Source organism: Gymnoscopelus braueri (assembly GCF_963280865.1).
Source record: "Gymnoscopelus braueri genome assembly, chromosome: 15".
NCBI lineage: Eukaryota > Metazoa > Chordata > Actinopteri > Myctophiformes > Myctophidae > Gymnoscopelus > Gymnoscopelus braueri.
Window position 1 is genome coordinate 3,015,162 of NC_137620.1, and position 144,179 is coordinate 3,159,340.

Genomic DNA, 144,179 nt, shown 5'->3' on the forward strand with positions numbered 1-144,179 from the left:
TCAGACAATGATTGAGTTAATTCTGCATACTCACGTATCCATTCTCTACAGAATCCGGTATCCCGTAAAAAACTAAGAAGTAATGTCTTAGTTAGAGGTTTTGGAGATGACAAAATGGCCTGTATCCTATCAATCCCAATTTCCATGTTATTTTGCGAGATCACCCGTCCTAAAAAACACACTTTTTGTTTTACTAATTGGAGTTTTGGACACATGGTGACTTTATGCCCCTGTAATGCCAAATACTTCAATAGAGCATTTGTATCTGAAACACAGGCCTCTTTAGATATGGAACACACCAATAAACGGTCTATATATTGTACCAAGGTTGAAGATTGTAAAAATACAAACCCAGACAGATTCTTCTGCAATGCATCTGACAAGATTGGTAGAGTTTCGATATAATCTGGGGGACCTCTAGTCCATTGGTACATCTCCCCTTTATAAGTAAAAGTGAAACAATATTCCGATGACGGATCAATAGTGATAGAGAAAAAAGCATTTGCTAATACGATAACACTAAACCATAATGATTCACTAGGAATAGCACTCCAGATTGTTCCAGGGTTAGGTTCTAAAGGTATACGTGCAAGTGTGTTCTCATATATCGGTCGTGTATCGTGAACATGCCATGATCCAGTGGTAGTGGGTAATAATGGCATATTACATTTAGAAGGTAGGACAGGTAAAATTATTTCATCCTTCAAGAGTTGGTCAATAATGGTAGTCATTTCCTCCTCAGTCTCACCCTGTAGTAGATATTGTCTCTTATCGGGTCTGACAGATCTGTATTCCCAGTTCCACATAGGACCAACAGATATCGGGGTGGCACCTTCCATAAGACCCACATCGTATTTATGAGTTGTCCATAATTTCATAGGAACATCTTTTAAGGCAGGATGCATTTCACCAGGTAGATTCATGGTATCGATTGCACGGTTCTGACCCCATAGATTCATGGGATGATTAGTGTCCCCTGTAGTGTAGATGCCAGCGGAACATAAGAGAGAGATAACAGTTTTATAACTCCAACTCTTTTATTTTTTTTTGCAAATTTAAAAAGATAATATTTGAAATGAGAAAATAAAATACTTACATGGTGCATTGGTCATAGCGACTGCTAAGTCTACTAAGCAGATTACGATGGATCCAAAGACCACTTCAGGTTCTCTAAGTCAGGCAATACTATCAATGGTAGCAATGCTATATTTCCTGTACACTTTTGGACAACCAAGTCAAGTTCTCTAAGTCACTTCAGTCTATACTATCAATGCTATATTTCCTGTCAGGTTAGGATAGGATAGGATAATTCCTTTAACAGGTCCGTTCATGAAAGTCCTTGCGGTCTTGTTTCCAATGAGGGCCTGTGAGCAATTAGGGGTTAAGAGTCTTGCTCAAGGACAAATTTCATTTCATCGACACATTTGCTGGCCTGACCTGGAATCGTACCTAGGGCAACCAGGGCCTCTGGCTCCCTAGGCGGGCTCACTAACCACTCAGCTATGGCCGCCCCTATAGGTATAGCCCCCGAGGTTCTATAAGTCACTTCCGTCTATAAGACTTTGAGACCACATTATATACTTGTTCTAGGACCACACCCGCTGTGACGTAGGTTAGTTAGCTGGGGGGCTTTTACAGTTAACTTTAGTTAAAAAACTTTTATAATTCTGTTTGGATTATAAAGTGATTTAGATTCTTAAGTAATACAGTGAATTGAAGTGATTATAAAGTGAATTTATTATTATTGTCACAGAATCTTTTCTATCATTTGTACAATGTTAAGATTTTTTGTTAATTCATTTTGAATTGACAATTATTGGATATTTTATTTCACAAAGTGTTCAGAAGAATACAAGCATCAGTGTACACACTAGTATTAGTTACACATAAAACATCTTGTATCCAATGTCTTGTATCCAGAGTCTTTTGCTCAGGGACAAATTTCATGTCATCGACACATATGCATGGTGAGAGTCAGTGCAGTTAGTTAGTTAGATCAATCTTGATCTAATGAGACATCGGCGGGGTTGAAGCAGATAGAGTCCCCAATGATCCACCAGCCAGTCCGTGCTGTAATCACCCCCATATTTGCCCCCATATTCACAATATTCTAGGATCGGCTTCTTCAGCTCTTCAAATTCTGTAGCATACACACGCAAATCCCGATAGAGTTGGTCATCATCAAACACACTCTCTCCAGCTTCGAGTGTCTGCAAAGTAATCCATGGCGATCGATGGTAGAAGGGCATGTAATAACATATCATTTTTCGGGAGTGGTTCAGCTGCCAAATGTTCTTATCAACCCCACGGTGGATCAAACCGGTAGATGCCATTTTTCCCGTATTCAATTAATGTATTTTTAAATTAATTAAGCCTTGTACTGTTTCAGTCCTTTGGGGACTTTCAGTAGTCGACTGTATGTGTCTTCCCTATTTAAAAGAAAAAAGATGCCTGATAAGGGGGGAGGACCTTTCTTTCAAATGGTCCATAACTCCCCACATCCCCTGAATTATACTCTTTAGATTCTGTATATATATATTCTATATATTCTATAATCTTATTATCTTCTTAGTAGATACTACTTACAATATATACACGGATATAAAACACTATAGACAAATAGTTTTCTGTTTTAGAATAAGGTTTATCTTTTTATTAACAATTTTCATCTTCTTAGTTCAATATCAATATTGAACTAAAAAACAGCCCCTAACACTTAGAAGTCTTTTAGAGCAGAAACATCTTACTTGTATCTTAAATATTGGTTCATAGGTATATAACACTGTATACATGGGGATGATCTGAAGTGTATTAGTTTGAAGGTGTTTCTTTTTTTTTTTTTTCACAGGAAAAGTGGGGGGTAACACCCCTGTAACATATAGTGAACAACAATTCAACACGGTACATATGTACACACTAATTAATCATTATCAATGATACAAGACCGCTATCAACCCCAAGACCTCATTCCTCATACAGGTATAGATATTTCCGTTAGTACTGGTAAATGGATATAGAATCATAATCAACTTTATGATTCATGACTCATCAGTCATTACTGATGGGTTTACTGGTTATGGTTTTTGAGGGAGAAAAAGAGAGAAAATACATAATTGAAATATTGTATGAGTGGGAATAGACTAAGAGAGGAAAAAGAGGAAAGATTGCTGGGGATGGGTGAGAGAAGGGTTTTACACTCCTTTACTCCTTCTGGTAGGGGTTTCCACATTTCTGTTGCATAGCATGAGAACGAGTTCAAACCCTTTGTTTGGGCCAAATCTGGTGTGGACATGATCAGTACGTTTTTGAAGTATTTTGACAGGTACGAGTGTACATGTTATGACTTAGAAAATAGAGAAATTATGTGAGAAGATAATGTGAGCGAGAGGTGAGATAGATTATGTGTGAAGGGGTGAGAGAGGAGAAAGATTGACAGAGGATTGGAGAGAGGAGAGGAAAGAGGAAAGATTGAGGGGGATGGGTGAGAGGCGAGAGGGTTAAGGTCATTTTACTAACATACTGTGTTGTTGTTGTCAATAGTTTTTTTTTTTTTTTTGTCAGAGATTTACACCGATGCAGTATTTGTGTGCGGTATTTTTTTCCCTACGTAAAATTTTTGTTTTGTGTAGACGTATTGATATTGTACAGTGGTGATGGTGTTATACATTTTGTGGAGAATGTTCAGATAGTTGAATTTGATATTGGGACATTTTGTGTGGTTGATTTGTTTTTGATGGTGTACTGGGGATGTAAAGCTGTGTTCTGCAAAACGTGTAGCTGGTCTGGCAATGTACAGTAGTATTGACATTGTTTTGTTATGGTTTAGTCATGGCATCGTGTATTTTGTTTTTGGGTTTAAAATTGTATATGCTATAGTGGTATTGATGTTTTGGTTGCTGTGTCGATCTTGGACGGTATAATACAGTTAGAGAGATTAAATAACTAAATTACTTAGAAAAAAGCATAAAACAGTTTTTACATCATGACGATTTAACATACTCCGGGGTGAGTAATCACAAGTTCTTTACAAGGAGGGTAACTTTCCCCAATAAGTATAACAAGGTAGATTTTTTTTTCTTTTCTAGGATGATATCAAAATACATCGATATACATTAGTGGACCTTTTAACTATACAAAAGTTGTTTAACCCTACCATTATTAGAAGTTAAATTCTAGACAGAGTTTTAGACTAACAGATCATTTCTGTCTATTTATCCACTATTTAATGCTATGCTTTCCTTTGTAATTGACTTTGGACTTGTAAGGGACCCCGTCGAGGTCATTCTTTAAGAGGAGGCAGTGGCTCAGGGGTAGAGTAGCAGGGTAGAGTGAACTGGAAAACCGTAAGTGGCAGCGGTGGCCTAGTGGTTAGAGGGGCGGCCTTGATACCGGAAGGTCCCTAGTTCGATTCCCCAATTCATCACATCAATCATGAATCACCGCTGAATAGCCCTTGAGCAAGGCTTCCATGCAGGGCCTGGCTGTAAATAAGTGTTAACTTAGTCCAACACCCTGGGTAAACAACAAACTTTGCTTTGCTTTGCTTTGCTTACCATGGCCATACAATTAGGAATCTAATCTAATCTAATTTATTAAGCCCCCAACACCTCAGAAATAAGATGAAACCTGGGGGTTAGCCATACCTAGTGAAATCATTCTTAGACATTACATTACAATACCCTTACAATAAGTGCATTCATCATAGGCCGGGGACGAAAACTACTAGTCACCAGAAGTCGTAAGTACATTATTTTCTAAAAGGTTATTTTTTCAAATAACCAAGTGTTTTCAATAATGCTATAGTGGTGTACACTCCGCTCTATCTACACTCTCTCTCAAACTCAAATAATTATAGTTTTGTAAAAGAAATCACTAGATGGATCAGCTCTACAATACCTACAGCTCCACTATAACATTTGTCTAAACCATTAAGGGAAGGGGAATTTGATCACCAGCATTTCATATCATACTATTTGGCACCCCTATCTGCACATTATATCATGGCAATAGAAATGTACAGCTAACACCTGGTATGACACCCCGAATGGTAGGTATTAGAGCACCCTGTTTATTTTTTCATCACCCTGGAATCACATGGGTATTGTTAGAGTTCAGTCATGTGAAAGTTAAAGTAATGTCAGAATTAAAGTTATGCTAGATGTCCCCCATAATGAACAAAAACATGTTCAAATTGACATAGAAAACGTACTATATAATGGGGGAGAATTGGGTCTGAACAGAATATCTTTTACAAGCTGGCATTAGTGTTCAAAAATGATTTTAATGTATCTATGTGCTTATAATAATGGTATAACAGTTTAAAGTTGTTATGAGGATTTGGGGGTACAAATTGTACAACATTTGTGTGGAAATACAGAGTAAAAACCCCTCAAAACTGTACATAGGTACAGTACTTGAGTAAATATACTTGATAGCCATATAACTAGATCAAAACAGACAGATAGATAGATCATACAGACAGATAGATAGATAGACAGACAGACAGACAGATAGACAGATAGATAGACAGATAGACCTATAGACGGTTAGACGGATAGACAGATAGCTAGATAGAAGGACAGATCGCAAATTAACCATATGTCACCATCCCCCGTTACCAACTCTCCATCATTTAACTGTGGACACCCTGGACCCCCTCACCCCTCATGTACCCCCGGATGGATCTTTAATCATTTTACACTCTCAATAGTTAAATTATTGTTCTACATCTACATTACTTCATTAAAGAATTGTTATTTTGATCAACCTTAACCCTAACCCTTGTAGATAGGCTATTTTTTGGTCTGAAATGTATAATGGAAGGTTGAATTGGTTAATATCATAATGGCAGATTAGACAGAGAAGGGAGAAAAAAGAGAATTAGATAGATAAAAGAGAAAGAGTACATTAATTAATACATTAATTAATGAACAAATTAAATAATTGTTTTAAAAAACATTATTTTTAGATCAAACATAACCCTAAACATAACCCCATAATCCCATCATCACATGGTGATTCGACGGGGCGGACATAGCGGTAGAGAGAGAGAGAGGGAGAGGGAGAGGGAGAGGGAGAGGGAGGGAGGTAGGTAGGTAGGTAGGTAGGTAGGTAGGTAGGTAGATAGATAGATAGATAGATAGATAGATAGATAGTGAAATGAATTGACAGCTGTTTTTTAGGATATGCTAGCGTGGGAACTTGTCACACATAGAGAATACATGGGGCCATAGGACCCCAGACCCCTGGTTAAACTAAAGGCTGAGAAATAGTAAGGTGTCTTTACTAACACCACTTGAGCTCAAAATACATTGACAAAACACCAGCTGTAGGTCATAAAGTAATAAAGTCCAGAACGAGATCACCACTCACAGAGCCCCACACAGCACAGCACAGCACAGCACACCCCAGCACAGCACAGAGAGACATAGGAAATTAGAATGATAAATGGGTCTTATTGTGACATCACCTATTAATATTAAATTCTAAATACACCTATTCGGATTAAATCTATTTATAATGATGTTATTAATAGAAAAGCTATTTTTATGCATATATTAATAGATATATATATATAGATTAATATAAATAGATATGTGCGCAACAGCGCCATCTATTCCCCCAGTGGCCATAGGTGGTAATGGAAAAGTGCATTAAGGATACTACTCCCATACCCTATGCTATTCTCCCACTGGGCTGAACTTGGGTGTGCTGGAATGTGCTGGGCTGTGCTGGGTTCTGGTGGGCTTTAATGGGCTCTGGTGGGCTGTGCTGGGCTCTGTTAGGTTGTACGGGGCAGTACTGCACTATAGCTTAGACATTTTCATGTAAAACTATTGCCGGTGGACACAAACTCATGTAAAACTATTGCCCGTGGACACAGTGGTTAATCTCAAGTGCAAAGGGGCTACAGTGCTGACATGAGCCTAGGACAGCCTAATAGAGCCTATTAGACTCTAGTATGGCATAGAACATTCTATTCTAGCCTATTCCAGCTGGACCCAGCCCTTTATAGCCTAGTACAGTCGTATAACTACCCCCATAACCTAGGCTATTCTCCCACTGAGCTGGTCTTGGGTGTGCTGGAATGTGCTGGGCTGTGCTGGGCTCTGGTGGACTATAATGGGCTCTGGTGGGCTGTGCTGGGCTCTGTTAGGCTGTACGAGGCAGTACTGCACTATAGCCTAGACATGTTCATGTAAAACTATTGGCCGTGGACACAAACTCATGTAAAACTATTGCCCGTGTACACAGTGGTTAATCTCAAATGCAAAGGGGCTAAAGGGCTGACAAGAGCCTAGTACAGCCTAACAGAGCCTATTAGAGTCTAGTAAGGCATAGAACACCCTAGTTTAGCCTATTCCAGCCGGACCCAGCCCTTTATAGCCTAGTACAGTCATCTAACTACCCACATACCCTATAGGCTATTCTCCCACTGGGCTGGACTTGGGTGTGCTGGAATGTGCTGGGCTGTGCTGGGCTCTGGTGGGCTACAATGGGCTCTGGTGGGCTGTGCTGGGCTCTGTTAGGTTGTACGGGGCAACACTGCACTATAGCCTAGAAATGTTCATGTAAAACTATTGCCAGTGGACACAAACTCATGTAAAACTATTGCCCGTGGACACATTGGTTAATCTCAAGTGCAAAGGGGCTACAGGGCTGACAAGAGCCTAGTACAGCCTAATAGAGCCTGTTAGAGTCTAGTAAGGCATAGAACACCGTAGTTTAGCCTATTCCAGCCGGACCCAGCCCTGTATAGCCTAGTACAGTCATCTAACTACCCCCATACCCTATGCTATTCTCCCACTGGGCTGAACTTGGGTGTGCTGGAATGTGCTGGGCTGTGCTGGGCTCTGGTGGGCTGTAATGGGCTCTGGTGGGCTGTAATGGGCTCTGGTGGGCTGTGCTGGGCTGTGCTGGGCTCTGTTAGGTTGTACGGGGCAGTACTGCACTATAGCTTAGACATTTTCATGTAAAACTATTGCCGGTGGACACAAACTCATGTAAAACTATTGCCCGTGGACACATTGGTTAATCTCAAGTGCAAAGGGGCTACAGGGCTGACAAGAACCTAGTACAACCTAATAGAGCCTGTTAGAGTCTAGTAAGGCATAGAACATTCTATTCTAGCCTATTCCAGCTGGACTCAGCCCTTTATAGCCTAGTACAGTCGTATAACTACCCCCATAACCTAGGCTATTCTCCCACTGGGCTGGTCTTGGGTGTGCTGGAATGTGCTGGGCTGTGCTGGGCTCTGGTGGACTATAATGGGCTCTGGTGGGCTGTGCTGGGCTCTGTTAGGCTGTACGAGGCAGTACTGCACTATAGCCTAGACATGTTCATGTAAAACTATTGGCCGTGGACACAAACTCATGTAAAACTATTGCCCGTGTACACAGTGGTTAATCTCAAATGCAAAGGGGCTACAGGGCTGACAAGAGCCTAGTACAGCCTAATAGAGCCTGTTAGAGTCTAGTAAGGCATAGAACACCCTAGTTTAGTCTATTCCAGCCGGACCCAGCCCTGTATAGCCTAGTACAGTCATCTAACTACCCACATACCCTATAGGCTATTCTCCCACTGGGCTGGACTTGGGTGTGCTGGAATGTCCTGGGCTGTGCTGGGCTCTGGTGGGCTGTAATGGGCTCTGGTGGGCTGTGCTGGGCTCTGTTAGGTTGTACGGGGCAATACTGCACTATAGCCTAGACATTTTCATGTAAAACTATTGCCGGTGGACACAAACTCATGTAAAACTATTGCCCGTGGACACATTGGTTAATCTCAAGTGCAAAGGGGCTACAGGGATGACAAGAGCCTAGTACAGCCTAATAGAGCCTGTTAGAGTCTAGTAAAGCATAGAACACCCTAGTTTAGCCTATTCCAGCCGGACCCAGCCCTGTATACCCTAGTACAGTCATCTAACTACCCACATACCCTATAGGCTATTCTCCCACTGGGCTGGACTTGGGTGTTGTGGAATGTGCTGGGCTGTGCTGGGCTCTGGTGGGCTGTAATGGGCTCTGATGGGCTGTGCTGGGATCTGTTATGTTGTACAGGGCAGTACTGCACTATAGCTGAGACATTTTCATGTAAAACTATTGCCGGTGGACACAAACTCATGTAAAACTAGAAAATGTGCTCCTCGGAGCACAAGTCTCCGCCAGCAGACTATAGCAATTATATTATCATAGCAATAACTAATGACTGCGAGAGAAGCTTCATTAACTTCTAATTCTTGTGATCTGTACCGTTTCTTCTTACTCGTGTTATGTGCTTGTTGATGTTGTCTTTCATTATTTGAATACTTTGACCAGTTCCTTTTTTTCCTTTCGATGTTCTCTTCAGACTCTTCTACTTTTTCTTCCAGAGATTGTAGCAATCTTTGCTGTGTCATATTGTCAGCATTCATGGCTAGTCTTCGTCTTTTGTCATTTAGCGATTCTTTGTCTCTGATTAATTTCATTCTTTCTTTATGATTCTTAGCTCTGTTTAATTGAAGCAATGCTCTGTTTACATGTAAGCAATCTATCATATGGGAGTCGTCGTAATTGACTGGTTTGTTCAAATACTTGTCTGTCTTCTTCATCTTCATTGTCTTGAACAGTTTCAGCAGTTGATTGGTGTGTTTGATCTATGTCAGTTTTCTCTAGTGCTACATAATGTATTTGATCAAGGTGGCCAATTGTTATAGTATTAAGACTTCGGCCTTGTTGTGGGATCAATTCAACTCTAGTCCTCTTCTGTGTTACTGTTGTAGATGAGTATGCTTTCTTAGCTTTGGCCTTCTGCGCCTTTGTTTGACCAATGTTACACACATACGCACGAGGGACACACACACGCACGGACGGGTGATTTGGACTAGAAGATACTGTTCCAATCAAGACTGATTGATCCTGTCTTACCTCGCTTCAAAAACGTAAACGGATTTTTGAAGTGACACACCTATTTATAGAATTGTATTTCGTCATGCATCCCTCTAGCCAATCAAAGGCATTGGTGTCAACATATTAACACGTATTAAGACTTCGGCCTTGTTGTGGGATCAATTCAACTCTAGTCCTCTTCTGTGTTACTGTTGTAGATGAGTATGCTTTCTTAGCTTTGGCCTTCTGCACCTTTGCTTGACCAATGTTAGGTGTTCTCAGAGGGACACACACACGCACGGACGGGTGATTTGGACTAGAAGATACTGTTCCAATCAAGACTGATTGATCCTGTCTTACCTCGCTTCAAAAATGTAAACGGCTTTTTGAAGTGACACACCTATTTATAGGATTGTATTTCGTCATGCGTCCCTCTAGCCAATCAGAGACATTGATGCCAACATATTGACACGTATTAAGACTTCGGCTTTGTTGTGGGATCATTTCAACTCTAGTCCTCTTCTGTGTTACAATTGTAGATGAGTATGCTTTCTTAGCTTTGGCCTTCTGCGCCTTTGCTTGACCAATGTTAGGTGTTCTCAGAGGGAAACACACACGCACAGACGGGTGATTTGGACTTACTGAAGGTACTGTTCCAATCAAGTCTGATTGATCCTGTTTTACCTCACTTCAAAAAGTAGAAGCTTTTTGAAGTGACACACCTATTTATAGAATTTTATTTCGTCACGCGTCCCTCTAGCCAATCAGAGGCATTGGTGTCAACAAATTGACACGTGTCACGTGGAGCTTGCCCAATGTTAACATGGCTAACAATGTTTGCTCACACACGGCGGGACGAAGCGAAAACATATTCTCCACCTTCGACGGAGACAACTATTGCCCGTGGACACATTGGTTAATCTCAAGTGCAAAGGGGCTACAGGGCTGACAAGAGCCTAGTACAGCCTAATAGAGCCTGTTAGAGTCTAGTAAGGCATAGAACACCCTAGTTTAGCCTATTCCAGCCGGACCCAGCCCTGTATACCCTAGTACAGTCATCTAACTACCCACATACCCTATAGGCTATTCTCCCACTGGGCTGGACTTGGGTGTTGTGGAATGTGCTGGGCTGTGCTGGGCTCTGGTGGAATGTAATGGGCTCTGGTGGGCTGTGCTGGGCTCTGTTAGGTTGTACGGCGCAGTACTGCACTATAGCCTAGAAATGTTCATGTAAAACTATTGCCGATGGACACAAACTCATGTAAAACTATTGCCCGTGGACACATTGGTTAATCTCAAGTGCAAAGGGGCTACAGGGCTGACAAGAGCCTAGTACAGCCTAATAGAGCCTGTTAGAGTCTAGTAAGGCATAGAACACCCTAGTTTAGTCTATTCCAGCCGGACCCAGCCCTGTATAGCCTAGTACAGTCATCTAACTACCCCCATACCCTATGCTATTCTCCCACTGGGCTGAACTTGGGTGTGCTGGAATGTGCTGGGCTGTGCTGGGCTCTGGTGGGCTGTAATGGGCTCTGGTGGGCTGTGCTGGGCTCTGTTAGGTTGTACGGGGCAGTACTGCACTATAGCTTAGACATTTTCATGTAAAACTATTGCCGGTGGACACAAACTCATGTAAAACTATTGCCCGTGGACACATTGGTTAATCTCAAGTGCAAAGGGGCTACAGGGCTGACAAGAGCCTAGTACAGCCTAATAGAGCCTGTTAGAGTCTAGTAAGGCATAGAACACCCTAGTTAAGCCTATTCCAGCCGGACCCAGCCCTGTATACCCTAGTACAGTCATCTAACTACCCACATACCCTATAGGCTATTCTCCCACTGGGCTGGACTTGGGTGTTGTGGAATGTGCTGGGCTGTGCTGGGCTCTGGTGGGCTGTATTGGGCTCTGGTGGGCTATGCTGGGATCTGTTATGTTGTACAGGGCAGTACTGCACTATAGCTTAGACATTTTCATGTAAAACTATTGCCGGTGGACACAAACTCATGTAAAACTATTGCCCGTGGACACAGTGGTTAATCTCAAGTGCAAAGGGGCTACAGCGCTGACATGAGCCTAGGACAGCCTAATAGAGCCTATTAGACTCTAGTATGGCATAGAACATTCTATTCTAGCCTATTCCAGCTGGACCCAGCCCTTTATAGCCTAGTACAGTCGTATAACTACCCCCATAACCTAGGCTATTCTCCCACTGGGCTGGTCTTGGGTGTGCTGGAATGTGCTGGGTTGTGCTGGGCTCTGGTGGACTATAATGGGCTCTGGTGGGCTGTGCTGGGCTCTGTTAGGCTGTACGAGGCAGTACTGCACTATAGCCTAGACATGTTCATGTAAAACTATTGGCCGTGGACACAAACTCATGTAAAACTATTGCCCGTGTACACAGTGGTTAATCTCAAATGCAAAGGGGCTACAGGGCTGACAAGAGCCTAGTACAGCCTAATAGAGCCTATTAGAGTCTAGTAAGGCATAGAACACCCTAGTTTAGCCTATTCCAGCCGGACCCAGCCGTGTATAGCCTAGTACAGTCATCTAACTACCCACATACCCTATAGGCTATTCTCCCACTGGGCTGGACTTGGGTGTGCTGGAATGTGCTGGGCTGTGCTGGGCTCTGGTGGGCTGTAATGGGCTCTGGTGGGCTGTGATGGGCTCTGTTAGGTTGTACGGGGCAATACTGCACTATAGCCTAGACATTTTTGTGTAAAACTATTGCCGGTGGACACAAACTCATGTAAAACTATTGCCCAGGGACACATTGGTTAATCTCAAGTGCAAAGGGGCTACAGGGCTGACAAGAGCCTACTACAGCCTAATAGAGGCTGTTAGAGTCTAGTAAGGCATAGAACACCCTAGTTTAGCCTATTCCAGCCGGACCCAGCCCTCTATAGCCTAGTACAGTCATCTAACTACCCACATACCCTATGCTATTCTCCCACTGGGCTGGACTTGGGTATGCTGGAATGTCCTGGGCTGTGCTGGGCTCTGGTTGGCTGTGCTGGGCTCTGGTGGGCTGTAATGGGCTCTGTTAGGTTGTACGGGGCAATACTGCACTATAGCCTAGAAAATTTCATGTAAAACTATTGCCGGTGGACACAAACTCATGTAGAACTATTGCCCGTGGACACATTGGTTAATCTTTAGTGCAAAGGGGCTACAGGGCTGACAAGAGGCTAGTACAGCCTAATAGAGCCTGTTAGAGTCTAGTAAGGCATAGAACACCCTAGTTTAGCCTATTCCAGCCGGACCCAGCCCTGTATAGCCTAGTACAGTCATCTAACTACCCCCATACCCTATGCTATTCTCCCACTGGGCTGAACTTGGGTGTGCTGGAATGTGTTGGGCTGTGCTGGGCTCTGGTGGGCTTTAATGGGCTCTGGTGGGCTGTGCTGGGCTCTGTTAGGTTGTACGGGGCAGTACTGCACTATAGCTTAGACATTTTCATGTAAAACTATTGCCGGTGGACACAAACTCATGTAAAACTATTGCCCGTGGACACATTGGTTAATCTCAAGTGCAAAGGGGCTACAGGGCTGACAAGAGCCTAGTACAGCCTAATAGAGCCTGTTAGAGTCTAGTAAGGCATAGAACACCCTAGTTTAGCCTATTCCAGCCGGAGCCAGCCCTGTATACCCTAGTACAGTCATCTAACTACCCACATACCCTATAGGCTATTCTCCCACTGGGCTGGACTTGGGTGTTGTGGAATGTGCTGGGATGTGCTGGGCTCTGGTGGAATTTAATGGGCTCTGGTGGGCTGTGCTGGGCTCTGTTAGGTTGTACGGGGCAGTACTGCACTATAGCCTAGAAATGTTATTGTAAAACTATTGCCGGTGGACACAAACTCATGTAAAACTATTGCCCGTGGACACAGTGGTTAATCTCAAGTGCAAAGGGGCTACAGCGCTGACATGAGCCTAAGACAGCCTAATAGAGCCTATTAGACTCTAGTATGGCATAGAACATTCTATTCTAGCCTATTCCAGCTGGACCCAGCCCTTTATAGCCTAGTACAGTCATCTAACTACCCACATACCCTATAGGCTATTCTCCCACTGGGCTGGACTTGGGTGTGCTGGAATGTGCTGGGCTGTGCTGGGCTCTGGTGGGCTGTAATGGGCTCTGGTGGGCTGTGATGGGCTCTGTTAGGTTGTACGGGGCAATACTGCACTATAGCCTAGAAATTTTCATGTAAAACTATTGCCGGTGGACACAAACTCATGTAAAACTATTGCCCGTGGACACATTGGTTAATCTCAAGTGCAAAGGGGCTACAGGGCTGACAAGAGCCTAGTACGCCTAATAGAGCCTGTTAGAGTCTAGTAAGGCATAGAACACCCTAGTTTAGCCTATTCCAGCCGGACCCAGCCCCGTATAGCCTAGTACAGCCAACTAACTACCCACATACCCTATAGGCTATTCTCCCACTGGGCCGGACTTGGGTGTGCTGGGCTGCTGGGCTCTGGTGGGCTGTATTGGGCTCTGGTGGGCTGTGCTGGGCTCTGTTAGGCTGTACGGGGCAGTACTGCACTATAGCCTTGACATATTCATGTAAAACTATTGGCCGTGGACACAAACTCATGTAAAACTATTGCCCGTGGACACAGTGGTTAATTCACACAGCCACCAGCTGGCGACAATTGAGTTAATTGATTGGAATGTTAGGTGATCAGCTTGCAAACACCTCACTGAAGATGACAGCATTGGTCTGGCTATAAATATACCTGAACATAGCTGCCTGCAATATCCAAACTGTACTCAAAGATGTGCTAATTATTATTGTGCTATTATACTATTACACTTATTACACAATTACACTATCACACTATCACACCTATTACACTTATTGTGCTATGATACTATTACACTTATTACACTATTACACTATCACAACTATTACACTATTACACCTATTGCGCTATTAAACTATTACACCTCTTACAATATTACACTTATTACACTATTACACTTATGGTGAACCAGCCATGGACCCCCTAGAAGCCCCGGTGGTCCCCAAACCACACTTTCGGAGCCAGCCATGGACCCCCTTGGAAACCCCTCAGGGACCCCCAGAGGTCCCCGAACCACATTTTGGGAACCAGCCATGGCTGCTCTATGTTGTTGCGAACTAGTCATGGATCCCCTGGAAACCCCGGGGGTCCCCAAACCACACTTTGGGAACCAGCCATGGACCCCCTTGGAAACCCCTCAGGGACCCCCAGAGGTCCCTGAACCACACTTTGGGAACCAACCATGGCAGTACAAGGCTGTTTGAAGCTCAACCAGGCTGTAGTAGGCGAGACCATGGCTCTCTGCTGCCCCCCATTGAGAAAATGTAGTCGTTACAGAGACTAGGCTTCGTGGACACTAAGAGTGTCCACGCTCCATAGCCAATATGGGAAATGGACCGTGTCGAGTCCACCGGCAGTATGTTGTCCACGGGCCATAGGATTTTCTATTGGGACTCCCTGAAATGGACACCACTTTTATTGTTATTATTATTATTATTATTATTATTATTATTATTATTATTATTATTATTATATTATAGCGCATTGGCGTGAGTGCACCCCCACGACGGCCTGGGTCTGTCTGTCTGTCTGTCTGTCTGTCTGTCTGTCTATCAGTCTAACTATCTATCTATTATCTATATCTATATCTCTACAAGCTTTGCCAAAAATAGCCGATCTACAAGCTCACAAGACCTTGCGCTCTCTCTCTCTCTCTCTCTCTCTCTCTCTCTCTCTCTCTCTCTCTCTCTCTCTCTCTCTCTCTCTCTCTCTCTCTCTCTCTCTCTCTCTCTCTCTCTCTCTCTCTCTCTCTCTCTCTCTCTCTCTCTCTCTCTCTGAGCAGCGTTGCCAGATTCTGCGAGAGAATAAGCAACACTGCTAGTGGCTCCACATTGGCTTAGACTTGTCACATGACCTGTCTAAGCCAATGTGGAGCCTAGTAGTGTTGCCAGATTCTGCGAGACAAATCAGCAACCAAGTCTATGAAAACAAGCCGCGACCACCTGTAAATGCACTGTTTATTTCACACAGTACTTGATTTTAATAAATGAACCCAGTACATTTTACTGGGTTCCAACTGACACAAAATGTTGATTTATTCATTCTGATCTGTTTGAAAAATAGAAATATAGGCCTCTCTCTTTAATATAGGCCTACATGCCTCCTTTTAATAAAAGCCCGGTAAGTTGAAACAAATACAAGCCTGGGTCACTATTAGAGGATTTACTATTGTGTATTAAATATGACCGCGTGCATGCGTAATGACGCGCAGATAAGCAACGATGTTAGGTAATTGTACCAGCTGACATGGGTGTGGAAAACACTGGGGGGCTGGTGGGGGGGGGGGGGCGGGGGGACCCCACCAGCGTGTGTGGGTCCTTGTCATGCCAAGGACCCCCAAAATTTGATGTAGGCTACTTGTCTGCAGAACACAGCATTCCATGCGCTTTCTCTCTCTCCCTCTCTATCTCTCTCCCTCCCTCCCTACCTCTCTCTATCTCTCTCTCTCTCTCTCTCTCTCTCTCTCTCTCTGTCTCCTATGGGGTCCACGGCCAAATACATATCATTTGTGGGGTTCCTGACATGAAGGTGTCCCCCCCCCCTCCTCTGAGTGGAACAACTACCGTAACAGCAGAATTCTACACGTGCGTAATTACGCACTTAAGTGCATGTTGTAACATAATAATACACAACGTGTACTGTACATATATAGCTCACTGTAGGCTAACATTCTTGGGGGTCTTCTTAGCGTTGTGAGCTTGTAGATCGGCTATCTTTGGCAAAGAGCTTGACAGATAGATAGATAGATAGATAGATAGATAGATAGATAGATAGATAGATAGATAGTGATGTATACTTGTCAAACATAAGCGTGGTATTTGAATATAAGTAAGGATATAATAAGACAGCAGAACTTGCTTGAAGTAAAGACACCCTGATGAATTTAGATGTTGGTCGGGGGTTTTCTCCAGTTGTTCATGAAGGCTGAGCTGAGATGCGATCAATTTGCATTCCCTAAAGTTCTGGCCATTGTGTTAGAAGCCCAGGTGGGGTGAGAAATGGAATACATAAGTGGGGGTCTGTGAAAGTTCAGAGACAACACCCCTTGATTTGATTAACTAAAGAAACTTGCTACAAGAGAAGTCTTTGTTCTATTGTAGGCATACTGTTTGAGGCTAGCCCAGGTGATGCTACCCCCGTTTTGAGTTCGAACCAACAGAGTCATCCTTTTGTCTTGAGCTGAACTAATTGTAATTCCATTGTTCCTTCCCAGGCTGTAGCCACAGACAGCAAATGTGTAGTGAATGGTTGGAGGCCAGGTCAGGATGACAGTGGAATATATACACTTTTATTATTGTTCAGTCTTAGGTCTGCAGGGTGTAGTTAGAATGATTAAGGTCTGGATAACTATGACTTGTGTTGTTAACAAAGAGAAATGTCATTTAGGGAAAATATTCAGTCTGAAGTAACTGTTGTCTTATGTTGACTCATTGGATTTCTAACTACTGTTTGCAATCATGAAAGTATAATGTGTGTGGTCTTATTCTAAAGCTTAAGAGATGTTGAACAAGAATGACTAAACCAGCCTTTGTGTAATAGTAAAGTTTGATAATTGGACATAAGACAAATTTGTACACTGTAAAGACATGCAAATCAGGATGTCTGTGGGGGTTCGGCCACGACTCCCCAGTATCATGTATTGTGTTGAGATTGGCTGACAAAGGGAGTAAGGGCGGGACTTAACTCTTTGACCCTCCCCTGTGAGCCAGATTTGGGACAGTATAAAATAATGTGTTTCACTTGTGATGCGGTGCTCTGCTAATCTGACCTGTACCTGGCAGCCTGCCTGTTGGGTGGAATAAAAATATGCCTGACTTCAAATCCTTGGACTGGACTTCCCTTCTTGTACCTTCTCCAGGAGACTGAATACAGCCACTCTTTCGACCAAGAATATACTTCAGAAATGGCGTCTGTCGGCAGTCGTTTTACTATTTTTTCCTTCTTTTCGGAGGGAAGAATATGCGAAAGGACCTTGTTTGTTGTTTTTGGTTTCGGAAGTGATGGGCTGGTTTCCTGGCGGGGGTGGTTTTTGGGGAATCCAGGTTAAGGTAAGTGTTTTGTGGCACAAATAGCTTGTAGGACCGTTAAAAGCCTGGAAGCTACTAAGTTCTATTTTATACCTATTATCAAGTAATAGGCCTTCATGTTTCAGACTCATTTAAATGGACTGGTGTTTCGAAAAATTGTGTGTGTCCGATATGCGTTCATGGAGCAACGCACTAAGTTGATTGGCCGCCCGGTGGTATGGCTCGGGCGTGGGGACATAATTCGGCACCTTTTTACTGATTTTGACTGGTGCTTAGTGGCAAATTGTGTGTGTCCGATATGCGTTCATGGAGCAACGCACTAAGTTGATTGGCCGCCCGGTGGTATGGCTCGGGCGTGAGGACATAGGGTCACCACCTTTTTACAGTGTAAATAGATTTTGTAGTGTCTCTGACGAACTATAATAAGGCAATAAAAAGTTTGGGCTTGAGATAATTGTTTTACATTGGTAAGGCGGTGAATATATATAGTAACAGGGCGCGCGGGTTATGCGCACGGGAGATCATAGATCTTTTGTGTTATATGGCTTAGCGTACCGTGATATTATAGTGAGACTGTGGGTGATTCTAGGATTCAGGAGCCGGGCCTCTGCTCCAAACCCTTTCCGATACCTCTGACCGGTGTTTAGTGACAAATTGTGTGTGCCCGATATGTGTCCAAGGAGCGACACACTGAGTAGATTGGCCGACCGGTGGTAGTAGTCCGGCGTGAGGGCATAAGTCAGCACCTTTTATTTTTTTTATTTTTTTGCGGACTTTGTAAGGTCTAGTCCACAGGTCCCGGTTATAAGATCTGGATATTTGTACAGATGTCCAGATACATCGGCGCGTGTCGAACTTCGTGAGTCGAATGCCCGTAAAATGCCTGTGGTTTTATTAGTGATGGAAATGTGATGAAATGGGGCTTGAAGTGGCAAATATTACTTTCTTTGAAGTCATTGTTCGGGTTTCGAAGAGTGGGAGTTATTCAACGTCCCATCATTACCCGGACCTTTCCCTTGGAGAAAGTGCTGGCTGTCACTTTATTTTTTGTATTGAAAGTGTAAAGTTAATGTTTTTGGCGGAGTTGGTTGATAATGTTGTGTTGATGTGTTTTATTTGAGAAATGTTTTTCCCTGAGCACTTAGATGTCTTGTGATGGTCAGAAGGTGTTTTCTTGAGTAGACCTTTTGTTTTTAGGTATTACGTTTGTAATGCTGCTTTACTTGGTGACCGTTCTGCGACTCTTGCAAATGGTGCGTGGATTTGGATTGGCAGTGGTGATGCTAAAGTCCTTATTAGGTCATTGCTTTGGGCTTTCCGGTTTTGCTGGCAGACGCGGCGGGCCGGTTTTCGTCCTTCATGTGCTTGCGTGTGGCGTCAGGGCTTTTCGGCTGTGTGCTACTTTCTTAAACTTTTCACTTTCGTGATAAGCCTGCTTTCTTGTGATGACTCTTTGTTGTGAGTGTGGGCTACTTTCTTCAAATATCACTTTCGTGGTAAAGTTGCATTGTTGTAAGTGCAGTGGTGCGGTGTGGAGATTTTGATGACCAGAGGCTGCGCGCGGTGGAGACTGGGAGCGTCTGGTCATTTGTACTTTGTGTGTGAGTACACTGTGGTTCTGGAGGCGATGTGTGGTATTGTGGCTTTTCGGCTGTGTACTGCTATCTTAATTATCACTTTTCGTGGTAATGCAGCCTTGGGAGTTTCTCCTGAGTAGTGATGTGTGTGATTAAGCTGTGTTTTCTGTGTGTGAGTTGTGTGTGAGTAGGTGAGTGGAAAGGTGATATGAGTTGTGAGTGAATATGTGCGTGTGTTGTTTGTGAGTATTGTGAATTTTTGTGTCTTGTGTTTGTTTTTTTATTTTTTATTTTTTTTAGCTGGATTTTGGGAGTTTTTCTGTGCTTCTGTGCGTGAAATAGCTTGACTCCAGTGTTGATTTTTAGGTGTTATTAGTTACAACACATTTTGTTAAAGGTGTTGTAAAGAGGGGAGAGAGATGAATCTACAAATGAAGACAGTAAAAAGTGAAGTTAAGAAAAAGATAAATTGGAATATGACAGTAAAGAGTGAATCTAGGAAGAAGAAAATTGGAATGATACAGTGAGAAGTGAATATAGGAAAATATAATGTTGGGAACAAAGGTTAAATTGGGGATATGCTTTATTCATGGCGGTTTAATTATTTGGCTGATCCTTAAAAAATGCTTGTGATATGTTGTCCTTTGTGGTGTGAAATCGAGGCCTTTTTTCTGAGAGATTGCAATTCTGGGAGTGCACGCCTGGAAAAAATTCTGTTACTCTGGCCAGAAACAGAATGCAGTAATCTTTTTGGAAAGGGCTGAGTTTGATCACAGCGGGGAATAGCATGACATGACCATGTTTGGATCGGTTAAAAAGTGCCTAGAAATTGAAGAACGGAGTGTTCGCGACACAAACGTGCTTTAACTGATAGACACATTATTTCGTTGAACTGACCCATGAATGAAGCGCAGAGGGAACTGATTTTAAAAGTAAGGTTGTGGTTATAATAGAAGGTTCAAATGGAGAAATAATTAAGTAGAAGTTTCACAAGCTTTCTGGATGCAAGGGTTTACAGGCTCATTCCAAAAAGCCTTTCAGCAATATGCTCCAGGGAGATTTTGTGATCCATATTTTGTTGAAATTAATTCCATTTGGTTTATTTTTAGGAGATCTTAGGACAGAACCATTGATTAATTCTGATGGTTAAGTGAGGGTATTACACCCTTTCTTTCATGTTTTTCTTAAGAACACAGTCTTTTCTCTTTTGTGCTAAAATGAAACTGTAAACTTTGCCTCAATTGAGTGACAGCTTGTAACCAGTTCCCAGTCTGAATCACTATTCTTTTAACCTTCACGGATCGTTTCGATAGTGGACTAAAATACCTAATTCAGTGGTTCACCACTGGGGCTAAACATAGGCTGTACCTCTCTCTTGTTTGAGGAACAGATAACATTTACAAAAACCCAAGCACCAAATAAGAGATGTTCTGTGTCCTTCTTGAAAGTTATCATGCGTTTTGTTTCCTTGTGTCTGTTAGGAGTCAGGAGCTGAGAGAAAGAGCGCATTGGACGATGGAGTACAGATTTGGGGTGAGTGCGGGCTGATGATTGGTTACAGGGGTGAAATGACAAATTTTCTGAGGCAGACCTAAGTAATTAGTATAGTTTTTAGTAAAAGGCCAGACCTTGAGGGTCGCACTAAGCGACTGGGGAGGATTTATCCTCGTGCTCAAGAGGCCAACGATAGGTTAAAGATAGTAAGATTAGTTATTACCTGATAGTCAGATAGGGAGGTCTATGTTCTATTCGTTTAAACGGATATACACCCTTGTGCCGATACTTCGCCAGCACTGATCTTTGTAAAATCTGTACTTAAGTAGAATAGATTTGAGTAGGCCATAAGCCGTGTAAACATTTTGAAAATATTGAGAGTAAAAATTCTGATATTACTAAACTTAGAACCAAGAGGGGTGATGTTTATACAGAGATTACTATAGAACACATTTTGAAGTATAGGTAGGAAAATAGAGTTAAAAAGTTGCTAAAACTGTGGAAAATGGTACTATTAGGAAAATGCTAAAACGGTCTGGTCCATGAGTAACAAATGAGAATCATGGTTTTGTAAAATATAACAAAAAGAGATTGAGACAGAGTAATTTATGTAGGAATAAATTGTCTAAAACATAGCTAAAATGTGATATTTGTAGAAGGATGTCTAATTTCCTAGGGAAAGTATAGGGAAAGTTTTTTCCAAGTATTTTCATGTCAGGAACTGATGGCGTTGGAGAAAGTTGGAGACGCTGATGGATGCAGTACCAAGAGGGGACATCAGGCTGAGTGGACAGCAGAGTTCTACAACGGCACGCCCCCGACCATGCCACGCCAGGTCCCTCAAAAAGTCCCACTCTAGACCTGGAGGCGTGTCCGCGGCAGGAAACCAGCAGATGCAGCTCAAACGGACCAGGAGCCGGTGTGAACCGTCAACCACTCATCCCTCTTCAGAGAGGAGGGTCCATGGAAGGCTGTCTGTCTTCTCATCTCTACAGGGGTCAGGAGGTCTACTGGTCCCGGATAACAGCCGACGAGTGGGTGTCTCAGGTCTAGCGGCGTCGAGCAGAGGAGGAGCGGTGAGAAGTCTTCGAACTACATCACTACAGGACGGATGGGGCCCATCCATCAAACAGATGGCTGGATGGTGTGGTATCACAGATATGCTGCAAAAATCCAGAATCCAGGTCTGGGCCTTCCAGATTCAACAAAGTTGCCTTGTCAAGATGAACGCCATACACTCTCTCCGTGGAGAGATGTTCCCCAGTGACCCGGGCAGGCTTGCAGAGAGATGCCCTGTAGGTGTCAATGAAAAATGACATCCAACCCCCACCCCTTATCCATTACACATTCCATTTTCCTTCATCTCATGCCCCGAGCTGTGAACAGCTTCTGATTTAAGGACTGAACATTCCCCAGTAGAACTTGGACATTCAAGACGAAGACCTACCAGCGTTTTTTAGCTCAGGGGAAAAAGAAAGAACGGAGAACATTCTGTGCGCGTGGACACTAAAGGACACTCGTTGTCAAAGTATGTTATATGATGGGTTTTGAACAGTAACCAAATGATGATTGTTTTCCGGTTTCAGTTGGCTACGTAAATAGGCTACTAATGGCGATTCTTTTCAGGTTCAACAGATGGCTGGAGGAGACTTAAACCCAGAGTGTTTAACAGTATTTATTATTTCCAATGTTTGAAAGTTTCTTTATGGTAGACATTATTAAGTCTCCCAAGAGGGGATTGATGTATACTTGTCAAACATAAGCGTGGTATTTGAATATAAGTAAGGATATAATAAGACAGCAGAACTTGCTTGAAGTAAAGACACCCTGATGAATTTAGATGTTGGTCGGGGGTTTTCTCCAGTTGTTCATGAAGGCTGAGCTGAGATGCGATCAATTTGCATTCCCTAAAGTTCTGGCCATTGTGTTAGAAGCCCAGGTGGGGTGAGAAATGGAATACATAAGTGGGGGTCTGTGAAAGTTCAGAGACAACACCCCTTGATTTGATTAACTAAAGAAACTTGCTACAAGAGAAGTCTTTGTTCTATTGTAGGCATACTGTTTGAGGCTAGCCCAGGTGATGCTACCCCCGTTTTGAGTTCGAACCAACAGAGTCATCCTTTTGTCTTGAGCTGAACTAATTGTAATTCCATTGTTCCTTCCCAGGCTGTAGCCACAGACAGCAAATGTGTAGTGAATGGTTGGAGGCCAGGTCAGGATGACAGTGGAATTTATACACTTTTATTATTGTTCAGTCTTAGGTCTGCAGGGTGTAGTTAGAATGATTAAGGTCTGGATAACTATGACTTGTGTTGTTAACAAAGAGAAATGTCATTTAGGGAAAATATTCAGTCTGAAGTAACTGTTGTCTTATGTTGACTCATTGGATTTCTAACTACTGTTTGCAATCATGAAAGTATAATGTGTGTGGTCTTATTCTAAAGCTTAAGAGATGTTGAACAAGAATGACTAAACCAGCCTTTGTGTAATAGTAAAGTTTGATAATTGGACATAAGACAAATTTGTACACTGTAAAGACATGCAAATCAGGATGTCTGTGGGGGTTCGGCCACGACTCCCCAGTATCATGTATTGTGTTGAGATTGGCTGACAAAGGGAGTAAGGGCGGGACTTAACTCTTTGACCCTCCCCTGTGAGCCAGATTTGGGACAGTATAAAATAATGTGTTTCACTTGTGATGCGGTGCTCTGCTAATCTGACCTGTACCTGGCAGCCTGCCTGTTGGGTGGAATAAAAATATGCCTGACTTCAAATCCTTGGACTGGACTTCCCTTCTTGTACCTTCTCCAGGAGACTGAATACAGCCACTCTTTCGACCAAGAATATACTTCAATAGATAGATAGATAGATAGATAGATAGATAGATAGATAGATAGATAGATAGATAGATAGATAGATAATCACTTATGTTGCATGCAAGTAAATCCAACGTGTGTAAAGACGGTGCGTAAAGTCCAGCCCCTGTGTGCAAAACTGTTCTTATATTTAAAATATACAGCTCAAGCAATTAATTATTAGTTATAAATTAAGAATGTATTATTAATGATTTAAAAGGGGGGGGGGGGGTGATCCTCAATGCTCACTCAACCAGGGATTGGATCTTTCACAGAAGTGATGAGGATTTGGAATCCTTCATGAATGAATCTTTCCACCTATACCAGAATAAACCATGGGCCTATTTAGCGCGTGCTGCACATCCCTGCCTGGGTGCACAGTAGGCAAAATTCACAGCTCTCCTTCTCTCCTAATTCCCCTGCAATAGGCAGATGTGACTTATAAGCATTGGAATGCGTTCTGAGGGCAGCATTCAATTTCATTGGTCCTCGTGACTGGCCAATCAGAAGCAGTGAGAGGCGGGCTGGGAGGCGGGGTCATAGAATTTTGAACTGTGCAGCGGCAGCCATCTTTGATCAGCCAGTCTACTGCTTAAACCACAATATTCTGCCTTTTTCTTCAACCACAATATTGCTTAAACCACAATATTCTCTTTTTCTTCAACCACAATATTGCTCCCATAAGGTAAAACTTTATAATTTGAATATGTTACCAATATTGGTCTATGTTGCTAGAACTATATTTAGAAAGTGCTACTTTCATTAAGCTAAGGTTTGCTAGCTAACTAACTTAGCAGGTTGCTGCAAATGGTAGCCACTGTATCCTGACTTTGCTGCTGCTAATGTTAGCTAATGTCTAGTCAACTATGTTGAAACTAACTGTTGAAACTCTGCATTGAATTGCAATGTTATTAAATCATTTTGAAACATAGCTAGCAAGCTTCTAAGGTTAGCTACTGTAGCTTAGCTTTCTTACCATAGCTAGTCTGCTATGCTGAGACTATCTGTTCAAACTAAAAACAAAACAAATTGCAATTATGAAATCATTTTGAAACGTAGCTAGTAAGCTGCTAAGGTTAGCTACTGTAGTTTAGCTTTGAAATACAGTGTTATCAAATCATTTACACACAATGCTAGCAGGCTATTAAATTGTGCAGAATCAGAGCAGCACATTAACCTTGTTGTGTGCATATCATTTAAGCTGCCCTGAGAGCAGCATTGACAAAGTGCCCTAAGAGCAGCATTTTAACATTGGTCTATGCATATCATTGAAGCTGCCCTGGGAGCAGCATTTACTAACTGCCCTCAGAGCAGCAATTTAGCATTGGTCCATAAGTATCATTTAAGCTGCCCTCAGAGCAGCATTGACAAACTTCCCTCAGAGCAGCAATTTAGCATTGGTCCATATGTATCATTTAACTCTTTGACTGCGGACGACGCGATAACGCGTCAAGTGCTACTTTGTCCAGTTGGCCGTCGACGCGCTGGACGCGCTGGACGCGCGTTCATTGTTTAATCTCTGATTGCACTATGCTGCTTAATATTCAATGTTATTTTCGAGTTCCACTTACTTCACGGACATCTGCATCCGGTTTCATGACCTGGATTCCGTTTCCGGTTTTTGATTTTTCCCCCGGTCATTTTCGTCCAAAATAGGTAAACAAACGTTTTTTCACACGGTCTAACAGACAAACGGACAGGTTCTCTTCTATAATCTATGGTCTGGGTGACGATCAGTCATCGCCGTCGTGTATCACATCGTAATTTTGGCGATCAGGCCATCTGGACGGACGTCACATCCGTTTTTATGTTTTTCCCTGTCTAATCTCCCAAGAAGGGTGACAGTAAACCAACGACCTGATCAAGCTGTCATGTGCTGCTCTCTAGTGGCGGATTTGTGCTGTGCCTTTAAATTATGTGTCTTTAAATTATTTTCATGAGAAAAATTCAAAATATAAAAATAAAAAAGCAGCATTGACAAACTGCCCTCAGAGCAGCAATTTCGCATTGGTCCATATGTATCATTTAAGCTGCCCTGAGAGCAGCATTTACTAACTGCCCTCAGGGCAGCAATTTAACATTGGTCTATGCATATCATTGAAGCTGCCCTGGGAGCAGCATTTACTAACTGCCCTCAGAGCAGCAATTTAACATTGGTCTATGGATATCATTGAAGCTGCCCTGGGAGTAGCATTGACAAACTGCCCTCAGAGCAGCAATTTACCATTGGTCCATATGTATCATTTAAGCTGCTCTGAGAGCAGCATTTACTAACTGCCCTCAGGGCAGCAATTTAACATTGGTCTATGCATATCATTGAAGCTGCCCTGGGAGCAGCATTTACTAACTGCCCTCAGGGCAGCAATTTAACATTGGTCTATGCATATCATTGAAGCTGCCCTGGGAGCAGCATTTACTAACTGCCCTCAGGGCAGCAATTTAACATTGGTCTATGCATATCATTGAAGCTGCCCTGGGAGCAGCATTTACTAACTGCCCTCAGGGCAGCAATTTAACATTGGTCTATGCATATCATTGAAGCTGCCCTGGGAGCAGCATTTACTAACTGCCCTCAGAGCAGCTTGGTCTATGCATATCATTGAAGCTGCCCTGGGAGCAGCATTTACTAACTGCCCTCAGAGCAGCAATTTAGCATTGGTCTATATGTATCATTTAAGCTGCCCTGAGAGCAGCATTTACTAACTGCCCTCAGGGCAGCAATTTAACATTGGTCTATGCATATCATTGAAGCTGCCCTGGGAGCAGCATTTACTAACTGCCCTCAGGGCAGCAATTTAACATTGGTCTATGCATATCATTGAAGCTGCCCTGGGAGCAGCATTTATTAACTGCACTCAGAGCAGCAATTTATTATTGGTCCATATGTATCATTTAAGCTGCCCTGAGAGCAGCATTTACTTAACTGCCCTCAGAGCAGCAATTTAGCATTGGTCTATATGTATCTTTTAAGCTGCCCTGAGAGCAGCATTTACTAACTGCCCTCAGGGCAGCAATTTAACGTTGGTCTATGCATATCATTGAAGCTGCCCTGGGAGCAGCATTTACTAACTGCCCTCAGAGAAGCAATTTAGCATTGGTCCATATGTATCATTTAAAGGTATCATGACCTTCATTTTCACTTTTTTTATTTTCAATGTTTTATGGGTTTTATGACCTCAATTACACCCAAAAAAACTGAACTTAGAACATTCAGTGGATTTTCTGTGGTCTGGGGTTTTCTGAATAATTAGGCTGAAAAGTAATCTGAGCTTGGCCCTTCGACATTGAGGTCACAGTCGATTAATCCCGCCCACTCTCCTCCTCGCCCCTCCCCTCCCCTATCCTTTCCTTTGGGGGGGGCGGAGCAGAGGCGATGATTGACAGGCAAAATCCCTCACCAGCGACACCCGCAGGCAAAGATTTATTTTTTCATTGCAGTTGAAAAGGCTTTAGAAATGTGAGAGAAATACACCTGCCATGGATCACTGGAATGGAATTTTCACTTAAAACTTTTTGTACACTTTTGAAGGACCAGGACAAAGACTTTGAATGAGGTGTAAAAGTGAATGTCATTAAAGGAGAAATCCGGACATTTTAAGTGTTATCTTTGATGTGTCGTTACTCACCTACCGACGTAAAAAGTGGCATCGTTTTTTTCCAGAGATTCCCCTGTCGTCATTTTTTCAACCCCCTCCGTTGTCATAATGGGAGCTCGTGGCATAGGGAAATTCGTCTATTATAACCGATGCAAAGTTTTTCTCTACTACTACTCATTGTGGTGTCTCATGATAGTCAAACATGCAGTGAAAGTTCCTGAGAGGCTACCGCTAATGCCGAACGAGCTAACGCTAGTTGCTTGTTTCTCTCCCAGAACCTGGCAACTTGGTGTTGCCAGGTCAAGAAAGAAGCACCAGATAGACCCAGAATTGTTGGGATTTGTGGAGATGTGGCTCACCCAAGGCTTCTCCATTTCCAAAATTGTTCTCAAAAGCTGTGATTGGGCACACAGTCATGGGTACACAAATAAGCATGACAGACGTTACTTTGTCTCTCCAGAAGATGTGAGACTTGTGAAACGCAAGATCCATCTCCTGTCCTTACCAGATGCTGACGATTCAGTGAGTGTGGAGAAGTTGGTGACAAGTGAACTGAAAGATAACATTTGCTTTTTTCAACCACTCACTAAAGAACAGCCCCTGATCATCATTGTTCAAACAGTAGAGCAAAAGGCTCTACTGCAAGACAACCCCCACCCAATGGTTTTCATGGATGCATCATATAAAGGTTTGACAGCATATGGGTATGCTTTGTATGCCCTTCTGCTGGTAAATCAAACAGGAAGAGGAGTCCCATTTGCTTACTTAATAATGAGCAAAGAATCATCAGAGATACTGGAACTCTGCTTGAGCAAACTCTGTTCAAGTAATCCAAACTTTTACCCAAGGTGACACCAGGAGTACCTTTACAGTGTCAATACTAACAAAACTGGCCCAGGGTAGGAAACCACCATTAAACCTCTAAACCTTTGATTCTGAGAAGAACATAATAGTGATGATGATGATGATGATGATGATGATGAAGAAGATGATTACTTACTATTGAAACCAATGCTATGCCCTATAGGGCGAGTGCACCCCAATAGTTGTATTCTAGTCATTAAAGGGGAAATCCACCCCTTTTCAATATTTAACTATGTCATTAATATAGCATAAAGGAGTTGTGTGGAAATAAGAAAAAAGTTCCCCCCTTTCTGTGTTGCCTTGAACTGGAGGATTGATTGTGGGTTTAACATTGCAAATTACACTGTGATGACTCATCATGGTGTAATTTGCTATGTAAACCCTGTTATATGACTGCTGTCTGTGCTGTTCATTGTATTTCTAACAACCTTTTATTATTTCCACAAAACTCCTCTAAGGTCTATTAAGTTTAATGTTGAAAAACAAAAACACAATTTCTGAGAATGCAGATTAATGTGAAAACATGCAAATGGTGGAGAAGTCTAGCTAGATCTTTTGAAAACAACGTGAACTCACTTCCCAAAAGTCACATTAGAATAGAGAAATTAGTCATTTTACGATTTACAATTAATAGTGCTTCTTCAGAGTCCCCACTAATATCCTATCCTTAACTGGCTACTGGCTAGACTTAATTCATGTTCAAATTGATGACAACAATGCATTATTACAAACTTGAAATGATGCTACCGCAGTACCCAGCTTTCAATATAGCTTGTTTTTCCTAGGTCAGTAATGATCGACAGAGACTTGAAAGAGATGAATGCCATAAAACGGGCTTTTCCAAAAGCCAAGGTTCTCCTGTGTTGGTTTCATGTTCTCCAGGTATCTATGGCAATAAAGTCATCACCGTTAGTTTCTCACTCATCTGCAATTTTGCAATTGTTGACGAGATGTCCCTAATAAGTCAGATGTGGTGTGAATAACTATTTTGTAAATTATGTGTTGAATTGTGTGTTCTATATTGTATTATGGTGGCTATTTTATCTATTTTGTGGCTCATGGCGCTTCAATCCCAATTGATTCTCTGAAGTGAGTTCTACATAGTGATGCAGTTAAAGTATCTTACAAGTTCAAATTGAGATTTACATACTGTATACATTCTGTATACAAATTAGCTTCATGTTTGAAAGAACATTAAACTCACACATTTTGTTTGTTAAAGGCTGTACATCGCTGGATAACATCGAGAGATGGTGGGAATCTCTCACCTCCCCAACGAAACGTTGTAATGCATGCCATGACATTGCTGAAAGCATGTGCAACGGTAATAAAGATGTACAATTTGTAAACCTATTTTGTAGATCTTTCTGAATATGTACTATTTAAAAAAATTACAATAAAAAAATATATGTTTATGCCCTATACTTTTAGGAAGAAGAATTTGTGACCGTGTCCAATTCAAAGTGCAAAGAGCTTGAGGCACAGCTTGGCAGCAGCCAAGTGACTACTTACCTGAAAGTACACTGGTTTCCATATGCATCACTCTGGGCCAATTTTGGACGACAGTTTGATCACAACAGCAGTGACACCAACAACAAGGCTGAGAGGTAGTAAAAGTATACACTATCAACCTGCACAGTGAATGATATATTGTTTTTATTTAAAAAAAGATTACATCTTTTCATAAAGATGGTTGAAAACAAATGACTAACTAAGGTAGGAGCTTGGGCATTTGTAAAACTTCACATGACATTGTTTCAAACGGGATAGGACCTCATACTGTATATCTTCACGCTTTGGATGTAGGCACTATATAAATGCACCATGTATGTAGTTCACTCTAACGGGCTTGAGTTGCATATAGTGTTGGTTATTTCTATATACGGCATGTGGTCCTGGGCCCAAGTTACCCTTGTTTTCACTTCCATTCACCCCTGAAGCGGCATAGAGCCCCCTGGGGAGCAGATGTGGCTTATAGTCATTGGAATATGTTTCTGCCCCTGGTGAGGTGTGCCTCCCACTTTGAAAATCTGCTTTAAAACACTAGAAAGACTGAGCACACGATTTTGAGATGTTTTTGGGTTTGCTCAGAAATCAATCAAACATTTGCCCTTTCATGACTTTTACTTAACATATAAGCCAAGTGTTCGCTTTTTCCACCATTTGAAATGTTTGTAAATACGAAATAATTAATTTTGAGCGTTTCCTGGGCAATCTTGTTCAACTTCGAAATCTCAAAATCGGTCAAAATTACCTGCTCAGTCATGCGTGTGTTAAAGCAGTGTTTCCCCAACAGTGGCTCACAATTGTAGGTCACGGATTTCTTTCCTACATTTTGTCATCCAATTATTATTTCTATTTCTAAGTTTTTTTTTTACCATTAATTTCATGAGGATATCATCATCTTCTTTAACATTAATCTTTAACATTTAAAAAAAATATAAAATTCCATATATTAGAAAACAAATAAAGAAGTAGTGAAAATAGCCGCTCTACAACCTTACATTGCGACACGTTGTGGCCTTGTAGATCTTCTATTTTCATTAGTTTGAGTCCCAGGCAAATGTCTAATCTCTCTTTTAGGTCTTGACCTGAAACGTTTGGGAATCTCTGCTATTGTTACTGCTACACACAATATGCTTCAAATGTGTGTGTACAGGTATATCCAGGTCAGCTAAGACTCCTGACATGTTGTGAAAAACACAATTTCCAATTCTAATATGATTTACCACAGAACTAATTAGAATTGAATTAATTGATTACAAATTAATAAGGACTCACTAACAAGGCCTGTTTTGCCTCACCCTTGTGTTATTTTCTCACTGTAGCTATCTGGATGAACTGGCAGACGCAGGAAGACTGAAGGTTTCCCTCTCGGCCTCGACTGCTACAGCAGCGCTGGACAACGGACTGGGGCAGCACATTATCATTGATGAGGAAGGGAAGTGTTCTGTGCCAGCAGAGTCAGACCCCAGCATTAACAGAACTGTTTGTCTAGTCAAGATGCAGTGTGACTGTAAGTCATATGACAAAGGCAACGTATGCAAGCATGTGGCTTTGGCATGTGAAGAAGCTAAGAGGAGATGTGTGGACATCGAAAAACTTCGTGCTGACGTTGCACAAAGAATGTTAGAGAATCATCAGTACCATCTGGATGGTGACTGCCTCACAGTCTACCACAGTGACGAAAAGCCAACATTTGCCTTCAAAGGAGACTTGGCATTCTGCACATGTGCAGTCAATAGCTATGGTGAAAAGTGTGTGTGTTTACACATTCTTAACCTCATAACAACAGACATGCCACATACTGCACTTCCTGAAAGGGAAAGTGAGTGTCTGCCTTCTACATCTGTCAAATCAGAGGATGAGCTACAATCTATGATAAAAGACCTGCATGAGTGGAGTACATCAAAACATTATAAGTACAGCAATCAACTGTATGCTTCAATTAAAAGGGCACACCAATTGGCTTTTCACAGATTTGGCTTTGCCTCAAGAAAAATAAAAATATCTGCACTTCATGCGTACCGCCAGCGTATAGAGAACGCTAAACGCTGCGAGATATACAAAACAATCAAAAAGAAACGGGCCAAAAAATCTCATTAAGGCATAATGTCTTGGGTGTCCAACCCATTAAAGCACGGTGGTGGTGGTCCACGGAGATATTGCAGGTGGTCCCTGGCTATGCGTTCAGAATATAAATGTGTTTTGTACCATCATGGTGGATGGTGGTCCCGGGTCAAAATTATTTGAGAACCCCTGCATTAAAGGGATAGTTCACCCCCAATCTTCTTTTAATTTGTATTATTGGCTTAGTAAACCATGTAGAATGTACCAGTCCTGTAGAATGTTTTGATCTCAAAAGGAGAATAATTAAATGCCATAAAAAGCATTATTCAACACAAAATGTTTGTTTGTATGTAGATAGGAGATTTTGGCATTGAACATTTTTTCTCTTGGATAGAAGTTATTGCTGCTTAGATGTCGTCATGATTGTCATGATCTCATATCAATTAATTTGAATCTTCCATAAAATGCATTAAACCTATTTTTTTGTTTGTAGATCTAACTTTTTCTAGGTACAAAAGTCCTATCTGCATGTATGTAGATAGGAGGTTTTGGCGTTGAACGTTTTTGTCTTGGATAGAAGGTATTTCTGCCTAGATATGGATGTGATTGTCATGATCTCTTATCAAATAATCACAATCTGCCATAATTAAAAGCATTACTTTTTTTAAAAATGGTTATTTTTTAAGCCTAACTATTTCTAGGTAAAAATCTATCTGCATTCATGTACAGATAGTGTAGATAGGAGGTTTTGAATTTGAAAGTTTTTCTCTTGGATAGAAGTTATTGCTACTTACAGTAGTTGTGAACGTGATTGTAATGATCTCATATCAATCAATCAATCTGCAATAAAAAGCATTATTTAACCAAAAGTGTTTGGTTTGTAAGCCTAACTATTTCTAGGTAAAAACCTCCTATCTGTATGTATGTTATTTTCCCCATTTCATTTCATGTTCATTCATATAATTTATGGTTTTACATGATTATGATAATTTACTTTGCATGTCTTATCGTTTTCTTTTTTTCTTTTTTCCCAACAAAGTGGATTTTTCAGATAGGATGTTTTGCGTTTCAGCCATCGATATGTGCTATCATTTTGTTCGTATGACATCCAGGTGTGAGAAAAAGTACAGTACGATAGCAGTTTCAGACGTGTAGCTGAATAACATTTTAGGGGTTTAATTTGAATATGCAAAACTGCATAATTAAACGTTGTCTAAAGTTAAAATCATAACATGTTATGCACATTTCTGATGTTCGTACCATGGACGGACATCACCAACATCATAAAATAACGATAGATATAGTTCTGAATTAAACATCATAGAATAATGAGTGATACCTCTTTTTATGGGTTTGAGGATGTAGAAACCATTTAGACAATACAACTCAGGAAAACATGTACATGTAAACGAGGTTCACACAGCTAGACTTAACTTAAAGGAGAATACCGGACAAATTAAGTGTTGTCTTTGATGTCTCGTTACTCACCTATTGACGTGAAAAGTGGCGTTCTTTTTTTCCATCGATTCCCCTGTCGTCATTTTTTAAACCCCCTCCGTTGTCATAATGGGAGCGCGTGGGTTAGGGAGATTCGTCTATTATAACCGATGCAAAGTTGTTTTTTTCTCTACTGCTAGTCATTGTGGAGTCTCATGATAGTCAAACATGAGAGTAGCTAGCCTGAGAGGCTAGCGCTACTGCCGAACGACTTAACACTGGTTGCTTGTTTCAAGAACCTGGCAACACGAGTTGCCAGGTTCTGGAAAGAAACAAGCATCCAGGGGGTTTAAAAAATGACGACAGGGGAATCGATGGAAAAAAAGAACGCCACTTTTCACGTCAATAGGTGAGTAACGAGACATCAAAGACAACACTTAATTTGTCCGGTATTCTCCTTTAAGATAAAATGTATGCGCACGCAAGCACACACACACACACGGTACACAAAACCACGCACGATTTGCAGACATCTGTGAGAGTGTGGTTCTGCAGTGCTTTTGCTTGTTGTGGAATACTGAATACACGAAGGTTATTGAAGAAAACCTCTTAATTTCAGGAGATATTCAAACAGACTTGAGAATGTTTCAACAGAGCTCTTTGACCGACTGCAGCAGTTTACTAGTAGCTGGTTCCTGTTTGAAACCACCTCCACCTCCAGTGACATGAACATGATCCACTACCAAATATTCTGTGCAAGGAGAGGAGAGGCTGATTCCAGTCATCTCCCACCATGTAGAGAATGCCTTCTCCATGCCCTCAGTGCACCATCTGGTGCAGATGGTTGAGTCTTCAGAAAGCATCTCCATATTCTAGTCTGGTGATTAGCACTGAGGGCTGGACAACAGCGTCACTGGATGTGAACAGCAGTTGTCACAGCAATGGACCTCCCAAAATATACAAACCACATGACTGTAGAGATGCTGTCTTACGATTTGCACAGTCGTGCACGGGCCAACGGTGCCGGAGATTAGCTGGTAACAGACGGACGGGCGGACGGACGGACGGACGGACGGAGGTGAAAACAACTCATCACCCCAGAAAACATACTTTGATAACGGAATTATCCAAATTGACCTGTTAGTTCCTTATGTCATTCATTATGTACCACATTATCTTAATAAGATTAGGTCATATATAAAGGCCTAAAACAAGTAATCAGCTATACCAATTTTGACATTGCTATCATATCATTTCATACACTACAGACATGTACCAATACAAAAATCTTTCGTCCCTTCTAATGAGCACGAGCAAGGATCAGGGATCGGGACTATGATCTACTTGTAGGCTAATGATCTATCCTCACTGAATCATGACTTTTCGACCGTTGCTTTTTCAGAATTCTCAGGATCAACAACACTGCATCATGTCGTTATCTAATTCTGTTCACTCCTACACTAGACATAAATACTAAGATGCAAATGGAAAATGCAAGTCTGGTTGCCATGACGCGAGTCACTTGCAACATCTTGCATCTTGCATCAATCACCCCCCTTTTGACCTCCTCCCACGGGGAAACCCGGCACGGGTCACGGCACCAATGTAATGCCCGGGATTCGAACCCGGGTCTCCCGCGTTAAAGTCCAACATCTTAATCGTAATTTTAGTATCTCCCTCAGTCTACAGGCATGTTCCTTTTGAACTGATGGTTAGCTTGTTGGACTTTCACACGGGAGACATGGGTTTGAAACATTTGTGTCTTGCAAAAGCGATTATAATAATGCTTATATAAGTCACATCTGCATAAGAAAATGAAAAAAGAGGGGTCCAATTACTTTTCCATTCCAGATTGCTCCTCTAAGTTCAATCGATAAATGTGTTAAATCCCTGGGTTCATGTCGAAGTCCAAATGTCTTGAAATACAATGCCCAAGCCTATTTGCTATAATCACTGTTTACGTATTTATATCCATAATCATATTTACATAAAAACGCACGATTGTTTTAATTTCTTTGTTAAAGTTTTTGTATCGTATCACAATGAATGAACCAATATCATCCATGTATCATATCTTACTTGTGATATATGACAGGTGTTCACAATAAATATATAAAATAATTACCTGGTGTCGAAATGTATCAAATGTGAAAGTACAAAATTGCATATGTCCAAAGTGGCTTTATTTACAAACACAAACAACAAAACACACAACAAAAATAAAAGCCAATAAAAATATATGTATTTTGCCACGGACAAAAACAATAACACTCAAAATGACACGCATAAGTAAAATTGGCATATGCAAACGCACACACACTTATGGCAGCCACAATTCCTCAAGCTCGAGTAAACAAATGTGAGCAGGCCTGGTGTTTCGGGCATCAACTCGCGAGATGAGAAACGGTAGAAACTAAGCAAAATAACTTCTTTTTTTTTTTGGCTGATTTTCGTTTTTTTCCATATTAACACAGTTCGAATGTCGAGCAAGCTTTCAATCCCAACAGATATCCGTTTTAACGTCATTAAATGGTTAAATTTGTATAGTAAAGTAGGCTCCTATTCTGCTAGTCTGTGTGCCTGTTTGTGAGTCCTGTGGGCGGAGAGTTTGGTAGAGAGTTGCTAACCCGAGAGGTTTCGATTGGTCATAGCTAGGCATTGTACTCCGGTTACAAGCCTAATCCCCGCCCATCAGTTTCGCTCCTCTCTGTGGTGGTGTAAAGTTACTAAGTACATTTACTCAAGTACTGTACTTAAGTACAATTTTGAGGTATTTTACTTTACTGGAGTAATATCCACTGGGTGAATATTCAACCTGAGGCTGAAACTAACTTCACCACGGTGGACCCTAGTCCAGAGCGTTAGTGAGTTCCCTCTAACGCCCTGGAAGACTCAAGAGTAGTGAAAATAAACAAAACCATTTCGCTACTCACTGAAACAAAGGCTGTTTTGTGTTGTTGAAAGTCTATTCTCGGAGGTGGGAAGCCTCTCAGCACCCCAGCTACTCTGTAAAATACACTTTTTGGGCAGAAAATGTCCGCAAGACGGAAATTATTTTTATTTACTCCACAGTGCCCTCTACAGATTTGGTTAACACATCCACCGCCAAGGGCTAATCTCATAATGTACTCACCAGTGCCAAGGTTTTATTGTTGTTTTTTGTTTTTTTCAGGTCGCCATAGGCCCCGTTAAAATCCTTTAGATTGCCCGATCCAATGTTTGTAAACAACGGGCACATGTCCTGGTGTCTACTCGTCGAGACCGCGTGTCAAACGGAGCCGCCATGTTTGAGTTCTGATCGTTTAAGTTAACATGGGAAATGCGAGGATGAAAAACTACATGTCCTGTACAGCTTTTACAGGGGTTTATGTGTACGACTTAGAATGGAGACAGACGGGAAACAAAAAACGTGATCGCACTTCCGGTCCGATCGGGTGGTGTTACACTGAAAATGGTCCCCCTAGAAAATTAAAAAAAAAAAAAAAATCGAAAAAAAGGAAAAAGCACCACAGCCCGTAGGCTACGGGATTGGCGCTTAACCGTTGGATTTAACGGCCCGTAGAACTACGGGCCCGGCGGTAAATGTGTTAATGGTAAGTTCAAATTGTCCAGATCTGTAGAGGGCGCAGTGGAGTAAATAAAAATAATCTAACTTTTTCGGGACAGAATCTAGTTGTATAAACAATATAAGATTGTAGCGAACACAGCAGCTAGGTGAGGTCAGCCCCAGCTAAACAACAGGCCGCTCGACGTTCGTATGGAAGTATTTCACTGAAGATGTGGCCAAAACAACAGTGGAGTAACGAGGCTAGGAGCTTTAGCATTGTTAGCTCGTCGCCAAGCGTCATGGCAGAACGTACACCTGGTGTTTGCATTTCTCCATTTACAACTCGTACATCTACATAAACGTTCAGATTTCAAATATAAAGTTCTTATCTTATCTCATGACCACGGGTGTTATAATTATGTACGGGCCCTCATAAGTACCCGTATCTTCCGTATTGTTAAATAAAAAGCATTTTGATCCGATTGATGGCCATCTCCGTTTTTTTTTTCAACTACGCGGCCGTATCGGTTGGGGGGGGTATTGCACTCCTGATACCTTATAACTCTATGAGAAGATGGCCGCCGATCGGATTAAATGCTTTTTATTGAACAATATGGAAGATACGGGTACTTAGACCCACCCGAAGTGAATGGTAACATCCGTTGTCATGAGGTAAGGACTTTATATTTGAAATCTGAACGTTTCTGTAGATGTACGGGTTGTAAATGGAGAGTGCAAACACCAGGTTGGAGTTAATCCAGGACCTAGCTTGTGCGTGTCTTTATCATTAGTAGGTAAACCTCGACTATAGTCGACTACCAGTGGGTCAAATTTAGTGGTGGAAGAAGCACTTGGTGGTAGCAACACCACAATATAGAAAGTAAAAGGCCTGTGCTCAAAATGTTACGTTCAAGCAAAGTAAAAGTACAAAAGTATTGGCATCGAAATATACTTAAAGTACCTAAAGTAAAAGTACTCAAATGTTTGAAAATAGCTGATCTACAAGCTCACAACACGTTGCAATGCGCATTGTGAGCTTGTAGAGCGGCTATTTTCAAATAGCCTATGTATAAAATACCTAAAAAAATGTACTTAAGTACAGTACTTGAGTAAATGTACTTAGTTGCTTTCCACAGTAAAAATCCGAAAATGGGGGAGTGGTTAGAGGAGTGGCTAGGTTGAATACATTACCCATTGTTCACGCCCATTACCTGGAGCTGAGAGGTGCTAGAAAGTGGAAATTCTTTACAAGGGATTATCTCAGTTTAGACTATTAAAGATGACAAGATTCAAATGATCACATCTTCTTCAAATGTGTTCCAATTTCAATGAATGATACATCATATGAAAGCTTATATTCTGTACTTCAACAATCTGTAATAAAATGAAAAATGAAAAATGCCCCCTTGCTGCCTAAAGCACTGTACCCGCTCACAAATGCTGTCACACACTTGAGTAGACACTATGGGCAATATTTTGAGTCAGCTAAACGCTATATGTGCTTCCTAAACCTCTGGTATTTTGAGGACGCTATACCCCTTCTCAATTATGCCAAATCCCTTATTTTTCCCAACACAGATTTAGGATAGCACATTTAGCTCCCCCTCTTTGCTTGGTAGGGAGGGTGCTTGCAAATGCCACGCTCGCAACGAATGGACAGTTGGACACGTCTGGACACTGGAGTCGGGCAGGCTGCGTGCGCGCATATTGTTACAACTTTTAGAGGTGCAAAAATCTCAGTGAGAGTCATTCATTAATAGTGCAGGAATTAAAGACCTGATTACAATTATATAACATTCTCTATAATCTAGAAATAATCATATAGCCCGATTGTGATTACAAATGTATTTTGAAACATTACAAACTGCAGTTAGTTAAGCTTATTATGAACCTTAGGGTCCATTTGGTTACATGTTCAAGCTTTGGTCTGTGACCATTTAGCTAATTCAATTAATCCAGAACAGGAGCAGATTGTTATCATTTAAAGCTCTCTATTAACAGCAATATGTGAGTGATAATTCGCTGCAGAGTATCAATACAATTTCACTAAGGAAAAGCTGTTCTTTCCATTCTGGGGTTTAGGGTGTTGGGGGAAAATTGGGCCCTATAACCACATGGGCTCCAGTGGGAGAAGCTAGGCTGATCTGCCAGCATCTATTGCATGTGATAGTGATCTGCCTGAGTGTTTAACGTGTTGAATTAAATCCTCATGGAGGAGTCCCGAGTCCCAGCTGGTTCTTCTCTTCCAGCGCCTTTTTTTTTTCCTCTGAGACACTCCTTTATCATATTGAACGTGACATCCGTGACTTTCGGCCCCAGAGTATGGGTGACCTTGCCATAGGTCCCCATATGGCTCTGTAGCGCAGTTTGGATCTCATCCAATGCAGCACTGTAAATGAAATAAAAAAGAAGAGAAAAATTAAAATAATATTAATAATGTAATAGACAATTCACTTGCTTCTGCCAAGTAATAATACAAGTATACGTAAATCCTCTGATAGTGATTGATTGAATAATTTATTAGAATAAAATGGCATTGGAACAGGTGCAGTTTCATGACAGTACAGATTCACTGGGACAAAGTCAACTAAAAGTCCTTATTTCAAGAAAGCATTACACTTGTTTACATTGAAGACCTTTTTAACTCATATAGCATTGAAAAACATACAGGTAGGAAGCAGTACTGTGTACTGAATATTGTATTGAAAAAAAAAGATATACTGCACAGAAAATAATAAAAAGAATAAGAAAGAATAAGAAAAATAAGACAAAACAAAAAGTAGAAGTAGAAGGGGGAAGGTAAGGAGGGGCTTTGATTATTCCCAGTTTCGAGTAGCAGCCGCCTGTAGGTGACTTTTTAGGGCAGACTTGAAAGAGGTAAGGGATTTACACTCTTTTATGGCTATCTGTAGGGAGTTCCACATGTTGGTGGTATAGCATGCAAACAAATGTAAACCTTTTTTGGAGCCAAACCTAGGCTGAACGTGATTTGTAGAGCTGAGGGGCGGTATATAGGTCTGGTTATAATGTACCAGGCTAGGATTTACGGGTATATTTAGATCATTTTCATCTACTATGCTATACTATACTATACTAACGCTTGGACTATCAATGACTAATACTCGAAAGAATACAGGTAAAGCCCTGCCATAACTGCGTTCTCGCTGTTTCGCACCGCGACACCGCAGTTATGGCAGCGATCAGGAAATCGGTCTATGGGCTGAGGTGTCTTTATAAAACCACAATGCTTCATTTAAAATGATGTGGTGTTTGTGAAATATTTGACCTTGACCAAATAATTGCAGCCTTCTGTGATCATATATGAACAATCAAACATTAAAATACCTCAGTTCTACGTGGAAAGTTCCCCAATAACAATGAACAACACTAATGGGTGTCTGGCATCATCCAGCCTGATTGCAAGCTACACACTTATTGTACATACCCTGACAAAATATTTCCCATAGACCTTCCTTTCTCCCTCCAGAATGGTGGTCATTACATGTGTGGTAAGAACCACGTTCTCAGGGTGACCCTTTACATAAATGAAGATAACATGAGTTGCAGATTATTAATATTAATATTAACATTGTCAATGCATGACGCATGGCTCCATATAAATTGCATTTACCTTGCCTTTCAGCAGAAATAAGGTGTCCATTACCTACACACAGAAGAGTGTCAAGGAAATAATTTCAATTAACTTTTGAAGATGTCATTAAAACATTTGAGACTTTGATCACCCAAAGTACAGTATTTGACAATAGATAAATACCTCATCAGGAACCCTGTTTGGGCCATAGAGGGAAGCTACTAATTGTTAAGCTGAAGGGCCCCACATCCCCCAAGTGGAAGCTCCCGGGTATGTCCTTATTGAGGATCTCCTCCAAGTCCATTCTGATAAGGGCTTTTGGGGAAAAATAAGACTCCAGTCAATTAGAGCAATGGGGCAGAAAAAGTATATGCATAGACCAATGCTAAATTGCTGCTCTGAGGGCAGTTAGTAAATGCTGCTCTCAGGGCAGCTTACATGATACATATGGACCAATGCTAAATTTCTTCTCTGAGGGCAGTTAGTAAATGTTGCTCTGAGGGCAGCTTCAATGATATGCATAGACCAATGTTAAATTGCTGCCCTGAGGGCAGTTAGTAAATGCTGCTCTCAGGGCAGCTTAAATGATACATATAGACCAATGCTAAATTGCTGCTCTGAGGGCAGTTAGTAAATGCTGCTCCCAGGGCAGCTTCAATGATATGCATAGACCAAGCTGCTCTGAGGGCAGTTAGTAAATGCTGCTCCCAGGGCAGCTTCAATGATATGCATAGACCAATGTTAAATTGCTGCCCTGAGGGCAGTTAGTAAATGCTGCTCCCAGGGCAGCTTCAATGATATGCATAGACCAATGTTAAATTGCTGCCCTGAGGGCAGTTAGTAAATGCTGCTCCCAGGGCAGCTTCAATGATGTGCATAGACCAATGTTAAATTGCTGCCCTGAGGGCAGTTAGTAAATGCTGCTCCCAGGGCAGCTTCAATGATATGCATAGACCAATGTTAAATTGCTGCCCTGAGGGCAGTTAGTAAATGCTGCTCCCAGGGCAGCTTCAATGATATGCATAGACCAATGTTAAATTGCTGCCCTGAGGGCAGTTAGTAAATGCTGCTCCCAGGGCAGCTTCAATGATATGCATAGACCAATGTTAAATTGCTGCCCTGAGGGCAGTTAGTAAATGCTGCTCTCAGGGCAGCTTAAATGATACATATGGACCAATGTTCAATTGCTGCTCTGAGGGCAGTTTGTCAATGCTGCTCCCAGGGCAGCTTCAATGATATCCATAGACCAATGTTAAATTGCTGCTCTGAGGGCAGTTAGTAAATGCTGCTCCCAGGGCAGCTTCAATGATATGCATAGACCAATGTTAAATTGCTGCCCTGAGGGCAGTTAGTAAATGCTGCTCTCAGGGCAGCTTAAATGATACATATGGACCAATGCTAAATTGCTGCTCTGAGGGCAGTTTGTCAATGCTGCTCCCAGGGCAGCTTCAATGATATCCATAGACAAATGTTCAATTGCTGCTCTGAGGGCAGTTTGTCGATGCTGCTCCCAGGGCAGCTTCAATGATATCCATAGACCAATGTTAAATTGCTGCCCTGAGGGCAGTTAGTAAATGCTGCTCTCAGGGCAGCTTAAATGATACATATGGACCAATGCTAAATTTCTTCTCTGAGGGCAGTTAGTAAATGTTGCTCTGAGGGCAGCTTCAATGATATGCATAGACCAATGTTAAATTGCTGCCCTGAGGGCAGTTAGTAAATGCTGCTCTCAGGGCAGCTTAAATGATACATATAGACCAATGCTAAATTGCTGCTCTGAGGGCAGTTAGTAAATGCTGCTCCCAGGGCAGCTTCAATGATATGCATAGACCAAGCTGCTCTGAGGGCAGTTAGTAAATGCTGCTCCCAGGGCAGCTTCAATGATATGCATAGACCAATGTTAAATTGCTGCCCTGAGGGCAGTTAGTAAATGCTGCTCCCAGGGCAGCTTCAATGATATGCATAGACCAATGTTAAATTGCTGCCCTGAGGGCAGTTAGTAAATGCTGCTCCCAGGGCAGCTTCAATGATATGCATAGACCAATGTTAAATTGCTGCCCTGAGGGCAGTTAGTAAATGCTGCTCCCAGGGCAGCTTCAATGATATGCATAGACCAATGTTAAATTGCTGCCCTGAGGGCAGTTAGTAAATGCTGCTCTCAGGGCAGCTTAAATGATACATATGGACCAATGCTAAATTACTGCTCTGAGGGCAGTTTGTCAATGCTGCTCCCAGGGCAGCTTCAATGATATCCATAGACCAATGTTCAATTGCTGCTCTGAGGGCAGTTTGTCGATGCTGCTCCCAGGGCAGCTTCAATGATATCCATAGACCAATGTTAAATTGCTGCCCTGAGGGCAGTTAGTAAATGCTGCTCTCAGGGCAGCTTAAATGATATGCTTAAATGATACATATGGACCAATGCTAAATTGCTGCTCTGAGGGAAGTTTGTCAATGCTGCTCTGAGGGCAGCTTAAATGATACTTATGGATCAATGCTAAATTGCTGCTCTGAGGGCAGTTAGTAAATGCTGCTCCCAGGGCAGCTTCAATGATATGCATAGACCAATGTTAAAATGCTGCTCTTAGGGCACTTTGTCAATGCTGCTCTCAGGGCAGCTTAAATGATATGCACACAACAAGGTTAATGTGCTGCTCTGATTCTGCACAATTTAATAGCCTGCTAGCATTGTGTGTAAATGATTTGATAACACTGTATTTCAAAGCTAAACTACAGTAGCTAACCTTAGCAGCTTACTAGCTACGTTTCAAAATGATTTAATAATTGCAATTTGTTTTGTTTTTAGTTTGAACAGATAGTCTCAGCATAGCAGACTAGCTATGGTAAGAAAGCTAAGCTACAGTAGCTAACCTTAGAAGCTTGCTAGCTATGTTTCAAAATGATTTAATAACATTGCAATTCAATGGAGAGTTTCAACAGTTAGTTTCAACATAGTTGACTAGACATTAGCTAACATTAGCACCAGCAAAGTCAGGATACAGTGGCTACCATTTGCAGCAACCTGCTAAGTTAGTTAGCTAGCAAACCTTAGCTTAATGAAAGTAGCACTTTCTAAATGTAGTTCTAGCAACATAGACCAATATTGGTAACATATTCAAATTATAAAGTTTTACCTTATGGGAGCAATATTGTGGTTGAAGAAAAAGAGAATATTGTGGTTTAAGCAATATTGTGGTTGAAGAAAAAGGCAGAATATTGTGGTTTAAGCAGTAGACTGGCTGATCAAAGATGGCTGCCGCTGCACAGTTCAAAATTCTATGACCCCGCCTCCCAGCCCGCCTCTCACTGCTTCTGATTGGCCAGTCACGAGGACCAATGAAATTGAATGCTGCCCTCAGAACGCATTCCAATGCTTATAAGTCACATCTGCACATGGAACCTCCCCTGCCACAAGGAGGTGCAGTGCACCAAAGCATTATGGTCATTGTAGTAATGCAGCAGTCCAGTCAAACCCTAGTAAAACACACAGATTTCATATTTTTTCTGGCCATAGGGTGCAAATTTTAAATTGTGCTACTGTTATCTACTACAAATACTATTACCATTGAGTGATTGCAGTTTCTTCCAGGGGTGAAATGCTCCTTTAAATGAACATACACACGCACATATCCAGCATCCACCACACATTCACACACTCACCCCAGCTCCACCGGCATGCATGCATACTTCAGCGATGGACCAGTCATTGGTCCCGATGAGTCTTGCTGTCACCACGGCCAGTCGACTTCCCTTCTCTGCTTTCAGCATGATCTTTACAAGATCGTTCTCCATGTTGAGCCTGACATACAGCAGTGTAATTAGACATAGTGTGTGTGTGCAGGCATGTGTGTGGGTGTGTATATATAAATAAGCAAAACAAAATGATTTTAATAGGATGACTCCAACCTTGGTTTGGAAGTAAACGCCTCTGATAGAGTCATTTCATTTGATCTCTTATCTTAATTATCATAATGTGTCTAGGGTCCTTAACCTGGTTAAAATGTCCTATTAATTATGGTCTCATAACGGGCCTGTACTTTGTCATGGTAAAAGTACTCTGTACTCTCAGTCCCTCTGTCTGCAAGCCAAGGTCAAATCCAAGCTACAGGCTTTCTCTGCGGCAATCTTGTTTTGGGAACACAGTATCTGGGTGTTCTTTTCTCTACAGCTGTCTCCCTTTAGTGTCACCAAATCTCCACTGACCAGTGACAGGTCAGAGATGTCAAACGTGTTTGACCCAGACATGGGGACGCTGTTGTCCAGAGATAAACTGTCACACAATCATCATCTACCATCATCTACCATCATCAGACGACGACGTAACCATCGCTCTCATCCAATCCGAGAAGTCCACCTTCACACGGAACCTCATCGATGTCACATCCTATGATGTCATATGTTTATGTTACTGGACAATGTTAAAAGCTCGTGCTTGCTCTGTTACACTACGGAGAGACGCGACCGATGATGCGGAACCATACCTGTGATATACTGTAAACCTTCTATTGTCTCTCTGATCTGAATACAAACATGTTTCCTTATACCCTTCGCTGCCTGTCTGAGTCTGGTCTTTCCTTATTGTCTCCGTGCTACAAGTATCTGTACTTTGTGTGGGTCATAAGGTGAAATTCAACTCCAACAATTGGTCCATATCGAGCCAGGATATGTTTGAAATATGGTGTACGAGGGGGAACTGCTATTGTCAGACTCTTCCCCCGGCAGACCATGTTTTAATACGTATCAAACGAACCGGCCTTGGGTGTAACGACTTATCACTTCTATTCAGATGAAGGTTAACTTTGAACAGTATCACAATTTATTTTGTTTTGGACCTGGACGCGATCGCTGGACCTTTGGACTGGACCCTCGACATGTCTCAAATTCCACATGGTCCAGCCATCGGGGTCGGGATCCCTGAACCAACATCAGATTTGATGAGTATATATTTTTATTTTTATTGTACCATGGTCCAGTGATCGGGACCTCCATGTAACTTATCCCTGCCTTGATCTGATGAGTATACCTTTTTCTTTATTGTCTTTACCGAACCATTTGTCTCATAATTATCAGCCTGTTTGTAAATTACTGTTTAACACAACTCCGCTAGGGAGTGAGTGAAGTAAAAATGTTTTATCACCTTTTATCCCTGGGAGAACATTCCTGAATGTCTCATAAATTCTCTTATCTACCTGGGTCATTATATAGTTTGTCTTTGTCTCTGTATATGTTTATGAGACCACCGGAGACACCCCGTACACTGATGTTTGACTATCAGATGTAGGGGGTTTGTCTGTGTGCCTGCATGAATATATCCTTACAATTGTCATAATGTACTGATTTTCTGATTCTATACTGATATTTGACCTAAGATTAACCCCTGTGATATAGCCACCCTTTTACACTGCCTATTTGCTATATGTGGGTTAATGTTACACATCGGGTCTCATATCAACCCATAAGAGAGTGTTCCAGTGTTGCTCTCCAAGATCCTGGCTACATTTACCTGCTCGCTACAGGTAACACCATGTATGCAGATCTGTGTTTTCAATGTCAGTACCACCCTTACCATCCCTCTTAGTACGAAACATTACCAGCCAGCTGCATACCGAACATTACTAACATGTTCGACCCAGACGACAATTGCCCGGTTGTCACCCTTGAAACTTCAGTACATTGTGTCAGTACATTTTTTTGTTTTGTCTTATATGTTTGTTTTATTTTGACCACTGGAGTTAAATCATCCATCCATTTAATATATTAAGCTTTAACAATAGGTTTTAAACCCCTCTTCCATACAGCCTCTCACTTCTCCCATGTCTTATCTGTTTACATTCTCTTGTTCAGAGCTGGTATCATAACAAGGCTATGCCCACAGAAGAATACATTCACACACTATACTATGAAGGCTTGTTTTAAAAGTTTAAAATATATATATTTTAACTCTGTTCTAAATTCCTTGAACCATCAGTATAATTATTTTTGCATTAAAAAATAAGTTTTAATTGATTTAAAATATTTTGAATATAATTTAAAATAATAAGTAAACCAATCAGATTAAAATCTTTTTCATTCCAAAATTAGTTTGTTGCTGGAAGATATCTATGTTCGGTATGTTTGTATGTCTGTGTGTAGTAATGAACGATTTCTCTCTCTATCTCTCTCTCTCTCTCTCTATGGGTCAGCAAGCTGTCTACGGTGTGAGTGTCCGAGCGAGCGAGGGAGCGAAGGAGTGAAAGTGCCTATCTGTTTATCTTTTTCTCCCTGCTATCTATGTATGAGTGATATGCAGGCATGCGTGAATGAATGCGTGTGTCTGTCTCGCTAGTTCTAACAATTTTAGTCAAAATTTTAGTCATTCTCCAGTCAGTTAGAACAAAGTCACTCTGGTCTCTTAAAACTCCATTTCCCATAATTCCTTCTGGTCTGAGACTCCATTTCCCATAATTCCTTCAGCAGGAAGTGTTAGTGGTATGACACGTTTCCATGGCAACGTCATCCTGTAGAGAATTCTATTTAAAACATAGATCTTTTAAATTAACCCTAATAAGATACAATTTGTTCTATATCAATATTGGGAAACATTAACTATAATATTAAGTTTATTATAAAGTCATTTTAATTTATTTTAAAAAGTTTTGAAAATATTTTATCATTTTAACTTAAGATTTTTTAAGAGCTTGCAGATTTGCTATTTTTCTGTACTTATCTAATTTCAATATACTCTTCAGAACAAAGATGTTTATTCCTTATTTTTCATTGTTATATTTTAATTTTAAAAGTTTTAATTATAACTTTTTAATTTTAATTTTTTTATTATTTTTTTTCTCATCCCCTTTCTCATCAACAAATCATCTGACACACATTATATTATAGATATATGGGTGTCAAATAGAGGGGAGTTTGATGAATATCTGATTTAAATATTTGATTTAAATGTTTAATTGCTGTGTTTTGTGTTTCATTTTCATTTTGTGTTTCATTTTAGAACGAGAATGTAAACCACCCCATAAATCCAATTCCTGGACAACTATAAGGTCACATTACCTGCTAATTGTACATACAATTGTACATACAGGGCTAAACTTTAATTTTATATTTGATTACAAACTGTTTTAAACTCTGCCAAACAGTAAATTTGATTTCCATTCTGTCTTACAGATTTCAACTTGTGTCTTGGATAGACAGATGTTTGATGCCCACATGCCAAAGAGGAAAAGTAGGTCCTATACGTCTGTGTGAGTAAAGGGGCATCACGTGAGTTTTTCCCGCCATAAATTATTTTGCTTAGGGTTAACATATCTACCCACAGTATTGCTTCAAGGAGAAGTAGGGCTAAAATTCGAATGAGCCTATACACACTTGGGGGCGGGACCTGAAACAACAGCTTCTTGGAAACAAGACTATGCTGGCTAAAGTTCCTGGTGGTACATACATTGTGGGATTTTCAGGAAAAGTTAAAAGTTAAAAAATTCAGATCCTGCCAAGGGATGGCCTTCAAAATAAAATAAAGAAAGGTTTGACAGATCTGTTCATAATTATAATACCTTATTCTGGGAACTTATGAGGTGATGTCATTTTTCTCATTTAACAGCATATAGAACCCACTTACCATTTTAATTATTCTATAGTCTATGTAAGATTTCATCCTACTAACGCTGATTATTTACTCATGAACTATAAACCCTGTTTTGCTTCCTATTTGAATAAATAAATTATACAGTCCTTTTGAAGAAGTATAAATGTGTATGTTATCTAACACCATTTATTTTTGGCCTTAAGTCCTTTAAATCTTTGCCTGTCTGATTTGATTTTGAATAATGTCACAAGGTACAATCAACTTGACCTTTGACCCTATCCAAATCATGATAAGATGTAGGCTTGATAGAGTCATTTCATTTGATCTCTTATCTTAATTATCATAATGTGTCTAGGGTCCTTAACCTGGTTAAAATGTCCTATTAATTATGGTCTCATAACGGGCCTGTACTTTGTCATGGTAAAAGTACTCTGTACTCTCAGTCCCTCTGTCTGCAAGCCAAGGTCAAATCCAAGCTACAGGCTTTCTCTGCGGCAATCTTGTTTTGGGAACACAGTATCTGGGTGTTCTTTTCTCTACAGCTGTCTCCCTTTAGTGTCACCAAATCTCCACTGACCAGTGACAGGTCAGAGATGTCAAACGTGTTTGACCCAGACATGGGGACGCTGTTGTCCAGAGATAAACTGTCACACAATCATCATCTACCATCATCTACCATCATCAGACGACGACGTAACCATCGCTCTCATCCAATCCGAGAAGTCCACCTTCACACGGAACCTCATCGATGTCACATCCTATGATGTCATATGTTTATGTTACTGGACAATGTTAAAAGCTCGTGCTTGCTCTGTTACACTACGGAGAGACGGACGGCCGATGTTGCGGACCTGTGATATACTACTTGTTTAACTTAGCTTTAACGATTCAATTTGATCTTCATCTCAGAGCTGTATTATCGGAGTGAGAGGCTGGTAATGGGGCTATAGGGCATAGCAGTCCAAAAAAGCCAATGCATTTTTCCCATAGAGATTTCCAAAAATATTTATATAAATTATTTTAAGCCTAGAATCAAGCCATCCAGGGTCCTGGTGAATCATGACCAGGAAACATTTTATTCTGTGATTTTTTGGGGGAATATTTAATTACATGATATACAACATTTAATAAATACCCTTTGTTTTAAATGTTTTCACATAATCAAATGTTTTATGGTCATAATTCACCAGGACCCTGGATGGCCACTGAGGATCAAATACTATGTCAGTTAAAGAAATCACAAAGAGACATCACACACTGCCTTTGGTTTACAAAGGTAGGATTTCTTTCAAGAAAACAGAGTTATTACAGAAAAACAACCCTAAGCGGTCATGTTATTCTTGCAGAGAGTCCCATCACCATGAACACCTAACAACTTCACTTTAGGCTAGAAACCAGAAGGCATGGTTCTAATCTGAATCTCTACTTAAGATATTGTTCCAGGTCCTCCAAGCATGTCTACTGGATCCTCTCCAGAACCCCTGAGGAAACTTCATATTGGACATATTGGATCTCAGTATTATTTATACATCCAATTGAGCTTCATTTCCTCGCAAGTAGCAGATATATTACTTAAATGACGTGGTAGTGTAGTGCAAGCAACTTATTTTGTAATGCAGGCATCAACACTTCTCAGGCTTTATTGAGAAATAGGATGTACTTAAATCGGACTTGATGAGATACTGTATACCGATTTGTGTAATGTTAAAGATATGGAGAGACCCCTGCTTTAAAGCTGCACCCATGTAACTTTCTTCTACCCTGGATTTGAACCCGGTTTCCTGCGCAAGTGCTGAGCTAATAGAGCCTGCCTGCTTGCTCAGGGGATACATTGAATCTTGACCATCACATCAAAATTCATGTCAGATCCTGTGTCGAGGTGAGATTCAGTAACAGGGGTCTCCCAGACTGTCCACCTCTTTAGTAAGCCAAAAATGCATTTCCAGGTCGGAATACCAAATTTAACCAATCATACAGGATACAGGATAAAGAAGTGAAATTGGAAGTGATGATACAAAGAAGTGGGCATACAAAATTAACAGGAACACAAAAATTTAAGCTAATGAATAGGTACTATTCTCTTTAGAAAAAAGGGATCTTTCCTTGTGATCCATAGAAATGTGTCCATGACTCACAAATGGGTCCCGGACCATAGGCTGTTTGGGAAACAGTGATCTAACCCAGTAGTTCTCAACCCTTTGAGGCTGCGACCCCCCAAAATAATCATATTTGAACTGGGGACCCCCCACCCTGATAAGCACTTGGAATGTAAGAGTTGATGCATTACGATTAGTTTGACTCTATTATGAAAATAGCAGATCTTCAAGCTCACAACGCCTCACAAGGCGTTGTGATCTTGTAGATCTATTTTCAAAATGTTTGCCTCTTTCTTATATTATTTGACAATTTGGCCAATGTTTGACAATTTTTTGTAGTATAGTTTGTTGATTACTTTTGATGCAGTAATTTTTTAGGTATTAAAAAAGGTCTTAAAAGGTCTTTAATTGATTGATTGAATTGATTGAATTTTTTATTAGGCAAAAGAATGTAAAACAACACAGTTACATTTATAATGCTTTTGTCTAAAAGGTCCGGCCAAAAAAGTCCTTGCGGGCTTGTTTCCGTTGGGGTCCTTGAATTAATTTCATAGACATAGTGGCAACCAAACAGTTAAAAAATCAACATAAGAATACAGAGGAAAAAATATATACCGCTATGTACAAAAAAGGCATGAGAAAATAAAAAAATATATACAAAAAAAGCATTAGAAAAAATAAAAAATATGTACAAAAAAAGGGGAGGGGGGGTCGTCTGTCTACAGGGAAACTGGTACTAGCTCCTCTTTCGGCCTCCAGAAAGATGAGTTTTTAGGGCTGTTTTGAATGGGCCCAGCGAACTGCATTTTTTGAGGGATGGGATATAAATTGTCACAGTCACTGTCATCTGGGGACCACCCCAAATCATGTGGGGACCCGACCCACATGTTGAGAACCACTGATCTAACCAACTTGACCAGCTTATCAGCTGGACTTTTGCTGGTCTTTTTTTCCAGCAGGGATGCCCTATACTGCAATGTACTCTGTTAAAAGTCTGGAATTCAAAATTTACTTGAGCGAAAGTATTGGTATCCAGAAAGTACTCATTATGCAGAATGTCCCATTTCACAAGTTTTCAAATGTATGAAACTATAGAGCAATTGTACTAGCAAAAGTACAGTACTAAATTTACTCTTAGTTACTTTCCACCACTGCATCCATGTCCACAAAATCAGGTTGGAAAATCGAGTTAATTGTTAACTGATTTCTGAACTTTGGGACCCGTGTTTACAAAATATGATCACAAATCAGTGAAATAAGATGCATTAGATTTGCATTTCCCCAACAACATTAATGCTAAAGTGACCGCCATGCAAGTCTCATTTCCCCCGCGTTTTTTGCACGACAATCAATCGTACGGCGGTGTCACGCGCCCAAAAAATTGCAGATTTACAAGCTCACAACGCCCATGGATGCGACGCTTACTGCAGCTTGTAGATCTGACACTTATGGCGAGCGACACCCTCGTACGAACGATACATAAACCAGGCTGCCTTTATCACTTGATTGGAAGCTAATCGTAAATCTGACCAATCAAAAACCATATAAATCGGTTAAATTAACCTTAATACAGTGTAAAACATGGCCATACGGATGTTTTATAACTTTATGCCATCTTTTACATGTAACAGTAAGCTCAAAAGTGACCTTTCAGATCGTGCAACAAACAAAACGTGCTAAATAATCCACCGGTTGTTCGGGGAAATATCATCATCAATCGAATCGGAACGTGACGTGCATGCTGTGATCTGTGTAAAAGTATTACAAGGAGTGTCACTCACCGTTTTTTTTTTAATCGAAAGTGATTGATAAAACAATAAAATAACCACCAGGAGCTATTCACTGGACAGAAGGGGACCGTACCTATGTTCCCCAGGTTCTATGTTCCCCACAAAAAAGGTTCTATGTTCCCCACTTACCAAAAAAGGTTCTATGTTCCCTGGGTTCTATGTTCCCCTTTTACCTAAGAAAAGGTTCCATGTTCCCCGTTTACCCCAAAAAAGGTTCTATGTTCCCCATTAACAAAAAAAAGGTTCTATGTTCCCCGCTCACCCAAAAATGCAGGAAAAATACATTTTTAATTTCCAATTATTAATAACATCTCTGAACACACACAACTGAACATAATGGGGAAATTACTATCAGAACCTTGCCCGCCCCTTTCCCCTGGCGGCCATCTTGGACAAAAATTGTACCATATGATAATAAGCATTGGTGAGGACCAATTATATGAAGATATGTTGAAAATGGGTGAAAATGGGTTGTCCTTTAAGCTTGCATAATTGTCTCCACCAGGCCGAAAGGCATGGCGAGAGAGTATGTTTTACCCGTCTGTCCGTGTGTGTGTCCTGTCCGTGTGTTACCAGCTAATCTCCGGCACCATTGGCCCGCTCGCTGCGAAACTGTGCACATACACTCCCTCGATACCAATTCAGAACCTCTGCCCCAAATTTTTCACATGGGCCTGTTATAGCGCCACCAGGAGGCCGATTTGTGCAAAACCCATTTTTTGACATTACTCCTACAGATTTTATCCAAACACCATGCAAATCGTTACACAGTATCTCTATAGTCATGTGATCAACCCGGATCTGTCCGATTTCCCATATTCCATCCTGATTGGCTAAGGTTGGCCTCCAAAGTTTGCAGGATTGGTCCGTTTTGAACAAAATGCCTCGAATCATGAACGCAGCTTGCAATTTCCGTGAAATTTCACACTCACATTCCCACTAGGCCGAGGAAGAAATGCCACCTATTTCACATTGGCCTGTTATAGCGCCACCAGCAGGTCTAATTTAGCAAAACACATTTTTGGAACAAAATGCCACAAATCCGTGAAAGGCCTAGGAAGAAATGGCACCCTGTTCACATTGGCCTATTATACCGCCACCAGGAGGCCACAATAACGTACCTGACCTGGCGTAGACCTGTGCTCCGAGGAGCACTTTTTCTAGTTGTATTTATTTTTGTGTGTAAAAAAACGTTTTAACTTTTTGTATATGCTTTATAAATTAAGCACTTTGAAACTGAAGATGATGGCCAATGTTGATGATAGTAAAAATGATAATAATATCGTATCGTGAGCCCAATATCGTGTATCGTATCATATGTACCGTGAAATTAATGTATTGTGACACCCCTAAATAGATTTTGAGTCATGTCAAAGAAGTTTTCAAACATTATATTTTGACACTTTAAAAACTGAAAAATTACAAATAACTAATGGGTATAAATACATGTATTTAAACCTTTTTAAATGTCTCACCATTTCCTGCATTTTTGGGTGAGCGGGGAACATAGAACCTTTTTTTGGTTGAGTGGGGAACAAAGAACCTTTTTTTGGATGAGTGGGGAACATAGAACCTTTTTTTTGGATGAGTGGGGAACATAGAACCCTTTTTTGGTTGAGCGGGGAACATAGAACCCGGGGAACATAGAACCTTTTTTTGGGGGGGAGGGGAACATAGAACTTGGGGAACATAGGTACGGTCCCGACAGAAGTACATTGCTACTGCAGCTTGCAGATAAGCCCATTTGTAATATCGTACTATAATGTCACCTACTTCAACCTTAAATTATGTATTGTTTTCTCTCTGTGATTAGGACTATTCTGTGTTAACATGATGGATTGTTTTTGGATAGGGTTATTCTGGAGAAAATGGGCCTGGAGGGAGAGCAGACAAAAAAAGGAGGAAACCTCGAGCAGAAATATAAGTATGAACATTTGATTATACCTTTGAAATACTATTTTTTTCATTACATTTAATAAACACTTTTGCTTGTTGTGGTTTATTGACATAATTGATTTCCACTGCCTTAGGATTGAAGGTATACAAAGCCAGGCGAGGGCGTGGACGGGAAGTCCACAGCTGCCACGTGGACTTATTTTGACCTAGCGGACAAGGTTTTGGGAGAGAGGCACTCCATCAACCCCTCTGTCGCTGAGGACACACCGCGGCCAGAAACATCTGGGTCTGGCACAGCTGCGAGGCCTGGCACGGGTCTGAGGTCTGGCACAGCTGCGGGGTCTGGCACACCAGGGCCCAGTGAGGTGGTAGCTGGCCAGAGCCAGAGGAAGAGAGGCAGAGATGACGAGCTCCTGGCGCTGCTCAAAAAGGATTTGAGGCTGCAGAGAGAAGCGGAGGAGCGGAGAGCTCAAGAAAGTGGAGAGAGGATGGACAGGCTGTTCTCTCTACTGGAGAGAATGGTTAATAAATAACAAATTTGACTTTACATTTAAATGTAGAGAGGATGGACAGGCTGTTCTCTCTACTGGAGAGAATGTCTAATAAATAACACATTTGACTTTACATTTAAATGTAGAGAGAACAGCCAGTTCGTCCCCTCTCTGTAATGTTCATTACATTTATTGTTGTCAACAGCCAGTAGCAATACCACAATGAAGAAATACTCTGTTACAAGTAAAAGTGCTACTTGAGTAAAAGTACAAAAGTATTGGCATCAAAATATACTTAAAGTACCAAAAGTAAAAGTATGTTTAAAAATAGCAGATCTATAAGCTCACAACGCGTCGTGATACGACTCATTGTGAGCTTGTAGATCTGCTATTTTCAAATAGCCTAGTATAAAATACCTGAAGTGGTTAATGTATGTTTTTATAATATAAAAATTGATAATTTCAAAGTAACTAGTAACTAAAGTTTTCAAATAATTGTAGTGGAGTAAAAGTACAATATTTGCCTCTGAGATGTAGTGGAGTAGAAGTAAAATAACTGACATTTGGAAATACTCCAAGTAAGAATACCTCAAAATCGTACTTAAGTACAGTACTTGAGTAAATGTACTTAGTTACTTTACACCACTGGTATCAGAGAACCTGACTTAGTAATGTTAAGCCTTAATATGAAAACAAAGGTTGCTGTGTGAGCTCGTAGATTTATCAGGAGAGAGAACTCAGGATGCAGGATACACAAGTGAAATTGGAAGTGATAACACAAAGAAAAGAGCAGAAGAAATTGGACCTGAAACACTATGAATGTTAAGCTAATAAATGGATACACTCTTCATATTGGAGGAAATTGGTGACCCATCTGAAAATGTGTTCTGTGTATTACAGAGACAGAGAGAAAGAGACACATTTTAACACAAAACATTTTGTTTTAACCCAAAGATATCACTACTTTTAACCCATACAATGACTCAAGTGAACTATATCCTATATTTTTTGGTTGGTGTTGTAATTGCATCTGAAGATATTTTCTTTTTAACATTTTATGGTACTTTTCATTCTGTCCAATTAAACAGGTCAGCTCCAGTAATCTGCACATTACAGATGACACAAACCCAACGATATTTGCAGAGGCAACAGGACATTTTGCCTCCAACTATCTTGTACACCGTTGTCATTACGAGGTCCATGGAAATCCAGATGAGAGTCTGCTCCCTGCAAGCAGAGCCACACCCACTGCTGGTGTTCCTTCCGCCTTCATGCGCCGACCCTCTGCTTCTGCTGCAGTTTCCACCGAAACACCACAAGCTTCGGTTGGAACTCCACGAGCCAGGGCCAAGTTCCCAACAAAATCATCCCAGAGGTTGGTAGTTAAATGTACTGATTTATGCTGTGAAAATGTTATCTCTCATTCATATTAGTTTTGGTGTGATTTTTTAATTTATGTATTATTTTATGCCTAGGTCAATCAGTGTTGCAGAGGTCGTGAATGGCAAGCTGTTTTGTGCAAGGTCGCTGAACATTCGCTTTGTAGAGGCTGATGCAACCGTTGAAGGAATGACAGCAAAGGTGATGGATGCCTTAGGCAGCAATGAACCAGTTACCCTGTTGGACAGCAAAGGAAAATAAATCCTGGACTCGGAGTGCTCAAGAAGTAAGTTGAATGATCAGACACATGCTTATAAATTGTGGTTTCAAATTCAAATTAATGCAGTTTTAAAATGTAGAAGTTAATAAATATTTTCTGACTCCAAGGCGTAGATTGGTGGGAATCCAACACTAGAGTTATCTATGCCATGCCTTATGATGAGTTTGTGGAGTTCCAGAATGGAAGACGAGCAAAGGCCAGGTAATACATTTGATGCGAAGGCAAAATCATAAGAATAAAACATTTTGATTTAAATTATTAGAGTTAAATTGTGTACATCAACTTTTTTTTATTTGTTGTCTCCGCCAGGCCGAAAGGCATGGCGAGAGAGTATGTTTTCGCCCCTGTCCGTCCGTCCGTCCGTCCGTGTGTCCGTCCGTGTGTCCGTGTGTCCTGTCTGTGTGTTAGCACCAAATCTCCGGCACCGTTGGCCCGGTCGCTGCGAAACTGTGCACACACACTGCAAATCGGTACACAGTATCTCTATAGTCATGTGATCAACCCTGATCTGTCCGATTTCCCATATTCCATCCTCATTGGCTAAGGTTACCATCCAAAGTTTGCAGGATTGGTCCGTTTTGAACAAACTGCCTCAAATCATGAACGCAGCTTGCCATTTGCATAAAATTGCACACGCACATTCCCACTAGGCCGAGGGAGAAATGGCACTTAAAACTTTTCACATCAGCCTCATGGTGGCGCTATAACAGGCCGATTTGCATTTTTAACTATAACTGCACCGATCTGCGTGAAACTTTGCACGCCTACTCCCTAGAGGCCAAGGAAAAACATCTGCACTGCATTTTTCACATCTGCTTTTTACAGCGCCACCGGGAGGCCGACTTATGTCAAATACATTTTTGGATATTAATCCTTCAGATTTTATCCAAACATCACACAAATCGGTACACAGTATCTCTATAGTCATGTGATCAAGACGCATCTGTCCGATATTTCATATTCCATCCTGATTGACTAAGGTTGACTTCCAAAGTTTGCAGGATTGGTCCGTTTTGAACAAAATGTCTGAAATCATGAACGCGGCGTGCGATTTCCGTGAAAATTTGCATGCACATTCCCACTAGGCCGAGGAAGAAATGCCACCCTTTTCACATTGGCCTATTATAGCGCCACCAGGAGGCCACAATAACTTACCTGACCTGGCGGAGACCTGTGCTCCGAGGAGCACTTTTTCTAGTTTATAATCCGTTTTTTGAGTGATCATTAATGAAGTCATTATTGTAATGATTTTCTCAGCATAATTGTAAACATGGAGAAATGTAAGAATATCTCATAGGTTGACACTTGATTTCACCATTTGAAAAAAAAAATGGAATCCTTTCTTTTCTGTTCCCACATTGAAGCGGAAGGTTCGAAGAGAGTTTGATTGCACAAGACATTGTTAAAATTGGCCAACTGAAACAAGCAGCTGAGGGCCTCCAAGACATCACTTCAGCACTAAACCAGCTGTCTGATCTTGCGAAGATCAAAAGCACATCAGCCTCTCTGAAGGACCCTATGAATGTTGCCTTCAACTGTCCCGTTTGTAAATGTAATGTAGGGGAGAACGGGGTAAGATGAACCTCTGGGTAAGTTGAACCACCCCCTGCATCTTTAAAACTGTACACATGAGTTGTCATGTGACCTTAAAATCAGGACACACCCATCATTTCCACCTGGCTGTGAAGTTGAGAGACACATGGGCGAAGTGATAAGCATATTTCTACACAGAAAAGTGTTTTTTGCTGGTCAAAGTTAATTTTTTACTTTTCCGGTATAATGATTTTTATTTTAAAGCAAATGTACCCAGGTTGAAACTTATATATCATGCATGTTGGTGATATTCCAATGTATAAAACCATGTGAATCATTTAGCTAAAGATTAGCCTGAAGCATTAAGCTAGCCAGGTTAGGGCAAAATGGTGACCATGGGGCAAGATGAACCAAATGCCTGGGGTAAATTGAACCAATTATCCTAATTTTAATCACCATTCATATTTTTTATTATGTCTTTGCTTCTCAAATTATGCTGTATGACCTTTCATTTGGATGAATACACTCATTTAAGAGAAGTTTTCAATATTAAAAGGTTCTGAATAACAAACATTATTTAATTGTTTTTTTATTGTTTAAATACCATTAAGAAAATAAATAAGACTATTTTCAAAAGGGAAATGTGTTATTAAATTATTGTTGATATGTGAGTACATTATTTGTTCAAGTTTAAACTTGAAAATGCAAAATATCATATGGGTAAATTTACCCCTCGACTAGGATCAACTTACCCCTTACCTGGGGCAAGTTGAACCACATGACCACTTTTGAGAAGCCATATTTTTACAACCATTTGTCATAGATGCACACTCATTATTTCAATTGATAGAAGACATCTTGAAGTTTCAGTAGATGTTTAGATTTTACTTCCATCTCATTTTTCCTTGCCTAGAGGTCAACATAAGTAAAAAGTGGTTCATCTTATCCCGTTCTCCCCTACGTATACGATATGTAACAGTAGGTAAATGTACTTGTGTAGTACAAAACATATACAGTAACCTGGCATTGGCCAGACTGATAATGTAGATTCACTCTCACGTTCCTCCCTGGTATCAGTCTGGACTTCGGCCCATAGGGAGCTAGGATGAGATATCAGAAAATGATTTTGATGCTTTTCATGGCCCGATCATTTTCTGATTTCTCATGCTCACTCCCTATGGGCCGAAGTCCAGACTGATACCGGGGAGGAATGTGAGAGTGAATCCACGTTATCAGTCTGGCCAATGCCAGGCTACAAAACAGACTTTTTTCTTAATGATTAAAGTTATCATTAAATGTTTTCTGCATCAATGTATTCTTTGTTTTAAACCTTGCAGCTACAATGGAAGTGCCCATGTTTTCCACATGCTTTGAATCTCTGGTTGGATGCCGAACCTGTGTGCGACAGTGGCAGTTAAATGCAGATCGGTGTCTGAAATGCAACACAGTAGATTTTCACTCCAATGTACACCAAGTTGAGGGTCTCAATGATGCTTTGTCTTCTCTCAAGGACTTAGAAACGGATGAGTAACTTGTCATTGTTCCATTAACCCATTCTGATTCACATCCAAGCTTCTTTATACCAAGATTCCTTTTAGTTGATGGTTAGTGTTTACACCCCTGTTCAATTTTTGTGTTTGAGAGAAAACATGTTTCCAGTAGAAAATGTTTACCTAAAGCACTTTCTAGATCACTTGAACCACATTAAGCTAGGGTTGAAATGTGATTGTTATTTGAATGCGATTATTTTTGAATTTCATTCAGAGCATTATCTGGTGCAATATAGCCTGGGCTGCTGTTAAGGTAGAAAACATGACATCTGAGACTTGATACTTTGGTAGTGATGCTCAACTTCTTGCATTCTTGAGTTGCTGGTCACATGAAAATAATCTAGAAAGACTGAAGATTTTCTGTTTATTGCAAACATTGTTCCTAACAGCAACACATTTGACTGTGAAATATTTTACAGTTTAATTTGTAATAAATGATACTTTTTGAAAGTATACTGCATCTTCATTTATAATTACAGGTCTCTATGTAACACTTGTTCTGGCGATATCAATAAGAGACCTAACTGCATCTTTAAAAGGGTCATAGTTATGGTCATAGGGTCATAGTTATGGTGAACCACATTTTGGTATAGAGATAACAAGTCAAACTGTGAACCAAACTCTCTTTCAGTCCATTGCTGGGCTTCTTCAGAGCGGAATGAATCACATCCAAAAATGGATTCTCTTTTCAAGGCTGACCCCACTTCCTGCTGATACAGGTCAGCTGCAATGTCACCAACAGGCAGAAGGTCTCCTGGAACTTTGGCACGACACCCCTCTTGAGCCAGTTGATTTGGTATTCCCCTTCCTTCACAGAAAATGTAGTGTGATAAGTCAAACGTGTTGGCTAGTTACATTAATCCATTCAGACCTAAGGATGATTCTAAAACACTTTCAAAGCATTGTTTATACTTCAGCATGTGACATGTCACATGCTGGAAAATAACAGATATACAAGCTCTTCTCATTCGAGACACGCTCAGGGCTTGCAGATCTGCTATTTTCGGCATCCAACTCTGTCAAAATGGTGAAGAATAAATGGGGATTAAGAGTTTAACAGGTTACCCCGGTCTGAATGGGTTTAGCTTGACAAATCATGCCCCTCCACTGTAATGTTTCAGACAGTACTGGATTCAGTTATGTTAAAATCTAGACTTTTAAGAACCAATTTAAAGAAGTCATGATCATAATGCAGATTTAAAATTCAATGAACCAAACCTGGGATCCTGTGTGCGTTCCACACCTCTATGACATTTTTGATGCCAATGCTGGCCATCTGGCACGTGAGGTTTGACACACAGTACTTTGATGTGTCCTCCATGTCCACCTCTTCCTCGTCCTGCAGCTGTATCAAAGCTGGCATTAAAGGGTAGTTGACTCTGGCATTCACCTCAGACCACATTCTCTCTATCACATGGTTCTGTGCAGGTTTTAAGAATAGTGTCAGTCAGTCTGCCCTCATTAGAAATGCACATTGATTTAGTTGTTATTGATTACCTACCTTTGTAGAGGATGTTTGAAGGTGGGCTGCCTCTGACGATTGCGTCTGTGTTCGGACAGCTTTTCCTGGATGAATAATGTCAGATAAAATTATTTTCCACAGTCAACTCTGACCTGAGGAAGCAGAACCAAAATAAGTTTTACTCTTATGTACCTGTACACAAGATGAAACAATAAAGTACAACCTTGAACCTTGAACTCTGACCTGGTCCCAAAGGCCCCAGGAAAGCACAGCAGGCCTGAGGATAATCACAAACATACAGTATACTGTAGCTTTTAAACATAGAGCATTAGTTGAAATCATAGATCACCAAAGTGACAATAACAAATCTATATTGTCAAAATTGGAACAACAAAGAGTAACAATAACAACTGGAAAATAAATGGTATAATTTATTCAATATTTAAAAGATCATTAAAAGTTACATTTGTTTTTCATAAAATGAAGTGTTTTGTAAATTATTTTCAAATAATTACAAATCTAAGTTAGTTTAACCTCTAACCCGTTCAATCCGGAAAAAGCACATACACACACACACACACACACACACACACACACACACACACACACACACTCCACAATACACTAAGACTTTATTACCATTACTACTAGCAAGGCACTAATAAAGTTATTTTACCTGTACACTTCCTCATAGATGACTACGTTGTTCTCTTTTCCTTTCTCCATAATATACTCACTATGGGATAACAGCGCCCCCTGGCGATGCACAGAGCACAACACACATTGACCCCCGCGACAATTCTGATTGGTTAGGGTCATGTTACGCGATCCGGCAGTCCGGAAGAGGTATATACCCTTCGTGTAACTATACCACGCCCTCTTACTTCACTCTGCTACGCGAATGCGCACGAACCAAGAACACACTCTGCGAGTGGCGGCACAGGCCCCATCTAACCAACGTTTCTATGATCGTGGGTGAATTAGCCCTGACTAGCTACGTTAGCTCCTGCAGTGCTAGTTTAACGTCGCGCCAGTCAGGCAGGGTTTTTGTGGGCTTACCATTTAGCTAGCCTCACTAAGCAATAGATTCTTAGCAGTGTTGTTCTAGCTTAACCTGGCTCACTAGCACATCACCGGCCTGTTAGCCTCAGCACCATCCAGGGAGGCTCCAGGATGAGAAGAACAACCGCTAACAGGTTTCATCGGATGCCATTGAGACACATGTTGAGTTTTCATAAGTGTATGTTAAAACTGTTCATGCTGTTTACACTGTTTCTGTGCTTCCTTTTGTTCCATTAAAGATGTGTCAACATACATAAGCACATTATCCAGCTCCAGGTCAGGAGGCCTCGATGCACGGCGGGTCCCAAGGTGGTCCCTCAGCATCGATGGTTTTCCTCTATAAGCCCAAAGTGAACATTATTTCACCTGTCAGGAAGCGATACGGGTCGGCCCCCGAAAAGGGGGGCCCCCGATATCGTCATCCCACTTCTATGAGCCCACAGTGCTTGAAATGTCCATTTGGCGACGTTCCAAACACTGCTGGGACAAATCCTGTGTATGCAATGAATCAAATCCAAGAATAAAACCAATGTCACCCTTAAACGCCAAAATTTGGTCACGCCGGTTTTTCCCCCGGTCCAGCAGGGGGCATCCAAGCGCCACTGTGGGACGGGAGGAACACAAAATGGCCGCTCGGGCCCCGAGTCCTTCCAACATGGTGGGTCGGGAAGCCCGTCGTGTTTACAACCATTTGTGTACTGTGCCTCGTTCGCCTCTGGAGGGCTGCAGAACGCCAGCTTCGGGGAGGGCCTTTCTGTCGTCACTCCCAGCGCGACCGACAGACCGGAACAAGATGGCGGCGACCAAGGCAGGGCGGATGTTGACATCGCAGAAGGCTTCCGTGTTTGGTCACGTGACTTCCCCATGTCTCACGAACGGACCGTCGCTACCTCTACCGTCCCTAGCGGACGTGCGGGCCTGCTGGATCACGTGACGACATCACCGGTTCCCTTGGAAACGGACATTAACGTTTCCTCGCTAGTGGTGAGTTAGCCTTGACTAGCTATGATAGCTGCTATGTTAGCATAGCCTCCAGTCAGGCTACTGTTGTTTCTCTTAGCGGCTAACTAGCCCCACTAACAACAACACAGCGTAGTTTTAGTGCAGCACCTTGCCAGCCCTGCTAAAGCAACACTGCGGTGGCCACCTACCACCGCTACCCTTTCCACGGTCTCTAACAGGCGCCACACCACCGGGCCCGCTGGATCTCGTGACGACATCACCGGCTCCCTTGGAAACGGACATGAACGTTTCCTCGCTAGTGGTGAGTTAGCCTTGACTAGCTATGATAGCTGCTATGTTAGCATAGCCCCCAGTCAGGCTACTGTTGTTTCACTTGGCGGCTAACTAGCCTCACTAAGAACAACACAATGTTGTTTTAGTACAGCACCTAGCCAGCCCTGCTAATGCAACACCGTGGTGGCCGATCCCGGTACATCAGTGTTACACTGTGTTTGTACTGGTCAGGCTCAGTACAGCAGTAACACACTGTGGTTGTACGGCTGAGCTCCCCTGGACAACAGCAACACACTGGGTTTTTACTGGTGTATTTCCCAAGTGCCTTTATGCATAACCTCCTATGTCAGACAAAGTGTGGTTTATCTCATGTGGAAGGTAATGCAGCCATGTCTCTAAGAGTGGAGGTTCTCTCTCTCCTGAGCAAGGGCGCTATCAGAGAACTATCTACGAATCAGAACCGACTGGTTTTCTATTCAAAATACTTTCTGATGGAAAAGAAGGGGGGGGGGGGCGTATGACCCTCTCAAAATATGAAGGGTCACGACAAGTGGACGGTGCGTCAAGGGGACCAGTATCGACCTCAAGGGTTACTTACTTCCACATCCCACTCTATCCACCTCAGGAGGTCACGCGGACGTGGCCGTTTTTCCCCACCTGACGTCGCTGGGTTTTCACCATCAACGTCCATTAAGAGCGTTTTTGTCCCGTCTCAGCGGACCACTTTCAGGGGGATCTCAGAATTAGCAGAGCCACAGGCTGATCACCCCCATGCCACTCAAAATTGATGAAGACATTTGTTCAGAAGTATCCCAGACCAAGTATTGAGTGCATAAAAAACATTTCAGATCTTTTCAGATGGTTGACATTTGTGTATTAGAAATCCTTTTTTGATTGGTCTTATATAATAATCTAATATTTTGAGATATGGATTTTTTTATGTTCATGAGCTGTAAAATAGATAAAAACCCCAAAAGTTTCACATTTCAAATTATATTACGGAAAAAAAACGTTACATGATATTATTATTTTTTAGAAGTAGCTGTATATGTCCACTGCAGTGAAAAAAGGGGTAATCATGTACGGTTTATAATAATAATAATAATTTAAAAAAAAAGAACTACCTCATTGACACCTTCAGCAACTGCAAGTTCAAGTTGGTTATCCGGAACGTACTCCCTGACAAGCCCTTACTCAGCACACCAACTCTGCACATTCCTCGGGAAAAAACCTGTGGTGTTCCAAACTGTGTACATAATGCAGCGGCGATATCACACAAGACATTCCGTTTCTTTTTTTCCCTGTAATGAAATCTGCATATTCATGCAACGACATATTTACATCCGTAATCAAAATATACCGCTAACTACCAGTGCTCCTAACTTCCGGTTATAATCATTTCCGGGGCAAGCCGATGATGATCTACAAGTCCATAGAATTACAATGTTGTGGGTTTGTAGATCGGCTACATTCGCAGTGCACCATTGTTGTACGACGAAGCATAACTCAAGCATGTGTACCGTTACTATTCTCTATGACGTGTACCATAGTTATATGTGTACCCGTACAATAACTTTAAGTGCACCGCTAGTAGTCCTAAAAGTTCCCAGATGTTTTTATAAAGGACCCAGAGTTTAAAAGTGTATTATATAACAGATTAGATGATAAAACTCATTTACCCTAATCTGTTCTTGTTGACTTAATGTATTGTCCAGTTGACTGGTGATATTAATAAGAAACCTAACTGCATCTTTAAGGGTCACATTTTAATAATACATTATTCATTGTTCTGTTCCCACAACGTGTTGTATACAACCAGTATGTTAACGAAGTTAAACAGACAGCCAAACTCGTTTTTCACAAGCCAGGAAGCGAGCACCTTGCTCCTTTTTATTACAATCTTCAGAGTGACAGGTGAAAGTTACGTGTAAAACTGTGGCAAAGAGAAAACAAAAAAGACAAAGATATCTCTTAGCTTTCATGGAAAAATCACAGTATGAATTTAAGCTGGCAAATAAGTGCTAATATGAAATATAAACACAATAACATGACATGATATGCTGGTCATACATAAACATGTAAAGTTGCCATTAGCATCGTCATTTTTAACCAATATGAATTAGTATCCATATACATTTGCATATAAACAAATCAAAACTGTACATATAAAGTGAATCATGTTCAAACTTACAACCATTGCTTTCGAGGGTGTGAAAAAGATACAAAAGACATGTTCATCATGTGATTGTCTGCTTGTTCTCTAAAGGTGAATCTCCACCAAACTACTTCAGACTACTTCAGACTGCAACAGACTGGTATTCGGTTGGCAAAAGTTGGCATTTAATTCTGTCAGCCGACTGGCCATTCATGTGCTAATTCATTTATAACTTTCAGGCCAATCTGGGAAATAAAAAGGAAAAACAGCGCCCTCTGCTGTTTTTGACTATTAGCCTGCCAGCGTTGCCAGGTCTGCTTATTATAAGCGACTTTGGGCTTGTTTCCCTGCAAAGTCACTTGTACATAGGGATGTTCCCAGCGTTTTTTCTTCACTGACGTGCAGTGGTGTAAAGTAACTAGTACATTTACTCAAGTACTGTACTTAAGTACAATTTTTAGGTACTTTTACTTTACTGGAGTATTTCCAATTGTCTATACTTTTACTCCACAACAATTATTTGAAATGTTTAGTTACTAGTTACTTTGCAGATCATTATGAAACATACATTAACCACTTTAGCCCTATTTTATACCTATAAGCTATTTGAAAATAGCAGATCTACAAGCTCACAACGTGTTGCGATGCACGCGTTCTGAGCTTGTAGATCTGCTATTTTCAAACATTTTAGTAATTTTACTTTTGGTACTTTAAGTACATTTTTATACCAATACTTTAGTACTTTTACTCAAGTAAATGTTGAATTACGGACTTTTACTTGTAACAGACTCAGAGTACACCTATTGCATTCAAGCCTGGAATTTCGTCATTTTAGGGGCAAGGCCACTTGGCCTTTGGTGTTGTAATTTTTTGGAGGGCACAAAGGCCAAATGCCAGGGCAGGAAGGCCATCCAAAAAAATTAAGTCCAAAAATGATTTTTAAGTCCACGGAAATAATGCATTTAACTTGAAGGTTAAGGATGATTGTATTTTAATATATTATAAGAATAGTATAACTATCTGTGATATATGACCCATTTATTTCACAAAATAATGTGTTGGCAAATGACCAATATTTAGTTATATAGGTCTCAATATGTCACATTCAGCCCTGGACTTCACTGACTGAAGTAGGGGTCATATTAATCACATTAGATTCACAGAATGTATTTTACCCACAAGTTATTTTCATTCAAATGAAATGTGATTGAACTTGCACTAATAATGACTTTAGTTGATTTTTTTTTTCACGATTTAAAATTGTTTTTAAATAATAATAAAAAAGGAACATACAAGATTTCCACCCGACAGCCATAATATATAGCCAATATATGGTTCTGTATCAGTATATGAGTCCGTTTTTGCAGATTTCATTCTAATTGGCTACTATGCCTGTGTAGCAGGGCGGTATGAATTTTTGACCATGACTAAAACTGTCACATTCTAGCTGCTGAAATAAACTTCCCATTTAGATCATTGTTGACAAACGAACAGGGGACTGGTGACAAAAAAAAAAAACTTATTGACAGGAAAATCGCGCAGAGGAAAAACTGTGAAATCAGTTGCTGGGCGCAGCTGGGCCACCACGGCCACTGTGGCCGTGAAGGCATGTCATTATTCGAGGGGCACACGGCCAATGAGAGGGGCAAAGACGGCCATGGCCATCGTGGCCACCGTGAAATTCCTGCCCTGATTGCATTGATACTTTTACTCAAGTAAAACATTTGAGTACTTTTTCCACCACTGCTGACGTGTACACAACATTTTTGAAAACGGTTATTCTAATAATCAAAATTAAATACATTAATTAATTTATTGAAATTAACACCCAGAAAATAGCCAAAACTGAGCACATTTCGATCTATAAGGCCAAATCTAATTTGAAAAAAATATATTAAGAGTATATGAAAGCCAATTAAAATGTTTATACTATTGGAATCTTACACACCTGCTCCCAATAAATTACATCACCACAGTTGGTGCAAGCGTAGGTCAAATCAATCAATCTCTCTCTCTGGGAGCGACAACGAGAAACAGTGAATGTAGGTTTTCATAGACATGGTCGCTTGTTTCTCTCACATAATCTGGCAACACCGAGAGCTCTCTTGTCACTTCTTCTCTGCAACATGGCTACTCCCAGTCGGGCCCCAATCAGCCAAAGGACTGAACATGTTCGGTCGACTCTGGGTCGGCCGAAAAGGTCCCGACGGACCACCCGACGGACCACCCGACGGACCCCTAACCGACTGGACGACTATATACGACGCTTCCCGACGCCAAGTCGGCCCAAAGTCGCTCTGGTGTGGAGCCACTTTAATGGAGTCTACTAGTTATGGAGCTTCTTCTACCCATAATGCATTGCTGACATTTCAGAATAAGGGTTTGCCATTTTTAGCATATCAAAATAAAAGCATGTCATCCATTTACTACAAGCAAGCAATGTATACAGAGATTCTAACATTAACTAAAAACATGAGCAGCCCTGATTTTTTGGAAGAGTTGGGCCCCTATGAATTGCTAAAACTTTGTTTTATGTTTGTGTAAGGAATCTCACTTGTCCCAGTTAAGGCCTATAGGCGGGTGCAGTTATGAAAAAAAAGCACCTTACCCAAAACAAATTGCAACAAAAAGTTTTTCAACAGTTTTTTGTAGTATTAGGTGTCCTTAATAACATACTAAAAGTTTACCAAAGTTTGATCACTGGAAAGGTGTTATTTTCAAGATGGCGTCCAAAATGGCCAAAAAATCTTTAAAATAACCTAACTCCTTCATTATTTATCCTAGACAAGTACTTTTTGTGTCTAACCCTATGTTTTGGGGGCATAGAAATCCACAGGACTTGTCCAAATTGCAGAGATACATTTAGATAATTGTGAAATCCAATATTTTATTTTTGACTATAAAAACCCTCTGAAATGTTCACCCGTTTCAAATAGTTATATTTGTTTTACTGGAACAAGGCTTCAAGATATCCTCAAAACACAACAAAACAATAGTCACAATTTTCAGTCATTCAGAAGGTGGCAGAGAAAGAGAATATTGTCAGTTGATATAGTATTGCTTACAATATTGAAACATTTTGTAGACAAGATTTTGAAAAACTTTTTTAACACATTAGGAAGGCAATCAGTGTGAGTGTGTAAAGAGGGGTGGCTATGAAGGTTAGTGCAGAGCTGTCAGAACCCATTTCTCTACTGGGTGCCTAGGCAGAGGGGAGTATGGGGGTGGGGTTGTGTGAGGAGGTAAAATGGGGTCTGGTGTAGAGTTTAGTGGGCCTAGGGTTCCCCTCAGGTGGGTACAGGGGAGTATGGGGAGTGGGGGTCACTCCCTGGGCACTTGGAGCACAGAAGAGCAAAGTTATAGGAGCCAAGGAGACCCTGAGCTTCTCCTCTACCCCATGTCCGAGGTACAGCACCTTCAACAGTTGGCTCAGACATGTCCCATTAAAGCTATAGTGGGGCACTTGGGAGCTCAGGACGAGTCAGCCCCTGATGCACGTTGTGCATCGCGATAGCCAAATTCAAATTTTCAAGTGTCCATCCTCAAGTCCTCCACTCCCGCCTAAGCCCTGCCTCCGAGCGAGGAGGCGAGGAGGCAAGGAGTGTCATTTTGAAGTGACAGCAATTATGACGTGTCACACAGTTGGATTGCTGGACTATTCCAGAGCTCGGAGGGTTGTCATGTGGAGGAGGAGAAATGATACGCCACGCATTTCAACGAAGACAGTTGCCCAAACGATACATGAAAGATACACTTGTATCTTGCCAGATTTCACTCCAAGTGGCTTAGGGAGCCTGCGCTCACCTCACGTTGGAGGACAGAGTGAGGAGGAGGCAGAAATGAAGCTTATGCGTTAGGCTGAGAGGAGTATCCCTATATGTCGCCTGGCTCACTGGATAGTCCCACTGGTCCCAAGTGGACCTCCATGCTGGCTCCTATGCCCGAGATGGGCACTCGTGAGTGGGCATAGTTAGTGAGGAGGGACCCCCCCCCCCCCCCCCCAATAGTTGTGGTTGTAAGACCTCCACGTGGTGCATGGCTGTGTGTCAGGCAGTCAGGGGTGTCCCTATGTCTGACTGGCTCACAGGAGAGTCGGTGTCTGGTTGGTGGCTGACCATTAATATTACCAGTGACTTATCATTATGGCTCAGAGCGTCCTCTCCCCTCAAATCAATTTTTAAAGTTAAAATTATCCAGAAAAAAAGATCAAAGTTCAAGGTTATTGCCAGCAGTACCAATCACAAAATAAAAGACATGTGAAATAATTTTGCATTAAAACCCCACACAACTACTACAATCTCAGGAATAAGATGTCTGTGACAAGCAAATCTGAACCCTATCCGGCCACACTCCTCTACCACCCCTACCAAAGACAGTAGACACTAAATGTTGTGATAGCTCTGTGCTGACTTGCACATCCTCTCCAGGCCCATAAGGGGCCATTTCTCCACTGTAATATTTGAGAATTTGGCCAATTTGCTATTAAAAAGGTCTTAAGAGTCATTAAATTGTAACTTTCAAAATGTGCAGATACCCTGTACACTTATACTGTATGTTGGTTTGTTTACTGTTGAGTGAGACCCCCAGTTTGGGAACCACTGCCCTAGTGGACTAGGATTATTATTTCATTTCACCTTTACAAACAAAATAGTGAAGAAACTTCTCGGTAAGGAATTTGTGTAACATTCCCAGTTTATCACTTACAGCCATGTTTTTACAAATGTCACAGTACCACCCAGTAATAATGAATTTATTCCTTTTTGGTATGACAAGAGATCTCCTGAAAGCTTCAACAGAATGTGAATGACCAATTCACCAATCCGGGGCATTATGTAGAAAAGGGAGAAATGTCAAATTACATTGTTATGTATATATATATATGTGCTTATAACCATGCTTATAACCAATTCCTTTATAATTGAACTTGTAATCACTTGACTATAATTTATATATGCTAATTAGATTTCAAGATTACCAAAACATGGGGTTAGGCACCAACATTACTTGTCTAGGATGAATAATGAAGGAGTAATGGTCTTTTTAAGGAACTGGCGGCGGCCATCTTGAAAATGTTACCTTTCTAGTGGTCCGATTTTGGTAAACTTTTGATATGTTATTAAGTACACCTAATACTACAATAATCCATTGAAAAACCTTTTGTTGCAATTTGTTTTGGGTCAAACCATAACTGCACCCGCCTACTAACACATATGTAAAGGAGCATGATACAGTTAAGTGTTATATGATGCTATTACATGAAGGAGGAGGCCCCATTTCGATAAATCAAGGTAGATAACATAATGTTCCAATGCGTGGACATTAGAACATCTGCTGTTGTTTTGAAAACTTTTTTTTTTGGATCCCCCCTTTTAAGTCCTAAGGATAGACTGAGGGGTTACACACTTAACATGTATCATGATGGTTTGGGCTATACTTTGGGTACTTACTTAATCCTCTTCGTTCCCTGTGGAACATAAGGCTGCGACGATCTGCTTCCATCTGGTCCTATCCTGTGCAGCATGTTGTGCCTCGCCCCATGTTAGGTTTGCCATACTTTGGGTAGGCCTACTATTATTTTTTTCAACAGCGGTCTTCATGGTGGTAGACTTCATCAAGATAGTGTGCTGTGCATGTGCAGCAGAAACTCCATGCAACAGCCAATCTGCCTTTCACAATGATTTGCATATAACTTTTATTGGCCATGAATTGGCTAATTATGCTAATTGCTCACTCAACTCTTATCACAGTGGAATTTATTTGAGTTGTAGAGGTTAGTCACATTGCCCAATGCATTGCCCAATGCTGACAGCTGGTCAGTAGGTCATTTCATGAATGTAGGTATAAGTATATCAATCATGGTGTCTCTAGTTAGTTCTTAATTTGCCATATTATAGATCAGTGGATCTCATTGTAAGATTTGGAGTCCTTGACAGGGTTCCAGGGGGTCCCCAGCTAAATGATTGATAGTTCATCTTGATCATTCCAATATATTCAACTGAATACAACAAGATAACTATTTTGAATTTGATCAGAATTTCACTGTGATCTCCATACCTCCATACACTTTATCATTCGATTTGGGTTCCAGAGATAAACATGGAGTTATGTGGTCTAATGCAAATCTAATGTGGGGTCCTTGAAATTAGAGTTTGAGAATCACATGTAGATCAACGACAACCAAGTCTAGATACTAGAATGTGTAAATTGGGACAATGACACACCTAAAGTGTGTATATTATCTGTGCTGTGCCAAGTGGGCCGGCCAGACACATTTAAAATGCAAATAGGACAACAATACGGTATAGTTTTATGGTGTGTGTGTGTGTGTGTGTGTGTGTGTGTGTGTGTGTGTGTGTGTGTGTGTGTGTGTGTGTGTGCGCGCGCGTGTGCGCGTGTGTGTGTGTGTGTGTCTTAGCTCCGCCCCCTTAGCAGCCTCATTTGAGACAATAAAAGCTTGACCATCAGTGAAGATCAAACACACAACTCACAGTGAGGGAGGACAGACTGTCTTTCCACAGCTACAGGAGGCTATATCTTCACTTACACACCTCTTCCACCAGGGGGCGAAAGGCACTAAGAAAGCAACAGTGCCTGGATCATTCAATGCGCATGTGTGAAACACGTTGACCCGGAAGTAAGTGCGTGTTGTGATCTTTGGCGAAAAGCGTGTCATAAAGGAGGTAAAAACATGTCAAATGGAGTCTGTACGGCTGAAGATAAATGAACACATGACGTCAGTGGGAGAGGAGATATTGTGTGTTTTGGACAAACAGCAGCGTGGTGCTGATGTTTGTTGTGTGAAACTTGTCAGAGTATGTGTGTTGGAGCGCCTCAGTGCGGCTGCAGAGTTTATGTGCAACCTCTTCCAGAGAGAGATAGAGACACTAGAAACTCTGCTGGAGAAACAAAACAAACTGCTGGACATTGATTTTGATATGGACATCGATCTACACACTGCAGGTATGTCTGTTACACACACAAAATCAAACTATACACTGCAGGTAGGCCTATGTCTGTTACACACACAACATCAAACTACACACTACAGGTATGACACAACGTTTGCATGGTGAGGTGTTGTTAGGTTAGATCTGTTTTTAGAGATCATTGCTTTTAGATCAATAGACCATGCAGCCATTAGGCTCAGTTTTGATGACTGATTTTAAATTCCCCCTCCACACACCTATTCTCACACGCCTACTTTTAAAGTTTAATGTTATACATATCTATAGTCTAGTGACTAGTCCTTATTTACGTCACATCAAAGTCCTTATTATTAATTTTGTGTTGTATTCCTTCATTCCAGATCAGTGTGTGGAGTCCAGTCTGCAGGTGAAGATCAGTTCTCCAGCCAGGGCTGTTTCTATTAAACAGGAACCTGAAGACCACCTTGAACAGGAACCTGTTCAAGGTTATATAGAGTCTCATTGTATCTTTTTTCCTAGACTTCCTGCTCGCCCATGTGTGTAAAGAGGTTTCCCCTGAAGAGGAGTGGGGCTCCAGTCTGGTCCAGGACGAATCAACATCTCCAAAATATGAGAGGAGCCCCAGTCTGGTCCAGGAGTTACCACAACTTCCACAGATTAAAGAGGAACAGGAGGAGCTACTTCAAAGACTAGAAGAGGCTGGTGGGTCAACGTTGACATTACTAGCAGTGAAAAGTGAAGATGATGATGAAAACAGAGAGACAGAGCCTGTAGCCAGCACCTCAACTGAACACATGAAAACACAAGCTGATGTAAAGGACTGTGGAACATCACAACCAACTAGTGATGACCAGCTCCTCTCTTCACACTGTTCTGAATCAGACACTGAAGACAGTGATGAGTGGGAGGAGACTAGTGGAGATCAGTCAGCTTTAAACACACTGAAATCACACAAGACACAAACAGAATGTGACAACATGTTTAATCAAAAGGTACATCTGATTCACACAGGGGAAAAGCCCTTTGCCTGTACAGTTTGTGGTAAAGGCTGTGTTAGCATACGTGATCTAAAAAGGCACATGATGACTCATACAGGTGAAAAGCCCTTTACTTGTAAAGTTTGTGGTAAAAGCTGTGCTCGGAAGGGTAATCTAAAAACACACATGATGACTCATACAGGTGAAAATCCCTTTTCTTGTACAGTTTGTGGTAAAGCCTGTGCTCAAAAGGGTGAGCTAAGAATACACATGAGGACTCATACAGGCGAAAAGCCCTTTTCGTGTACAGTATGTGGTAAAGGCTGTGCTCAAAAGGGTGAGCTAAGAATACACATGAGGACTCATACAGGCGAAAAGCCCTTTTCGTGTACAGTTTGTGGTAAAGGCTGTGCTCAAAAGGGTGAGCTAAGAATACACATGAGGACTCATACAGGCGAAAAGCCCTTTTCTTGTACAGTATGTGGTAAAAGCTGTGCTCAGAAGGGTCATCTAAAAATACACATGATGACTCATACAGGTGAAAAGCCATTTTCTTGTACAGTTTGTGGTAAAGGCTGTGCTACAAATGGTAATCTAAAAATACACATGAGGACTCATACAGACGAAAAGCCCTTTTCTTGTACAGTTTGTGGTAAAGGCTTTGCTACAAAGGGTAATCTAAAAATACACATGAGGACTCATACAGGGGTGAAAGCCTTTTAGTGGAAATTAGTCACACAGACCACCAATGTGATCATTCAGTCTAATTCAGGATGAAAATGACTGAATGGATATCAAAGCAGAGGAATCACACAATCTGACAATATCAACATGACTGACAAGGCGCTCGGGTGGCGCAGTGGAACCGTCCCTGCTCACAACCACGGATGTTGTGGGTTCGAATCTACCGTGCTGCATCGGGCTTTGTGGGGCGTCTATGGGAACACAATTGGCCCTTGTTCGGGGGAGGATTATATCGGTCAGTTCATGTATTCCTACGGGCTGCACCTGTCAGCAGGGAGTGTTGGGTGGGAGGCGTAGGATGTCACTTAATCACATAATCACCCTGATGGAATAAAATCAACATTATTAGTTTCTTGTGTTTGGATTTTTGTTTTATCTTGTGTATGGACTTATTTTCAATTCAACATGATGGAATTTCAAATGTTTTTCTGTTATTATCTTCCATTCCCTTCAGCTCATAGGTTATACGTAGACAAATATGAGCATCAGTGTATGTCCACAATTGTCTTGATTTAAAAAAAGTAATATTCATTATTTGTATGCAACAATTATTATTTTCATTGATATGCATGTAATAACAGTGCAGTAAAGTGCTGACAAGCTGCTGGGTTTGTGTAGCTGTCAACTGTGTGTTGACATTTGTGTTTTTTGGATTGTTAGTTGACATCATCACTTTGATTCGATTTTCATTACTTCTACATAGTTGTGTGTCTTTAGGTGTTTTGTAAACTCAACACACCATGTTTATACACCGGGGGGGGGGGGGGGGGTATTGATAATGTTTGTGTTTGTTTCGTTTAATAAAGGTTTCTCCTCTACAGGTCCTCTAGGTGTGCTTTATCATTACATAAATGATATCAGAAAATGTGTTGTACCCATAACTACTGTGATCAATACAGGAACAATCACTGCTTCATTTTACAGCCTGTGCTTAAAGTATTACTATAGAATACATGATTAAAGTAAGTATTCATGTTACAGTCTGCATACCTAGTTGTTGTTATTATTAATGTCTCCCCCAGGCCGGTGGCGTGGCCGAGACAATGCTTCTGCCCCTGTCCGTCCATGTGTCCTTGTGTGTGTGTGTGTGTGTGTGTGTGTGTGTGTGTGTGTGTGTGTGTGTGTGTGTGTGTGTGTGTGTGTGTCCGTCTGTCTGTGAACAGCTAATCTCTGGCACCGTTGGCCCGATCAACGCAAAACTGGAGGCCAGATTAAGAGCAGACCCAGTTGCCCAATGTTTTCACATCGGTCTGTTCAGCCAGCAGTGCTGACCACTCCTAAAGATTTTTTTCCAATCGGTACACATGCTCTCTATAGTCATGTGATCAACATGGATCTGTCCGATTTCTTCTTTTTTTTTTGCTAAAATCCTTTTTTTTAATAAAATCTATTTGTTGGATGAACTTTTGCACTGTAGACCACAAATTAAAATGACATTAACAATTGACAAGACAGCCTACAGACACAGTCTGCTTGAATAAAAAAATTACAAATTTGTTTTTGCTCTGGCTCCTCATCTGAAAACAGAGTCAGTGGCCAAATTAAATAGATCTGCCACAATATTAAGGTGGCTCCAGACCAGACCGACTTTGGGCCGACTTGGCGTCGGGAAGCGTCGTATATAGTCGTCCAGTCGGTTAGGGGTCCGTCGGGTGGTCGGTCGGGACCTTTTCGGCCGACCCAGAGCCGACCGAACATGTTCAGTCCTTTGGCCGACCGGGGCCCGACTGGAGTAGCTATGTAGCAGAGACGAAGTGACAACAAAGGGCTGTCAGTGTTGCCAGATTATGTGAGAGAAACAAGCGACCATGTCTATGAAAACCTACATTCACTGTTTCTCGTTGTCGCTCCCAGAGAGAGAGATTGATTGATTTGACCTACTTTTGCGCTATGATGTAATTTATTGGGAGCAGGTGTGTAAGATTCTAATAGTATAAACATTTTAATTGGCTTTCATATACTCTTAATATATTTTTTTCAAATTAGATTTGGCCTTATAGATCGAAATGTTTTCAGTTTTGGCTATTTTCTGGGTGCTAATTTCAATAAATTAATTAATGTATTTAATTTTGATTATTTGAATAACCGTTTTAAAAAATGCTGTGTACACGTCAGCAGTGGTGGAAAAAGTACTCAAATGTTTTACTTGAGTAAAAGTATCAATGCAATCAGGGCAGGAATTTCACGGTGGCCATGGCCGTCTTTGCCCCTCTCATTGGCCGTGTGCCCCTCGAATAATGACATGCCTTCACGGCCACTGTGGCCGTGGTGCCCCAGCTGCGCCCAGCAACTGATTTCACAGTTTTTCCTCTGTGCTTTGGTGCGCAACACAACCCTCGTTTAAGTAAATTGCTTTCACCTGCTGCTGCTGTGCGGAGTGTGCGCAACAAGGCATATCTCCGCCAAGCCAGGGTGACTTACCCAGGCCCATGAAATTCATATGCAGGCATAGTAGCCAATTAGAATGAAATCTGCAAAAACGGACTCATATACTGATACAGAACCATATATTGGCTATATATTATGGCTGTCGGGTGGAAATCTTGTATGCCAATCTACAAGCTGTAATTATTAATAATTAAGAAATACTATATTTTAAAGAGTGAAAAATCAACTAAAGTCATTATTAGTGCAAGTTCAATCACATTTCATTTGAATGAAAATAACTTGTGGGTAAAATACATTCTGTGAATCTATTTACTTGAGTAAAAGAATTCAACATTTACTTGAGTAAAAGTACTAAAGTATTGGTATAAAAATGTACTTAAAGTACCAAAAGTAAAAGTACTAAAATGTTTGAAAATAGCAGATCTACAAGCTCAGAACGCGTGCATCGCAACACGTTGTGAGCTTGTAGATCTGCTATTTTCAAATAGCTTATAGGTATAAAATAGGGCTAAAGTGGTTAATGTTTCATAATGATTTATATCTGCAAAGTAACTAGTAACTAAACATTTCAAATAATTGTTGTGGAGTAAAAGTATAGACAATTGGAAATACTCCAGTAAAGTAAAAGTACCTCAAAATTGTACTTAAGTACAGTACTTGAGTAAATGTACTAGTTACTTTACACCACTGCACGTCAGTGAAGAAAAAACGCTGGGAACATCCCTATGTACAAGTGACTTTGCAGGGAAACAAGCCCAAAGTCGCTTATAATAAGCAGACCTGGCAATGCTGGCAAGCTAATAGTCAAAAACAGCAGAGGGCGCTGTTTTTCCTTTGTATTTCCCAGATTGGTCTGAAAGTTATAAATGAATTAGCACATGAATGGCCAGTCGGCTGACAGACTTAAATGCCAACTTTTGCCAACCGAATACCAGTCTGTTGCAGTCTCAAGTAGTCTGAAGTAGTCTGAAGTAGTCTGTTTGGTCTGGAGCCACCTTTAGATGATAAGACTGGCAGATAGGCTGCACCAGAATGCAGTCTTTAAAGATCCAGTGGTTCAACGATCCATCCGACATCCGTCGATTTCAGCTCATCCTATCATTGTGAAGCAGAATTCACACAATATTGAAGTGTTTCAGAATGTACAGGAGTAGGTATCAGCCAAGCAGTGAATCCCTACACAGTTCTTTTCATGCATGAGACTCTTGATGGCAACTTTTATCCTTTTAAGCTTTAGTTATTAAGAGCATATGTGGGTGTCTTCACTACTATTGTTTCATTGTTGTTCATATATACACCCAAAGAAAATACATTATTACCCTATGAAATCATTATAGCCCTGTTAGTATTATATTCTTAGAAGTACAGTTATGGTGATAAATATTATCTATTCGCCTAGCGGAACTCTGTGTGTTATCTCCCAGTAGACAAAATTCACTCCCACTCTGGGCCGACACTGTGAGAAAGAGAGGATTACAATGGTATCAGCATCTACTTTTTAGGGAGGTTGTGCTTGCATTCCATAGGTGCGAGGCACTCGGTCCGTGGGATCCAAGGTCGTCATTCAAACCCGTAAATCAGCCAGGGGGGGGCCACTTGCCCACCCTGATGAAGAAACCCTGGTGGACCAACAGCGATCAGCCAGGGGGGGGCCACTTGCCCACCCTGAGGAAGAAACCCTGGTGGACCAACAGCGACTTCTTCTGATAACTTTTATTATAACATGTATAGGATATTATAAAAAGGCTCCAGGGAGAGGTAGCGAGGCTCAGAACTGATGAACTGAACTCGAAGCAACTTGTTGCCGCTAAGGACAGTTAGTTAGTGGGAGCCCAGAGATCTCTGTTAAGTACATTTCTATATTCAATCTGTAATTATTTTAACTTACTGCTTTATTATTAAATACACGTAATTTTAACAGTTTTGTCTGCTCTTAATTTCACCAATTCAACGGACGCGCGGAGACGTATGATCTGAAGGGTTACAAATTATTACATTGCACAATTTGTCTGTTGTCTTAGCCCAGTCTCCGAACACTCTCCATGTAACAGCAGGCCTCTTGAACAGCTGTGACATTTAACAAGTGTGCTGCTGCTAGCAGGGCCTGGACCAAATAAAATGATACCCTTTGTTACGACCTTATAAGGTCTAGAGGATCATAGAGGCGTAACATATTTCAGACCAGTCAGGTTCAACCAAAAAGGTGTACAGTTAATTAATTACCAACTTAAATTCACAAGAGAAAACAAACAGGGGAAGCACCAACGTCGGGGTGGCCAAAGCCAGAACAAACCCTACCTTTAAAAAAAAACTATCTAAGCTACACCAAAACAAAAAGTACAATATAAACTCCCTACCTAAGAAAACAGGGGGAAAAGGGGGAACAAAGAAAATGGCCGCACACCCCTACCAGCTTCCCTGTTCGGAGGTACTCAGGAAAGGGTTTTGTAAATACTATTAAGGAAGGTCTCCTATCTAAGGATGGGTTTAGTTTGGGTTGACTTAGTCTGAATATAGATAAGTAGAAGAACTAACTTTACTAAAGTAAGGCTTGGAATTACTCTAACATTCAGTTGGGAAAACAGGTCTCAGCAGGTGGTGTTGCAATGGTAAAAGAGGGCTTGTAGGCTGTTCTTTCCAGGCTTTTATCCACCTGTTTCCGCGGGAATTTACTGGAGCAAATGGTCAGAGAGCAACAATTGTTTGCACACGTTAAGTTTTATTAACAAAATACTGGAGAGACATGATACTGTGACAGGCTTTGAATCCCAGGCATTACCAGATCGTCACATGTATACAATCACATTATGAGACATCAACTAGTCAAATAACTATGGAACTCCTAGACAACAAGCTGAACATGGTTCAAGATGTCTTGCCAGACTCTAAATCTAGATTACATTTCAAGTCTTAATTCTTTCAGGAACACTTTGATTATATTAAAGTATTGAATATATTTTATATTCATCATACTATTTCATTTAGTCATACTACAAACCAATGGCGACACCATGTGGTTTGAGATACATTTACCTGAGTTAGATTTTCAATACTTTATACTTCTACTCCAGTACATCTCAGAGGCAAATCTTTTACTTCAACACCACTACAATTATTTGAAAACTTGGGTTAGATCATTATTACAAAATATACATTTACCACCTATGACGTACTTTATACTTCGGCTTTTCAAATATAGCCGTCTACAAGCTCACAACGCATCATGATGCTACACAATGTGAGTTTTTAGATTGACTATCTTCTTTAAAAGTTTGACAGAGTATATTTTGATGCCAACACTTTTGTACTTTTTCTCAAGTAAAATATCAGATTACTTTCCAACACGGAACAAACAACAGGGTAAATAGTCACACACATGAAATACAAAGACATCTGTTCATGTGTGGAGTGTGTGTTCTGGGCCCTGGGGTCAGTCTGAAGTATCATTCATAGTCGGACGTAAGGATACGTAACGAGCGCCAGCGCTCCTTGCGTTGTCGTTTTTGTCTCCCCCTCCGTCACTTACGGCTCCAGGATTTCCTTCCGTGCAGTCGACATTCACCGTCAGGCCGATGTACACGTTGACTGTAGTACCACTGGCGTACCACTGGCGCCCGTTGGCAGTATAAGGGGAAAAAAGTTTTCCTCTACCCCTCTTTCTCCAAATAAAGACCCACGTTGGTGCATGACATCACTTCCACCTACTGGAAGTGACGTCTCAAAGTGTCTTAAAGCAACAGTGTCTGTGTCATGTTCAGAACGCGAAGATGACAACAAAATCATCATTCGAAGAGCAACTTTGCTTACTAGTGCGGGACTACCCATGGCTCTATGACTGTTCAAGCCCAGAGCACAAGAATAAAAACACAGTCCAGGGCAGCTGGGGGCAGATTGCAGAGGTATTAAATTCAGACGCAATAACAGTAGGAAAAAAATGGAGAAACGTCCGAGACCGTTTCACATGAAGGTTAAAGAAATACAACTTGTCGAAGCGAAGTGGTGCTGGCGCTTCCCTCGCCCATGTCCCGCAAATCCTCACGGATCTGGCATGGCTAAAGACCTACATTTCGCACCGAGATACATCCACAAACTTCCCGGTCAGCGGCGACATGGTAAGCAGCAAAACAAACATTCTGGTCATCTTTTCTACTTGGCAGACGTCGTCTTTCTTTAAGTCTTTACAACAACAACAAAAAGTAATCGAGCCTATTGATTGACTGAATACTTTAATACACCCTACATACATGTAGGGTGCCAAGCATTGTTTTTGTCTAAACCTAATTGAAAATAGCAGATCTACAAGCTCACACTGCGACGTGTTATGAGCTTGTAGATCTGCTATTTAAAAATTATCTTGAAATGAAATGTGGAATATTTAGAAAAATTCTAACACAAATCTGACTCATCTGACACCAAACATTTAAAGATGGGGGATTAGGGACAAATACATATTCATTTGGGGGTCCATGACATGAAAATATTTGCACCAAATAAGCAACTACACTTTAGAAACAAGCCCAACAAAAAACATTCATTAGTTTTTGTGGTGCAATTTATCAATCCAAAACACTATTGAAAACTGAACACAGTGAGATAGTTGAAATTAACATTCTCCACTATCTGACTTCTTTATAGGCACACTCTGATGAGGAGGACAGTAGCAGCTTGGGAGCATCTGAGAGCCTCAGCCTAGGTGAACATTCGCTCATTTCGCAACCTGGAACTCCAACTGCCTCCAGCAGCCCAACACGCTCCAGCCAACAAACCCCTGCACGACCATATCCTTCTGGCCAGCACAGGGCTTCTCGACCTGGAACTCCAGCACTAGCAGCCTCCCGCAGCCTAACATACTCCAGGCAAGAAACCCCGGCTCAGCCCAGGGCCACCCCAAGCCAAGGAGAGCCTCTCCCCTGTCCGTCTGGCATACAAACCTCAGTTTCCAGTTCCCAAAGCACTCCCAAGCAGAAGAGGAAGAAGAAGAGGCCATGCGTAGAGGAAGAGGAAGATTCTGCCCTTTTTGCAAGACTTGTGAACATAGCCGAGGAGAGAGAGAAGAGGGAGAGACAGAGCGCAGACAGACAGGAGAGAGAGGAATGCCAGCACATGCAACGAGGCCTTATGGTTTGTCTCGGTGAGTTCTTCAGTAGTGTTGGGCCAGAAGAGGCCGAAAAATGTGCGCGGTCGATCCAACGACTGATGGCTTCTTATTGGCAGCAAGAACCACCGCAGTACTAGCACATGATTTTGCTGCTGAGATCACACACAATGACTTTTTTCAATGCTTGTTTTAATTTGTTTGCATTTAATATTTTTGTATTTTGTCTTGTGTTGTTTTCTAAACATTTGTTTGCATTAATCTAGTTTTAAATATTTTTAATTTGTGCTCTTTGTGCTCTTCTTGTGTTTTATCACTTTGCTGCTGGGAGACTTGGGAGTCTCTTCTGTATTAAAAAAAGTACACTTGCAACTCAGGTCTGTTTCACTACAAAGAGGGTTTTCATTTCCACTCATGTTGAGATCTACAATACAACTTCTTTGTTGATAAATGAATGTGGAAAATACACAGTAGATGGACATCACAGCAAAACAGCTTAGCATCAAAATCAGTTTAACCCCTGAAACCTATTTTATACATCAGCATACAACAATGGACAGCAGGTATCTTGTCTTGATGAGAGCACCTGTTGTGAATATGAACAGTCTGGATAATAATCCATGATGATGAGACTTGCAATTATATTCTGATTTGAGTAATGAGGTGTCAAAGTGGAGTAAAAAACGTTTTCTGGTTTTAAATGTATTGAAGTGAAAGTTGTGATGAATAGGCTATAATCTCAAGTGAAGTATTGTAACAACTGGGAACACGCCAAATGTGACCAGATGGACACTGATAATACTTTTGGATAAATCAAAGTGACTATGCCACTCTCTTAAGGGGAGAGACCCTGAACAAACTATACATTTACTCCCCACACAAGTTGGACAAGACGGACAGAGGCTTTCGGGTGTACAATCATGACCACTTTATTTAAATAGATAGCAGCAGAAGAGTCTGATCAAAGTATCACCACTTATTGACCGGGTGCAATAAGAACAGTTTCAGAATACACTGCACACTGATAAAATAACACTGCACACTAAAAGTGGGGAAGGGACAAGAACGGTCATCAATGAGAAGATACAATAACTGAGGACTCTTATAAAATCTGAAGCAACAGTGAGGCACTTGAGTAGCAACTATAAACGATAAAATCTGAAGCAACAGTGAGGCACTTGAGTAGCAACTATAAACGATAAAACTAAAATAGAGGACATTTAAAAAAAAGAGTTGCATTGTGGTTATTTAGTCACACTCCAGTATAGACCACTTTCCAGTTAGCGGCGGTTAAGTCTGCCTTGCTGGAGGACATTATCCTGCCATGCAACTCTACCTGCTGGCGTCTGGAAGTAATCTTTAAAAGCGTTCCGAACGGCCAACCCATCTTTCGTTGCTCGAGCTGCAGTGTTGCGTGCTAGACCAAGGAGGTTGTTATCAACCCTAACAATATCTCTCCATTCTCCATCAGCACTGGCACTGTCCACCAGTGCGTTGTCCACATAGCGTGGCCCTACAGCTGTGTCACTGTCAGTGACTGTCAGGTAATTGTGTAGCGCCACACAAGCCTTGGTTATGTCTTCAGCTTTTTCAATGCTACACTCCATGGGACCCCCGAAGATCCTCCACCTTGCCCTAAGAATACCGAAGGCATTCTCGATCACCCGCCGTGCTCTCGAAAGCCTGTAGTTGTAGATGCGCTCATCACCTGTCAGATTCCTCCCTGTAAAAGAAAGAAAACATAACATAAGACTATCAATATAGGAGCTGATATATTATCATTACAAATAGCCTAGGTATAAAATAGGGCTAAAGTGGTTAATGTATGTTTTAAATAGTACAATATTTGCCAGTGGAGTAGAAGTATACGTATAGACAATTGGAAATACTTCAGTAAAGTAAAAGTACCTAAAAACTGTGTTCTAGGGTAAATGTATTTAGTTACTTTAAACCACTGGCAATAGATGCAATGCAGTCTCACCTCCATAAGGTCTCATCAGGTTCACTTTTGTGGGAAAGGCCTCGTCAGCGACGAAGACATGTGGCGCAATGACCTCACTTCCTGGCAGCAACGATGGACGTGGAAGAGGGAGCTGTCCATCGATTAGCTGTGATCCGAAGACGCTCCTTGAGAAGACACCAGCGTCACTGTCTCGTCCATACGCACCGATGTCGATGTAGGTGAACTTGTACCTGGCATCACAGGCGGCCATCAGGATGAAGCTGAAGTAACCTTGATTGATTGATTGAATATTTTATTAGACAGAAATGTAAAAATTAAATTCATCAACATATAAATTAGCACCAAACATTTAATATCATCACAGATATAAGCTATGACCTTGTATATCTGCTATTTTTGAAAAGCCAAAGTATAAAAGGTTAAAAAACTAAAAATCAACATTAGCAGCCCCTCACCCTATTCTGTTGTAGCCGACCACAGAAAGTTGTCTTTGTTTTCAAATGGGGCTCATTTGCGTTCGGCCGAATTGTTAATGAGTGGACATTAAAAACCGTCAAACCGGTTCTGGCCCGGTTCTGGACGCCCGGTCAATGTTAGAATCCACCAAACGCCACTGCCTTTGGCTATTCAAAAATAGCAGATCTACAAGCTCATACATTTTAACTCAAGTTACATTACCTTTGTAATTGAAGTAGGCACTTCCACTGTTGATTGGTGCTTGGATTTGGACATGTTTGCCATCGATAGCCCCGACACAGTTGGGAAAATTCCAGTCTTCCCAGAATTCTGCCTTCAGCCTCAACCACTCCGCTCCCGTAGGAAAAGCAACAAACTCATCCTTCAGTGCCAGCCATATTGCTTGGCATACCTCACTGACAATCGCAGCCACCGTTGAAATGCCAAGCAAGAAGGTTCCTGCCACAGACTGATGGCTGTAGCCGTGGGCAATAATCTTCAGTGTGACAGCAAGGCGCTCGGCTGGACTCACAGGGTTGCTGTGGTTGTTTCCATGTTGGATGTACGGCGTCACCTGACGAAGCAGGTCGTCGAATTTAGCGACGGACATCCTAAAGTACTGATGGTGCAGTTCGGGGTCTATTCGTCTCATTCGCAGGATGATTCTAAAAAACTCCCCATCTACGCGTCGCTCTGTATTTAATGGCCTGACGTACCATTGTCTGCGCCTCCTCTCCCTCTCTTGTTTCCTTCTTCTTATCCTTCTTCTCAAAAGCATGAGCAACAACAGTTCCTCTTCGGCAACCAAGGCAGCGTCCGACATGTTTGCAACACAACCCATGACTACTGACGTAAACAAACATCAACGCTGAACGCTGCTACTTGACTACTTCCTACTTCCGTCTCAAAATGTAGCAATGTGAAAGGCTCATATCAAAAGACACCATGATGATGATGATCATCATCAGAGATATTTACATAGACACAAGTTTCAATGTCCTCATCAATATGCTGACTGTTTTGTCTTCCCCAAAGAAAGAAAACCCAGAGATGTTCACATAGTTAATAGTTCATTTCCAATGGGATTTTTTTTTTGGTGTGCAATAAATGGTCAGTTTAGATGATGAAAAGGGTTAGTAAGTATACTGGTATGTGAATAAAATAAAGTGATGATCTGTGTTGTTAACATCCTTGAAGATTATTCCCAAATCTAAACGCATTGTTTGCAAATAGCTGATCTACAAGCTCACAATGCACCACGATATTTTCAGATGTCCTAAGTATAAAACAGGTTAAAATAGTCTGGATTTGATGCTATATGAACAACTTTGTTGACTGCCCCCCCCCCCTCTCTTTCCCCCTTTTCACAACATCTTGACCAACTTAGCTGACGTAAAAGCTGTTGAATTGCAACACATTGTGAGCTTGTAGATTGCCTATTTTCTGTGAATGTTTGCCTTTTATGACATGCAGAGAATAGGGTTGCTGGGGTTCATGTGGTTTGCTCATTTTGCTGGGTCTGCCTGAAACACCCTGAACTAAAGGACCCCTATTTGTTTATGTATTTATTTTTAGATTAGAGTGAAAATCTGCAGACAGAGATTCTTTAGGGTGTTGAGACGATAATGCTTAATATAATTTATATAATCAGGATTTGGCTGATCAAGGCACACAGAGTGGGGGAGTGTTTACTAATGAGTTATTTTAAATGTTGAATTTCTCCAACTACCACCAAACACATGCGATTCGCCAAACAGATATATAAGTATATCATGGTGTCTCTAGTTAGTTCTTAATTTGCCATATTGTAGATCAGTGGATCTCATTGTAAGGTTTGGGTACCTCCAGGAGTCATTGACAGGGTTCCAGGGGGTCCCCGGCTAAATGACAGACACATTTAAAATGCAAATAAGACAACAGACTTCTAGGACATTGATTCTTGTACTGTAACATTTATATTACTGTGATAGAATAGATTGGTTCTCAAACATGTTCAGCTGAGTTAGAAGAGATACACTGGTGTGTCAGACATACAAAAGAATCCATCATGAACAAAATCTTTGAAACACTATTTAATAGTGGACATTGGAAATGTCTACAAGCTCACAACGCCTCATTGAAAGTGTTTTTTCTTTAAAAAAATCATTGCATTTAACGCCTATTATTTCTACTATTGCTACACATTTCTACAGAACCTGTGGATATCTTTGTCATTCTGGGCTTAAACAAAAAGTTGAATATTTGAATGATATAGCACACATAGAGGAACTGTTAGTGGTGAAACATTTATTAACCCATTAAGACCTGAGGCCGCTTCTAAACATTTTCTAAATCCTAACAGTTTTTCGGAAAAAAATGTAAAAAAAAAAGATTCACGATTTTTCAAAAATAGCAGATATACAAGCTCGTAGCGCGGCATATGAGCTTGTATATCTGCTATTTTTGAATAGCCTAAAGAAATCTGAAAGTGACACAGATGCGTTCCAGGTATTAATGGGTTAAACAAAAGAAAACAAAAACATACACATAGTGAACAGTTACACAAACCCAGTAGTTTGTCAGCATTTTACTGACCTATTATTTACTGCGTATCAATGAACATAATTATTGCATGAATATGAATGAATGACTTTATAAATCCTGACAATGTGGAAAGACACAGTGATGCTCATATTGTACTACCAGTAACTGAATAAGTAAATGAGCTGGAGGGAATAATTCTATAAAGATAAATAAATGTAAAAAAAACTACAAAAAAAATGAAATTCCATCATGTTGAATAGAAAATAAGATCCATACTTAAGATAAAATAAAAATCCATCACGAGAAACTATTAATGTTTATTTTCTTCAGTCATGTCGATTGTCAGATTATCTCTCTGCTTTATCATTCTCATCCTGGATAAGACTGAATGATCATATAAGTGTCTGTGTGACTAACTTAAACTAAAGGCTAGAGGCCCCTGTATGAGTCTTCATGTGTCTTTTTAGAGCACCCTTTTGAACACAGCCTTTACCACACACTTTACAGGAAAAGGGCTTTTCGCCTGTATGTGTCATCATGTGATTTTGTAGATCACTTGTGCTAACACAGCCTTTACCACATCCTGAACAAGAAAAGGTCTTTTCGCCTGTATGAGTCATCATGTGTAATTTTAGATGAGTCTTTGTAGCAAAGCCTTTACCACAAACTGTACAAGAAAAGGGCTTTTTGCCTGTTTGAGTCCTCATGTGCTGTTTTAGATCACCCTTGCGAGCACAGCCTTTACCACAAACTGTACACACAAAGGGCTTTTCACCTGTATAAATCCTCATGTGGATTTTTAGATGACTTGTGCTAACACAGCCGTTACCACATATTGTACAAGAAAAGGGCTTTTCACCTGTTTGAGTCATCATGTGTATGTTTAGTTCAACCTTTTGAGCAAAGCCTTTACCACAAACTGAACAAGACAAGGGCTTTTCGCCTGTATGAGTCCTCATGTGTGTTTTTAGATTACCCTTTCGAGCAAAGCCTTTACCACAAACTTTACAAGTAAAGGGCTTTTCGCCAGTATGAGTCATCATGTGCCTTTTTAGATCACTTGTGCTAACACAGCCTTTACCACAAACAGTACAGGCAAAGGGCTTTTCCCCTGTGTGAATCAGATGTACCTTTTCATTAAACATTTTGGCACACTCTGTTTGTGTCTTGTGTGATTTCAGTGTGTTTAAAGCTGACTGATCTCCCCTAGTCTCCTCCCACTCATCAATGTCTTCAGTGTCTGATTCAGAACAGTGTGAAGAGAGGAGCTGGTCATCACTAGGTGGTTGTGATGTTCCACAGCCCTCTAAATCAACTTGTGTTTTCATGTGTTCAGTTGAGGTGCTGGCTACAGGCTCTCTCTCTCTGTTTTCATCTTCACTTTTCACTGCTAGTAATGTCAACGTTGACCCACCAGCCTCTTCTGGTCTTTGAAGTAGCTCCTCCTGTTCCTCTTTAATCTGTGGAAGTTGTGGTTCCTCCTGGACCAGACTGGGGCTCCTCTCCTCTTCAGGGGAAACCTCTTTACACACATGGGCGAGCAGGAAGTCTAGGAAAAAAGATACAATGAGACTCTATGGAACTTAACATGATATCATGCAGTGTTCCCTCTGCTTCATGTGTCCAGGTAAAGGAAAATCACAAGTTCAACAAATAAAAATAAAGTCTGCACACTGGCTAAAAAAGCTCAGCTGTTTTCATCGCATTTTAATTGCTTTATTTGCCTTTGTTTCCTAAATAAACTGCTAAATAAACTGCCACAATAATGTGGCCGTTGTTTGTTTACATTGCAGCTCTCATAGAAGATGCGAGGCAAGCTGAATGAGAGGCGGTCCCTACTGTTTTGGAAAGTACTTACTTGTAAATGTTAGATCAGTGAGTCTTCTGATTAGTTAATACTGAAGTAGAATTAACTGCACAGCTTCAGTGAACCCATTAATACTTTTACAACCGAACCATCTACTGAGGTACACCCTCAGTACCGGTGTCCCGGTTCAAGTGGCCGTCCATATTGTCTGGAATTTCGCTCGCTCCCGACAGCAGATGTTGTTTGCGGAAGTGGGTGGAGCTCACTTCGTCAAAGCTTAACGTCGTTTATATCAATGAATAAAGCATTACATCCATCCCATTGTTTGTGGAATCATATTTGTATGAAACAGTAAAGACATGCACCCATGAAAAACAGTTTGAATAATGAAGCAAAGAAAATCTATAAAAACACCTGAAAGTATCAAGCGGGATTCGATCCCGCCTCAACAGTTGTCAAAAATCCGTAATCTTGCGCCTAACCTGTCACGCTATGAGACACCGATAGGTACATAGGAAACAATGTATATATACTTTGGTGTGTGTCCAGATATGAACCGTCAGATACAATTTGAACTACCTTGACTCATTTCATCTGGTTGCTCATATAAGCAGATAATATAGACTGATATAAGCGCTCCGTTCACATGATAGTTTCATAGCTGTAGAAACAAGTCAATGATGTTGGTAGTCACACCATGAACCACAAACTCTTGTGTGAAGTCTGACAAGTGCATAATAGCCTATCATCTTAATAATCTTAGTTATCTTTGAATTACAAAGGCTGCTGTGCACTGCAGAGCGTAGAACAGCACCACCTGCTGTAGGTCCTACGTTAAGACAGCAGCATCAACAGTTCAAATGGTATTATTATTATAGTGATATTATTAGTGATATATATTATATCACAATGCATGTATCAAATCAATATCAAGCCCATTAACCTGGACTCTACACACCTCTTCAGTTGTGCATTAATGCCATTTTCTAACCACTCTATTACATGGCCACAACTTTGTGTGTGAAAATGTCCATGACCATATGACCATATGACCATAATTGCCACATGTGTTGCCATATGATTGGTCAATGTTAATTTGGGTTGGAAGAGGTGTGCCTAATGTATTAGTGAGTTTATAAATGGAGGTCAACTGAGGACACAAGTGTAGAGTAGGAGTAGGAAAAATAAACACATATAAGAGATAGATAACAGAGAGAGATTGATTGAATTAAGCAAGAAAGCAAGTAAGTTAGTTAGTTAGTTAGTTAGTTAGCAAGCAAGCAAGCAAACAAACAAGGAAGTAAGTAAGTAAGTTAGTTAGTTAGTTAGTTAGTTAGCAAACAAGCAAGTAAGTAAGTAAGTAGGTAGGTAGGTAGGTAGGTAGGTAGGTAGGTAGGTAGGTAGGTAGGTAGGTAGGTAGGTAGGTAGGTAGGTAGGTAGGTAAGTAGGTAGGTAAGTAGAATCAGAATCAGGTTTCTTAGCTTAGTTTAGTTTAGTAGCTAAGCAAGCAATAGCTATTAAGCTATGTGTACCTTTGACAAAGTGAAGTTGAAGGAGCTAATGGACTTTTTGGTCCAAAAAGTCTATCCTGAGGGAGCGGACAAACAGAGGGACATTCTGAAAAGAAGAGCCTTGACGTATCAAGTTACTGGTAAGCAAGTGTGTACAATATACAAGATCAACCCCAGCCTTATTCAATGTGTTCTCTTCAACTCATGCGCTTTACCCTCTGACCAGATGGAGAGTTGTACTACTTGTGCAGGAGGAAGGACCAGGGCCTGAAACAGCACTGGGCCAAGGTGGTAACCACTGCAGAAAAGGCAGCTGCAGTGTTCCAGGAGTTTCATGCCAGCGATATTGGGGCCCACTGTGGTGTTGAAAAAACCCACCATGCCATTATCGCTCGCTATTACTGGCCTGGGATGCAAGTTGACATTGGAAAATGGGTAGGGAACTAAAGTCAACTCATATTTGCTACAGTCACTGCTTCACTCTAGTGAATAATTTTCTTTCTGAACTTCATGCATACAATGATTCTGTGCTCTCTCTTCCTTCAGATAAAGCAGTGCCCACAATGTCAGGCGAAACGGTCCAATTTGAAGGAGAAGAGCCAATATAATCCAATAGAGGTGCTATATTTTGTGACACTAAGTGCTCATGTCAACAGCCGAAAAAGATAACCTCATATTCATGAAAACATGTCTTTCAGGTGGGAGAACCATTTGAATTGGTTGGCATGGACCTGTTAAAACTGACCAAAACAGAGGGAGGTAATCTATATGTGTGTGTGATTATGGATTATTTCACAAAGTGGGCAGAGGCCTACCCTCTTAAGAGTAAAAAAGCAGAGGAGGTCACTGAATGTGTACTGGATTTTATCTATACATTTGGTGTACCTCAAAGGCTGCTCACAGACAATGGGACAGAGTTAAAAAATGGTACAGTATAATATCTTTTTAACGAATTTTATGTTTGTTTTTGTTTTTTTCCTAGTATGACATTACTATGCTTCTCATTTTGTTTTCCCAACAATCATGCAATTAAAGCTCAACGAGGGGATATGTGCCGCACTGGGCATTAAAAGGAGTTACTGTGCCCCCTACCACCCCCAGACCAATGGGCTGGTCGAAAAAATGAATAGTACCATCCAAAGGCAAGTTAAATTTGGTGCAAATATGCAGCTAAATCAATCCACAGATGTTAATTAGCAATGTAAAATGTCCTATACATGATATGACATTTTCAGGTCACTCAACAAGCTTAGTGCTGACCACCCCACACAGTGGGACACTAAGATAAAGGCATGCATGTTTGGTCTCCTAACAAAAAAACAACTGACCACACAGTTCAGCCCGTATCGGCTCATGTTTGGGAGGGAGGCGAGGTACCCTTCTCAGGTGGCCGACACATATGAGGTTAGAGGCTCTAATTCTTGCAGGGTGGTTAGATGTGGTGGTCATCATTTGCTTAATAAATTGTAATGAACACTTGCATTTCTGTACTTTTAGATAACACATGAGAGGGTGGAAGGAGTGGCTGAGAAGGAGGTGGTGAGTGAGGGACTGAAGGAGCAGGGGGAGGTGTACGAAAAGGTCATCCACAACATGCAAAAGTCCCAGGACAAGATCCGTAAGAGGAAACTTTTGCATGGTGTGGATGACCTTTTCAGGGTTGGGGATTTGGTACTTCTCAAAAACATCCGGCAGGAGCAGCGCAAGGGAGGGAAGATGGAGAGTGACATGTTGGGTCCTATGAAAATAAGCTCAATTGAAGGGAAGTGTGTTACCCTGGTCCACAAACTGGGCACCAGAGTTGCCAACTTTGACCAGATAACACGATACATTGAGCCAGAGGAAAGGATTCCAGCCAAGCTGCAGAAGCTTGGTTGCTCTTTTCCTCTGGCTTCGTGTTCCCCTTCTACCCGTTCACCTTCACCTTCCCTTCGTGCCAAATCCCCTTCCCCTGCTCCCTCACCAGTCCCCTCACCACACCACCTCCTTCCGACCATCCACTCCTCTGATGCCCCAGTCCTGCCGAGCCCTATCCAGACCAACGGTATTTACCTTCCAGTATGTGACATGAAATATTCAGTTGTCAGATTCTGCTCTGTACAAATGACTGAAATTCTGTGTATTTCCAGTCATTGATGACATATGGTCTAAGCATGGACAAGTCATTTGGGCCAAAATAGGGCCATATAAAATATTCTCTATGGACCTGAATAGGCTTCGACCTCTACAATGGTTGGAGAGTGAGGTATAACTCGCTTCATTTTCATTAAAGGACCTCAGCTGTTGCCTCATATGAAATACAGTATAATGAATGATTGGAGTTAACCCAAGTAATTTTTTACATGTGCAGGTCCTGAACGCCTATATTTACAGGCTGACCACTGCCGCTAACAGCCTCATGGTAGATTCGTTTACCATGACTGATATTTTTACTGGCAAAAAGAAAAACATTCTGAAAAAGGTAAGGATCACCATAGTTATGCTTAATGCTTATAGGCTTAACTTAACACATGGAATGATTATATGCAGGTGGAGGTGATGGACTTTGACACCATAGTGGGAGCCGTTGGCTTGAATGGTCACTGGACCCTAGTTGTATGTATTTTGTCCAAATACACACACATTATATTTACCACCACTTAAGCTTTGCGTAGGCTACATGACACAACCTTAATCCTATTTGTTCTTAAAGGTGATGTATCCAAAGGCCAACTCGGTCGTTTATTTTGACCCATTTGCATCATGCTTTAGAGCCTTCATGAGGCAGAAAAAGGGCAATATCTCCCACTGGAAATGTCTAACACCCCAACATCCTGCCCAAGCTGACACATCATCCTGTGGGGTACTCGTATGCAAAGTAAGATTACAATTTCCAATTTAGGCATTTAGCAGATGCTCTCACCCAGAGCAACTTGAGTACATGTCATGAACCCTATAGTCAACAAACATATAATATACTGTAGTAGTTAAAGAGAACAATGTAGTTCAAAGAAACTGTAGCTGGTAATCAACATCAACCCTATCTGTCTACACAACCTACTATCTAAACATTCTTAGAACTTGTGCTCAAGAACAACACATCTAAATACCAAAAAGTTACCTTATTGGGATAGATTCACCTGTAAGTTCTTTGTTCAAGGCAGCAGAACTGATACTGAAGGGGAACACACAGACACTCGACTTCCCAACGGACATCCTGGTAATCAACATCATGAGACGAGAAATTGGCCAATTTCTCCTAAACAGCTCTGGTAGGCTGCAATGCCACTTTGTATCAGCCTAACCAAACAATTAAATGTACTGTATTAAATAGACATATCTTCAATAGATGACATGTCAGAGCTGTGCCGTGCCTGTGGGGAGAAGGAAGGAGGAGGAGAGGAAGGAGACCAAGTCAGTGATTGGGTATGAGGATTTTGATTGTTTTACATGGGGAGCACATAATCTTTCATGGAAACATGCGTTACATTTCAAAAACGTACTTTTATGAAAAGGTCTTTCCATTTTAACTGTGTTGTGATTATGTTTTGTTAAATGAAGTTCATGATTTCTTTCAGATTGAATGCACAACATGTGCATTTTGGTTCCACATGGGCTGTGTAGCCAATCCCCCCATTGCAGAGGATTTCTTTTGTCCTGCTTGCAGGACAGATGATGGTGAGGCCACCAGCTAGCCTCACGCCTCACCTCATCATCATCTGTCCTGATGGTGAGGAGGAGGAGGAGTGGAGGAGGAGGAGGAGTGAGGAGGAGGCCACCAGCTAGCCTCACCACCTGATCATGCATACAGATGCTACAGGTTTGATGTTTACCTGGATCATTTGGGGCACTCAGTTGTTTTTCTTTGCACTCATTTACCCTTGTAATAATAATACCCTTATTATGTTCTTTTACTTTCTAGAGTGTCTGCCCTGAGATTGGGAGGTCACGTCAGGATTCAATCCATCATCAGTCATGCCAAAGACTATAAAAATGGTACCCCCCAGTGCCCTGCTTGGCACCAAACATCAAGGGTTGGATGGGTTAAGGTCTTGCTCATGGAACACAAAAACACAGCTAAAGCCAAGAATTGAAACTAGTATCTACTGCGACCCAAGCAAGCAGCCTCTCTATCCATTCAGCTGTGCTGATCCCACTTGTACATCAAGCTGCCTCACGCTACAACAGGAGCCTCCTGCTCCGTTGGTTTCCACGGCTACTACTTAATTCAGCCACTCTGGATAAATTGTCTGCTAAATGGCCATGTAGTAATGGTGCTAGGACAATCTGCATGGTCTACTCAAATGTGCAATATTCAGTTATGTGCAATATGCTTCCATGCACTTGTCCCATATACAGCCTGTGTGGCACTCAGGTTTCTTTTTTGGTTTCTTCCATGTGATTGTTGTGTAGCCTACTGCAAGAGAACAATGTTTGAAGACTGTCTCCTTGTATGTGTACACTGTACATGCTTGTTGAATAGCTGATTTTGATTGTGCTATTTAGCATAGTATCTTGAGGATGTAACAACCCTTAATAAACAAATGACTATCAGAGCTTATTTGGCCTCCTTGTACTTCCTTCCATGTGGCCACTATGGTCATAATTATCATTATGATATATTGTTCTTATTAGTTTTTTATTAGTCTGTTAATGGTTAGCTATTTAGAATCTCTCTGAGCCTCCCTGGTAGTAGGTTTTTCTTGGTATTACGGATGTTATTTGTTTGTCTTTGTCATGTCATGTATTTGTTGTTACTGGCAGAGCTGTGTACCATTTATTTGCCTCTTCTCTTGGCCAGTGCACACTCGTAAAAGAGACTATGGTCTCAATGTGATTTTACTGGTTAAATAAATAAAATAAAACGGTCATGGTCATATGACATTTTCGCACACAAAGTTGTGGCCATGTAATCAGAGCCGTGCGGGAGAAATGCGGGGCCCTGCACGGTTTTGGGCGGATATTTCCGAGTTTTTGGTGGTTATTTGCGTTTATTTCTTTTTATAACTATTAATAAATGTGATTCTGTTCATTTTTTTCGTTTTTTTGCGGGGCTCCCCCAAGCGCGGGGCCCTGTGCGGCCGCACCGTTCGCACTACCCTTGGCGCGGCCCTGCATGTAATAGAGTGGTTAGAAAATGGCATTAATGCACAACTGAAGAGGTGTGTAGAGTCCAGGTTAATGGGCTTGATATTGATTTGATACATGCATTGTGATATAATATATATCACTAATAATATCACTATAATAATAATACCATTTGAACTGGTGATGCTGGCTGCTGTCTTAACATAGGACCTACAGCAGGTGGTGCTGTTCTACGCTCTGCAGTGCACAGCAGCCTTTGTAATTCAAAGATAACTAAGATTATTAAGATGATAGGCTATTATGCACTTGTCAGACTTCACACACGAGTCTGTGGTTCATGGTGTGACTACCAACATCATTGACTTGTTTCTACAGCTATGAAACTATCACGTGAACGGAGCGCTTATATCAGTCAATATTATCTGCTTATATGAGCAACCAGATGAAATGAGTCAAGGTAGTTCAAATTATATCTGACGGTTCATATCTGGACACACACCAAAGTATATATACATTGTTTCCTATGGATCCTATCGGTGTCTCATAGCATGACAGGTTAGGCGCAGGATTACAGATTTTTGGCAACTGTTGAGGCGGGATCGAATCCCGCTTGATACTTTCAGGTGTTTTTATAGATTTTCTTTGCTTCATTATTCAAACTGTTTTTCATGGGTGCATGTCTTTACTGTTTCATACAAATAAGATTCCACAAACAATGGGATGGATGTAATGCTTTATTCATTGATATAAACGACGTTAAGCTTTGACGTAGTGAGCTCCACCCACTTCCGCAAACAACATCTGCTGTCGGGAGCGAGCGAAATTCCAGACAATATGGACGGCCACTTGAACCGGGACACCGGCCCACTTTCACCAATAGAATAAATAAAGAATGCTTAAAACTTACTGAGATCCACGTGGTCTTCAGGTTCCTGTTCAAGGTGGTCTTCAGGCTGGAGAACTGATCTTCACCTGCAGACTGGACTCCACACACTGATCTGGAATGAAGGAATACAACACCAAATTAATTATAAGGACTTTGATGTGACATAAATAAGGAGGACTAGACTATACATAGAGACTACAGACATGTATAATATCAAACTTTAAAAGTAGGAGTGTGAGAATAGGTGTGTGGAGGGGGAAGTTAAACTCAGACATCAAAATGGAGCATCATGGTTGGTCTACTGATCTACAAGCAATGATCCCCAAAAACAGATCTACAACCTAACAACACCTCACCATGCAAACGCTGTGTCATATGCAGTGTGTAGTTTGATGTTGTAACAGACATAGGCTACCTGCAGTGTGTAGATCAATGTCCATATCAAAATCAATGTCCAGCAGTTTGTTTTGTTTCTCCAGCAGAGTTTCTAGTGTCTCTATCTCTTTCTGGAAGAGGTTGCACATGAACTCTGCAGCTGCACTGAGGCGCTCCAACACAAACACTCTGACAAGCCTCACACAACAAACATCAGCACCACGCTGCTGTTTGTCCAAAACACACAATATCTCCTCTCCCACCGACGTCATGTGTTTATTTATCTTCAGCCGTACAGACTCCATTTGACACGTTTTTACCTCCTTTATGACACGTTTTTACCTCCTTTATGACACGTTTTTCACCAAGATCACAACACGCACTTACTACCGGGTCAACGTGTTTCACACGTGCGCATTGAAGGATCCAGGCAGCACTGTTGCCTTCTTAGTGTCTTTTTCCCCCTGGTGGAAGAGGTGTGTAAGTGAAGATAGAGCCTCCTGTAGCTGTGGAAAGACAGTCTGTCCTCCCTCACTGTGAGTTGTGTGTTTGATCTGAACTGAAGGTCAAGCTTTTATTGTCTCTGATGAGGCTGCTAAGGGGGCAGACTGCAGAGCTTGACACACACACACGCACGCACGCACGCACGCACGCACGCACGCACGCACACACACACACACACACACACACACACACACACACACACACACACACACACACACACACACACACACACACACACACACACACACACAATTCAATTCAAAGGGCTTTATTGGCATGAGAAAACATACGTTTACATTGCCAAAGCAGAAAGCATAATACAACAATACAGCAATACAATCAAAACAAAAAATATGTACATTTGAAAGTCAGAATCTTCAATAGATCAATTTCTATGTAGGCTACCAAGATCACTGGGTGCAGGTATAGTGCCGGAATATACCCAATGATTAGTCTTTAGGGTGGTTGTGTTCCGTTTGATATCCTTTTCCTATCACAGCAACTCACGAATCTTGCTGCTGTGTTTGCACATTGTTGTACTTCGCCCAGCAGATATGGGAGTTTTTTGTCATTGGTCATGTTTTCAAAATCTCCGTGTGTGGTTGTAATCTGTGGGAAGTATGTGTCTCTGATGTCTTGGTACAATGGACAGACGGTTAGGAAGTGTAGCTCGGTTTCCACTTCACTTTGTGTGCAGTGGGTGCATAGTCTGTCTTCTCTCGGGATACAGGTCTGCCTGTGACGACCTTTCTCGATCGCAAGACTGTGCTCACTGAGTCTGTACCTAGTTAAGATTTTTCTTTGTTTTGGGTCAGTCACGGTGCTCAGGTATTCTGCCACTGCGTATTCTCTGTTTAGGGCCAGATAGCATTCTAGTTTACTCTGCTTTTGTGTTGCTTCTTTCCAGTGTGTCAGGTAGTTTTCCTTTAGCTGTTTTATAATTTGGTTTAGTCCAATGGGTTTTCTATCTCGTGGCTCTGTTTGTGTTTGTGCCCGGAGTTCCAGGGCCAGCTGGCTGAGGGGGCATCTCTCTAGGGTTTCGCTGTGTGTGAGTGCCTTGTTATGGAGTGCATCTAGGTCGCTTTCTTTTAGGTGGTTGTAGAACTTAAGTGCTCTCTTTTTTATTTTGATAATTAGTGGGTATCGTCCTAATTCTGCCCTGCATGCATTATTTGGTGTTTTTCGCTGAGTACGGAGAATGGATTTGCAGAATTCTGTGTGTAGGGTCTCGGTTTGGTGTTTATCCCATTTTTCAAGGTCATGGTTTGCTAATGGTCCCCAGATCTCACAACCATAGAGGGAAATTGGTTCTATCACAGAGTCCAGTATTTTAAGCCAGGTTTTAATTGGGATGTCTATTTTGATGTTTCTTTTGATAGCATAGAATGCCCTTCTTGCCTTGTCTCTCAGGTCCTTTACAGCTTGGTTGTAGTTCCCTGTGCTGCTGATGTTTAGGCCAAGGTAGGTATAGTTTTTTGTTTGTTCTAGTGGGATTGTATTTAGGAAAAATGGATGGTTTTGGCGGCTGGATCTTTTTTGAAATATCATGATTTTTTTTTTAGTTAGGTTCACTGTCAGGGCCCATGTCTGGGAGAATTTGTGTAGGAGATCAAGTTGCTGCTGTAGTCCTTCCTTGGTTGGAGACAGCAGCAGCAGGTCATCTGCAAAAAGTAAGCATTTGATTTCTGTGTTTGCCAAGGGGATGCCTGGAGCTGTGGACTGTTCTAACGTTTTTGCTAATTCGTTGATATATATGTTGAAGAGTGTTGGACTCAGGCTGCATCCCTGTCTAACTCCTCGGCTTTGGGGGAAAAAGTCTGTGTGCTTTTCGCCTATTTTAACTGCACATTTGTTGTTAGTGTACATTGATTTTATGATGTCATAGGTTTTCCCCCCAATGCCACTCTCCAACAGTTTGTACATCAGACCCTCATGCCAAATTGAATCGAATGCTTTTTTGAAGTCGACAAAGCAGGAGAATAATTTGCTTTTGTTTAATTGGTTGTCAATTAGGGTGTTTAGAGTGTAAATGTGGTCTGTTGTGCGATATTTTGGTAGAAAGCCAATTTGTGATTTGCTCAGGACATTGCTTTCTGTGAGGAAGTTTAGAATTCTGTGGTTGAGGATCATGCAGAGGATCTTTCCGAGGTTGCTGTTTACACAGATCCCGCGGTAGTTATTTGGGTCATATTTGTCTCCACTTTTGTGGAGTGGCGTTATCAGCCCTTGATTCCATGTGCTGGGGAAGATCCCAGAGCTGAGCACGATATTTAGGAGTTTTAGTATGGCTATTTGGAATTTGAGGTCGGTGAATTTGATCATTTCATTTAGAATACCGTCTGCCCCGCAGGCCTTCTTGGTTTTAAGTGTTTTTATTTTGTCTTGTAGTTCTTTTAGGTTGATTTGGGAATCTAGTGGATTCTGGTAGTCTTTTACGGCTGACTCTAGGTTTTTTAGTTTATCTTTTATTTGTTTTTGCTCTTTGTTCTTCTCGATTGGGCCAAAGAGGCTAGAAAAATGGTTCACCCATATATCTCCATTTTGGATGGGTAGTTCGTCCTGTTTTAGCTTATTAAGTCTGTTCCAGTTTTCCCAGAAGCTGTTTGTCTGTATGGAATCCTCGATATCTTGCAGTTGGTTTCTAACATGTTGATCTCTTTTTTCTCTTACTGTTTTCTTGTATTGTTTCAATGTTTCCCCATATTGGAGACGTGTGTTGTGGTTGTCTGGGTCTCTGTGTTTTTGGTTTGATAGTTTCCTTAATTTTTTCCTGAGATTATTGCAGTCATTATCGTACCATTTGTCATTCTCAAATTTTTTTCTGGCTTTCCTGTTTGATACTTTTAGGTTTGCTAGTGAGGCTGTTAGTTCAAATATATGATTGAGGCCTTCTACTGCCCTGTTTACACTTTCACTGTTTTCTTCAAAGTTTTTTTCTAGGAACTGATCCAGTTGTGATTGGACTTGTTTTTGCCTAATAGCATTTTGGAAAGCTTCTGCGCTGTGTTCATTCCATTTGTAACGTTTTTTTATAGTATGTAGTTTGTTTGGCGTTTGTTCTTTGTGTCTGTGTGTTGATCTGTTTAGATAGGCTGTGGTTCTGTTGTGGTCTGACAGGGGTGTTTGCGGGCTGACTGTGAAAGCTCTGAGCGATGCCAGGTTTATGTCTGTGATAAAGTAATCTACCGTGCTGTTTCCCTGGGATGAGCTGTATGTATGTCTACCGAAGGAGTCCCCTCGGAGTCTACCGTTAACGATGTACAGACCCAGTGAGCGACAGAGCTGTAGCAGTTGTGACCCATGTTTGTTTGTTGTTTTGTCGTGATTGTATCTCGGGGGACATGTTGGGGAGCTGATGTGTCCCCCTCCTGGTAAGTGTTTGTTTCCCTGTGTGTTGAGGGTGTCAGGCCCTTGTCCTGTTCTGGCATTTAGGTCTCCACAAATTACAATGTGACCGTGTGCCTGGAAGTGGCTGATATCCTCTTCTAGTGTGGGGAAAAAGTCCTCTGTAAAGTAAGGGGATTTAATTGGGGGGATGTAGGTGGCACACAGGTAGACACACACACACACACACACACACACACACACACACACACACACACACACACACACACACACACACACACACACACACACACACACACACATCTACATGGGTGGAGTAAAGGTATGTAAATGTGTGTGTGTGTGTGTGTGTGGGTGTGGGTGTGGGTGTGGGTGTGGGTGTGGGTGCGTGTGTGTGTGTGTGTGTGTGTGTGTGTGTGTGTGTGTGTGTGTGTGTGTGTGTGTGTGTATGTATATATATATATATATATATATATATATATATATATATATATATATATAGACCCTTTTAAAGATGCAGTTAGGTTTCTTATTAATATCACCAGAAGATGTGATTGACTTGTTACACAGTGACTTGCAATGGTCAAAGAAGCAGTATACTTTCAAATATAGCATTGAAAATTGTACAAAAGTATGCAAAATCTGAACAAGATTGTAGAACTACAATCTAAAGTGCCATTTCCATGAGGTAAATTGCATCACAAAAGTTACATTCACAGAACAGTATATTTGAAATATAACACTGCATAGAAAACTGTAAAAAAAAAATTCTATTTATGCAAAACAAGATTGTAACTCTTTGAAATAAACAGAATTGTTTTTAAAGTGCTATTTCCACTATTGCATAGCCAAAAAAATGATATTTTCTCATTAGGAGTTTGTTAATACTGCATCAAGTAAAAGCTATGAATGAACAAAAAAACAAAATAAGTAATAACACATTCAAGTTAGACGATAAGATTTTAACAGCTTGAACCCTAGCATCCCTATTCATATCTTAAGACAATCATTTAGATCTACATGCTCACCACACGTTGTGACGCGTTGTGAGCTTGTAGATGGGATATTTTCGTGTTAAGATATTTGGTGTAAAGGGAAAACAGTAGGGGGCCATGGATAGAGCCCTGGGTGACACCAGTTGACACCTACATTTATATAATTGTATAATGAAATTTAAGCAGCATAGATCACTTAACAACTAACCTCTGGAGTGATCTGGTTTAAGTGGTTAACCACTTAAAGATTCCCACCAACTTAGGCCTTGGAGTCAGAAAACATTTATTAACTTCTATATTTGAAAAGGGCATTAATTTTAATTTGAAAAAACAATTTATAAGCATGTGTCTGATCATACAACTTACTTCTTGAGCACTCAGAGTCCAGGATTTATTTTCCTTTGCTGTCCAACAGGGTAACTGGCTCATTGCTGCCTAAGGCATCCATCACCTTTGCTGTCATTCCTTCAACGGTTGCATCAGCCTCCACAAAGCGAATGTTCAGTGACCTCGCACTAAACAGCTTGCCATTCACGACCTCTGCAACACTGATTGACCTGGGCATACAATAATACACACATTTAAAAAAATAAATCACACCAAAACTAATATGAATGAGAGATAACATTTTCACAGCATAGATCAGTACATTTAACTACCAACCTCTGGGATGATTTTGTTGGGAACTTGGCCCTGGCTCGTGGAGTTCCAACCAAAGCTTGTGGTGTTTCGGTGGAAACTGCAGCAGAAGCAGAGGGTCGGCGCATGAAGGCAAAAGGAACACCAGCAGTGGCTCTGCTCGCAGGGACAGACTCTGATCTCCATGGACCTCGTAATGACCAAGGTGTACTAGCTTCATGGACGGAAAACTTCCCGTTGACCGGTCTGCGAATATTGTTGTGTTTGTGTCATCTGTAATGTACACATTACTGGAACTGACCTGTTTGGACAGAATGAAAAAATACCATCAATGTTTAAAGAACATTGTAATCTAACAGTAAAAAGATGAATCTCTTCAGAAGCATACAGTATACAGTATGTTCAACAATCAAATTAGTGAAATAAAAAATCTATGTTATAGTTCAAGATTACTTCATCCTTATTGTCTGGTATGTAATATGAAACCTTTTAAAAATAATTAAATTAAATGTAAGCTTGTAGATCGGGTATTCTTGACATATAGGCTAGTGCAGGGGGCTTCAACAGGGAGTCTGGGACGCCTATGGGGTCTTCAGAGTTACTATACAGGGGGACCAAATGTTTGTGTGAAAGAACCTTTATATTAACCACTTGAACCTTATTCTGGGGGTAACATTGTTTTTTTTCCCGTCGACAACAAATTGCTCTGCCAAAATTAACAGATCTACAGGCTCACAACGTGAACATCATTGGCACAGATTTGGGTCATAATCCTTGATTTTGGGGGAAACAATTTAAAAAATATAGGAATTTTTACACTATTTTGACTTCTACACTACATGGGATCATGATTCAAGTGGTTAAATATATTTTTTTCCGGAAATCCAATGGTGCTAATTAAAATGAAGGTTTCAAATTAAACCTGCATTTAACCCACCTGCATCTTCAACAGGTGGGTCTTGGACCCTCAGTGGGCCCTCAGAGTTACTACAGACAACTACAGTACTTCCCCCCAAAATCTGAAGATTTTGTCTGAAAATACACATTGACACCAACATAATTACAAAACAAACGAACAAAACAAACATGTAATGTACCGATCAACACTGATCACTGTGCTGTTGAACAAATCTATAAAGTCATCAAAGCTGCATCATCATTTAGAGACAACTCATGGTCACTTAAAATAAAAACCTGTGGAATACTTCTAAGCTGGTCTCAAATCTCTCAACAGTTATGATGAGACAATCAGCTATATATGGAGAGCTACCTTTAGAAACCTTTTATCAAGTTGCATGGAAGGCTTTCTTTAAAATAGAATAAAAATAATTCCATACAGTATAATTAATGGGTGTCTCTGCTTCATCTCTCTCTGCTAAGAGGTCCGTGGCCTGAAAAAAAAACATCTTCTGTATTAGCAGTGCTTCTCAAACTTATTTGTGTCAAGAATGCCCAAATTAATGTATTTGTCTACTGTTGTCAATGTTTCACATTTTTCTAAATCTTTCACGATTCTTTGAAAATAGCTGCTCTACAAGCTCACAACGTTTCACATTGTGAAGCGCTGTGAGCTTGTAGATCGGTTATTTTGAAATCCAAAGCCAATGTAGCTGCATAGGTTTCAAGTGATTAAACTGATTTTCATAATATAGTAACACATTTTTCTGGGGACCCCCTGGATTTTATTCCAATATCCAGCAGAGATCCTTGTGCAGAGGGAATTCAAACACAGTGAGCTGGAGATCAGCTATTTATGGTGAGCGCCATCCTCATATACTATAGATCAAGCTGAATTCTGTACTTAAACAACTTTTATTTTAACATGCATTGTAAACAACCATGGATCTAACTGTTACCACTGTTGTTCTTCTACAGTTGAGTGCAACAAACAATTCTGCCTCAATACTCAATCATGTATTTAACAAAAGCGATCATGGCACACCAACAATAAATAAATGGCATATAAATACAAAATACATTCATGAAAAATAGAATCTGTCAAATCTGTAACCTACTGCACTAACAATAACAACCACAGTTGAATTTACCTATCATATACCTATCAACATTTTATTATCACACTGTTGTGTGTTGTGTGTTGCGTGTGTGTGGTGGGTGTTTCTTAGTGCTTTAGATTGTCATAAAAGCTGTGAAAGTCTTTTGGCATGATCTCCTTGAGCTCTTGGAGATGTTTGAAACAAACTCCTGCACACACTCATTCTCTGTCCATTAACATTTAAAAAGAAAACACGAGCAGATGACCTTTGTGAAGACACCCTTCTCCTCTTTACTGGGGTGACATCTATCAAACCTTGCACATACATTCTCTTCTCTTCCCAGTTTATGTTCTCCCAAAAGCATTGAAAAATCTTCTCCCTGTCTGCCTCATACAGAGCAGAGCTTCTCGAGAGCCTGAGAGGAGGGGGGAGTTGTTTGTTTTTGACGGACAGTTTGAGGGTCCAATGGAGTTAGGAGTTTTCGTCAGAGGCGCTTTTTAATACTTTTCATATTTTATTATTTTAAAAAAAATGACACAGATGTAGAGGGGGTTCAATAGCGTTGATTTATGAAAAAAAAGAAAAAACGGAAAAAGGAGTTCAGGACACTGACGATATATAATATAATGTGCGCACCATTATTTAGTAAATGTTTTGATAATAAATCAGTAAAATCAGGCAAAAATATTAATTAAATAACATAACCCTAACCCTAACACCGAAATAAAGTAACCAAAAACCGAAGAAAAATACTAACAAAATCCGCCCAAAACCCGCGACACCCCAGCCCCAATTGTCAGGCTCACCCGCCGCCTATGATATTCTGTAAATAAATAAATGCATCACATCTTGACACATTGTGAGTTTGTAGATCTGCTATTTTCAAATAGCTTATATACTTGATTAAACTGGTTTTGATTCTATTTTAACTACTGTAATTTAGCTAGGGACCCCTTCAACCCCCTCATGGATCCCTGGGGGTCCCTGGACCCCACTTTACCACTTTGATAGGAGTGTTCCTATCAACACAGACTGTTAACAGTCTACTAGCTGAGTGAGAACTGTACTTTTTAAACCAAACTATTATAGTGACACATTACAGTCGACTAGCAGATTAACAACTGTTTTGGGGTTTAAAGATCAGTGGGTTAAATCATTGGTTCTCAAAGTGGGGTCCGGGGACCCCTAGGGGTCCTTGGGGGGATACCAGGGGGTCCCCAGCAAAATGTGTTAATATGGTGTCACAAACATTTTAACCACTTTAACCATATTCCATACTTTAGCTATTCACAAATAGCAGATATACAAGTTCAAGCTTGTAGATCTGCTATTTAAAAAAAATCTTGAACATTTGTGCAAATGTTTGAATATATATATAGCCTAAAGAGAACCTTTTAACTCAAATATTTGCTTCTAGTCTAGAGGTCCCTTGCACAAAACATTTTCAGATGGGGGTCCGCGGGAAAATATATATATATCAATTTGGGGGTTCTTGACATGAATACGTTTGAGAACCACTGGGTTAAATATCACTTACCAACAACAAAGCAGCATGCTATGTAAAGTGAAAAATCACTTGTGGACACTAATCCTAATTCAGGTGCCCACTCATCCAGGTGCCCACATATCCCTAATGCCCAGATGGTTTTGGTGCCCACTTGTCCTGGTGCCCACTCATCCTAGTGCCCAGTTATCTCCACCCCTAAGTTAAGTGCTCACTCGTCTAGGTGCCCATATGTTTCTAGTCCTCAAATGGTTTTGGTGCCCACTGCCCAGTTGTCCTTCGTGCCCAGGAAGTTTTGGTGCCCAGTTGTCCAAATCTCACGATACTGCAGAGACACCAGTGTTGCCATGTCCACGTATTATACGCGACTTTGGGCTTATTTTTCTCTGAGTTGCATGTAAATACTGGTAGTTGTGGTTTGCGTTTTTTTTGTCTCGTTTCTACAGTGTAGTTGATTATTTGGTCTTATTTCTAAAGTGTGATTATTTGGTCTTGTTTCACATTTCTTTTAATTATTTTAACCAGTGGTTCTCAAATATTTTCATGTCAAGGACCCCAAATTAATATAATTTGTCTCTAACCCCCATCTGAAAATGTTTTGTGCCAGGGACCCCCGTAGCAGATTTGTGGTACCAGATCAATTTTTTCTATCATTTTATAGTGTACTGTTCTAATTTTTTAATACTAGGCTACTATATTTTTTCTATCATTTTATAGTGTACTGTTTAACTATGTTTTCTCTATCTTAACATTGATCATTTGACCTTTTTTTGGTATCCTTAATTATTTTGGGTATTTTCCCATTTTATTCATGTCCCATTTAGTCCATTTTGTTCTTTTTCTAACAGTACTTTATATATTGTACTTTTGACCTAGTTGTTGTGTTGTGTTTGGTGGTTTAAAGAACAGTGCCCAGTTGTCCTTTATAGTGCCCAGATGGTTTTGGGCCTGTTAAGTACGTTTCTGAACGTGCCACGGTATCGCGAGACAACCAAATCTCGCGATACGGCCGAGCCAGAAACCAGTGTTGCCATGTCCACTTATTATAAGCGATTTATAATATTATTATTGGCGACTTATTTTTCTGTGGAGTTGCTTATAAATAGTGGTAGTTGCGGGTTGCGTTTTCTTCTAAAATGTAGTTGATTATTTGGGCTTGCTTCACATTTTTTTAATTATTTTAACCAGTGGTTCTCAAATATTTTCATGTCAAGGACCCCCAAATTAATATTTATTTGTCCCTAACACCCATCTGTAAATGTTTTGTGCCATATAAAAAAAATCTTCCAAATATTCCACATTGTATTTCAAGGTTTTTTGAAAATAGCAGATCTACAAGCTCAAAACGAGTTGCATCGCGACGCATTGTGACATTGTAGATTCTGTGAGCTTGTATATCAGGTTAAAGTGCTCATATATTAGTTGCTTCTTTTGGGATTGTTTTCCTAGACCTACCTGGTTGCTTATTCCTCTCACACAATTTGGCAACCATCTTTGAAGAGTTTAGTCTTGTTTTCCTCGTTCCTTCAAACGTATTAAAACCTGGAGACTTGAAGCGGCGTTGAAGTTTATCAGGTAAAATTCATGTTGTATCTTCTTGTTGTTTTCACTACAGAATCTGTGTTTGTGTTGAGAATGTTTACTGCGTCGCATATTAACCCACACCGTGGATAAAGACAATAAGCTAACCAGTTATCATAGTGTGCTAGCATAGCTGCTACAGCAGTCCTAGCAGATCAAATGTGTGTTGTTGGAATGTGTTGTGGTCTTGTGGAATTCATGGTCATTGTAGAATATTTAAAAATAACATGACTGTTGTGACCTCATTAGGACCTACATTTAACACGCCATTCCTTCACTGGATGAAACAACACAGCCTTCTCATCATGATTTGTGTGCATGCGGTTCTCATCTTAAACAAGCTTAGTGCTTAATGAGAGTTCCAGTTTAATTACTTTAGTAGACCTTGTATTGTGAATTTGTACTTCCATGTACTGTTATGTACTGTCATGTACTATTATCATGTCTTACTAAATAAACTACATCAATCAATCAATCAATCAATTCACCATGGGAAATGAATGCACTGCGTTAATGTGATCTGCCTCTCGCGAAACCCCGGTAGGCCTAGTGATCCGCCATACGAATTTCGTTGCGCAAAAAGTTGTGTAATTACGGTAAGAGATGCTAAGTCATATATCTATGTGCTCAGTGGCCCGCGGGGCTTTGACAAAAGCGGAAAAGGTCCTGAAAGATACATGACGTATCCTATCCAATCTTTCTGTTTTATCAACACAATGCATCTGTACGTTTTACCTAATACTTGACCTCTACAACAACTACAACAATAATAATAATTATTATTAAGCTATTACTTTTTTTAAATTAAATCATTGACATAATTTGGATTGTATAGTCCTCATGTTTGACCTGTTTAATTATATATATATATATATATATATCTATATATATATATATATATATATATATATATATCTATATATATATATATATCTATATATATATATATATATCTATATATATATATATATAATATATTTGTTTTTAAATTATTATTATTTTCACTGTACCAAGTGAAGGAATTAATCTCCCTCACCTCACCTATATCACTGGTTCTCAACGTTGGGTCCAGGGACCATCAGGGGTCCAAATGGACCCTTACAGGTCTTTAACTCTGAGAGTGCACTGTAAAAAAGCCAACTGAAAAATGTTGGCCTAAAATGTCATTTTAAGTTGTTAAGACATTAAACTATAAATTATTAACATTGAGGCAAAAACTTAAGTCAGACCAGCACATCTAACTAGTTGTATGTTGCAACATCACTTTGTGAGTTTTACAAACTAACTTGTTTCAGTTTGGAGTCAGTACAAGAGGAAAAGTTCTGCTAACTCATGAGTCCTTGTTGAAAAAAGGCGCAAATACCAACTTTCTGTTAATTGAAGAGCTCCGCCCACATTCTCCATTTTATTCTTTGGAGCTGCATGAATGCACATATCTGGAGCAGCTGAATCCACATCACTTTCACTGTAAGTTTGAACCTACTTTTCATTTAAGTTAAACAATGGTGTCACTATTGATGGTGTGATAAAGAAATTGATAAGTTGGGCAGGCATTACCGACAGTTAAAGAGAGATGAATGATGCAGGCTAGTCCCCACACTCTCTCCCCAAACACACACACCACAGAGAGGACAACATGACAGAGAGGCCACGGTGGAGACAGACAGTGCACCAGGTTCAGTGAAAAATAACATTTTATGTCAATTTATGCTCAAATGTAACTGTAAGAATCTTCTATGGTAAAGAGACAATCCTATAATCCTGTAACATTGAGCAAACTGTCTGTCTGCATCTCAATGCGTTTTTCAACTGATCTTAAATATGGACATGTACACTGTACTATTATCAGTCTTAATTTAACTAAAAATGTCCAAAATGGACACATTTTGTTTGATTTAGACCTGTATGTATCATGGAATAAAAACCATGCATGCGTTGAGGATTTTGTTGTGCAAGTTTGCATGGATTGATTAGCCGTGATACATGATCTGTCATGAATGGATGAACTTCAATCTGGTGTTTGCAATTTCTCTATTTACAACCTGTACATCTACATAACCATTCATATTTCAAGTATAAAATGCTGACCCCATGGCCATGGATGTTACAATTATCTACGGGTCCTCAGAAGTACCCGTATATTCCATATTGTTCAATAAAAAGCATTTTAATCCAATCGGTGGCCATTTTCTCCGTTGTTTTTGCCACGCTTTCAACTATGCACCTATCGGTTGGGAGGTGTATTGCACTCTAATACATTATAACTCTGTTAGAAAATGGCCACCGATCGGATTAAAATGCTTTTTATTGAACAATACGGAAAATACGGGTACTTCTGAGGACCCGTACACAAGTGTAACATCCGTGGCCATGAGGTAAGCACTTTATATTTGAAATATGAACGTTTATGTAGATGTACGGGTTGTAATGGAAAAAGTGCAAACACCAGGTTGAAGTTCATCCATGACTGTCGTGACGCAGGTAGACCAACGTCATATGACGTGAGTTATAGCAAGCGTGGTTTATACTTCGTCGTATGGTGGTGTCGCGAGCCGAAAATAGACGATCTTCAAGCTCACTTGTGGCACATGATCATCCACAAAGACAAAGTTATAATTTATTATCTTGTAGATCGGCTATTTTCAGCTCAACACAGAGCATAAATACCGTTTCACCAGATGCAACACTGAAGTCAATTAATAATCATGCATTGTGCATCATCAGTTAACATTAAGAATGTGATGTAACACTAATCCTGAGTGTTAATTTAAGATCATCAGTGTTAATTTAACCCTTAGTGTACAAATGGAACCAAATGTACCTGTAAGGGTCCATTTGGTTACACATGGATAAATTATGTAAAGGAATTTACTGTCTAGCATCATATGGGGGTTTAATTCTTAAAGTATCTGGTTCAAGAGGAAGTGCTCTAACCTAAAAAAAAAATGAAATGTTTAATTCATATTTGATATTTAGCCAATATTGTATTTCCTAGTCCCCTCATTAAGGTAACAGTTTCCCCATTTGTACTACTTCCAGACTAGTTTTGGTACTGTTAAAGCATTAAAGGATAGGTCTGTACAAAAAGGGAGGGTGAAAAAGCTATTTTTCACTTTCAAACATGTTAGGGGTCATTTTAAAGTGTACTCTGGCTTTTGATAGCACCCGTTTTTAAGTTGCTTCATTCAGTATTTAGATATTTGATATTCATTTGATCAGACACGCCCCCTTCCTATACAAACCCATTGTAACTTCAATTTTGATGTATTCATTGAAAACACCCTGCCTTGGTTCTGGTGACTGTTATTGTCCTTCTAATGCGTGAGGGGGCTGTGTCCTTTCAATAACTTTTTTCATTTGTTTTATTGTATTCTTTTATTATATTTTGTGTGTGTGTTCCAGAAAATCTGACGGCCTTCCCTTGTATCCCCGATACCGTCATCAGAAGCTGTCCAGGACCTGTCTTGTGAGTGGCTTATTATACTTTTATTAAACATAGACTCCACGTTTCTTTGATTTTATTTATGCTGTACTTGATTTAGATTTTTTTCCCCAATGTCCTCGTTCTGGTGTAATTGGTGTCATGTACTGTATAATTTGGGTTTTGTACTGTATAAACTTGTTTTGCAATAGTTGGAATCATTTTAGAATAGCTTTGTGTGAGCCATAGCATTTTAATGACAAATAGCTTGCAGTTGATGTGTTGACCATTTCCTGTTTGTCATCACAAGGAAACTGAGGAGGGGCAGACACAGGGCATCATTGTGGCGATGATAGTTCAGCTCTTTCGCCCAGAGTCCAGAACGTTGCTGTTATCGTCCTTCAAGATCTCCCTGACCTACCAACGGCGGTGGCTTACCTCTTTGGGCTGATCTATGCTCTAAACCTCCAGTACCCCAAAACAGCTGAGGTACACATTTGAAACAATTCAAAAGGTTTTCATGGGATTTAGAACTGATCTCTCAGCAAGGGTCAGATCCTAACAAAACAAAATGCGTGAGGGGGCCGTGTCTTTTCAATAACTTCTTTCATTTATTTAATTTAATCTCTTTATGATTTTTTTTTTAATTGAAAAAAGACAATATCAGTCACCAGAACCAAGGACGGGTGTTTTCAATTAATTTAACATGGTTAAAATGGAGTTTGACGTTACACTGGGTTTGTATAGGAAGGGGGCGTGTCTGTTAAAATGAATAAAAAAGATCTAAATACTGAATAGAGCAACTTAAAAACTGGTGCTCACAAAAGCCTGAGTAGACGTTAAAATGACACCAAACATGTTTGAAACTGAAATATTCCTTTAAGTGTGTTGAGCAGTGTCTGTAATTATTAATTAATAATTAATTTGCAATTTTAAATTTGTCTTTATAGGAGCAATGTCAATTTAAAAAGTTGTTTAAAATGGTTGTATTGTTTGTACAGAGTATAGCTGTTAACAATAACATTAAATTGATAAATATTTAAAACGCATTAGGTTGGGCAACATTCTTCAGCTCAAATGATTTTATTTGCTTAGCAAATTTCAGCTCATGTTGTCACCTTTGTCTTACAGATTTACATGCATTGCAAATTCTGCAAATTCAACCACGCTAATGAATCTGTTGTAGTGAAACACTACAGTCTTCACCACAGAGGAGCAAACTGGCCTTGCATCCACACAGACTGCGTGTGTGCACCTTCAGGACCATCGGTGCATTGAAATCACACCTGTCAAGATTGCACCGGACTGTCCCAAGGCAAGAAAACTCAACATTTTACTGCTGGTTGTGTGAATTCAAATACATTTGCTCTAAAAAGAACATTTTAAAACATTTAAACAATCACCTTAAACACCTGGGGTGTGTTGCCCATTCTCAGGATGCAGCTTTGAAACCAACCTCGCCAACAGCTTTACTGCAACCATAGTAGTTAACCCTGTACAAGTGGCCTTTGTTGGCAAAAAGCTCACTTCTTGGTACCTGGAACATTTTAGGTCCTATGAGCTTGTGGAGAGCATCTATGCAGATACCGAGATACTGGATCCTGAGGCTCTCAACAGCTATCATCCGTTGACTGCATACACAGTGGGAGGAAAAGTGCTGGTGACTCCAAAAGCGTGCCTTCTCCATTGAAGTAGGAAAAATATATATTTTCTTTCTTCCATTCAAATCAGATGCTTATATTTAAATGCTCTTCCAAACTGTTAAACCACGACCACTTAATCATTTAAAATAGTATATGAAGAAGCACATTTCTGACTTATTGCAGGTAGTACTGACAAAATATAGGGTCTCTGCGGGTCCACTAATATTTGTGGAGCTGACTGTACCAGGACATATATAATATGGCCTTCCTGTGGACCCCCATTTGATAACAGAAATCTTACCACACGATTTGTTCCAAAATAGGTTGTACATTTATTTAATATTTATTCTTAAAAAGATCTTTAAAAACATTGAATTCAACGTTGATACCTGCAGACTCACTGAAAGTCCTTACTGCCTTGTTTATTAATTTCATTTTCTGGAAATTGTCTTCTTTTCCCCTTTTTTCTCATCTAACACAGGGTATATTACTGCTGGTGAAAATCTCCCCAAAAATGTCACATAAAGTGGTGCTTCCTCAAGTACCTGAATCAGTTGAAGATTTGCAAGGCATTCTTCGTGAAAAACTTCAACTTCAAGGAAGCTTTACACTACAGTTTGAGGACCCAGCCTTTAATAACATTCCCTGTAATCTGTTTGATATCAAAGAATTGCCACCTGAACATGTCATCTTGCACATTCTTTGGGATGAGCCACTGGTACAAGTTGCCCTGCAAGAATCAGACTCTTCGTCTTCCCTGGACACAGCCAGTTTAGCCTCCACAGAATCACCCCAGAGTCCCTCAGCTTTTATCAGGAATTATATGCGAAGTGTGTCCGAGTGGCCTTCCCCTTTCCCCATTCCAGACTTCTCCCATGATGTGGAATTGAAGTTACGCAAAGGCAATGAGGCATATGAGAAGACCAAGAAAGCTATCATCCTGACAAGAGACATGAAGATTGACATTTTGGATAAGATTGCAAAAGCAATGTTTGACTTTGAAGTGAAAGCCAATCCTACACTAGACCAGACTGAGTCTGTTGCTTCTGCTCTCATCACCAAACACCCCTGCCTACGAGAACCAAGTGGTGAAACAGGGTATGATGAATGGAAAAAAAGCATAAAATACAAACATTTGAATTACAGGTCCAAGCTACGTAAGGCAGGCTGTGCTGAGGTCAGCATTAACCGCAAAAGAAGGAGCAATGAAGGTGATGGTGCAGGTCCTTCCTTGAAGAGACCAAAGAGAGGGGAGATAAACCATGTCCCTGACCATCCAGATACTGATGACTCGCTGGAGGACGAAAGACTTACCATGGTTGAGGAGTTTAAGAAGAAAAATAAAAATGTTGCACTCATAAAGCAACAGATGGAACTGACTTTCTCCCTGAGGCGCAGGGAGATAGTGGAGATGCAGCCCATGGTGTCAGAGATTCAGGAGCGGTGGCCTGCTCTGTTTTCCCAGTCAGAGGTAAGCAGCTGAGCAAAGAATGTTATGTTGTGTTTCTGATTTAATCTTTGAAAAATAAGAATCTCTAGTTGCTTACATCTGTTGATAACATGCATATTGGGATGTTGTGTTTGACTTTGTATTGAAGATTTAAAGTGGTTCTAAATGTTTTCAACAGATCATGGAAGAGTTTCATCGGATCACCAACAAGAACCTAATGGATGACTTCAGAGCAGCCATTAGTCAGCACACTCCAGGGCTCCTTAGACTGTATCGGGCCAGAAGCACAGCTTTTCCACCTGAGATGGATCGACTGCTGGACAAGCTGGATAATGAGGTACATTTCAGACATAATACCTCTGGACATTATGGACATACATTATAAAACTACAAAACAGGTTCTTGAATGCATTAAATGTTGCTATACAGTTTAATGCTGATATTCCTTTTAAGGTGTGTACTCAATAGGTTGTTGTACCATATCAGTTTCCCATGGGCAGCATGTTTTCATATTTGCTCGGAGCTTTCTACATGCAATTTACTACGCGCGTGTGTGTGCGTGTGTGTGTGTGTGTGTGTGTGTGTGTGTGTGTGTTCCAGACATCTGACATCATAGCACATCGGCAGACTGTAGCCTTGAAGGGCCTTCCCTTGTATCTCCGAGACTGTCATCAGAAGCTGTTCAGGACCTGTCTTGTGAGTGGCTTATTATACTTTTATTAAACATAGACTCCATGTTTATTTGATTTTATTTATGCTGTACTTGATTTCGATTTGTATTCCCACTGACCTCGTTCTGGTGTAATTGGTGTCATATACTGTTTAATATGGGGTACATTTTTGGTGGAGATGGAAATGTTTAATATGTCAAACACATATGCTTGTTTATGCAATATTAATTGCATAGTAATAGCTTTGTGTGAGCCATAGCATTTTAATGACAAATAGCTTGCAGTTGATGTGTTGACCATTTCCTGTTTGTCATCACAAGGAAACTGACCCAGAGCAGGAGCAGACACAGGGCATCATTGTGGGTATCCTAACTGTGTTGGAAGATGATAGTTCAGCTCCTTCGCCCAGAGTCCAGAACGTTGCTGTTATCGTTGAACAACACATCGTCCTTCGAGATCTCCCTGACCTACCAACGGCGGTGGCTTACCTCTTCGGGCTGATCTATGCTCTAAACCTCCAGTACCCAAAACAGCTGAGGTACACATTTGAAACAATTCAGAAGGTTTTCATGGGACTTCAAACTGACCTCTCAGCAAGGGTCAGATCCTTACAAAACAAACTACTTCAGTGAATCCAGCACACTTAGCGAATGGTACTCTATTCTCTCTCTGCTTTTTCTGTTCTTTATCTCAAGTTCTCTCTCTTCTCTACCCTTTTCCCCTTTTCTCTCTTATCTCCTGTTTTTCTGTAATTCTCTACCTGCTTGATCTCCCAAAATGTTACCTCATCGCATTTAGTGTTCAATATGTGATGCATGCTAGTATATATGGGTGTCACAACACTTCCAATCCTCATCGATGTGATTTTCTTTTATTATCGGTCTAATCATGGTGGTTTTAGGTAACCCCAGGAAACCCAAGTTGTTGTGAACCCTTCTGGTATATGTGGCTCTTCTATAACTGCAGTGTGCTCTCTTCACATCAAACAAACAGTTATGGATCTCAGCACTTCCCATTTAATTGGACAGGAGGATCTGTATGTTTTTTGATAATAAAAAAAAAGGTTTGAATATACATGTTGCATTTGTAATTGTTTATTTGACGTATTGGTCCTAACTGTTGCAGTGCAATTTTAATTTACTCTACATTGTTCCACTAAATTAAGTGGGTATTATTGATAGATTTAAATGCCTCAAACTTGGTTTGCATTATTATTACTATCATCATCATCATCATCATCATCATCATCATCACCACCACCATTACCATCATCACCATCATCATCATTATTATTCTTATTATTATTAATAGTGTTGTTGTTGTTGTTATTATAATTATTAAAGTTGACAGATGGTATAATTTAATGTTGATACAATATGAAATTATAAGTAAGGGGAACTGAGAATTGCAAGTTGAACAAACTCAAGCAAAACGTAAAAGTTTGAGTTACATAAGTAAGGGTTCAAAGTTGATACAATATAAAATTATAAGTTAGGCCAACTGAGAATTGAAAGTTGAACAAACTCTTCAAAGTTGATACAATATAAAATTATAAGTTAGGCCAACTGAGAATTGAAAGTTGAACAAACTCTTCAAAGTTGATACAATATAAAATTATAAGTTAGGCCAACTGAGAATTGAAAGTTGAACAAACTCTTCAAAGTTGATACAATATAAAATTATAAGTTAGGCCAACTGAGAATTGAAAGTTCAACAAACTCTTCAAAGTTGATACAATATAAAATTATAAGTTAGGCCAACTGAGAATTGAAAGTTGAACAAACTCAAGCAAAACCTAAACATTTAAGTTTGATTGTCGAACTTAAAAGTTTGGTGAAGTTTGTTGCCTTAAAATTTTAAGTTTTCTCAACTTTATTTTTTTTACAGTGTGTACACTTGGAACCAAATCGACCCTTACAGGTCTGTAACTCTGACAGAAATGGAACCAAATGAACCCTTACAGGTCTGTAACTCTTAACTAACACATTAACTGCCGGAGGTATTTTCATATTTTTTTTTTTTTTTTCATTGGAAAAAAAAAAGTACTCAGGAGCCGAAATATAGACTTTTTAAGTTTTAAGTTAACAAGGAAGTGGATAGGAGTCTAGATCTTCAACTAATCATATCTCCTTGGTCTTTGGGTGAAATTGGAAAAAAAAACCATTACATTTCACTTCACGTAGACCTACGCGATTGGCACGTGGCGGCTTTAAATCGGTTCGCGTAGATCTACGTGATTGGCAGTGAAATGGCGGTTACACACCGGCGAATATGCGAATATACGCAAAATTCGGACTCGTTCCGAGTAATTAAAAGACGCTTTTTTCGCTCCGCGAAACTGGTGTGGAAGCTTGCATATTATTCGCATGAAAAAAATCGCCCCGGTGTCTAAGGACCTTTTAGAGTGTACAAATCAGTGGCGTTCCCAGGAATTACATTTAGGGCAGGCGAGATTTTTTTTCTCAGGGGAAACAAGTTAACAACAACACTACACTCACTGACTACAAAACTGAAAAACGTTAACAAAAACTATATGCAAGTATAATCAATGTATGTATGTGTTGCGCTGGTCCTGGCGCCGCCAAGGTCTTGGCAGCGGTGGTGAAAGCCTAAAGGTAGCGTCCTGGATGAATCTCTTCTTCAGCGGTGGTCTCTTCATGTTGTAGTTTAGTAATGAATGGCTCTCAGAGCCCCTTTTATGCCAGGTGAGTACAGGTGATGGCCCAGACCCCCACACCTGGCACTCCTGGCACCCCATGAAGACAAAGGCATACATTTGCATCACTAAAGGCGAGGGTCGCTCTGATGAATGGATACGGTAGTGATTGGCTGCCTGGCGGGCTAATGGCCCGACGGACACTATTCTGTTTGGATTGTTTTCACTGCCTGTTTTTCAGTCAGTCTTTTACTTTATTTTCTGGGGGAGGTGAGATTTTAGTTGCCCTGTCTCACGGTGGGTACGCCACTGGTAAAAATAGAACCAAATGGTTACAGGTCTGTAACTCTTCAGAGTGTCTGGCTGACATCTCGGAGTGGATGTCGACGCACCACGTGAAGCTCAACCTGGACAAGACCGAGTTGATGTTTCTCCCGGGGAAGGGCTGTCCGCACCAAGACATGGCTATCACCATTGATAATACTGTGTTGACGTCAACTCTGACTGCGAGGAATCTGGGTGTGACCCTGGACGACCAACTGTCGTTCTCGGCAAACATTGCATCGGTGACACAGTCCTGCTGATTCCTCCTCCACAACATCAGGAGGATTCGCCCCTTCCTCACAGAAAAGGCAGCCCAGGTGCTCATCCAGGCTCTTGTCATCTCCCGCCTGGACTACTGCAACTCCCTCCTTGCTGGTGCCCCGGCATCTGCCATCAGACCTCTGGAGCTTGTTCAGAAAGCTGCGGCTCGTCTGGTGTTCAACCGCCCCAAGTTCTCGCAACACAACTATCCTTCTCCGTTCTCTACACTGGCTCCCCGTAGCGGCCCGCATCTAGTTTAAAACCCTGGTGCTAGCCTATAGGGCAGTGAAAGGAACGGCTCCTTCTTACCTTTGGGCTATGGTCGATGCTTACACCCCAGCCCGACCACTTCGGTCTGCCGCCTCGGGGCGACTGGTTGCCTCGTCGCTCAGTGGTCCTTCTGGCCGATCTACACAGTCACAGCTTTTTTCTGTTCTGGCCCCACAGTGGTGGAATGAACTCCCAACTGATGTCAGGACAGCAGAGTCACTGTCCATCTTTCGCCGCAGGCTGAAAACCCACCTCTTCAGGAAACACTACCCTTCCTCTTCGCCTTGCCTACTCGTTGTTAACTAGTTGTACAAACTCTTGTTTTATTGTTTTATTGGATCTTGTTTATTCGATACACTTACTTGTTTTAGCTAATATATTGCACTTTTACCTTAGCGCTAGGTATACTCTTGGTTGCTTGTTTTAGAAGAAAATGCACTTATGACTTCTGGTGATTAGTAGTTTCGTTCCTTACCTATGTTGAATGCACTTATTGTAAGTCGCTTTGGATAAAAGCGTCTGCTAAATGAATGTAATGACTGACCATATCTACAGACCGACTGACTGACTGACTATACATATAGACTGACCGATTCGTCTGTATTTATTATAGACTGACTGACAGACAGATTACTTTTCAACCAACCTTTTTTTCTGGTGCGCTCTGTGTCGCTGTATTCAAGCAGTTAGGCATTGTGCATTTTATGGTATTGCTGCAGTGCACAAAGTTATCTAGCTTTGTGAGCCTTCGCCTACGGAACCGCATGTGTTCGGAACCGCAAGTCCCACTGGCTCTTTTCCATGATGCCCTGTGTCCGGTTATCCTGGGTGAACTTCTGCAACATAATATAGACAAAAAAACATACACTGAATCCATATCCTTTTTTTCTTTTCTTTTGCTACAACCAGCAGCTCTATAACTCACCATGACGATTTTGTCTGTGTGAAGGTGTGTGTTTGTGTCCAGGCCAATTGACTGGAGGGCCATCTGCTGTGAACTAATTTAATATAACAATGAAATTCTGTATTTCCATTATTTGATATACTTTGTCTTTGTTACAGCCTGTGTGGCTGTCTGGCTGTAGTATTTATTTATTTCATAAAACATTGGGGCATTTCTTTTCTTTTAAAATGACACATGCCCATTGTGGCTGATAATTATAATTATATTATAATAGTGTATTATTGACAGAATGAAATGCTATCAGAGTGCCTTAATATGGTATTGTCCTTACTGTGATAGCTACAGTATTTCAAATGTAGGTTGAACTGTATTTGTACTCCTATGTTCCACTGCTCCTATTATTCAGTGTACAGTTTTAAACAAATACTAGATGAATACATTTAGCAAGAATTAAGCTTTTTGCTTTGTATTTTTTTTTAAATAATAGTTAATGTACAGCAGTGAATCTTTCTCTGAAGCTTCTGTTTTGCTCAGATATTGTTCTAATTTCTACCAGGAACATGATGGGGAAATAATACCAAAAGGAATATTGTCCCAGTCTTTGCAAAATCTTAGTGTGACAAATCCTTATAGTGTGAGAGTGTCATACTTTAGTCGTTTAAAAGTCTTGTAATTTATAAAGCACATTTAAAACTGAGATTGTTGTGCATGGGAGGCATTATTTCTCCATGATAGTGGATTAAAGCTTTTACACCACATTGTTGTGCTCTGCAATAGTTTGATTTGATTACATTAACATAAAACTACCACTGTATTGTTGAATCTCTTCAGTTATCTTCTCTGTGGTATGTAAGGTTGTAACGTTTTGACTTTGTTGTAACTGTTAAGGTCCCAGTTAGGTTAGGACAATGCCTAGCACGGTTGAGTCCAGTTTGGACAAAACCACTTTTTATAAGTCAACCTTACAAAGGATTTAACAGAACAAATAGCATTAACCAAATGAACCTTAAAACCATACAACCAGGGATTGGATACCCCAAAAAGCAAACCTTCAACTCAATAAACAGAATAAATCACACAGACACGAAACCTCAGTTCAATTATTTGTATTCATGAAGTCCCATCCCAAACCCCAAATCCAGTCCACAATTTCCAAAATACCAGTTCCACAGTCAATATTCTGTCAGTTTAAATGGTTAACTCTGTTTAAATATGAAAAGAAAAAGAGAACCCAAGTAAAATAACCCACAGCCTTTACCGTAGTGTGAGGCAAAAGTGTATTGTGAGTGAGATGGCGTGGCCACGCAGCCCAAGGAATCCACTATGTGTCTTCCAAGCGACCGGCAAATGGTTTGTTTGCAAAACGGCTTGATCCTCTGCAACAGCGAGCCTCTGGGTGAATTTTCCTCCTGTCCTTCAGGGCGTCGCATAGAATATCGCGGTGTTTCACTCGCGCTATGAGCTACCACTCTCGTCTCCACTACTATGACAGGATACAGAGACACGCCATGTTTGATTCAGTCCATTCATAAAACGTAAGGTGAGCGTAACGTGGATGCAGGGGGTGTTTTGGGGACTTGACACGTGTGTGCGTACGATAGCAGATTGCTACAAGGTTGCTGAATGAAAACTGAATGTTTTATTCTCTTGGTGCTTTCCACAGACAACCACAGGGACAGAGGTGTACGCTATCAAGAGAGATGGCCTCCAAAAGATCATTAACATGGTCAGAGGAACGGCGAGAGATGAACCAGGGACATGGACTTATTGATGCAATGCTGCAACCTGTAGTAAAGTTGTACAGGCTAGGTATGTACTGTTTTATTCACAGGTAGTTAAACTTAGAGTAAGCTTCTTATAACAAAGACATAACGTGTCTCTTTGAGTCTTTAATTATTTAAGAACACTTCATTAAGCGATTAACAAATGCTGCTGGAAAAAACATTAAGTTACAGCTAACTAATGGAGATAGTTGTACTGTTACCTTGCGTTGATTCGATTCTCTTACACAAATGCTGACATTTTTGCACTGAGCTATTATCCCCACCTGCTTGCTCTGTGAAGACATGTTTTATTTTATTTTGACCTTCAGGCACTATCACTGGTCAACCAGTCGTGTCAGACTTAAGAGTTCTCAACATGCCTGAAGGTTGTCAGTTGGCAGTGCCGGTGGCTCAAATTATAGCAGTGAGAGAGAACAGACTTATAGTTGCCAAAATGGCAACTTCACATGTCCAATAAAATTGTTGATACAAAACATGCAAAGTTGCGCACAAAATTACGTAAAATCCTCGTCTTCACGCCTTACTCTGCAATATCTGCGTCTCTCTCCCCCTGACTCGCTTCTTGCTGGCTGCTGCTGCCTGTATTTATCCTTAGATCTACAAACCCACAACGCATAGCATCTGTGTTGCATTCTGGGCTTGCATATCTGCTATGTTCAGTGCGCAACACCGCCCTGTGACAAAGTACAAATCAGGCTTTTGTCTGCCTCGGTCGGTGTCTGTCTGATTTATGACTCAAATAGGTAACCGTTCACAATGTATTGTGACATGTATTGTAGCAACTACTTCTTCCCAATATTCAAAAACCATTTAGAAGTGGTGCTATGAGGCTGAGCTTCGGCAGGAACTGTGTGACGCGTTTCCAAGCAAAACCAGAAAACTTATTGCAGTTAAGGTGATTTATTCATACAAAATAATATGGTCCAAAAAATGTTACTGAAAATTAGATTAATGAAATGTAGGCTAAACGCCCTAAACGTATAAAGCAAAACGGTCAACAGAAAATATTGAGCCTAGCTCACCCCCATTCTCTCACTGAAAACCCAGCAGCCTGAGACACACACCTGAAATAAACTAAAAGGTAATGAACAGACACACAGCAGGAGCTAATCAGTCGATTACTGTGGGAAGTGGGACATCAAACCAAAGCGTGGGAAAAAACTAACAAAAATAAGATAACAAGCAAAATATACATTTTGGCCCCTACAATACCGGCCCCTAATTATTATGCAACAAATGATAATTACACAATCGTAAGTGGCATTCAAAGCAATACGAAAGCGATTTTTTTTACGCAAAGTCTTCTTTCTTCTTTCTTCAAGAACAGTGTATAGTGTAGTGAGTGTAGTGAATCAGTATAGTGTTTCAAGGGGCAAAAAAGGGGCAAAGGTCAGTGTCAAGGGCAAGGGGTAAAAAGGTGAATTTCAAAGTCAATTTTCAATTATCTTCCGTCTCCTGTAGCAAGCAGATTTTGGTGATGGGTCTGTTCAAAAAGCCGGTCTTCGTCTTAATTCGAACTTGACGTACGAGTCCTCTTCTGTCCAGAATGGTCTCCACAATTTTCCCAGTTAGCCAGGAGTTCCGAGGCGCTGAGTCATCCACTATGATCACGAGGTCTCCTGGTGTGAAGTTGCGTCTGATGTTAGACCATTTTTGTCTTTCCTGTAACTGGGGAAGATATTCTTTGACCCATCTTTTCCAAAATAAATCCGACATATATTGAACTTGCCTCCACCTGCGGCGAGCATATATGTCTTCCTTCTGAAACTGTCCTGGTGGCATGGAAGGTGCAGTCTTCAGAAGCAGAAGGTGGTTCGGGGTAAGTGCTTCAAGGTCATTGGGATCTGTAGAAGCCTTGGTGATCGGTCGGCTATTGAGGATAGCTTCAACTTCACATAGAATGGTGTGCAGACTTTCCTCATCAAGATTTTGCACATTAAGTGTGGAATTGAGCACCTTTCTCACCGATCGAATCAGTCTTTCCCAAACACCTCCATGGTGTGAGCCAGCAGGGGGATTGAAGATCCAATTGATTCCTTTCTGGAGCATTGCATTGTGAATTTGGGCTTGATTCCAACTTTGAATCGCCTCCTTCAACTCACGTTGAGCTCCCACAAAATTGGTCCCATTATCAGATCTCAGTTCTTTCACTTGACCACGTCTGGCTGTAAAACGGCGAAGGGCATTGATGAACGAGTCTGTCTCAAGTGATGATGCCACTTCAATGTGAATCGCTCTTATAGCCAAACACGTGAATATGACACCGTAGCGTTTCACAATACTCCTGCCACGTTTCACTCCAAAGGGTCCAAAATAATCGACTCCAACATACGTGAATGGAGGTTCATCAGGAGAGATTCTGTCCAGAGGCAGGTCTGCCATCTGCTGTTGTCCAGGTATAGCATTTGTGCGGCGGCAAACAACACATTTTGACATGATTCCTCTGATCGCAACAGTAGCACCAGGAATCCAATATTTCTGGCGTAGTTTGGATAACATGTGGTTGCGACCACCATGTCCCACCTGTTCATGGATATGCCGAAGAATTAGTTCTGAAACGTGAAACTCTTTGGCCAATATGACAGGATGTTTCGTTTCTTCTGGCATTGCAGCCCTGCTAAGTCGGCCGCCCACTCTCAATACATCATTGTCCAGAATGGGATTGAGTTTATGAATGTGACTAGTCCTCTTGACATTCATTCCATTTTTCAAACTTGAGATTTCATCTGCAAATCTCTTCTTCTGGCAAAAGCAGATTATCTCCATCTCAGCGGTAGCCAGTTCTTCAACAGTGAGACCATGGTAGGTCTCAAGATTTCTTGTCTCCTTCTGTGCAGATCTCAGAGTTCTCTGATGGATGTTATCTTTCTGAAGCTGAGCAGTGACATTGCTTGCTTGTTTCTTCTTTCTGCTACGGTTGAGAAGCAGTCCTTTAAGTCTGAGCATCCAAGCTGCGGCCTTCTTCAAACAAGTCCAGGATGAGAAGTAATGGATGAAGCGAGTTGTTGCATCCACTTCTTCAGATGTTATCTGAGCAGCATTTACAGTTATGCTCCTGACTTCAGAGTCCTTGGCTGAGATTTCTTCCAAGCAGTCAGGATTCTGAGGCCATTCTTCCTTGGGACGAAGAAGAAACTGAGGACCTGACACCCATATGGTTTTCTTCAGAAAGGATTTCACTGTCAAGCCTCGTGAAGCCATGTCTGCTGGGTTGTTAACAGAGTTCACATATCTCCACTGTGGTGCATGTGAGACTTTGACGATTGCAGCAACTCTGTTTGCCACAAACGTTCGAAATCTTGCAGTCTTGTTGTTGATGTATTTGAGCACAGATGTGCTGTCGGTCCAAAATACAGAGTCTGCTAGTTCCATCTGCAGCTCTTTTCTCAATAGTGTGTCCATTCTGCTTGCCATGGTAGCAGCAGTCAACTCCATTCTAGGGATAGTAGCTGGTTTTAACGGAGCCACTCTTGCTTTCCCCATCACAAAAGCACAGTGTACCTGACCATGGTTGTCATGCAGTACAAGGTAAGTAACAGTCCCATAACCGTCTTCACAAGCATCAGCGAAATGATGCAGTTGAGCTGATGTTACTGTTCCAAAGCTGGTGGGTTTGAAGCATCGGTCAACCTGGAAATCTTCCAACATATGAAGATCTTGAATCCAACTCATCCATTCCTGTGCAATGGAATCTGGAATTGCATCATCCCAACCAATCTTTTTCCTACACAAATTTTGCAGGATCTTCTTTGCAGTCAAGACTACCGGTGCCAACATTCCTAGGGGGTCATACACTGAACTGACTGCAGAAAGAATTCCCCTTCTTGTGAGAGGTCGGTTTTTCAAGAGGATTTTAAACTTGAAGACGTCCGATTGTACGCACCATTGTACTCCTAACACTCTTTCCACAGGCAGATCGTCATGATCTAAATCAAGGTTCTTCACTTCCTTTGCTCTCTCCGTTTCAGGTATGACAGCCAAGACTTGACGACTGTTACTCATCCACTTGGTAAGTAGAAAGCCTCCCTTGAAACAGATTGCTCGTAGTTCATGATACAGTGCTATTGCATCTTCCTCTGTAGCTGCTGACGTCAGGCAGTCATCAACGTAAAAGTTGTTCATGATGGTATTTATGGCCTGAGCAGTGAACTGGTTGACGTTGTCCTCAGCACATTTCCTAACGGAAAAGTTTGCGCAGCTGGGCGAGGAAGTTGCTCCAAATAGGTGTACGGTCATTCTGTATTCCACCATGTTCCGACAGTAGTCTCCATCTGGCCACCAGAGGAATCGTAACAAGTCACGATCTTCAGTTGGTACTTTCACCTGGTGAAACATTGCTTCTATGTCAGCAGCGATGACAACCGGTTCCTTACGGAATCTGACCAAGACTCCAATCAAAGAACTGGTCAGGTCTGGCCCCTGTAAGAGCTGAGAGTTCAGTGAAACCCCTCGAAACGTCGCTCCACAGTCGAACACCACTCTGAGTTTTTTCTTTTGTGGATGAAAAACCCCGTGGTGTGGTAGATACCACTTTCCTCCGTCACTGCGTTCCAAGACATCGTCCGGTACCTTCTCAGCGTAACCTTTAGATATCATGTCAGACACGAACTTGGTGTATTCAGAATGAAAAGAAGGATCTCTATTGAATCTTTTCTTCAAGTTCAGTGTGCGTTGTTCGGCAACACTTCTGTTGTCAGGCATGCATATCTCCCTTTGCTTTAAAGGTAGTCCAATACAATAATGGCCATTGACAAGTTTAGCAGATGTTGAGACTAAATTCAAGAACTGTTGGTCTTCTCTTGAATGTTCTTGGTCATCTCTGATGCACTCAGGAAAGTCAATCTTGAACTGCTGTTCCCACAGTTGATCAAGTTTCACAACTGATATCCGGTTGGCATTTATCACTGACTGCTCCTGAGCATCATCACTCTTTCCATCTAATGGCCCATTAACTGTCCAACCAAGTATGGTTTTTACAGCGTACGGTCCATCTCCCACACTCCGGATGACATCTATTGGCTCCAGTGCTTTTGGTACGTCTGAGCCAATCAGCAGCTCTACCTCAGAGTCAAGTTCAGGTAAGTGAACATTCCTTAAATGAGGCCACTGATCGATGTCATTTTGCTGTGGGATGTTTCCTTTGTTCACAGGCATAGTCCTCTGCGTATATATGCCTGGAAGATTACAAAAGTCGCTGCTGTTCAGTCCAGCCACTTCTAGGCCTGAAACAATGTGTGTTTCAATAACCTTCCTCTGACCCATAGTTCTCAACAAGATATTCGATCTTCTTCCTTGAAGGTTGAGTTTAGCCATTAGCCCCACTGTACAGAACGATGCCGTGCTACCTGGGTCAAGGAATGCATATGTATGCACTGTTGTGTTCCCTTTCCTGGCCTTTACCTGAACCGGCACTATTGCAAGCTTGCAGTTGTCTTCACCGGCCCCAGTAAGACCACTTGTCAGCACGGAAGCCATGGCTCTGTCTTTGGTGGTTTCCTTCCCTTCAGCTGGGTCTTTATTAAATTCCTTGGTTCTTTGGTAGATATGTAGCATTCTGGGATGCTTCAAACTACAAACGCTGCAACTGAGTCTCCTTTTGCAGTCTTTACTGATGTGTCCTTTGCACAAACAGCCAAAACATATTCCATTTTCTTTTAGAAAAGTGAATTTCTCATTGTGTGTCCTCCTTTCCAATTGTGGACACAGTTCAAGAGCATGTCCACCGTCACAGAATAAACAGCTCTTCACAGTAAACTGACTTTCCTTCGTTCCTTTTTCTTTTGCAGCCATCACAGTGGTTGCAAAGGTACTTCCTTTTGTTCTGGGAAGCGGTTGTGACCTGAACTTTCTTGTGTCCTTACTCACTGGAGTGTCTTTGATGTCACCAAAAATGGGATCCGTTATGATCTTGACTTGTTTTTCAAGAAAAACGACAATGTCCTTGAAGTTTGCTCTTCGGTCGTGTTTTTCCTGGAAATCACATACCACAGTCCTCCATTTATCTCTTAGTCGGTAGGGCACCTTCTTAATGATTATCAACAAATTAGAAGGCATATCAAGCTCATGCATGTAGTTGTCATCCTCCATGGAATTACAACATCCCCGTAGGAAGAGAGTATATGCTTGCAGAGCTTTAGTGTCATCAGGTTTAATTGACGGCCATGAAAGAGCTTTCTCAATGAAGGCTGTAGCGATTTTATGCTCATTGCCAAAATGCTCTTTCAGTAGAGACTTAGCCTTCCTGTAACCTCTATCCGACATCATGTGTAGGCAACTCCTCACAAGTTCCCTTGGTTGTCCTCGGGTGTACTGTTCCAGATAATAGAGATGTACTGTTCCAGATAATAGAGACAATCTGTGGGATTTGAGTTCTTGGTTTCAATGCTATGTTCGAATGATTTTAAGAAAGTGTGATATTGAAGTGGGTCACCATCAAAAATGTAAACTTCCTTCTTGGGCATAGAAGACAGACTCTGTTGTTGTACGAGTAAAGCTGTGATTTAGTTTTGTTTCTCCATGACAGAATATATATTATTGTTGTCTTGTTCAATTGGACCTGTGGTGCCCATCTGGCTTGCCAAGGGTGCTGCAGTGCGAGACCGGACGGGCGGAGCCACAGCTCCCCCGGTGGCAGTGACCACTGGCACTGATGCCCCAACAGCCATTGTTGTTGTGTTGGCTGTCAGTGAATGGACCGGAGCCACAGCGCCACCTGTGGTTGTTACAGTTGGTGCTGGTGCCTGCCTGGCAACACTGGGTTGTGAGGGGACCTGTCCCAGTGTGGGTTGTGAATGTGGTGTGGAAACAGCTGCCTGCTGTCCCTTCTCAAAATATGACATCATTCCATCTGTCACTTTAGACTTAATAGAAACACCAGATCTCCTTGAACCTAGCACCTTCATTTTTGCTACATTAGCAGCCATGCTTGTATCCAGCTCCAGCTGCTCCTTTTGCCTTCTTAGTTGCTCATTTTGTCTTCTTAGCTGCTCCATTTGTACCTCCAGGTCATGTCTCTCCTGGATCATTTTTTGCTGAACAAGGAGAGCAGCCATTTCTGCCTCAGCTTTCAAACGTGCTGATGCTGTACTCGAAACTTTAGATCCCTTTGTTCTCTTGCTTATATTTGACGCACTGTCCTCAGGTTGAATTGTTTCCTGTAGGTCAAATATTGCAGATGTTGCCTTATGTGACTTAGAAGGGTGCTGTTGAGCATTAGTGTGTGGTATTTCATCCTGCTGCTCAACAGGTAGCGCTTCACTTTCCTCCTGCTGCCCAACAGTTAAGCCTTCCTCTTCAGTTGCAATAGCTTCAGTATCTGCCTTTGCAGGAATGGATTCATCAGCAGTACTTATTTGCTGAATTGACATTTCAAGACCAACAAGCCATCGCATCACATCAGTTATGAAATCTGTATTGTGTTTTGTAACACGTGCAAACCATAGATTTTGAGTTTCCAATTCCTCCTGTGGAATCAATACAATGAGTGAATCATGTGCTGCTTTTGCATTTTCATATACATTTTTCAGATCCTTCATTGTGCTCTGCACATCCTTTGCATTTTCATCATTTTTCATTTGCCCTTTCATTTCATTTGTGAGCACTTGAAGTTGTTTCACACATGAGTGGCGGTCTTTCTGCACCTTTTCAATTTTATTAGCCAGCGCTTTGGCCGTGAGCTTGACCGTCCTCCGTGACTCCTCCTCCATTTGTTCCAGATCCATTTCCTTTTTGTCGCTCTTTGTGACGTTTATATCACTCATTTTGACATTTCCAACATGTACAATTCATCCAGAATACACAGCAACAATTGAACATCACCCCAGATAATGCACATTCACCTTGGCAACTTTGGCAAGGCGATTTCCAATCCAACAGAGCAGCACACAGTGGAACGAGCGCAGCGGCGCCTTATAAGGAGCGCCCATATATGGAGCGCAGCAGCCAAACCCAGTCCGACTCTCACGCAATCCTCGCTGCCAGCCAGCGCGCACAACAACAGCCACAACCAACAACAACAGTCCCCAATGGACAAGCGGCAGCACTTCCAACTGTGTTCAAACAATGAACAACAAATACACAGAAGGAACCTGCAATGCGAATATATTTCTCACCGCTTCTGAAGGCTCAAGGCTGTGATGCGCTGCTGCTGTCACACAAACATTTCCACCGCAGCCGCGGTCAATGTGGCTTCATTCAGAGTCACAGAGGGGCAACATAAAGTCCAAATGTTGCGATGTCCATTTCCATCATGTTCCAATGTTTCGATCCAAATTCATTCATTTCAGAACTTGATCCATTTTCCATTTAACCCCAAAACACCACGATCAAATGTCCATTCATTTCATTTCCAATCCATTTGAATCCTGGTCCATAGATGAGTCGTGGTGCGGGTTATTTTCTGTTGACAATATTGTAGCAACTACTTCTTCCCAATATTCAAAAACCATTTAGAAGTGGTGCTATGAGGCTGAGCTTCGGCAGGAACTGTGTGACGCGTTTCCAAGCAAAACCAGAAAACTTATTGCAGTTAAGGTGATTTATTCATACAAAATAATATGGTCCAAAAAATGTTACTGAAAATTAGATTAATGAAATGTAGGCTAAACGCCCTAAACGTATAAAGCAAAACGGTCAACAGAAAATATTGAGCCTAGCTCACCCCCATTCTCTCACTGAAAACCCAGCAGCCTGAGACACACACCTGAAATAAACTAAAAGGTAATGAACAGACACACAGCAGGAGCTAATCAGTCGATTACTGTGGGAAGTGGGACATCAAACCAAAGCGTGGGAAAAAACTAACAAAAATAAGATAACAAGCAAAATATACATTTTGGCCCCTACATGTATTATGAGTCTCAGTGAGGTTGTAGATCAAATTGCTATTCAGTGCCTAACACCAGCGTACAATTAAGTAGAAATCAGGCAGCAAAGAAGCAACTTTTGTCTGCTGCCTGCACGTAGCCTCTCCATTAAACACGTAATCATCGGCAGTCACTGTCAGCCTAGCACCACATGGACATCGCTGCTGTTCATAATTAATAAATACACAAAGACAGAACAGAATTATTATCATGAATATTATTATTATTACATTTGTATATTTTCACGAAGCCAGAGGCCCGGCTCGGCCCGACTAATTAGCGTACATTATCGGCCCTAAAATATCGGGTTCGGGTAGAAATTTGAGAACTCTAATCAGACTAGACCTATCTAGATCTAAATGTCTCAATAGAAGAGCAGGGAGACCAAACACAACCACCCCATTTGTATATGAATGAATATCTTTTAATTAATTTATATCTGTGTCCACTGTCTAGACAATTTCTTCACCCATCCCACATGGGATTATCAGGCACATCAATTTAAAACAAAAACAAACATTTCAGTGTATACCCAGCCAGCAACTCACAATACATAATGCAACCTGATTTTGAACAAGACACATACAGTACATACATTCATATAGACCTGCACACGAATACACTAAGTTAATAAAAATGAAAGTTCATCTATAAGTCACCCTTCTCCTCCTGTTACACACTTTTATAAAGATATTCTGAAAATGTATAAATATGACGACAAAATAAATTAAATTAAAGCACCATTCTCATAATCTATCAGGTTTAGATCAGGGGTTTGGACTTTTTTAAACGATATTTCTCTCAGATCATGATACAAAGGACAAATACAATGGATTTCATTCTCCACCTCATTCAGATCACAGTATTCACATATTCTATCCTCAGCTACGCCCCTATATCTTCCTCCACATTCACAGTTATTCTTTGGAAATAATATTCATCCAGACCAAATTCCCGTAATAAATCAAAGATTTCAGAGACCCATTTATACTCGCCCCACCCCTCTCATCTGACCATGTCGGTGATGTGATGCGATGATTAATAAAAGAAAACCTTTTTACCATGATTTGATTGGTTCTTGCCACAGACAGAAAGTGTGATCCCCAAAAGGAATTCATAATATGAATTGAACTAATTGTGTTATTAACAGATGAAAAACTAGCCATAGATTTTTACCAGCTTGCGAAGCTGGTCTAAGAAGAGACTGACCACTATTCAACAGATTCTCGACAGATTCTCGACATGTTTTCAATCAGTAGAAATAAGCAACAGGTCTAAGCCAATGGGGAGCCACTAGCAGTGTTGCCAGATTCTGCGAGACAAATCAGCAAGCTGGTATACATGACTGTGTGTCATGTCTTGTTTTTTTTAGATGCATCATAGAATTAAAATTGAATGATGAACAGTTGAACCGTAATCAAATTGTGAGGCCAATTAAGAAAGACATCTGAACTACCTGTACAGAAATTAGTGTGAGATGCTGTTAATATTAGACCATTATCATTTAGTTATACAACACAACTTGCATGTTATTACAAAACATTGTATGGTTTCCTTTTCCCCTCATTCTCCAATCCAGATATATTTAAACCCTATGACTGTGACCAGTGTGGGACAAGGTTCAAACAGAGCGTTGCTCTCAAACGTCACCAGAGAATTCATCATACAGGAGAGAAGCCCTACCACTGTGACCAGTGTGGTCGAACGTTCAACCAAAAGTTTACTCTAAAATGTCACCAGAAAATTCATACAGGAGAGAAGCCTTATCACTGTGACCAGTGTGGGGAACGGTTCAGCCGGAGCAGTGCTCTAAAAATTCACCAGAGAATTCATACAGGAGAGAAGCCTTACCACTGTGACCAGTGTGGGAAATGGTTCAGCACCAGCAGTACTCTCAAACTTCACCAGAGAATTCATACAGGAGAGAAGCCTTACCACTGTGACCAGTGTGGGAAAACATTCAGCCAAAACTGTTATCTCAAACAGCACCAGAGAACTCATACAGGAGAGAAGCCTTACCACTGTGACCAGTGTGGGAAAGTGTACAGCCAAAAGAGTCAACTCAAAAAGCACCAGAGAATTCATACAGGTGAGAAACCCTACCACTGTGATCAGTGTGGGAAAGCGTACAGAGAACGGAGGACCTTAAATAATCACATCCAAACAATTCACTCTGAATTGAAACCTTTCAGCTGCGAATAGTGTGAGAAAGGTTTTAACCGACATAGTTTAACCTTCAGAACCCAAGATATCGTCATCCGAAGATTTGCTGGTCCATTCACTTCTTGGTTAACTTATTACTTAAAAAGGCTGTATCTCGGTTCCTGTGTACTTTTTTTTTTACTATGTATTTTTGGCCCAGACATGTTATTTTCAAAGGCAGACAATTAATATCAACGAGGTCCCGATGACCTCGTTGACATTTGTGAAACCACACAGTGCAACCCTCAGTGATTAGCAACCAACAGGGGATCAATAATACTGGAGATAAATATTCGTGACACGCTGTGAGCTTGTAGATCTGCTATTTTCAAATAGCCAATGTATAGGTTTCAACTGGTTACACTGATTTTGATTCTAAACTAATTTTGCTGTGGACCTTCTGGGACCCCCTCAAGGCCCCTGGGGGTCCCCAGACCCCAGTTTGACAACCACCGCTCAAGAGCATTTTATAAACAACTGGGAAGGGCCATGGGCAGTCCTTTCATGAGGAGGAGGAGGGACTAGGACAGGTGGGTGGTCTTGTAGGAGGAAGCGGAGGGACTGGTTCAGGTGGGAGGTGCTAAGGTGAGAACTAGGTATACTTAATGAACTGGAGGCGTATCCACATGAAAACACTTTCTGTACACTATTTTGAAAAAAATCTTCTTCCTAGTATAATCATAATACCTGATGATTATGTTTTAGGTGGGGGAAAAATCACTGCAAATCACGGCACCCCGTCTTTAAAGTCTCATCAGCACATCTATAGTGGATTTGCTGTTGTGAGCTTTGGAAATATTGTAATTTTTTATTGGTTTTTTTCATGGACATTGGCCCCGATTCACTAAGCAATTTACGACCATATTTTGTACTTACCGGCATTTAAGACAATTCCTACACTAGCTGTCAGATTCATTAATGTTTTTTTGTCTGTGTTTTGAGCGTGAGGTGTGCACGTTCTCAAGTCAGCCCCGAGGGATCAAATGTGCGTATGTCTTTAGAATGCTTTATTCTTCATGCCAAAATCAATTACATCAGTGGCAAACCTCAAATAAAATATGTGTGTGCCCAACATTTGTCAACACATATATATATAACAATGTTGCTTGCACAGCTTTGTTTTTCTTCCCTAGGCTATCAGTTGCATTTAGAGCTGACTTATTAGGTCCCTCAGAGTATTTGCCAGTGTCGGCCAAGCGGGCCATCTCAGCCAAAGTGTCACGTAATAAGTAATCAATAAGCTCTAGTCCATAATCGGATTGCAGCGTTCCACTTGTAGCTATGCCCTGGATTTCAACGTCATCTTTTTAACTCGGTAAAAGTGAGCAATGTTCAGTAGAAAAGGCTTATATAATATCCTTTCCATGTTTATAGTCTATTTATTATTTGGTGGTGGAGTTGGCTGTAAACTTCTTTAGTCTCATCACACATGATAAGAGCATTACGTTCAGCTGATCCCCGCTTCCAGACAGAGCAGATGTACAAGTTGACTGTCAAGGCGATGTGACGCCGACATCTGTTTTTTTTTAGACTAGAGACGATGTTGAACTTCTCCGCCAGTTTTCCGCCGGAGATTTTGTGAGAAATAAACAACCACATGTAGGAAAACAAGCCCCAAAGAAGCAACTAAGCCATTAGGAGCACTTTAATTAAACCTACACTGTATACATTGAAATTAGATACCGTATACATTGAAAATAGCCGATCTACAAGCCAATCAACAAGCATATTGAAAATAGCCCATCTACAAGCTCACAACGCTTTGCAATGTGACGCGTTGTGAGCTTGTAGATCTGCTATTTTTTTTTTTATCTTGAAATAAAATGTGGAATATTTGGAAGATTTAAACATTCTAATATTTCAAATATAACCGAATCCTGATGATGATGGCTCAGGTCAGTTGCCTCACCTGTTAATGATCACATTATAATATGGATGGGCAGAGACCATTTTACTCCTCTTTGAGCCGGATGAGTTTCCTTTTTTATACACACAGTAACCTGTAAATGTACCTTGTTTTCAAATAAAATACACTTTCATGTGACGTTGACTTATAGTGATTACTTTGTAGATTTTGATTATTATTACAAAACATACAATAACCACTTCAGCCCATACATTTCGGCCATTTGAAAATAGCAGATCTACAAGCATTGTGAGCTTGTAGATCTGCTATTTTCAAATTATTATACATATTATACATTTGAAAAGTTTGTTTTTGCAGTTGGCTTTTAACATTGTTGATGTAATTCATTGGATGTGCCGCTGTGTGTACTAGCTATATAGTAGTGTACCCTGTTGGATGGGTCTTTATACTGGTAGTGACCCAACCAACATGGTGAATCTTGGCCACGCTCCCCAAATCACTCCCCCACCCAAGCAAACTTTGCCAGCCCTATTGGCCAGTTTTTGGGTGAAGGGTGATATTTTGTCACTGCAAGTACTCCTACGGTCTGGGGCGGCACCTGTCAGCAGGGAGTCTTGGGCGGGAGGAGTAGGATTAAGGCTCTACAGCACCCTCCTGGTGGGGGCTCCTCACTGGCAGGTGAGTCAGTAGGATACAAGAAACAGTGACAGCAAACACATGTGTGTGTAGGGAGGAATCAATTGGCATAACGACTAAATTGGGGAGAAAAAGGGGGAAAAAAACACCATGCATTGTCTAAATATGAATATTGCAGTATCTCTTTATGGACATCTGATTTACAGACTAATTTTATTATAGTTGTAATCAGTCAGTAGTGTTTATTGTGAGGTGTATTTTCTTTTTGTGTGTTCATGAATTTTACACTACTGTTATGTTTATATCATATGCATAATGAGTGAGTTCTTGTTTATTTTATGTCTTTATGTATTAACAATTTGACGGTGGATTGAGGCTGATATAAGAATGTTGTGATTGAGCCAAATAAATCCATCAGTAGATGAAGAACAAGTGTGTTGTGTTTTGCCTGGAGGCAGTGATAATGACTGTCTGTTGATGAGCTCTGTGCTTATGTTTGTTGAAGCTCTTCAGGACAACACTGTAATGCAGTGCTTTTCATACTTTGTGTCCAAGGCACACCAATGGAAAAGTCAAGATCTTAACACACACCTGTATGCACAGCTAAAATAACTGCTCGAGCTTGTAGATCGGCAATTTATTTTTTAAATTCTGAAAACAAAAGCAAATTAATAATTACACATTTCTGTTTGACATGCCCGAAATAGGGTATATATATATGTATGTTTTATATTGTATTATATTGAATTTATTCTTTTGTTGTAACATATTGGCCTTCAAATCCAGTCCTATATTGCGCTGATCAGAGCAATGGTCTCTTGGTTATGGCCATTTGAAGTGTTAAACACTGCTGTAGCACTGTTGAGCAGTGGTGTGGCTGTAGTCCCCGGGGGGCCCTGACGTGGTCCCTGGTGTCTATTCTCATGGCAGACCCCTGAACAGTGTTTGTGGCACGTGTGGTGCAGATTGGAGTAACTTGAGCCTGGGGACCCCTGAAGTGGTCCCTGGGGTCCACACATGGCCCCTGGTTTGTATTCTCATGGTAGACCCCTGAACAATGTTTTTTACCAAGTTTGATGCGGATCAGAGCAACGGTGCGCCTCGCAAGTCCAGATCTTATGTTTGTGACGCCCAACGGTCCACTTTCGACCCACCCTCTAAGCAATTAATATAAGATATTTTACAATAATAATATTGATAATACAAATTCTTCATGGTATGGCACTGGTAAAATACATTTAGACAGGAGTCAAGAAGTCCTTCTCTGTGTCAGTTTATTGTACGGATTGATCCGGGGAGTTCTCCAACAAACATAGAGCATACAGGGGTTTATATTCACCTCACTCACACATAGGCTACAGGGGTTTATATACCTCACTCACACATACAGGGGTTTATATACACCTCACTCACACAAGAGCTTTGTATCCATCTGGGATCCTCATTACAGGCTGACCTTTACCTAACCTAGGGCATATAAACAGACCTTACCTAGATCATATAAACAGACCTTCACCTAACCTAGGTCAAAGGTCATATAAACAATGAACTGTATCCTAAACTGAACCGTGTCCCATCAATGTGCTTTTTACTACCATGGCCGTGTTCGGCCGCTAGAGGGCAGTGTAAACCCATATAATGGATCAAGTGTATTGGTGGTTCCCAAACCAGACCCAAAAGAGAAATTAAAGTTTGGCCCGGGACCCAAACTGGGGAAAATACAGAACTACAAGCTTGATCTACGTGTTGCGAGCTTGTGGATCTGCGATTTTCACTACTTCTAAATATTTTTTTATGTGTTTTAATTTTTTTATTCATTAAACCTTCAGGCTTTACTGACTTTTAATTTTTAATAAACCTTTTGCATTCTTTTTAATAAACGTTTTGCATCGTGGCTAAGAGCTGTGCGAATTGGTCCACGACCCAAACATGGGTCCCGACCCACTGTTTGGGAAACAGTGTATTGGAGTGATGTAGCAGGGAGAATAGTCTTGAATAGTATTGTTGTTACAAATACATACCAGTAGTGATTGATTCCCATTGTGGGATGGTTCAGTTCATGGGTCTTCAACAGGTGGGTCTTGGACCCTCAGTGGGCCACATTTTCTTCCCCCCAAAATCCGAAGATTTTGTCTGAAAATACACATTGACACCAACATAATTAGTGAAGACAATGTGTATAATACACAAAAACAAACAAACAAACAAAACAAACATGTAATGTACCGATCAACACTGATCACTGTGCTGTTGAACAAATCTATAAAGTCATCAAAGCTGCATCATCATTTAGAGACAACTCATGGTCACTTAAAATAAAAACCTGTAGAATATTTCTAAGCTGTTCTCAAATCTCTCAACAGTCATGATGAGACAGTCAGCTAAATATGGAGAGCTATCTTTAGAAACCTTTTATCAAGTTGCATGGAAGGTTTTCTTTAAAATAGAATGAAAACAATTTCATACAATTAATTAATCTCTCTCTGCTAAGAGGTCCTTGGCCTGAAAAAAAAAACATCTTCTCTATTAACAGTGCTTCTCAAACGTATTTGTGTCAAGAACGCCCAAATTAATGTATTTGTCTTTGTGCAAGCCCCCCCTGATGCAAGATTTGTGTTGACAACGTTTTCAATGTTTCAGATTTTTCTAAATCTTTCACGATTCTTTGAAAATAGCTGCTCCCCTTGAACCCCTTGTATTTTCTTACATTTGTTGTAATTGACAAAAAATTGCAGATCCACAAGCTCACACTGTATTGAGCTTGTAGATCTGTTATGTCCGATTAGGGATCAAGTGGTTTAATGCAGAAAAAGGAACAATATGATTATTTCTTTTTTATTCCAATATCCAGGCAGTTGGACATACTTGCTGCTATTTGGCTCCTGGCCCCTTGGGGGCAGCAGAGATCCTTGTGCAGAGGGAATTCAAACACAGTGAGCTTCATTCACCAATATGTGCTTGGAAATGATCTTACTTTGTGTGCAGATAGTACACACTTAAGGATAGTCCAGTAGGCTAACACACATGCAAAGTCTGTAACTCAAATAACAATGAAAAGTACAAAAGCACAATGAACGCAACAATAAAACAAGTAGACTTTTAAGAGATGTGATATTATTCATCATGCACCACTTCTGCTTGTATCAGTGATCATGTTGATGATACTATGAATGTATCTACAGCATCAGTCTGCTCACCACTGAGTGAAGACTTGAAAGTGAACCTGATAGTGCTGGGGACCCCTAGAACCCCCTCAAGGACCCCTATGGGTTCCACTTCCAGGTTGGTTAAACTGAACCTGACAGGACAAGGTTTTTCATGTGAAAGAAAATCTTGTGTGGCAGGGACCCCACAAACAAGATTTGTGTTAAAATGTTTCAAAAATATTCCAAGATTCTGTAAATAAATAAATGCATCACATCTTGACGCATTGTGAGTTTGTAGATCTGCTTTTTTCAAATAGCTTATGTATATAGGGGATGTATATACTTGATTAAACTGGTTTTGATTCTATATTAACCACTGTAATTTAGCTAGGGACCCCTTCAACCCCCTCAAGGATCCCTGGGGGTCCCCTGAGCCCACTTTACCACTTTGATAGGAGTGAGTCCATGGTTCCTTTCAACATAGCTCTAAACGGAACCTCTCCCTCCGCTGTATAGCTCCAAGATGAGGTTCCACGTTTGTCGGTGCCGTTTTAGCAGGACATTTCCGAATATTTTCCACTTTACATGTTTCTTACCCCTTTCTGCAAATCGTATCCAAAAAGTAAAGGTTTTCTGAAATGCTCTCAGATGTTTTAACTTCTAGCGCGCAATAAAATCTATCCAACGAATTGAAAAAAGCGTTTAAATAGCTTCTCTCCTAAATGTTTTTAAGACATACCCGGAAGTTGCGCCCGCAGATGAGACATTACTGATTCCCCTACTGGTCAAATGTTGAATAGCATCTTCTAATGCATAATATTATGGAACCGGCTGAGGAGAGAAGCTATTTAAACGCTTTTTTCAACTCGTTGGATATATTTTATTGCGCACTAGAAGTTAAAACATCCGAGAGCATTTCAGAAAACCTTTAATTTTTGGATACGATGTGCAGAAAGGGGTAAGAGACATGTAAAGTGGAAAATATTCGAAAATGTCCTGCTAAAACGGCACCGGGCCACGTAGGACCTCATCTCGGAGCTACATAGCGGAGGGAGAGGTTCTAAATGGGGCTACTTTCAACATAGACTGTTAACAGTCTACTAGCAGAGTGAGAACTGTACTTTTTAAACCAAACTATTATAGTGACACATTACAGTCTACTATCAGAGTAACAACTGTTTTGGGGTTTAAGGATCAGTGGGTTAAATATCACTTAACAACAACAAAGCAGCATGCTATGTAAAGTTAAAAACCACTTGTGGACACGAATCCTAATTCAGGTGCCCACTCGTCCAGGTGCCCACATATCCCTAATGCCCAGATGGTTTTGGTGCCCACTTGTTCTGGTGCCCACCTATCCAGGTGCCCACTCATCTCAGTGCCCAGTTATCTCCACCCCTAAGTTAAGTGCCCACTCGTCTAGGTGCCCACGTGTTTCTAGACCCCAAATGGTTTTGGTGCCCAGTTGTCCAAATCTCCCGATACTGTATTATATGTGCATGCGTGCGTGCGTGCGTGCGTGTGTGTGTGTGTGTATATATGGGCTTATTTTTCTCTGAAGTTGCTTGTAAATACTGGTAGTTGTGGCTTGCGTTTTTGTTGTCTTGTTTCTAAAGTGTAGATTATTTGGTCTTGTTTCTAAAGTGTGATTATTTGGGGCGCGTTCGAAAATAACGCACCGGAGCACACTCGCCTATTAGTTTGTATTGGCCAGTGCGCTCAGTGCTGTATTTTCGAACGCACCCTTGGTCTTGTTTCACATTTCTTCTAATTATTTTAACCAGTGGTACTCAAATATTTTCATGTCAAGGACCCCCAAATTAATATAATTTGTCTCTAACCCCCATCTAAAAATGTTTTGTGCCAGGGACCCCTGTACTAGATGTGTGGTACCAAATCGTTTTGTTCTATCATTTTACAGTGTACTGTTCTAATTTTTGAATACTAGACTAATATTTTTTTTTCTATAATTTTATAGTGTACTGTTTAACTATGTTTTCTCTATCTTAATATTGATCATTTGACCTTTTTTTGGTATCCTTAATTATTTTGGGTATTTTCCCATTTTGTTCTATTTTTTAACAGTACTTTATGTTTGTCAAATAAACTCTTATATTGTACTTTTGACCTAGTTGTTGTGTTGTGTTTGGGGGTTTAAAGAACAGTGCCCAGTTGTCCTTAGTGCCCAGATGGTTTTGGTGCCCACCTGTCCTTTTAAGTTCATTTCTGAACGTGCCACGGTATCGCGAGACAACCAAATCTCGCGATACGGCCGAGCCACAAACCAGTGTTGCCATGTCCACTTATTATAAGCTATTTATAATAATATTATAAGCGGCTTATTTTTCTGTGGAGTTGCTTGTAAATATTGGTAGTTGCGGGTTGCGGTTTTTTGGTCTCGCTTCTAATATGTAGCTGATTATTTGGGCTTGCTAAATGCTTGCTTAAATTATTTTAACCAGTTCTCAAATATTTTCATGTCAAGGACCCCCAAATGAATATGTATTTGTCCCTAACTGTAAATGTTTTGTGCCAGATTAAAACAAATCTTCCAAATATTCCACATTGTATTTCAAGGTTTTTTGAAAATAACAGATCTACAAGTTCACAACGCGTTGCATCGCGATGCATTGTGACCTTGTAGATTGTGAGCTTGTAGATCAGCTATTTTCAATATGTATAGGTTAAAGTGCTCATGTATTAGTTGTTCTTTTGGGCTTGTTTTCCTAGACCTACCTGGTTGCTTATTTCTCTAACACAATCTGGCAACAATCTTTCATGAGTCTAGTCTTGTTTTCCTCGTTCCTTCAAACGGATGAAACCTGGAGACTTGCAGTGGCGTCATTGATTGTTCAAGTTTATCGGTAAAATTCATGTTGTATCTCCTTGTGGTTTTCACTACAGAATGTGTGTTTGTGTTGAGAATGTTACTGCGTAGCATATTAACCCACACCGTGGATAAGGACAATAAGCTAACCATTTAGCATAGTGTGCTAGCATAGCTGCTACAGCAGTCCTAGCAGATCAAATGTGTGTTGTTGGAATGTGTTGTGGTCTTGTGGAATTCATGGTCATTGTAGAAGATTTGACAATAACATGACTGTTGTGACCTCATTAGGACGTAGGCCTACATTTAACACATACATTTATTAACATGAGCTGAATGCTGATTATTTGAGACACACATACGGGAATTTCGGAGCGTGGCCGAATCCGCCATTCCTTCACTGGATGAAACAACACAGCCTTCACCATGGGAAATGAATGCACTGCGTTAAGGTGATCTGCGTCTCGTGAAACACTGGTAGGCCTAGTGATCCCCCATTCGAATTTCTTTGCGCAAAAAGTTGTGTAATTACGGTAAGAGATGCGCAGTTGCCTGCGGGGCTTTGACAAAAGCGGGAAAGGTCCTGAAAGATGCATAACGTATCTGTTTTGTATTGCACTTCCAAAACAAAGTTCCAAAGTGCTTTACAGATTAAGGTTACAAACAACAGACAACAAAGCAAAATAATACAAATGTTTGTCAATCAAATAACAATAATTGATCGAGAACAATCACAGGTAGAACGGTTAAGAAAAACACTTGGTGTTATCGGTGGTATCAAATGGGTTGTCCTTGTAATTAAAAAAAGAGTGAGAATAATTTAAACTATACTGGAACCCTACTCTACACTATTAAAGCCTCAGTGTTTATTTAACTGAGTGCTCACCGGGCACTGTACTCACTACTCCTAATATAGTTTTAGGATTGGTAAATAAATTGTCCAAATATCCAGTGAAAATGTATTACTATTATTTATTATCATTTCATTAAATGGAAACCAACAGGACGCTTGAGGGTCCATTTGGTTCCATTTGTACACTCTCTGAGTAACATTCCGGTAAGGGTTCATTTGGACCACTGGCAGTCCCTGGACCGTTCAGAACCAATGACCTGTATGATCAAATATTATTACTATAATTTAAATATAATTATAAAATGTTGCTTTTCACCGAACGGTGAGGTTAGTTCATGTAAACCATGGAAAAATGTTGAGAAGGTCATATTCTATAGCTGGTAAATATATGTTATAATATTACTGTACCAAACTGGAGAAATATCACTTCAAGGTCACCTACAAGACCTCATATTAGGCTTTTAGACACATTATCTGAACTTAGAGCTTTCACCAAACAACTTCATTAATTGGTGTGTTCACCAGTTCAATGGGAATCACTTAACAATGTTCTACTATACCTCTGATAACATTTTGGTAAGATTTTACTGTGGAAAAGTGGAGAAATGTCACTTCAAAGCCACCTACAAGAACATATCTTACTCAGAGACAATTCTCTTAACTTCAGTTCACCAGAAAATATGTGTAACATAGAAATAGGTGCGTTCACCGGTTCAATGGAAACCACTTAAAATTGTCCTAATCTACCTGAGATTTTTTGTCTTTGTTTTTTTAAACAACAGTTGTAAAACTCTTTCAAAGATAAACATCAACATCCATTCAAAAAACACGGCCCCATACATATTAGGAGGGCATTATGAGTCACCAGGACGGGTGTTTTAAATGTATTTATCATGGTTAAAATGGAGTTTGAAGTTACAATGGGTTTGTATGGGAACTGGGTGTGTCTGATAAAATGAATATAAAATATCAAAATACTGAATCAAGCAACTTAAACAGTTTGGGGTGAAACACAAAAGCCTGCGTAGACGATTGAATGACCTCATACAAAATTGAAAGTGAAATATCCCCTTAGGTGAAAATAAACGTTTTGCAGTTAAATAAACTTAACAATTTACAATTAGGGCAATTTGTAGATGCTCTTAATCCAAAGTTGTGTAAAGGTGCTGCAATAAAACAATTTTATCATCCATTTACTGTAGCATGAGAACATGAAATGCAAACAAGAAAAGTGCCCAGATGTGGTGAAATCCCCCGGGCCGCTGGAGCTGGGGGAAAGGATAATGGAGCAGGCAACCATGGCAGAGAGGGAAATTGTATAGGAGGAGGTGGAAGCTGAAGAGGGTGAAAGCAGGGTGGGTAAGGGGCAGAATAACCATATGTCTTCCATGAGGCCTCGCATTGGGGCACAGGGGTCTATCCTCGCATTGGGGCACAGGGGTCTATGGCTGCCAGTATGGGGTCACAGGACTGACCATCGTTGGTCTCTCACTTAGTACATGACAGTTCAAGGCTCCACAAATGTAAATGGAGAACTGAGCAAATTCAATGAAGGCAGACTATTTGCAAACACTGCAACGCCAGACCAGTGCACTGACATTCTGTTGGGTGGTACCATTCCAGGCACTTGAAGCATTGCACCATCAGCTTCATGTTGTGTGCTGTGCGGCAAATGCAGTACACACTTTTTCTTATTTTCTTCTTTTTTTTGGTCAAATCCAAATAAAATTGTCTTTTGTGAATGAAGTATAGAGCTGTCTCCTCAATCTGCCTTCATTGAATTTGCACAGCTCAGGTTGCATTCCTTTGCATAAGATGTAAGATGTAAGCAAAGGCCACAGCAAACACCCCACAATTACTCCCATTAGTTTGCTGCTGCACAGCTGGCTGCAAAACCTCAAAATGGGAGGACTGTGGCCTGACCAGCCAGGACAGTGCCTGGCTAGTAGCAATGTCCAGTCCTCCACGTAAGCCGACCTTCACACAGACCTTCACCTGGCTCCTCTGGCTCTGCCTGTTGGCTCAGCAGCATGTCATCATGCAGACTGTCTAACAGACGCTGACTCCGAGACGGGCCCTCCCTGCTGGTGGATGCAATGCTGCTGCTGCTTGCGTCTGTGGAGCAGCTTACTGCTGTGCTGGTGGATGCAGTGCTGCTGCTTGCTGCAGTGCTTTGTCTGCTGCAGACTTTTTCTGCCTCTTCCTGGAGCCATATTTTGGCCGTATTTATTGTGTTTGTGTCTGACAGAGGGCGTTGCTTGTAGCGAGGATCCAATATGCAGGCCAAAAGCACTTCTCTTGTTTCCTCCATGGCTCCAAATCTCCTGTTCAAGCTGTCCAGCATTTCCTTTCTAAGGGTTTGGATTCCCCTTGTGTTTTGACCGAGTGACTCCAGGTAGCGACGTAGTACTGAAACAGTGGGTATGATGCATGAGATGGAAGCATCCGCCCTGCTCATCTCCTTTGTGATGTCTTCTATAGGAGTCAAAGTCTCAATATGTTTGCCCACTATGTCCCACTCCTCAGCAGTTGGGCATGTCTGCTCCAGCATTCTTTTGAGCATGTGTAAGGTCGAATTCCATCTCGTTGGTGTTGCCTGAAGGATCGTATGATCAGGGGCACCAACCTGACTCTGGATATTTTGAAGCTTCTGTTTGGCACAGATGGAGTGGTTGAAGTGGGTGGCACACCTCTTCAATCTGGCAATGACATCACCTACAACCCTCTGTGATGCAAGGGCATCCTGGACAACCAGTTGGAGCGTTTGGGCACAACAGCTGAGGCCTGGCATCTCAATCACTTTCATGGCTTTCACCACGTTGGCCCCACTGTCACGTAGTACCAGGAGTACGCGCTTGCAGTCAATGGCCCATTCCTCCAGCATCTGTAAAAACAGCTCACCTATGTAACCGGCAGTGTGGGATCCTGTCATCGCCTTCACATTCAGAATTACTTGTACTCTTTCCCACTCTTTGTTCACATAATGCGCGGTCAAGCTCATCAGTGCCTCGGTAGTCCCTGACCAGCAGTCTGTTGTGAAGGCTATGTCTTCTCCTGCATTTTCAACAGAGAGAAGCTCTTTGATTCCTCCTAGCAGTTGGCCATGCACTTCATGCAGCTTCGTTGTGCGGAAGAACTTCTCAGTTTTAAGGGTGTACCTCGGCTCTAGAGCAGCTAAAAGCCTTTTAAACCCAACACCTTCAACCATGTTATATGGTTGTAGGTCTGTTGCCATCATCTCGATTACCAGTTTGTCCAGCTTCTGAGCTCTTGGGTCTCCAGGGTCCCATTTTGTCAATTTGTCGAACATCTGGGGTAGTGTGCTCTGCATTGTTGCTGCTGTGTTAGTACGCTTTTTTTGTGGAGCTGGTTCAGCCTTTCGCAGCTCATCAGCCTCAGCATAGAGATATATATATTTTTTTTTCAGATGATACCACAGATTGCTGGTATTTCTTTGGCTAGCTTTGGTAGCTCCCTGGCTTATCTCTTTATTGCAGGTCTTAAAGGTCACTGTGTCATTTTCTTTGGTGAAATAGTCCCAGACCTTGCTGGCTGCTCTCCTTTTTTCAGCCATCTGTGTGATAAAGGAAAGAAACATTTTATTTTAGCTAGGTATTTTTTTATGTAGATAGAGAACAGTTCATTTACTCTTTACTACTGTGCTCTGAAAAGTATCAATCTTTACAGTTGCAATGTAGGCTGTGGAGTAGACTAGAAACTAGGCTAGACTGTGCCAAATATGGGCGTTCCTGTCTATCTCTATGTGGGTCAGTGGTGTAAAGTAACTAAGTACATTTACTCAAGTACTGTACTTGTGTAAAATTTTGAGGTGTTTTACTTCAATGGAGTATTTCCAATGTTAGGGAAATATATTTTTACTCCACTATTATTTGAAAACTTTAGTTACTTTGTAGATTAAGATTTAGAATAGGCACGGTGGCGCCTGCAGTAACTTCTTTGTCTCTTCTGGGCAGCCAATCATGGTCCTGCAGTCACTGCTTGTGGTCCTTAACTCCCTGCTGGATTTTCTGGTTCACTGACCAGTTAAATCTTTCCCCCAACTCCCGGACCCGCCCCCGTCAGCAGCGGCAAATCTCGGTCC

The 144,179-nt window shown here is 41.0% G+C and overlaps 1 protein-coding gene across 2 annotated transcripts; it reads right to left on the reverse strand.

The window, feature by feature from the left end:
- Positions 1–82,142: 82,142 nt before the first annotated feature.
- Positions 82,143–84,267, reverse strand: LOC308102059 (uncharacterized protein). Of its 2 annotated transcripts, XR_013934611.1 has the most exons (4): positions 83,787–84,267; positions 83,127–83,378; positions 82,351–82,868; positions 82,143–82,303 (listed from the first exon to the last, which is right to left on the reverse strand). XR_013934611.1 is itself a non-coding variant. In XM_080451650.1 (3 exons), the coding sequence occupies exons 1-3, from the start codon at positions 84,214–84,216 to the stop codon at positions 82,426–82,428; spliced, it is 1,125 nt and encodes a 374-aa protein (XP_080307776.1). In that variant the 5' UTR covers positions 84,217–84,267; the 3' UTR covers positions 82,325–82,425. The 2 variants fall into 2 exon arrangements, 1 of the variants encoding a protein (XP_080307776.1); XM_080451650.1 differs by lacking the exon at positions 82,143–82,303 and having other exon boundaries at positions 82,325–82,868.
- Between the last annotated feature and the right edge of the window lie 59,912 nt (positions 84,268–144,179).

Coding starts and splice junctions, on each gene's coding strand:
- LOC308102059 (XM_080451650.1), bottom strand. CDS start 84,216: ATGAGACGAATAGACCCCGAACTGCACCATCAGTACTTTAGGATGTCC. Junction 83,379..83,786: donor TGCCTACTTCAATTACAAAG/GTAATGTAACTT, acceptor CAATCAATCAAG/GTTACTTCAGCTTCATCCTG. Junction 82,869..83,126: donor CCTGATGAGACCTTATGGAG/GTGAGACTGCAT, acceptor TTTCTTTTACAG/GGAGGAATCTGACAGGTGAT.